Source organism: Rattus norvegicus, chromosome 1 (assembly GCF_036323735.1).
Source record: "Rattus norvegicus strain BN/NHsdMcwi chromosome 1, GRCr8, whole genome shotgun sequence".
Classification (NCBI taxonomy): Eukaryota; Metazoa; Chordata; class Mammalia; order Rodentia; family Muridae; genus Rattus; species Rattus norvegicus.
In genome coordinates this window covers 7,338,102-7,482,280 of record NC_086019.1, presented here as the reverse complement: position 1 = coordinate 7,482,280, position 144,179 = coordinate 7,338,102, and the positions used below count along the sequence as shown (strand labels likewise).

Sequence of the window (144,179 nt, the reverse complement as noted above, 5' to 3'; positions counted from 1 at the left end):
ATTTAATTGTAACTGCGTTTATTAAATGCATGCTTTCCCTAAATCTTTAACCGCTCTTTTTGTTTCTATTGGCGGTGAGAAGTTAACTAACTCCTATCTTTCGCAGGCATCACCTAAATGGCTGCTTTATTCTTTCCTCCTCCAGCTCACCGCCTTTGCCGTGTCCTTAGAATCACGGACTCCTGTCGTGGACTGTTAATCCTTTCCCTACTTCCATGCTGTCACATTACGCAATTTCCCTTCTACCTTTCTTTATAGTCTTTTCTTTAAATAGTACTTTTCTTCAGGATTTCCTGTCAGTTCTTGTTCACACTATGCATTCTTTCTGGCTGTGTTAGGTTTTTCCAACTTTCATTTACCCTCTATAGGATGAAAACTCATCTATACATCCTGCCTAAAAACCTTCCAAACTCCAGACCTCTAGAGCTATTTCCAGACACAGAACACTCTTGAGTTTCAAAATAAATAGCCTCTTCCACTGTAGACTGAAGAGGCTATTCAACTCAGCGTTTTGCAATCTTAATTATCCTGTAGTGTATAATATTCTAAATTTAAAAATTGTAGCCTATTTTCTTCACTGAGTGCATATGGCTGCTACATCTCTGGCATGCACTTAGATAAATTCTAGCTTGGTTTCAAGTAAGTAATAATTCCACAAACTGTTACAACTTTTTGTCTGGTTGAAGACTAACATTCCTCAAACAGAAATAATAAAAGCTAAACTGTTACTAAAGAGCTCTTCTTTATTAGTAGAAAAGTCTTGAGTTGATGTGATTTTTATTCAATGATGCCATGTAAAACAGTACACATTCAACACCAAATTATGTTTAATTGTGCTTATAAATAGCAAAGAGTTGAATACTTTTAATGTTATTTTCTCATGAAATCCATAGGCAAGTGTTTACTCTAAATTTAAACTGGTTGTACTAAAAGAACCACAAGAGAGGAAATGATAGATTAATTAAAGGAAAGATTTATAGCTGAAGCAATGAAAAGGTTTAATGAGAATTAAACCTCACTGAGGCGGGGTACGTGTAGAAACAGCTGGAGCTTTCTCATTTTGCAACAAGGCTGAGTTTATCTCACATGCTAGAGGATGGACTTGCCTGTTACCAAGAGAGAAATCTAAAAACAAGCAGTGTTTGGAACATGGTGTGGTGGAACACTTTATGTTATTATCCACACCACCACACAAGCACACCAGGCAGAGCACAGTTTGGTAATATCACTTAGTTGAAAGGTGTTTAAGATAATACCCACCGCGGTCTGCCTCACCTGCAAGGACAGTAACAACTTGCAAAGGTAAATGCAAAAGAATCTCCAGTTCAAAATTAAGTAGCCTCTTCTGCATTACCCCTCTCTCAATAAAAGTGTTATAAAAATGTAGCCATAGCAACATGTTTATAGTATTTTATTGCTTTTTGAAGCAGACAGAAAAAAATTAATATAAAATGTACACTCCTTTTATCCTTAACAAATACCAAATCCATTTCTTACAACTCAGAGAAAAATTGTGTTCAATAGTAGTAAGTGGCTGCTCAAAGTCATCTATCTAGTTAAGAGCAGAGGTGGGGACTTGAACGCACATCTTATCACTATTCATGGGACTAGCAGACATGTTTACTTATAAAACTTTAAGAACATGAGGTAGCTCTTCAATTTTAAGAGCTGGTGATTCAATTTTAAGATGTTCTCTGATGAATGAAGATTACACAATTTTGCTTGTAGTTTAGTCTTAACACTTAATCACCTTGTGATTAGAGCTAGTTAGTAAAGCACATTACATTGCTTTGACCATCTGTTTTAAATATGAACATATAAATTTAACCATTCTCGACATGTCCATACAAAATAGGAATCTAGATCAAGTCCATTTTATAAATATGCAAAGAAATAAAGTTCAGTAATAGCCTTTCTGGGGACAGAGACTAGCTTTTAAACTTTAAAGCTCTTCCAAATTTATCCTGTTTCGAATCAAGGTCACTATTATAAAATTTAAAATGCCTTCACACAGTATTTGAAATTGTTCATGAATCCTGTGTAACGGGTTTTTAAAGTTGAATCCTTAATTTATCAGTTAAACAGTGGCACACCAGACCTGGTCAAAAACACTGTGTTAAAATTATGGCTTCAATAGGGCTGGGGGTTAGCTCAGTGGTAGAGCGCTTGCCTAGGAAGCGCAAGGCCCTGGGTTCCGTCCCCAGCTCCGAAAAAAAAAAAAAAAAAAAAAAAAGAAAATTATGGCTTCAACTTTGAAATGAGCTTCATTGATTAAACTCGATGGCCTTTTTAAACATACCCAAATCAATTTCTATTATGATACACTTAAAAAAAGTTACTAAAAGTTTCATTAGACAAAAAAATTATTTGAATATGATGGAATTTTTACAATAATTTCAGTTTTCTCTAAGAGAAGTTGGTTGCCAACTCATAACCTGTGGCTGACTAGCAATCCTTAGACATGGCACTTTCCAAACAATAAAACAAGAGCTTCTCATTTAAGGAACAAAGACAGACAGTGCCTTCTACTATTTCTCAAAATTCACTAAAATAAGGTGATGATATAATCATATACTAGCACAAATTTAAAATATGCTAAGGAAAAAGTTATTTAATACAACTGAGGCTGTTTCTAATGCTTACCTGTCTCTAACAGATGCACACGAGACACACACTTCTCCCTCACTACTATATGCCATGTGTGCCAACTCTAGTTTCAGCTTGTGACCTTCCCCTAGAACCCAAAGCAAGGCATGGACCCCTTACAAAACACAAGCTACTATGGGCTGCACTTTCTATGGCAGTGCTAGGACAACTGAAAAATAAAGCTTTCTTTAAAAAAAAAAATCTCTACAGGAAAATGATAATCTCCAAGAACCAAATGCCTGCCCATACACTCTTTATGTTCCCTGAGTTCACAACTATGCTTCCATTTCATATGCACTTGGGTAATTAATTATATGAATGAAAGAAGAAATCCAAGAAAATAAAATTCCCAGGCATTCTTGATTTCATGGAAAATGACATGATAAAAAAAAAAGTACAAATCTAGCATTAGAAAATAAGTTTAAAACACTTCAATACATAGTTAATGGTGCTCAAACACTAATATGTCCCAGGCATATGGAGATAAAACCTAATGGTCATCAAACAGTAACTTCAATTTTGACCTTAAAAAAAAAAAAGTAGAAAACTGAATATACAGAAAAACTCCAGGTTTACAAAGGAAGGTATGGGTTGTTACCTGTACATGTATGTACAATGCCTGAGCAGAGCATGAAGGAAAATAACCTCAAAATCTGAAGTGGCATCAGCAGAGCCTACTGCTTAGCATTACATTTATGTTATTAGAGGAAACAATTCTACTAAACATATTCTAAGGAGGCTGGTGTGTGTGTGTGTGAGTCTTGTCTAATTATAAGGGAGCTTATTACCAGAAATTAACAATTTATTAGTTATGTGTCTCAGGAAAATTTTATCTTCTGTATAGTCAGAGGTACTAGTATGTAAAAAACAGAATACTTGCTGATCCACTAATCAAACTGATGCATTTAGTTTTGAAGTTAACAAATCTATATCTCGGTCAGTTTATCTGCTTTTAAAGGGGTGGTGTGGTGGTGTTGGTGGTGGAGGTGGTGGTGTGGTGTGGTGGCCAGATAGGGAGCTCAGCAGTAGAGCATTTGCCTACCAGATGCAAGGGCTTGGATTCTGTTTTGAGCACAGTAAAAACAAATCACAACCAACAACATCAAGCAGTCAAAGCTGTGGTGGTGATGGCTCCACATAATGAAAATTAGATTCCCGTGAAATTTCCAACTCAACCCACTGATTTTCTAGCTTCATTATACCTGCTGAGGTAACACATAAAACACCTGGACCAAAAGCAACTACAGGGAGGAAAAAGTTTGTTTCAGCTAACGCGTTCATTCCAGGTCACAGTTCATCCAGGGAAGTCAGGGTAGGAACTCAAGCAGAAGCCATGATGGAATGCTGCTTTTTTGCTTGCTCACTGTCTGATGCTCGGCTAGCTTCGTGTGTGTGTGTGTGTGTGTGTGTGTGTGTGTGTGTACGAGAGTGTGTGTAGTCTAGGATGGTACTGCTCACAGAGGGCTAGGTCCAGCCCTGACATCCTCACAGAGTGACCTAGGTAATTCTTCAATTCTTCAATTAAGGCTTCTTCTCTCAGACTCAAGGTTTTGTCAAGTTGACAACTGAAACTAACCAGGGCAATGGCTAAATGAGTTATACTCTAATTATTTTATTAAACTTTGCTTCTGGTTTTATAGAAGAATGAGCTAATGATATGGAAACTTATTTTCATGTTCTTATCCCCCCTGGATGTAACATTTCAAAATTAAAACATTTCAAAACTGGTCATGGTTAAAAATTTTGAAGCTAAAGTTCTAACTACTCACAATTTTCTCTCCTAAATACACAAATGGAAAAATCATAGCCTTGGATCAGAAATTAAATTTAATATTCAGTTGAGAACCTATTTAAACAAATGGATAAAACCAGGTCTACTCAAGTGACAGGAAAGACTCAGTCTAAGAAGGCAGGAAGATGAGCTTCTAGGAAGCCTCAGCTTTTGACCTTGAGGCAATTGTTGTCCTTTAAAAGCAATCCCGACTTCTGAAAAGTTGGCTACAGTTATGTCTGTGTCCACTAGTACACAAATATAGTAGCTCTGCTTTACACAATAGTCAGATTTACACAACTACTTTTAAATGTTACTTAAATGTATAGTTTACTAAATGCAGTAACCATTATATAAGGCACCATTCTACCCAGTGCTAACATTAACTAGTCTGTAAAAAAGAAAAAAAGCAAAAAAAAAAAAAAAAAAAAAACATCTTTTTGTTTAAAACAAAAACCAACCAGGTTTTAACTGAAGTACATTCCGATGTAATACTTTCCTACTAGTATGCACATATACAAACAACTACTTCAGTTGAATCGCACCTATCTCATCATAATTAATATGAAGTGTAATATTTTCTCAGTCCTTAACTTAAAACTTTTATCCTTGAATATAATGCATAAATGCAATGATATTCTCCAAGAAAATGCCTAGCAAGAATAATTCCTTCTATTAAATAAACAGTTGTCTTAAAAACTTATTTAGAAGACTATCCAAGTTACATTTTAGAAACATGCTATATCAAATAGTAAACACATTAACTAAAGCCTGTTTGTCTGACCTTAATGCACCTCTCCAACCATATGGGAAGTGTTAGCAATTATTTTATGCAATATTATTTTTAAAAGTACATTTTATTTAAATATTTCATATTTTAAAACGATATACAAAAAAACCTTAAATCTAAATCTAAACATTCAGAACATTAGGTTGAAATTAAACACATGGAATCCATAGGTTTCAGTTTCTTATATTATTCATCAAACACCTACTATTTCTAGAATCACACACACACACAAAAGCTTATGTCCCTCTGTACAAACTGGTGATCTAACAAGTTAGCAAAACATCATGTTGTCCCCAACTAAACTCCCACAGCAAGAAACAGTGACTAAGCATAAAGGAGAGTGATTCAACGAAACTGCATGCTTTAGAAAAGGCAAACAGGGAGACTTTATGGTATCCTTTGTCTCACTGCCAGTCAACATGGGATTGGTTGGGAAAACTAACAGAAAAGCGTGCAAAACATGTTAATGTAACTGACTGTGCCTGAAATTTAGCAGGGAGCAAATAGAAAAACCTCAACCTTTTTGAGATTTCGTTTTAAAAACGTTAACCCTCTCTGATACCAGGATGCCCACAAATAACTTCCATCTTGGATCACAGTCAACAAAGCAATCATGAGAGAAAAGGTCAACTCCTTCCCAAGCATCTTTTCATCCGGGATTTACCACGGGGCTCAAAGAAGGGAGAGGGGGGCTAGGAGAAGCGTGGTAAACACAGGCCTCGGTCGAGGTTAAAATGTATTCCCGAGTGACTTTGAATCCGCCCTGCGTTCCTTGTCCTGCTTCCGATGTGGGACTCCACGAGCTGGACCCAGTAATTTGGGGGTGGGGGGATGATCCCTAAGTCTCCCTTTAACAAGGGCCACGGCGAAGCCTCCGCGCCTCTCACTTCCATGAATGGACAAGTTACCAACTTCGCTTATCCGGCGGGGACTCTTGGAGATGCCTCGCGGTCCCTTAACCCGTTTGCGCCCAAACCACCCAAGTCCCTACAAGCCAGAGGGTGCGAACCACGCTTTCCGGGGTCCCCCGGGACTCCTCCGCGCTCATTGTGTGTGTGTGTGTTGGGGGGGGGGTCTCACCCGGGTCGGCGTCCCCCGGGGTCGGGGCGCCATTTGCCGGGAGCCTCAAGGGCGGGCCACACAGGCAGCCGGGCGCGATTCGAGGCCCGGGCGAGCTGGACGGGAGCCTCCGAGCTGCGCCGACTCCACCGGCCCCGCCGCCCCCTGGGCCCGCGCCGTCCCTGCCGCTGACCGCCCGCGTCCCCGCGCCAGCCTCCCGCGGCCTCGCCACACTCACCAGCCCACGCGGGCCGAAGCGCCACTCAAACCCCGGCAGCCCTGTCCGTCGCGTCCGGCCGCTCTGCAGCCTCCCCGCACCGGACCGGACCGGACCGGACCACGTACAGAGCCGGTCCCGTCCCAATCCTCAGCGTGTCTGCCCCGGCCGGACCGCCGCCTTTTCTCCTCGGCCTCCAACCGCCACCGCCCTCCTCGCGCGCCCCGCCCCGCTGCGCCCCGCCCCCCGGCCCCGGAGCGAGCGCGCGAGCGCGCGCACGCACGGCCGACGAGGACGCGCACGCTGCCCTCTGCCGGTGAGGCCGGACGCAGAGAACTCGTGGAGCGTCCCTGTTGGCGCGTCCCCGTTGGCGCGTCCCCGTGATGCTCCCGCAAGGCTCCCACGGTGCTCCCAGCCCGGCTCAGCTTTTGAACCTTTGTTTTTTGTTTCTATTTATTTATTTAACGGAAGGACTCCCAGAACCCGTGTGGCACTGTAGAGAACGCAGGCCCCAGAAGCGCGACGCGTCCTCCTAGCTCGCACCCGCAGGAAATAGGCCAGCTCCGGTTGTCTGTGGTAACTGCCACCACCTCACGTGCCCGAGCCCTGTGACTCGGTGACCGCTCTGCTCTGTGACCCGTTTCCCCTTGTAAGAGCCCTGCTGCCCGTCAGCCCGCCGGAGGGTGGATTCCTTGGAGCGCCCCACGCGGCCTCCAGAGGGCGCGGCGCGTCCCCGCAGCCACCCAGGCCTACACACACGGCGTGTAGGCGTCCCTGTTACTACCGCCAGGCCCAAGTGTGAGACTGAGGGGCGCTGACGTCACCGACGCCCGTCTCAGAGCCACGTTGAAGGAGTCGTGGCCCTGACTGGCGGAGGGGCAGAGGTGAGAAAACCCCCTTGGGTGGCCATTCCTGGTGACTGCAATTTTTACCTCCAGCTGTTGGAAACGGTGGCTCACGTGATTCACGGTCCAGGGACCGAGTCTCAAGACTTTTTCACCTTAAAGACCAGCACATTCGGACAACAGCTGCACAAAACCCTGAGGAACTTTTAAGACTGAGCACACTGAAAAGGTCTGGGTTTTTGACACTAGGTCGTCTGCCACCTCAAGCTGAGTGGGAGTCAGTACAAATCAGAAACCTCTGCCCTTCCATAAGTGGCAACCAGACACTACCAGGAATCAAATATGTCCTCTGAAGTATACGTGGACTTTGGTCTAGACTTGTGAAACAAAGCTACCATTTATGTGGCTTAGACACTCAGAAAAGCAACAGGCACTTTGGCAATTTAAAACGAACAAATAAGCAGTAGCAGGTTTGACCTGTCTACTCTCTTTAAAGAGAGAAGCATCCCCCGTTCTTAAACTACTCTTGCATAGACTTAGGAAAAATACATACTCTATTTTTTCAATTTCATAGTGGAATACAATAAAAACTATAGGACGGGGAAGGTAAGTCAGTTGGTAAAGTTTTTGCTGAGCAAGCAGGTTCACCACCAAGTGTGGTAGTGTGAGTATTTAATCCCAGGGCTGGGGAGGCAGCCCCATGTAGCCTCAGTATGAGGCCCTTTCTCAAAAAGTAGGTGTTGCAGTAAAATTGAAATAACGCTTCTTTTATCCCGCACTAGAGCCGGAACCGTGGTGCCTCGTGGCATCTGTTGGATATTTTCATCTCAGTCAGCAAAGCACCTCACCCTCTTTGTTCCATTCCATATCACACTGCTGATGGCTACTCTCTGAGCCTGGTGACAGTCTCTCTACCCAAGAATCTCTCTAGTTCCCAAGGCAGGTTGCCACCATGCCAGCCATACACATCCCAATTCCATGGTGGCCCAGTGTCCTGCCACCATGCACTTTCCTGAACTCAATTAAATCACCACATGAAAGAACACAACACAATAACCTCTGATCCAATTGATAAGATATAATTTGCAATCTAGACATACAAAATCCTGTACACATCCATCCCTTAAGAATATTCATAACAACCTGTAAATGTGCAGAGAGAAATCTTAACATCCACCTTCGTGTTCTCTTGGCTGCTACCTCTCTTGCTCTCTCTCTCCAGTCTCCTCCTCCTCTAAAATTTTTCTCCCGCCCATCCTTCCTTCTCATCCAATGACAGGCCTTCTTCTATCTTGTACCTTCACCTGCATAATGACATCATCCTACAAGTAGGGTAGATGGTTCCTGAGGAATGGCACCTAGGGTTGGCTCCACATACATACACAAAATCTAGCCAAAATAAGACCACAATCATAAAGCCTGCAGGCAAGGCTGGATTATAAGAGATGGGAGTTTTCAGAGAAAATTGACTAAACAAATCCTGACCAATGGCTCTTATATTTGTTCAGTGTCAAGGCTAATAGCACCCTTAATTTAAACAGGCTTTCTTGACCAGTTAAATCACCAGCCTGTATTTGGATAGCCTAAGACCAAAGCAATCAAAAAATCAAGACTAAAATTTAAGTCATGTGCTAATTAAGGAAAGCATCATTGGCCAGAGACAAGTGTGAGTGGGTAAAGACAGATTTACAGCTGAAGCGATGGGACAATCAGAATTTCTAACTAGGATAGTAATACTAATCAGGATTAGTATTAGATAACTGATAGCTGATATCTAGTATTTACCAGCTATAATTGTTTCTAATACACATTCATTTGAAGTATGAATAGTAGGAGAGCATCAAATGCAATTTAGAAGAAACCTCCCAAGGACAAACTTTATAGCTCCAAGTCAACCTTGTAGTTTTAAATAAGTAATCAAAGGAATTTGAATCCTTTGGAAAATAGAAGAACCAGGTTTTGTCCATATGTACCACAGACTTGTTAAACCATATTGTAAAAAAGAATGTGTATATCAATGCTCCATATTTCAAGTTAATAAGATTAAACTTATCCATACAGTTTTAGCATACAGAATATGTATATACTCAATAAATGAATGATTCTGCCCTGCCCCCACTCCCAAGCTAAGGCTGCAGGTGTTTCAATTCAGGTGACGTTCGGTGGTACTTGTTTCTAGGGGATGAGGATATAAACAGGTAGACCCAGGTGGAAATGATAGTCATTCTTTCTCTCATCTGTCTAAAACTATGTAACTTTATACTGACTGTGCTTGGTAAGGAGGTAGTAAATTTTTCATTCAGAAACAAATGTACATTAAACAGGAGAAACCAATTTTAACAGCCCATAAATGAACTCAATTGCATTTTCATCTTTACTGTACTCTGCTGGAGTGGTAGCAAAGAACATGCCATACTGTAGCAAGTAGACTCGGAGGGAGCTACTGGCAGCAGAAGAGCACACTACGCTATTCTAGTCAGCCTCTGCAGCACATGGCAGAAGAGGAAATAGTAGCCCCATACTTTCTGGGTTTTTTTTTTTCTTACTATTAAAGCTTCTGAAAAGCCAGCTAATTACATGAACACCATATGATGTTTTTTGAATTTTCAGAAAACCCATGTGTGCGTGGCTGGGGCTGGGAGTGAATAAAGCACCACAACAAAGCTACATCTTTTTAGTGAGTCATGCAAAAGACGATAAAATAGAAGTCTGTACTTATTTCTAGGAATAGCCTGGTTCTTAAACTATCGGGGTGTTGCTTTCCTCTAAATGGATTTCCTAAGCTGAACGGCTGGCTTATTCATTAGCCCTCAGGTACTTGGGAAATTTCCTTCAGTATGACAGACTCTAAGACTGCTGTGACCTAACTCCTAGTACACATAAGTAGTCACTTTAAGGATGAAATATGTAATCGACATTCTTCTAGAGGATAGAAGCCCCATTTCTTCTCCTCCTTGATGAAGTCGTACATTTTTTTTCCTTTGAAAAATAAAGCATGCTGAGGCCGCTGCACTAGAAGTTCAGCTTCTCTCCAGGTACCAACAGAGAGAAAGTCCTAGGCATTGCCTTGGGGCTCTGAAGCATGAGCGGGGCTGGGAGTATCTGCAAGACCTGTCCAGCCTTAGCCTCCTGCTTTAGGAATCACAGGCACACTGAGCCAGGAAAGCTGCATTTGGACCATTGTTGCCTACCATCTGAGCCTTTGAGTTTTGGTATGGGCATTGTTCTTTTCCTTTGCTGTTTTCATGAGAAAGCAAGTTCTTTTCCAAAAGGGTCATATGAACTCATCTGGATAAGTACAGTTAGATAGCTCAGATAGTTAGAGTGTCTTAGGGTTTTACTGCTGTGAACAGATACCATGACCAAGGCAACTCTTAAAAAGGGCAACATTTAATTGAGGCTGGCTTACAGACTCAGAGGTTCAGTCCATTATCATCAAGGCAGGATGAACCACACATGGTGCTGGAAGAGCTGAGAGTTCTGAGGGCAAACAAAAGATTGCTTCCAGGCAGCTAGGAGGAGGCTCTCAAAGCCAACTCCCACAGTCGTGTACTTCCTCCAGTAAGGCAACACCTACTCCAACAAGGCCACACATACATGGTGCCACTCCCTGGGCCAAAGATATTCAAATCACCACAAAGGGGAGCCCTGAGAAGGAGTCAGACAGAGAGAAAGAAGGACACACACACACACACACACACACACAGAGAGGCAAGCACACACTAGGATTCAAGCCCAGGCCTATGTACATGCTGGAAAAATACCATTGAACTAAACCTATGCCAAGAAACCATTAAAGTTTTAAATAATATATTTACAATAATTTCAAAGTTTATAAGTATTTGATCCAGAACCCATATACTGGCGTATAGGATTTGTGGACCATGGACAAGGAATTCTGTTGAATGGGAGAGACACCAGTGATGTCAGTTGGGACAAATAGATCCTACATGAGGAAACAAAACAAGACACTTTCTTCACAGTGGTGCTGATTGGTGGAATAGGAAGACAGCTTTTAATGTTATTGATAGTTACCTCTGAAAGTCATCTATTGGTCCAGAGAGATGGTTCAGCTGTTAAGAGCCCTTCCTGCACTTAGGAAGACCTGAGTTCATTTCTCAGTACCGACATGGGGCAGCTCTTCACCCCAATTCTTGGAGAAGTAAGGTCTTCTAGCTTCCTTTGGCATTTCATTTACGTGCACAACCCCAGCCCTACCACACGATACATACCTATACACATAATTACAATCTTAAAAATTATCTGTATTCTGATAGCGTTTTGCTGTATTTGTGATTTAGGGGATATTGACCTTATATTGTGCCATCTTATACACAAATTCATTTAAAACCATGCTGTAGTAGTGTTCTACCCTAAACCTCTTAACGAAGAAATTATTTCCCACCACAGGAAGTCCTTGAGAATATTTTTGAAAATCATTTAAGATTTACAGTTTTTCTTCTTATAAAAGCTAATCAGTACATGTTTACTAATAATATAACCCAATTTCCTCTAATGACTATTCATTAGCGCTTTATTAATATTAAATATTAGGTGCCTACTGATGAGGTGAAAAGCTATGGATTTTACTGTAATTCAGAATCACTGGGGAATGAAAATTCAGCACAGTCAGGGTCAGCCACTGGAATACAAACAGTTCGAGAATATACTGTCACAAGGGTTGACACAGTTTTGTGTTGCCTGGAGAGGCCACACATTGCCCTGACCTCCCCCAACCTGTTTGCCTCTGGCTGTGTGATCCATGTTCTTGGCACAGCTCCCTTTGGCATAGATACTGCTGGCCTCTTGCACTGGTCTGAGCTGCCCTGTTCTACTTCATTAGTTGTGACCTCTGTCCAACAGCTCTGCTCTTACTCAGCCTCTTATTCTTCCTGACTATTGTCACTGAAGAAGAGAGGCACGCTGAAAAACTGCATATGGTGGCTTATGCTCGTAATTCTAACATTCCAAAAGCAGGAGTACTGTTGGGTCATTAAAGCAAGTCTGCATTACAAAATGAGTTCCAGTATGTCTCTAGCACACCTAATATTAATATTAAAAAATACTGCGATGTGGAAACGTCAACTGAAAGTCACATTTCAGATATACATGAGAAAATAATGCCATGCCTGTAACCAGCTTCTAAACAATATCAGTGGGGAATGAGGCCTGAATGTCTAGAATCCATGGTTAAAAATTAGTTAGTTAGTTAGTTAGTTAGTTAGTTAGTTAGTAAAAATAAAGAGCCAGGTTTGGGTAAGAGGCTTTGTAATCATAGTGATAGGGAGGCAGAGGCATTCAGATTTAATATTAATATTTAAACTAATAGCTAAAGAAACACATTTGGAGAATTAAAAAAGTTAATTGGAACATAAAATTAAGTCCTCTAATGAAAAGATCTTGCATACACATAGACTAGTTTCCTCTTTGAATACAAATGTATTTTCAAAAATTTGAACCAAGAATGTATGAAATAAAATTCATATTCTAGAAGCTAGAGAGATGGATCAGGAGTTAAGAATACTTACTCCTTTCCTGCAGGACAACTATAATTCCAGTTCCAGGGCATCCTATACCCTCTTTTGACCTTCACAGGCACCAGGCACATACATTGTGCAAATCCAGAAACTCAGACAAAATACACATGAAATAGATAATGAGAAATTACTAGATATTACCAAATATAAGGGGAAAGAAAAGAAACAGGAGATCTTGTTTATACCAACCTTCATTTTTAGGGTTGGCATTGGATTCTTTAGTTAACTTCAGTTAGTAATGGTTCAGTTTCTCAGAATCCCATGCTACCAGGCTAGAAGCAGCTTAGTGGTCAAGTGTGTTGATGGATTCTCAACCAAGCTGCCCACAAATGGATTCAGCCCCTTATGTGTTATGAATATCCACATTCGCCTTGTCTACTTTGGCATAGATATTTTACTTTGTATTTTTTAAAAAAATTTATAGAGTGAATGAAGGAAGTCCATTTTTAGAACATACAAATGTGCATGTGCCTCTGTGTGTGCCTGTGTGATGTGTGCATGTTGCCCACCCCCTTTTCTGAGACAAAGTCTCTCATTGGCCTGGAACTTGCCATGCGGGCTAAGCTGGCTGGCCCCTGAGCCACAGGGATCTGCATGCCTCTGCCTCCCTATCACTATGATTACAAAGCCTATACCCCAAACCTGGCTCTTTATTTTTATTAACTAACTAACTAACTAACTAACTAACTAACTAACTATTTTTTTTAACCATGGACTGTAGACATTAAACTCAGGCCTTCATTCCCCACTGATATTGTTTAGAAGCTGTTTACAGGCATGGTGTTATTTTCTCATGTATATCTGAAATGTGACTTTCAGTTGATGTTTCCATATCAGTATTTTTTTATAATAATAGACCATAAAAAGCATTAGGTCAGTATTTATATATTCCCAATTTTTATGTAAGATTCACCATTTTGAAAAATCAGAAATAAAATTAAACCTCTATGTTGTAAGTAATTGATTTGTGCCCCAATTTATTTAATGTGGAGCTATAATTTTCATAGCACAACACCTACCATTTAAACATCTAAGTTTCAAGCAAGACATGTTTTTGCCATTCCCATCACAATCAAGACACCCCTAATGCTTTTCTTGCACCCTTTGTTGTTAGTTCTCCCCATCCTCAGGCTCTGGCAAGCACTAAACTCGTTACCACTAGAGTTTTGCTTTTTTCCTGTCAAGCCAATAAAGCCACACCACAGAGTTCCTTTCTATATGGTAAGTATATGTTCAACATTAGCAGAAGTAACTAACTATAAAGTCTCATTCTACAGTGAGATTTTGGATTCTCACAGAAACATGAGAGTATCAGTAGTTTTCCACTACCAGGATATTTTCATATTGTCAATATCAGACATTGTCAGATGTTTCCTCTTTTAATGGTAAACATTGAAATAGGTAGGTAAAGCTATCTCAATTTTAATTTAAATTATTTTAGTAAGTAATGATGAATTATTTCATAAATAGAATAATTTGAAAAGGTTATAATTGGTGAAATGACATTGTTCTTAAATGTACAAGTTTACGGCACAGAACAATGGTAACATTAACATTTAGGTATCACTACCTATGATAAATGCTCTGTTATTTTGTTTTATAGATACTTTATAACATTTTATGAAATACTCATTTATTTATCTTAGCTCTCTATCTTACCATCACCATTTCATGAGACTTAGAATGGCACAAAATTGAATAGATTTTCCATCCTTTGAAATACATTCCCCAACACATATGTAACCACTACTTAACATCGAGAAAAATCTTAGATATTATTAAATATTTTTATTGCTAGAATGACTACAAGTCTTCTGTATGTTTATTTCAAAGAACAGAAGAATATAACTATCTTCTTACTTAGTCATAGTATACCAACGTCCCAAAAATCAGAGAAGAATGAAAATATATGTTTGATAAGTAGCAGAAATGTGGAACGGTGTCAGAGCACATACACATTTTTTTTCTACAGAGGAAACAATTAGAAACAATTAGAAGTAGTTAAAGCCTATTTTCTCTTGCTTTATACATTGTACTTTTGAATGTAGCTTCTAATATTTTAACCAACCACGGTGAGCCTAGACATTGATAACAGAATTGAAACAATGACAGACACCAAAGCAAGGGAGAAGTAACTGCCTAAGAGTCTGCTGGAAGAGGAACCAGTTGGATATTTCCAACAGAAATTCTGAAAACTACATCTATCGGGTGTTTGTACAACTTTGTTTTTCCTGATAGAAGTGCTATCTTGAGTGTGTATAGCACTGGTGATGGAAGAGAAGGTTTATATGACTAGTACAGTCTGTTAAGTTATATAAGAAGCATGAACACTTAATGAAAATTTTATTCAATACCAGTGAAATTGTTCAGTGTTTAAAAAACACTGTCTCATGAGGCTAGCAACTTGGGTTATACACTGGAATCCACATCAAGGTAGGAGAGAATAACCTCCCTAAAGTTGTCTCTGACCATGGCATGTACACAAACACATACCATACACCCATATTAATAAATAAAGTGAAATAAAACTTTGGATGGGAGAGACGATTCAGTGGATAACAGCACTCATTGCTGTCCAGGGGACCTGAGTTCAATTCTCAGCACTAATGTTGGGGCAGCTTCTAACTTCCTGTCATTCCAGCTTTGGCACTTTTCCAGGCTCCTTGGGTGCCCAATACAAATAGTGCCAGTGTATGCAGAAACATACACACATAAACATAATCTTTAAAAAAATAAGGAGTAGAAGGGACAATTGTCTCAAAAGAACAAAAGCGTTACATTTGTTACTTGACATTTTACAATATTTAATTTTCAGAGATTTTGGTATTTCATTGGAAATGTACAATGAATCAACAATAATTCTCAGAGTCCCAATTAATCCATTTCTATTGACATAGATCTCTATGAACTCTCAATTCTAATTAGTGATCACCTTTACTGATGATTTCTCCTACAAGGGTACAGAATATGGAGTATCTATTTACAGGCAGGTAACCCTCCACTGTCCTACTGAGAAGTCCATTCAAGAAATGTTAACTCAGGTTCTACTGTTATAATCCAGACAATGGCCTGATCCTTTTGTAAGGAATAGGCTCATCCTCACTCCTAGATTATTTTTATATTCTCTCTCATACGTCTCAACAGATAAGATGGTAAAAACATTAAGAATATTTACATAATTGCTAATCTCTTGCCATCTTTGATTAATAAGGATATATTGCCCAAGGCAAATTATCTTAATATAAATAATAGACATCCCATGTGAATTGAGACACTTTAGTCTTAAAACTACCAGCAGACATAATAATGTATTAGAAATAGTAAACTAATTTCCATTCTTAAGTGGAATCAGTAAATTATTAGTAAAAACGTATAGTAGTTATACTATTTATATGCATTGTTGCCTTGACATAGCACTCAGTAAGGAAAGCATCTTTATGTAGAATAGATTGAATTATTGACTTATGAATAAACTAATATTAATATTCTTTGACTGTTATTATTAATCCTCAAATTCAAACTCATTTTGATGTACAATCAATACTATAGAGTTTTAGTTTGATGAATGAATTATTCAAAAATAAAAGCATAGGCTCTAGGCATGTCTTTTGGGACTTACTGGCCATTGGTCCACTGGACATAGGCTTCTCAAAAGTGAGCTATGATAAATGAAGATGAGCTCATGTAGGGAGAGCTAGACCTTCACAGGGCCAGACATGCCTGGGAAACCAGAGGAGACTACTCTCTACCCACATTTCTGACTCTAGAGGAAAACGCCTAGCACCATCTGGGTCCCCTGTGCACAGGGTCCTGAGAGAAGGTGGGACAGGCCCTTCTGGTTGCTGCCCTCACAGAGAGCTGAAAGCCAGCTACGAGGAGCGACTTCAGGCGCGAGACCACAGGTAAGACCAACTTTTCTGCTCCAAGGACCTGCCTGGTGGACTCAGGACACACGCTCACAGGAACAGCAGAAGACCAGTAGACAGGAAAGACTACACTCCTGAAAGCAGAACACTCTGTTCCCATAACTGGCTGAAAGAAAACAGGAAAACAGGTCTACAGCACTCCTGACACACAGGCCTACAGGAGGGTCTAACCACTGTCAGAAATAGCAGAACAAGGTAACACCAGAGAAAACCTGATGGCGAGAGGCAAGCGCATGAATGCAAGCAACAGAAACCAAGACTACATGGCATCAAAGGAGCCCAATTCTCCCACCAAAGCAAACACTGAATATCCAAACACACCAGAAAAGCAAGATCTAGATTTAAAATCACATTTGATCATGATGCTGGAGGACTTCAAGAAAGACATAACTCCCTTAGAGAAACACAGGAAAACATAAATAAACAAGTTGAAGCCTATAGAGAGGAATTACAAAAATCCCTGAAAGAATTACAGGAAAACACAAACAGGTGAAGTAATTAAAAATGGAAATAGAAGCAATAAAGAAAGCACAAGGGGAGACAACCCTGGATATACAAAACCAAAGGAAGAGACAAGGAGCCCTAGATACAAACATTACCAACAGAATACAAGAGATAGAAGACAGAATCTCAGGAGCAGAAGATTCCATAGAAATCATCAACACAACGGTCAAAGATAATGTAAAATGGAAAAAGCTACTGACCCAAAACATACAGGAAATCCAGGACTGAATGAGAAGATCAAACCTAAGGATAATAGGTATAGAAGAGAGTGAGGACACCCAGCTCAAACGACCAGAAAATATCTTCAACAAAATCATAGAAGAAAACTTCCCTAACCTAAAGAAAGAGATACCCATAAACATGCAAGAAGCCTACAGAACTCCAAATAGATTGGACCAGAAAAGAAAATCCTCCCATCATATAATAATCAAAACACCAAATGCACAAAACAAAGAAAATATTAAAAGCAGTAAGGGAAAAAGGTCAAGTAACATATAAAGGCAGACCTATCATTACACCAGACTTCTAACCAGAGACTATGAAAGACAGAAGATCCTGGACAGATGTCCTACAGACCCTAAGAGAACACAAATGCCAGCCCAGGTTATTGTATCCAGCAAAATTCTCAATTAACATAGATGGAGAAACCAAGATATTCCATGACAAAACCAAATTTACACAATATCTTTCTACAAATCCAGCACTACAAAGGATAATAAATGGCAAAGTCCAAGACAGGGAGGCAAGCTACACCCTAGAAAAAGCAAGAAACTAATCGTTTTGCAACAAAACAAAGAGAAGAGAGGCACATAAACATATTCTCACATCCAAACATGAATATAACAGGAAGCAACAATCACTATTCCTTAATATCTCTCAACATCAATGGACTCAATTCCCCAATAAAAAGACACAGATTAACAAACTGGATATACAATGAGGACCCAACATTTTGCTGCCTACATGAAACACAGATCAGAGACAAAGACAGACACTACCTCAGAGTAAAAGGCTGGAAAATAACTTTTCCAGCATACGGTCTGAAGAAGCAAGCTGGAGTAGCCATTCTAATATCAAATAAAATCAATTTTCAACTACAAGTCATCAAAAAAGATAAGGAAAGACACTTCATATTCATCAAAGGAAAAATACACCAAGATGAACAATCAAACCTAAATATCTGTGCTCCAAATACAAGGGCACCTACATACGTAAAAGAAACCTTACTAAAGCTCAAAGCACACATTGCACCTCACACAATAATAGTAGATTTCAACACCCTACTCTCATCAATGGACAGATCATGGAAACAAAAATTAAACAGAAACATAGACAGACTAAGAGAAGTCATGAACCAAATGGATTTAACAGATATTTATAGAACATACTATCCTAAAACAAAAGGATATACCTTCTTCTCAGCATCTCATGATACTTTCTCCAAAATTGACCATATAATCAGTCATAAAATGGGCCTGAACAGATACAGAAAGATAGAAATAATCCCATGCGTCCTGTCAGACCACCACGAGCTAAAGCTGGTCTTCAATAACAATAAGGAAAGAACGCCCACATATACATGGAAGTTGAACAGTGCTCTACTCAATGATAACCTGGTAAGGAAGAAATAAAGAAAGAAATTAAAGACTTCTTAGAATGTAGTGAAAATGAAGGTACAACATACCCAAAGTTATGGGACACAATGAAAGCTGTGCTAAGAGGAAAACTCAAAAGCTCTAAGTGCCTGCAGAAAGAAACAGGAGAGAGCATATATCAGCAGTTTGACAGCCCACCTAAAAGCTCTAGGAACAAAAAGAAGCAAATACACTCAGGAGGAGTAGAAGGCAGGAAATAATCAAACTCAGAGCTGAAATCAACTGAGTAGAAACAAAAAGAACAATACAAAGAATCAAGAGAACCAAAAGCTGGTTCTTTGAGAAAATCAACAAGATAAACTCTTAACCAGACAAACCAGAGGACACAGAGAGTATGTCCAAATTAAAAAAAAGTCAGAAATGAAACGGGAGACATTAACAGAATCAGAGGAAATTCAAAAAATCATCTGATCCTACTGCAAAAGGCTATATTCAACAAAACTTGAAAATCTGGAGGAAATGGACAATTTCCTAGACTGATACCAGGTATTGAAGTTAAATCAGGAACAGATAAATTTAAACAATCCCATAACTCCTAAAAAAAAAATAGAAACAGTCATTAAAAGTCTCCTAATCAAAAAGAGCTCAGGTCCAGATGGATTAAGTACAGAATTCTACCAGACCTTCATAGAAGACCTCATACCAATACTATCCAAACTATTCCACGAAATTGAAACAGATGGAGTGCTACTGAATTCCTTCTATGAAGTCACAATTACTCTTATACCTAAACCACACAAAGACCCAACAAAGAAAAAGAACTTCAGACCAATTTCTCTTATGAATATCAACGCAAAAATACTCAATAAAATTCTTGCAAGCCAAATCCAAGAGCACATCAAAACAATCATCCATCATGATCAAGTAGGCTTCATCCCAGGCATGCAGGGATGGTTTAATATATGGAAAACCATCAACGTAATTCACTATATAAACTGAACGATAAAAACCACTTGATCATTTCATTAGATGCTGAGAAAGCATGTGACAAGTTTCAACACCCCTTCATAATAAAAGTCCTGGAAAGAACAGGAATTCAAGGCTCATACCTAAACATAGTAAAAGCCATATACAGCAAAAAAATAGCTAATATTAAACTTAATGGAGAGAAACTTGAAGCAACCCCACTAAAATCAGGGACTAGACAAGGCTGCCCACTCTCTCCCTACTTATTCAATATAGTTCTCAAAGTCCTAGCCAGAGCTATCCGACAACCAAAGGAGATCAAAGATACAGATTGGAAAGGAAGAAGTCAAAATATCACTAATTGCAGATGATATGATAGTATATTTACGTGATCCCAATCCTGCTAAGATTGAACCCCCAGTGAACTAGATTGTTGGGGGGAGGGCGGCAATGGGGGGAGGATGGGGAGGGGAATACCCATAAAGAAGGGGAGGGGGAGGGATTAGGGGGATGTTTGCCCAGAAACCGGGAAAGGGAATAACACTCGAAATGTATATAAGAAATACTCAAGTTAATAAAAAAAAAAAAAAAAGTGATCCCAAAAGTTCCACCAGAGAACTACTAAACCTGATAAACACTTTCAGCAAAGTGCCTGGGTATAAAATTAAATCAGTAGCCTTCCTCTACACAAATGAGAAACAAGCAGAAAAAAGAATTAGAAAAATGACACCCTTCATAATACTCCCAAATAATATAAAATACCTTGGTGTGACTTTAACCAAGCAAGTGAAAGACCTGTATGATAAGAATTTCAAGCCTCTGAAGAAAGAAATTGAAGATCTCAGAAGACGGAAAGATCTCCCATGCTCATGGATTGGCAGGATTAATATAGTAAAAATGGCCATTTTACCAAAAGCAATCTACAGATTCAATGCAATCCCCATCAAAATTCCAACCCAATTCTTCATAGAGTTAGAACAATTTGCAAATTCACCTGGAATAAAAAAAAACAGGATATCTAAAACTATCCTTAACAATAAAAGGACTTCCGGGGGAATCACTATCCCTGAACTCAAGCAGTATTACGGAGCAATAGTGATAAAAAACTGTATTGTATTGGTACAGAGACAGACAGGTAGGTCAGTGGAATAGATTTGAAGGTCCAGAAATGAACCCACACACCTATGGTCATTTGATTTTTGACAAAGAAGTCAAAGGCATCCAATGGAAAAAAGATAGCATTTTCAGCAAATAGAGCTGGTTCAACTGAAGGTCGGCATGTAGAAGAATGCAGATTGATCCATGCTTATCACCCTGTACAAAGCTTAAGTCCAAGTGGATCAAGGACCTCCACATCAAACCAGATACATTCAAACTAATAGAAGAAAAAGTGGGGAAGCATCTCGAACACATGGGCACTGGAGAAAATTTCCTGAACAAAACACCAATGGCTTATGCTCTAAGATGAATCAACAAATGGGATCTCATAAAATTGCAAAGCTTCTGTAAGGCTAAGGACACGGTGGTTAGAACAAAACGGCAACCAACAGATTGGGAAAAGATCTTTACCAATCCTACAACTGATAGAGGACTCATATTCAAAACATACAAAGAACTCATGAAGTTAGACTGCAGGGAGACAAATAACCCTATTAAAAACTGGGGTTCAGAGCTAAACAAAGAATTCACAGCTGAGGAATGCCAAATGGCTGAGAAACACCTAAAGAAATGTTCAACATCTTTTTTTTTAAAGATTTATTTATTTATAAGTACACTGTAGCTGTCTTCATCCATACCGGAAGAGGGCATAAGATCTCATTACAGATGGTTGTGAGCCATCATGTGGTTGCTGGGAATTGAACTCAGGACATTTGAAAGAGCAGCCAGTGCTCTTAACCACTGAGCCATCTCTCCAGCCCCAATGTTCAACATCTTTAGTCATAAGGGAAATGCAAATCAAAACAACCCTGAGAGTCCACCTCACACCAGTCAGAATGGTTAAGGTCAAAAACTCCGGTGAAGCAGATCCTGGTGAGGATGTGGAGAAAGGAACACTCCTCCATTGTTGGTGGAATTGCAGACTGGTACAACCATTCTGGAAATCAGTCTGGAGGTTCCTCAGAAAATTGGACGTTGAACTACCTGAGGACCCAGGTATACCTCTCTTGGGCATATACCCAAAAGATGCCCCAACATATAACAAAGACACATGCTCCACTATGTTCATAGCAGCCTTATTTATAATAGCCAGAAGCTGAAAAGAACCCAGATGCCCTTCAATAGAGGAATGGATACAGAAAATGTGGTACATCTACACAATGGAATATTACTCAGCTATCAAAAACAATGCCTTTATGAAATTCATAAGCAAATGGATGGAACTGGAAAATATCCTGAGTGAGGTAACCCAATCACAGAAAAACACACATGGTATGCACTCATTGATAAGTGGATATTAGCCCAAATGCTTGAATTACCCTAGATGCCTAGAACACATGAAACTCAAGACGGATGATCAAAATGTGAATGCTTCACTCCTTCTTTAGAATGGGAACAAGAATACCCTTGGGAGGGGATAGGGAGGCAAAATTTAGAACAGAGACTGAAAGAACACCCATTCAGAACCTGCCCCACATGTGGCCCATACATACACAGCCATCAAACTAGATAAGATGGATGAAGCAAAGAAGTGCAGGCTGACAGGAACCGGATGTAGATCTCTCCTGAGAGACACAGCCAGAATACAGCAAATACATAGGCGAATGCCAGCAGCAAACCACTGAACTCAGAACAGGACCCCCGTTGAAGGAATCAGAGAAAGGTCTGGAAGAGCTTGAAGGAGCTCGAGACCCCTTATGAACAACAATGCCAAGCAACCAGAGCTTCCAGGGAGTAAGCCACTACCCAAAGACTACATGGACTGACCCTGGGCTCCAACTGCATAGGTAGCAATGAATAGCCTAGTAAGATCACCAGTGGAAGGGGAAGCCCTTGGTCCTGTGAAGACTGAACCCCCAGTGAACAGGACTTTTGGGGGAGGGAGATAATGGGGGGAGGATGGGGAGGGGAATATCCATATCAAAGGGGATGCAGAGGGGTTAGGGGGATGTTGGCCTGAAAACCGATAAAGGGAATAACATTTGACATGTAAATAAGAAATATCCAATTTAATAAAGATGGAGAAAAAAGAAATGTAAATAGAGATATATCTAATAAAAAAGATGAGCTCATGTTTATATATACATTACATATGCTTTGATAAGTATCTCTTCAAATCATTTATATAACATGGACTGGATTGTTCTTGGGGCTTTTGGTTTTCGTGCTTTGTTATTGAGCTTGAGGCTTTCTTTATATATTCTAGGATGTCTACCCCTCCTCTTAAGGTCCCAATAATGAACTGAGACATGATTTCACCAAGGTCACTCTGAGGAACCAATACGTTTACTGGGATTACATAACAAAAGCAGGTAAGCGGTTACTTGGCAGGCACATGGGTTATCTTCCATGAAAGGAAAATCTTGGGCTGGAGAGATGGCTCAGCGGTTAAGAGCACCCGACTGCTCTTCCAGAGGTCATGAGTTCAATTCCCAGCAACCACATGGTGGCTCACAACCATCTGTAAAGAGATCTGATGCCCTCTTCTGGTGTATCTGAAGACAGCTACAGTGTACTTATATATAATAAATAAATAAATCTTTAAAAAAAAAAGAAAGGAAAATCTTTACCCAGCAGGTACCATGGCTTTTTCATAGTTGCATATGTGGATACCATCCCTCAACACTCCCTGGACTACATACTCTAAGCTCTCCCTGAGGTCACATGCAATTAAAAGAAGAATTACATTCAACAAGTAGTATGGAGTGGCTGGATATTCTTGTGAGGGTTCTGTGATCCTTCCTGCCCCTCCTTCTATGAGGCAATGTCAAGAAGTGCATTTAGGATATTGGGCACAACTGAACTCACAATGATGGCTGTTTGGGCTGAAAGATGGTCATGTGTAAAAACAGTAATAATGGGTTTCTGGAAATAATTTATGTAGATATGCATGAAACATATTGTAGCACCTTAACTAAATTTGTTACATTATTGGTTCCCCTTGAAAGTGGTTACCTGTTTCAAAATTCAGTGAATTATGTCACCTTGTTCACTGATACTGCTATGTACATGAAAAATAGCTTCTTTTGCTAGAGTTTGGGTGTTCTTGTTTATTTGGGGAAATATTTTTCTGTTGATACATTCATTGCCTTGTAATTTTTTATCAACTGAAATTATTGATAGTTTTTTAATATTAAAATATTGAGGGCTTCTTTGCTATTAATATTTTAAGGATGGCTTTGCTCTGAAATTCTGCACTCTGCCCACATCTCTGACTCCAGAGGAAAACACCAAACGCCATCTGGAACCCTGGTGCACGGAAGCTCCCGGAAAGGGCAGCGCAGATCTTCCTGGTTGCTGCCGCCATGGAGAGCTCATAAGCAACACCCCATGAGCAAACTTGAGCCTCGGGACCACAGGTAAGACAAACCTTCCTACTCCAAGTGACCTGCCTAGTGAACTCAGGACACAGGCCCACAGGAACAGCTGAAGACCTGTTAAATAGGAAAAACTACATGCCCGAAAGCAGAACACTCTGTTCCCATAACTGGCTGAAAGAAAACAGGAAAACAGGTCTACAGCACCCCTGACACACAGGCTTATAGGACAGTCTAGCCACTGTCAGAAATAGAAGAACAAAGTAACACTAGAGATAATCTGATGGCAAGAGGCAAACGCAGGAATCCAAGCAACAGAAACCAAGACTACATGGCATCATCGGAGCCCAATTCTCCCACCAAAGCAAACACTGAATATCCAAACACACCAGAAAAGCAAGATCTAGATTTAAAATCACATTTGATCAAGATGCTGGAGGACTTCAAGAAAGACATGAAGAACCCCCTTAGAGAAACACGGGAAAACATAAATAAACAAGTAGAAGCCTACAGAGAGGAATCACAAAAATCCCTGAAAGAATTCCAGGAAAACACAATCAAACAGTTGAAGGAATTAAAAATGGAAATAGAAGCAATCAAGAAAGAACACATGGAAACAACCCTGGATATAGAAAACCAAAAGAGACAAGGAGCCGTAGATACAAGCTTCACCAACAGAATACAAGAGATAGAAGAGAGAATCTCTGGAGCAGAAGATTCCATAGAAATCATCGACTCAACTGTCAAAGATAATGTAAAGCAGAAAAAGCTACTGACCCAAAACATACAGGAAATCCAGGACTCAATGAGGAGATCAAACCTAAGGATAATAGGTTTAGAAGAGAGTGAAGACTCCCAGCTCAAAGGACCAGTAAATATCTTCAACAAAATCATAGAAGAAAACTTCCCTAACCTAAAGAGATACCCATAGACATACAAGAAGCCTACAGAACTCCAAATAGATTGGACCAGAAAAGAAACTCCTCCCGTCACATAATAGTGAAAACACCAAATGCACAAAATAAAGAAAGAATATTAAAAGCAGTAAGGGAAAAAGGTCAAGTAACATATAAAGGGAGACCTATCAGAATCACACCAGACTTTTCGCCAGAGACTATGAAAGTCAGAAGATCCTGGACAGATGTCATACAGACCCTAAGAGAACACAAATGCCAGCCCAGGTTACTGTATCCAGCAAAACTCTCAATTAACATAGATGGAGAAACCAAGATATTCCATGACAAAACCAAATTTACACAATATCTTTCTACAAATCCAGCACTACAAAGGATAATAAAGGGTAAAGCCCAACATAAGGAGGCAAGCTACACCCTAGAAGAAGCAAGAAACTAATCGTCTTGGCAACAAAACAAAGAGAAGAAAAGCACACAAACATAACCTCATATCCAAATATGAATATAACAGGAAGCAATAATCACTATTCCTTAATATCTCTCAACATCAATGGACTCAACTCCCCAATAAAAAGACATAGATTAACAAACTGGATACGCAACGAGGACCCTGCATTCTGCTGCCTACCGGAAACACACCTCAGAGACAAAGACAGACACTACCTCAGGGTGAAAGGCTGTAAAACAACTTTCCAAGCAAATGGTCGGAAGAAGCAAGCTGGAGTAGCCATTCTAATATCAAATAAAATCAATTTTCAACTAAAATTCATCAAAAAAGATAAGGAAGGACACTTCATATTCATCAAAGGAAAAATCCACCAAGATGAACTCTCAATCCTAAATATCTATGCCCTAAATACAAGGGCACCTACATACGTAAAAGAAACCTTACTAAAGCTCAAAACACACATTGCACCTCACACAATAATAGTAGGAGATTTCAACTCTCACTCATTTCTAAAAGAGAGTGGAGTGGCTTCCTGGAACTGTTTCCAGTCTTTACTTTTCACATAGTATCCTATTCCTAGTACTGCTCTACAAGAATCATACAATTGTTTCCTTAGTTGGCAAAGTAGCTAGTGCCTTCCAGTGAGTATGTTCTCAACTTCTTTTCATTTAATTATCTATTAAAAGCTACACAAGAGAACAATATCCATGAATTATTTTTTAAATGTTTTTTTTCCATTCCTCATTCCCATCAGGTCTGAGAATTTAGATGTTTTGTACTATCAGTGGAATAAATTAATAAAATAAAATACATCCAGAATATTTTGTTTTGGGCCCAGTACTGCATTTTGGTGCAGTGCCCCAGACTTGTCTGATGACTAGCTTTCTGCTGTTCTATGCATCATCTAATGGAATTCACATCCCATGATGTGATATGAAATATGCCCTATGAAGTATAGCAACTTTTATGAAATATGTCACCCTTTTTCTTTGAGGATGCTAGTTTAAATAGAATTATTTGAAATACTGTTTGTTATTATTTTATGGATACCATGAATTGTGTTAGCCAACAGATTACCCACATTGCATTGTCACAAAAAATTATAATACAAGCTGTGATGTCATCTCGCATTTTCCGCTTAGCTCATTCCTGTGTTTAGTTTTCACCGTGTGTTTTTTTCTCTGCTTTCCTCTGAGTTGATCTGAAGTTAATGTTCTGTTTGTGCTTTTCTGATAGTTTGGTATGTTTTATAAATCCCTTTAATTATCTTAAAGGTCTCTTTTAATCAGGTGCTAATACATATTTTAATTAGTGTGGTGATTTGAATATGCTTGCCCCAGGGGATAGCACTATTAGGAGGTGTGGCCTTGGAGTAGGTCTGGTTTGTTGGAGAATGCATATCACTGTGCGGATGGACTTTGAAGTCCTCCTCCTAGCTGACTAGAGGTTTGCCTTTGGAGCAAGATATAGAACTCTCAGCTCCTCTTGGGCTATGCGTGCCTGGACACTACCATGCTTTCCTCTATAATGATAATGGAGTGATCCTCAGAATCAGTAAGTCAGCCCCAATTAAATGTCCTTTATGAGAGTTGCCTTGGTCATTATGTTTCTTCACAGCAATGGGAATCCTAACTAAGATAGTCAAGTAGCAAAATGTTCAATCCATTGTGTATAGACTTTAATTGTTGTCATTTCTGCTTTTGAAAGACACCGAACCAAAACAGCATTTGGAGAATTAGTTACTGGTTGTTCTTTCAACCACTTCTTTATTCTGAAGAAGGAAATTTCTTTTCCTGGAGACCATTCCTTTATCCATGGATTGCCTACCTCTGGAAAATATGGAGTACTGCAGGGATGAACAAGCAAACCAAGCTGTTCTGTTCATTGTCCCTGGGACATTGCTTGAGTTGTTCCTTGATTTGAGAAGGGTGTAATGGAGAGCAGTCCTCCTATGATGGAGCTGAGAACTGCCAGTGATCATACTTCTGCCACATGAAAAGAGCCTGGCTCAGGGAAAGAAAAAGCTGTCACAGAGTAGAGACAGCAAGGAAGGAAGAAACAAATGAGAAAGAGACATGGCATTATGCAACTTCCTGGGGATAACTTTATGCAGTACTTCTGCCTGCTGTGTTTTGACTCTGTTCAACCACGTGAAGTAAGATGTGAAATCTACTTATGGAATCATGTCACACTGGGAAGTTTCAAGTTCGGAGCATTCTGGCGTTGGAAGTTAGAAACACTCAGACCAAACAAAGCCACACAGCATTCCTAGTTAGTTCTCTCAACTTTTTGCTTGTAGTTTAAAAAGTGAACTTTTCACCTTCTGCTCCTGCTTCCATGCCTTTACTCTGTTGTCATGTGTAATGACACTTTTGGAATTTTGTTTTCTTTTTTGTAAAAAAAGGATTGTAAGCATATATTTTAATTTTAATCCCAGGTGTGGGATAGAGGACTGCTTCAGATTAGCCACAAGAGCTAGCTATGATTTGCCTGCGATCAGGCGGAGGGTGTGCTTTTGCTATCTGCAGATAGTTTCTGCAGTTGTATGCCGTTTGGAATTGTGGAGACTTTTCAGAGGTTATACAAATGCTGGGGCCCCGAGAGGTGGCAGTGGTGGGATGGGTATTCAAATTTCTGAGACATATGAGCACATCTCATGAAAATCACCACAATATCTGTATCAAACAGAAAACCCCTATCTGAGTGTGTGGAGTGGAAAAAAAAAAACTTAACTTTAGGCTTAGCAGCTTCAGATCTCCTTGGTTTATAACCAGACCAAGTTCCTCCATCTCTCCCAGTTCTACCTTAGTTATCTTGTAAAAACAGTAGCGTCCACTTTCACAGTGATAGTATAGAAACTATATGTAAAGCCCTGAAGCAGTGCCTGAGTGTCTCTAACTTCCACACAGCCCTCTGGATCCAGAACCTGCCGGGAGAGAACTGGTCTCCCAGGAGTGCTCTCACTACTAAGCCCACAGGTGAGAGCCCACTTTTGTTCTACTGATTGTCCAAAGAGGGACCTGCCAGGAGAGGAGCACAGGGCACAGGAACCTCAGAGCAGCCTGGGACAGGACCCTTTCAGGCTTCATCTGCACCCAGATACAAATTGGAAAAGATGTCAAAATATCACTTTTTGAAGATGATATGAGAGTATACTTAAGTGACCCCAAAATTCCACCTGAGAACTCTTACAGCTGATAAACAACTTCAGCAAAGTGGCTGTATATAAAACTAACTCAAGCAAATCAGTAGTCTTTCTCTACTCAAAGGATAAACAGCCTGAGAAAGAAATTAGGGAAACAACACCCTCCACAATAGTCACGAATAGTATAAAATACCTTGTTGTGACTCTAACCAAGCAAGTAAAGCTCTGTATGACTAAAACTTCAAGTTTCTGAAGAACAAAATCAAAGATCTCAGAAAATGGAAAGATCTCCCATGCTCATGGATTGGCAGGATTAACATAGTAAAAATGGCCATCTTGCCAAAAGCAGTCTACAGATTCAATACAATTCCCATCAAAATTACAACTCAATTCTTCATAGAGTTAAAAAAAAGCAATTTGCAAATTCACTTGGAATAACGAAAATCCCAGGATAGCAAAAACTATTCTCAATAAAGAACTTCTGGGGGAATCACTATCCCTGACATCAAGTTGTATTACAGAGCAATCATGATACAAAAAACCAAAACTGTATGGTATTGGTACAGAGATAGGCAGGTGGATCAATGGAATAGAATTGAAGACCCAGAAATGAACCCACATACCTGTGGTCACTTGATCTTTGACAAAGGAGCTAAAACCATCCAGTGGAAGAAAGACAGCATTTTCAATAAATGGTGCTGGTTCAACTGGAGGTCAGCATATAGAAGAATGCAAATCAAACCATTCTTATCACCAAGTACAAAGATCAAGTCTAAGTGGCTCAAAGACCTCCACATAAAACCAGATACCCTGAAGCTAACAGAGGAAAAAGTAGAGAAGATCCTCAAACACTTAGGCACAGGGGAAATTTTCCTGAACAGAACACAGATGGCTTATGCTCTAAGATCAACAATTGACAAAGGGGACATCATAAAACTGCAAAGTTTCTGTAAGGCAAAGGACACTGTCAATAGCACAAAACAGCACCCAACTAAAAGTTCTTCACTAATCCTACATCTTGATATATATATATCTATATATATATTAGACTCTAGAGAACCAAATAATCTTATTAAAAATGGGGTACACAGCAAAACAAAGAATTCTCAACTGAGGACTATTGAATGACCAAGAAACACCTAAAGAAATGTTCAACATTCCTTAGTTGTCAGGGAAATGTCAATCAAAACAACCCTGAGATTCCACCTCACACCACTCAGAACAGCTAAGTTTGAAAACTCAGGTGACAGCAGATGCTGCCAAGGATGTGGAGAAAAAGGAACACTCCTCCATTGTTGGTGGGATTGCAAGCTAGTAAACCACCCTGGTAATCAGTCTGGTGTTTCTTATGTCCAGAAAATTGGACATAGTGCTACCTGAGGACCCAGCTATATCACTCCTGGGCATAGATCCAAAAGATGCTCCAACATATAACAAGGACACATTGTTAATAGCACTTTGTTAATAGCACTATGTTAATAGCAGCTTTATTTATAATAGCCAGAAGTTGGAATGAACACAGATGTCCTTCAACAGAGGAATGGATACAGAAAATGTGGTACATCTACACAATGGAGTACTACTCAGCTTTTAAAAACAATGGTGTCATCAAATTCTTAGGTAAATGAATAGAACTAGAAAATATCATCCTGAGTGAGGAAACCCAATCACAAACACATACACACGGCATGTATGCACTGATATTAGCTGAAAAGCTTGGAATACCCGAGATACAATTCACAGACCATATATATGAAGCTCAAGAAGAAGGAAGACCAAAGTATGGATGCATCAGTCCTTCTTAGAAGGGGGAACAAAGTACAGGAAGAAATACAGGGACAATGAGTGGAGCAGAGACTGAAGGAAAGGCCATCCAGAGACTGCCCCACCTGGGAATCCATCCCATATGCAGCCACCAAACCCAGTCACTATTGCTGATGCCAAGAAGTGCTTGCTGACAGGAGCCTGATATGGATGTCTCCTGAGAGGCTCTGCCAGAGCATGACAAATACAGAGGGAGATGCTTTCAGCCAACCATCAGACTCAGCATGGGGACTCCAATGGAGGAGTTAGAGAGAGGACAGAAGGAGCTGAAGAGGTTTGCAACCACATAGGAAGAACAGCAATATCAACCAACCAGACACCCCAGAGCTCCCAGGAACTAAACCACCACCAAAGAGTACACATGTGGGGGGTGGGAGCAACTCATGGCTCTAGCTGCATATGTAGCAGAGGATGGCATTGTCTGGCCCTATGAAGGCACTTTTCCCCAGTGTAGGGGAATGCCAGGGTGCTGAGGTGGAAGTGGGTGGCTGGGAGGGGGAGCATCCTCATAGAAGTAGGAGAAGGGGAGATGGGAGAAAGGGAACCTGAAATGTAAGTACCTAAACTATCCAATACAAATTAATAATGATAAAAAAGATATTTCTGGATTATTTATTTTTCAACCTGATGTAAACTCATCTTGTTCCATCTTGTGCTTCTCTTCCTCATTCCCGTTTCCTTCCCTCTCCTTCTTCCTTTCCTACTTTCTCTCTATTTAAATCTTTAATCATTAGTGGAGGTAGAATTAAACAACTACAGTAACTATCTACTCAATGCCTACATATTCCTTCAGTCGTTGTTGTACACATAGAATTAAGAAACGGTTTCCAAATGATTTCTAAGTATGCAGTAGGATGTGAACAACACCTACAATTAAAAGCTGACACCATTTCATAAACTGTCAAATGAAGAATCCTTGATCCAGAAGCAGAGGGTGCCACTCCCTTAGTCTGGTAGTTTTGGGACAATCTGCTGCAGTTTTGTGCAGTTTAATCTTCAATGATTTTAGGTCAACTGCAAGCAAATGTTTGAGAAAAAATAAAATTAAAGAAGGATGGGCTTACTTTGGTTCACAGTTTAGAGGGATCTAGTCAACCATAGTAGCAAGAGTGGCTTGGTTTGTTGGTCAGTTGGCCTTCTCTTTTTTGCTGCCGTTTTCACATGTGGTCAGGCTTGTGAGAGGAACCAGGTCTTTCATATCCCGCAGCTCATATTGTGAGAAACGAAGAACCACAAAGGCATATTTCTTTAGATTTATTCAAGGTGTTTAATGCAGAGAACAACTGGGTGGTAGGCAGAGGACAGAGGCCTCTGATTCAGCCATCACCTGTAGAACTTTTAAAAAAATTAACAGATTAAGTTTCCACATGTTTAATAGTAGAAAAAAAAAACAGCACTATCCTCTTCTGCAGCTAGGGCAGGAAGTCACTGAATTAGCAGCGCTGTCTTCTTCCTCTTAGACTCTGCAGTATACCCTACAAAGTGGTACATAGTTTTTAGAATATTGAAGGAATAAAAAAATCACTGGTCCTTATTTAGAGAACATTTCTCAGAATAGCAAGATGAAACAATCATTAAGTAATTGGACCATGCCTTTCACTGATGTAAAGGTTAAGAGACAAAATGAATAGACATAATTATTTGCTCCCAGGAATGAAGTATAAGTAGAAATAATCTATCACAATAGTATTTTGTTCTCAGTTCTAGAAACCAGAGTTATTTCATTTGTAAAGAATATTCAGTCTCAGTGCAAAGTTTTACAATTTAAAAGGTACAGTGATGTGTGTGTGTGTGTGTGTGTGTGTGTGTGTGTGTGTGTGTGTGTGTGTGTGAACAACCTCATACGGTTGCTATCTGGTGTCTGTCACACTCTCAGGCTACTGTCTGAGTTGTCTTCAATTATGTCACTAGTCATTGGGAACTTTGTACAAAAAGAAAATGGTGATTATAGAAGTGATACATGTTTATGAAAGTAAGATTTTTAATGAAGTTAGATTTCAAATTGCAATGACTACTTTATGAAACAAACCACCAATTTTCTTGTTTAAGGCAAAATCAGCAAGTTTGAATTAGTTTGTAGAATTTTTGCCTACATATATATTTCCACCTCATCGTTTTAAGTCTTGCTAGCAAGGAAGGAGTGGGCATAAAGTGCTGTTCTCAACAGCATAGTTCAGGGGACATGAGGGAAATTAATTTACAGCAATTAATTACTTCCTGTTATTTTAGGATAGAGCCAGTCAAACTTCGGATAACACTTCAAAGGTGTTTCGTTTTGATTTACATTACAAATGTATCTTTGTAACTTCAAGTATTTCCCGGTCTCTCAGTATTTTAACTGAGTTTCAAAGGTAGAAACAAGAATAACGTAACATTATACTGTTAACATTAACTGTGGTGATTAATTTTATCCTATGCCATACCAACTTGGTATGGCATTCTAGATGTTTCTGTGTAAGTGTTGTTTTAGAAGAGAGTAACAGTGAAATAGATCAACTTTGAGTAAAGCAGATCACCTACCACAAGGGAGGTAAGTCTCATTCAGCCCACTGAAGGCCCCTAGTAGGAGAATAACTGACTTCCACAGAGGGAATTCTGCCAGGCAATGCCCTTAAAACTCAGACTGCAATATGACGCTTTGAGTCTACAGCTGCCAGACTACCCTGAAGTTTTAGTTTTTAGACTTCCCATGTCTCCAGTCATACAATGTAGTTCCTTACTAAAAATCTGTCTCTGTCTCTCCCAATATACGTATCATGCATATAGTTTGGTTCTATTCCTGTGTCAGAGCATGGTTAACGAACGGAGTCATGTGAGGAGAATTCTGAGTACCTGTGAGAAAAGTCCAAGAAAACAAGACAGGAGTCATGTGACCTCAGTTTCTTCAAAATAAGGAATTGTTCTTGGGGTATGTTTTCATGCATTCTTGAAGTGTAGCAGATGGGAGTGAGTTTACTTCATATTACTCATTATTGCTTGTTGACGGTCTTCAATTAAACATCTATACTTTATATGCCTTTATGAAAAAACATGTTTTTGCCACTTGAAGCTTGTTCTTATGATTGTATGCAGCTTAAACTCATAAGAACTTTACTCAGGTGACCTTTCCTAACCCGAAGAGTATAAATTGCCTGATGCTTTGAATAAAGTTGGCCACTGCATGATGCTTTAGTCTGCCTCAGTTATTGACTCCATTCTCCCAGGTCCCATCGACTGCTATAACAGTGACACTCTTAGAGTCCTGATGAAGGTGATGGTTACTGGAATCTGAATAACTTGAGGAGATGCTATGCCAGGGAGGTTTCATTTTATTTATCTGCTTTAATGATGTATACAACACACAAAATATCAAAAATGGAAAAGCTTGCACATTGCAGATGCTCAGCACTTCAAAGTCCCTGGACATGTCCTCAACATGGAAGAAGGGATAGGAAAGGAGACAAATACTGCCATTATGTGATATAAGCACGAAAAGGAAAAGTAAACATTAAAGCTCTCCCTTCAGGCTCGAGACCCCATATGAACAACAATGCCAAGCAACCAGAGCTTCCAGGGACTAAGCCACTACCTAAAGACTATACATGGACTGACCCTGGACTCTGACCTCATAGGTAGCAATGAATATCCTAGTAAGAGCACCAGTGGAAGGGGAAGACCTTGGTCCTGCTAAGACTGAACCCCCAGTGAACTAGTCTATGGGGGGAGGGCGACAATGGGGGGAGGGTGGGGAGGGGAACACCCATAAGGAAGGGGAGGGGGGAAGGGGGATGTTTGCCCGGAAACCAAAGAATTATTATTAAGTATTAAATAAATTAAAAAAAAAAGATCTCCCTTCAGCCCCTTTTGTAAGAGCAAGAGTCAGTTTCTGAGGGTAGAGACCTTTTAGACTAATCACCTTCCCAGGGTTCAAACTCAACATTGTCCTATTTCGGGTTAAGTTTCAGCATGAGTTTTAGAAGTAAAACATACATTCCAAACCGTTACATCCAGGGATTATTTTCACTTAATTCTAAAATAAGACATCTTTGTATCCCAGGAAATTTACCTACACCCCTGCACTGCACTTACTGGTCCTGCATCATGGATGTGATGTCAGGAAGCTACACACCTCACATACCATGGAGTCCTACAAACACTTTTAACTTCCCCCTCCCACTAGGGAGGGATGGTGAAGCAGGCAGTATATCTGCAGAGAGAGCTTCTGGTTCTCTTTTATCTCTTTGCCAGCCATGCCCATATGTCACTGTTTACCTGTACAGAAACACGAGTTCCTTCCTAGAAACTGATATTATTCCAGATCCTCTAGTTGGTAGAAACCATTGCTAAAAAGACAATGGATCATCAATTAATCAATTATTTAATAGTTTCCAGGCATTTGCTGAGTGGCTATTCTGCTGATATGTGTGTGTGTGTGTGTGTGTGTGTGTGTGTGTTTATATATATATATATATATATATATATATATATATATATATATATATATATATATATATAGTGTATATGCAGTGGTACCTGCAGAAATACAGGTTATTTGTAGAATGAGCAGTTTTACCATCTATACCAGTACAACAAATAAAAAGAGACACACGATAGTTAACACATTAACCCTAATATACAGATACCTAATCATTAGGCATGTCTTCCTCTACTCTTGGTCGAGTTTCCCATAATTAGTTCTATGAGTAAGAGGGCCCTGTGCTGTTTTACATCTAAGTATCTTTAGTTCAGAGTCAAAGACAAGAGTGTAATATTACCATGCCTACATATGCAGCATGCCCTAGGGAGAACGGAGTGGAATGCACAGGCCAGTCTGGATTTATGATCCAGGAGTCAGTCTCCAGTTAATTAAATTCAAAGAGAGGAAAGTAATGCTTCAACAAAATTATGTCTAAATCAGGGAGGGGTGGTGGGGAAACCCACCATACAGAAGTTGGCTTCTCTTCAAGCATCTGTCCAATATACAGCCCTAGGAAATTGCTTTGTGTAAAGAGAGAGCCCAGTGCAGAAATGAAGTCAGAGGGGGCACGCCGGTATGTTTAAAAAAGAAACAATTCCTTTCATTTCCTCAGAAATCAATGGAATATTATCCTTCCACAAGTAACGGAGCCAGTGGAGGAGAGGATTCTGGGAGATGCCGGGAGTCTTTGTCATCAGTGGAGGAACAAGGGGAAGAATGTCGACTGTTTCCCTTTTCAATCTTTGCTCTCCTTCATGAGGACTGAGGGTGAGGGTAGGATTGTTTGACTTGCAAGCTGCCTTGTATACAATCTGCTTGGAAAGTGTTTTGTTTATAACCCGGAACTGTGCCAGCTTCCATGAATTCCTTTCCTTTTCTTTCCTAACATGAAACACTGGCTGTCCCTCATCTCAGTAGCCTCTGTTCACTCGTCCATCTTCTGATTTTTCCTGGCTTAGACTCTCACAGTCAACTACAATAAAAACAGACTGAACCTCTGTTTGTCTGACGGTAGTGAAATAAGCTTTTATCCTCTGTACTGGGCATAAGGTTTTTCCAGCAATTTGTTAAACATATCTGTTAAGTAGAAAGTTCTGAAAGATTCTGGGAATTTTCAGCAATCAACTCCAGAGTTTGGGGGCGATGTAATATGATTTTTATTACAAAATAGGAGTCTGACATTTAATTTAATTAGTTCTCAGTGTTAGTCGTTCTCTTCTGATTATTATGTCTCTGTGAGTTATGTCAGTCATCTAAGCTGGGTAGATGCCTTTGTTCCTACAGCTAATATGTCAATGCACAGTCCTTTGTGTTTAGAACAAATTCATTAAAAATGTATTTTAATACACATGGTTGCAAGGAAAAATCATTTGTGATCATAAAACAACTTTTTTTTTTAGAAACAAGACAAATAAGCCATTTCCTTCTAATAGCATTATAAAACATTCCACAAATGTGTGACAAATATTGAAAACTTTTTAGTATTAATTTTTTTGAGAATTTCATCCATAATTTTCCTATATTTACACCATTTCTATTCTTTCCAACTATCCCTATTGATGACCCCTTTTGCATAATTATTATTGTTGCCTACACACGTATATTCACACACACAGAGAAACATGTTTGTATATACATGTTTTTAGAGCTGGAATACTTGGGTTTGAAAAATTGTTCTTTCTCTCTCTCTCTCTCTCTCTCTCTCTCTCTCTGTGTGTGTGTGTGTGTGTGTGTGTGTGTGTATGCATGAGTGTGTGTGTGTGAATGAGTGTGTGTGTGAGTGTGTGTGTGAGTGTGTATGTTTGCTTGCTTCCCAGATGTAAACCTGGGAATATGCATGTAGAATGTGCCAGAGGTTTCCTTTGTTGCTTTTCACCTTATTTTACCATCTTGTCTTTTAAATTTAAATGTACTTTTTGGTGTTTTCAATTGAAGTAGAACTACATTATTTTCTTCCTTCTTTCCTCTCCTCTTCCCAACTACTCCCTGTTACCCTCCATCAAATGCCTTAATGTCTCAAGTTGATAGACTCTCAAAAAATATTTAGGCTGTCAAAAAAGACTTTCTTTAGACAAGTATGGTATGTACTCTCTTATAAGTGGATATTAGTCATGAACTGCAGGAGAACCAGACCCAAGGAAACTAAGTAGCGAGGAAGGCTAAAAGGAGGGTTTCTGAATCTCACTCAGAAGGGGAAATAAAAAATAGACACGGCAAAGGGTGTGCAGAGGAAGGGAGGGAACTGAGTAGGAGAACAAAGTGGAAACTTAAGGGCTCTTTGGAAAGTCATTTGTGTTGTATGATGTTTTGCTGGGGTAGACACAGGAAAGAACGCTCTAATGAAGTAGACACAGGTTAAAGGCTAAGGCAGACTCATGAAGGGACATTCATTTTACTGAAGCAGACACAGGTGAAGGGATATTTTGCCAAAGCAAGCATGTGAAAGTACCCACGGTGGAGAATTCTTCGCTAAGGATACACATGTATTGGTCTGCCTTATATTGTGTAGTTAAGCTCCATTCGATGGGACTTCATACAGGAAAACACACCAAAAAAAAAAAAAAAAAACTTCTGGTGGTGCGTTGGGGCTTTTTGTCCTTTCCACAGACTCAGGCTGACTAACAGCTGTTAGCTGAGACAAGACACATGATGAGACTAGCCCGGTGGAGGAATGAAGAAAGGACTCAATGGACAGTGATGGGAGTTTACTTGGCTTGCTTGTATAGCTAAACTCTTCTTGCTTTCAAGTCTTTGTTGATCTTCACTTTGCTGAGAGAGGCACAGCTGAGAACTCTGGTGTTCTTGCTGGCCTTGGGCCCTCCTGTTGACTCATGCTGATTTGGCTGAGGCATGGATGTTCCTGTTAGGTCCTACCGCTGCAACTGCTACCCCAACACTACTGAACCGGGCTCTGGGTGTATAAGGGAACAAATAGATCCAGCTGCCACAGCTGACCTGTTGATTTCCTAACAATGCAGATGGGATTTGCTCCAAAGAACCACTTCTAAACAGGTTCACTTTGCCCATATCTTTTCTTTCCCATTACCTCTGCTGAGTATTGGGCTAGAAGGGAGGTTAAAACATTTAAGAACTGGGGTTGGTGAGATGGCTCAGTGGTTAAGAGCACTGGCTGCTCTTCCAGAGGTCCTGAGTTCAATTCCCAGCAACCACATGGTGGCTCACAACCATCTGTAACAGGATCTGATGCCCTTTTCTGGTGTTTCTGAATAAAGTGATAAGTAAATCTTTAAAAAGAAAAAAAGAAAAAAAACATTTAAGAACTATCATTAAGAATAAGTTAGATTTTTTTAAAATGAAGTTACAGAAGAGGAAAGGGAAGGGAAACAGGAGGGATCCAGTGTGGGGAGAATTGAGGAAGGGAGAGAGAGAGAGAACTGGAATTGGTGGTGGTGGTGGTCATCTCTGGGAAAAGTTAGAAATTTAGAACAATGGGAACTCCCAGGAATCTATGCAAGTGATCCTAACAAAGACTCTTAGCAAGAGAGCATATGGAACTTCCTGTAAACAGGCAAGGCTTCCAGTGGAGCGACAGGGACATGAACATAACCACAAAACTTTCAACCCACAATTTTCCTGCCTATAAGATGTGCAGAAATAAAGAGGGAGCAGAAATTGAGGGAATGGCCAATGAATGACTGGTCCAACTCGAGACTCATGCCATGACAGAGAGCCTACTCCTGACACTATTAATGATACTCTGTTATGCTTGCAGACAGGGTCTTAGCATAACTGTTATCTGACAGGCTTTACCCAGCACAGCTGATAGAAACAGATGCAGAGACCCACAGCCAAACATTAGTTGGATCTTGAAGAGTTTTGTGGAAGAAGGGAAGGAAGGACAGAAGCTGCCAGAGAAGTCAAGGACAACACAAGAAAACCTACAGAATCAACTAACCTGGGCCCATAGGGCTCACTGAGACAGAGCCACCAACCAGAGCACCAAGGTCCCCTACACATATGTAACAGATGTGTAGTTTGGCCTTCATGTGGGATCCCTAAAAGCAAGAGCAGGGGCTGTCTCTGATTCTACTGCCTGCCTTTGGATCCCTTTCCTTTAACTGGGCTGCCTAGTTTGGCCTCATTAGAAGATGCACCTAGTCCAGTTGTGTCTTGATATGCCAAGACTGGCTGATATTCATGGGATGCCTCTCCTTCCCTGAGGAGAGACAGAGTGGTATGGAGGAAGGTGAGGGGAGTGGGGGACTGGGAAGATACCAGGGAGGGGAAGCTTTGATCATGATGAAAAGTAAATGAATAAATTAATGAAAAAGACTCAATTTTTTAATTTTCCTGAGATGTTATCTTTAATTGATTATTAATTTATCGAAACTCATGATTACTTGATTACCTTTTTCTTCTGGAGTAATTATATCACTTCCTTTTGGCAGGTCAACCAAGCTCAGGATGATGATGTTAGCCTCTGCTTTATGTAACTTGGCACAGTTTTATGCCAATTTACCCCAGACTAGAGTCACCTGAAAGGAGGAATCCTCATCTGAGAAAAATGCCTCCACAATATAGGGCTTTCAGCAAGCCTATAGCACGTTTTCTTAATTAGTGATTAATGGGGGAGGGCCCAGTCTATTGTGAATGGTTCTATCCCTGGGCTGGTGGTCTTGGTTTCTATAAGTAAGCAGGCTGAGCAAGTGATTGAGAGCAAGGCAGTAAGCAACACCCCTGTATGATTTCTCTATCAGCTTCTGCCTCTAGGTTCCTGATCTTCTTAAATCCCTTCCCTCACATCTTTCAATGATGAACTGTTTATATGGAAGTATGAGTGAAACAAGCCCTTTCCTCTCCAAGTTGCTTTGTGCTATGGTGTTTGTTCACAGCAATAGTAACTAAGACAACCCCTAAGGCAGACAAATACCTTTGAGGGATTTTTTTTACACTAAATACCACAGACTCCTCTCTCCTTTTTCTAGCTAAAAATTTGTGATGGAACCATTTCTGCATACTCTGTCTTCTGCCTCAACCTTTCAACCCTGTACTCTCAACTTCTTGAACTCGACATACCCAAAAGTGTGTGTCATCTTTCTTTTAAAAACTGTGACCTTGAATTGAGCATGCTCAGAAATGAATTACACGACTGAGCATGCTCAGGAATGAATTACACGACTGAGCATGCTCAGAAATGAATTACACGACTGAGCATGCTCAGGAATGAATTACACGACTGAGCATGCTCAGGAATGTCCCCACACGTGACGCTGTTCCTTGTATGTGTGTAGGCTGTCAGAGTCAGCACCTGTGCCTTCTTTGCTTAACCGGGGCATTGTCTGGACACATCTCCTGAGCTCTCCTAACCTGTCTGCTTCAGGTGAGGCTTCAGGTGAGTCAAGGGAAAGGCAAGCAGGCCTGGTCATAGAGACAAGAGCTTAATGACAGTACATGTTGTCCTCCATCCATTTCTAGCTGGCCCTCAACACACTAGGTGTTTAAGATGATGCACTCCCTCATTTACATTTGCTTGCTTAAGGTGATTTAAGAGATTTTGAGATGCACTTTAAGAAAGTTCTAAAATACTTATTCCCCTCACACTGAAATGCACTACCACACAGTCTTATTTTTTTCCTAAAGTAGAATCTGATTTATTTCCTTTTATACCCCAACCTCAACTTTATGCCTAGATAGGAAACTTACAAGTTGGTCAAAGCAGAACTATGATACATTTGAACCATGCTGTGGAGTTTTGATCACAATAAAAAGTCGACATCATGACTCAGCTATTAAAAACAATGACTTCAATGAAATTCATAGGCAAATGGATGGAACTGGAAAATATCATCCTGAGTGAGGTAACTCAGTCACAAAAGAACACACATGGTATGCACTCACTGATAAGTGGATATTAGCCCAAAAGCTCTGATTACCCAAGACACAATCCATAGACCACATGAAGTTCAAGAAGAAGGATGACCAAAGTGTGGATGCTTAAGTCCTTTGTAGAAGGGGGAACAAAAATATTCATAGGAGGAAATACGGAGACAAAGTTTTGAGCAGAGACTGAAGGAAAGGTCATCTAGAGACTGCCCCACCTGGGGATCCAGCCCATATACATATAGCCACCAAACCCAGACAATATTGCTGATGCCAAGAAGTGCAGGCTGACAGGAGCCTGGCATAGCTGTCTCCTGAGGGGCTCTGCCAGAGCCTGACAAAAACAGAGGGAAATGAAGGACAGGGAGGTGGGAAGGGGTGGGTGGATGGGTGAGGGAGCACCCTCATAGAAGAAGGGGGTGGGATGTGGGTTTATGGATGGGAAACTGGTAAAGGGGATTACATTTGAAATGTAAATAAAAAAATATCCAAGAAAAAGGAACGTCAACATGGCTGAATACTAGGTTTGTTTTGTAGATTTTTTTTCCTCCATTATTTTCAGTAGCACTTTCCCAACAATAAAGCAATGTCTTAGTTAAGGTTTCACTGCTGTGAAGAGACACCGTGACCAAGGCAACTCTTAGAAAAGCAAACATTTCATTGGTGCTGGCTTACAGTTTCTGAGGTTTAGTCCATTATCATCAATTCGGGAAGCATGGCAGCAGACACAGTAGTGGAGGAATCAAAACATCTTGATCTGAAGGCAGCCAGGAGGAGACTGTGATTCCACACTGTGTAGAGCTTGAGCTAAAAAGCGACACACTTCCTCCAACAAGGCCAGACCACTCCAGTAAGACCACACCTCCTAATAGTGTCACTCTCTATGGCCAAGCATTGAAACACTTGAAACCATGGGGATCAAACATACTCAAACCACCACAAGCAATAAGAAAACAAAATAAAGACTTGAAGTCATCGTATCTGATCAAAAGTTGGATAGACTCCCACTGTCTCTGCAACACTGGCTTTCAGGTCCAAGGCACAGTCTCATCTATCTAACAAGGCCCCCTTGACAAAGGATCAAAGTACAGTGTGGATCTGTGTTTCTTAAAAGCTTCTTTAATTTGGGGTTAGCCTAGCACATGCCATATTGCATGACTAGCCTCTTACATGGAGAGGATGGTTAGGTCACTAACCCTACCCAACTGTTATACACACCGATCCTAACCTGGCCAAGCTTTTGTGCAATTTATACTCCAGAGAAACTGTGGTTTGGCATTCTTGTTGTGTTATCATACCAAGAAGTTTGTCATTAATAACTTAAATACTCTGGATCTAATATCATTAAAAATAGAAGCAAAAAACCCAGGATCCTAATTCTGTCAAGTGAGTCATGTCTTATTTTTGCCAACGACCCCCAGGGAACATGGCTAACTAAGGCTTATATCCTATAAGAGCCACGCATGAATTTCCTAATGGATCATGCAGAAAGGCGTGGAAATCTGTGGCTTGGGAGCAGCTTGTGAGTATTCTTGCTGTGGCCACTCCTTGCCAAGCAACAAAGCATTTTATTCATGGCCATTCCTTGCCAAGCACCAAAGCATTTTACTCATAACAGAACAGTCTTAAGAGCACAGGCAGAAAACAGTTAAGAAATACTAGCAAATCCCTTTATCTTAAGACTCTTTTTCCTTTTCACAAAAATGTCAATACACTTCTAAACGTGTTTTTTATAACTTACTAAATCTGTTCTTTGATGGTGTCATACATTGTCTTAGGGTTCCATTGCTGTGAAGGGACACCATGACCAAAGCATCTCTTATAAAGGCAAACATTTAACTAGGACTGGCCTAGAGTTCTAGAGGTTCAGTCCTTTATCATCATGGCAGGAAGCGTGGTGGTGTGCAGGCAGACATGGTGCTAGAGGAGCCAATAGTTCTACTTCTTGTTTCACAGGCGGCAGAGGGAGACCGTCTTCCCCAGGCAGCCAGAAAGAGGCCATCTTTCCCACTGAGTGAAGCCTGAGCATAGGAAGCCTCAAAGCCGACCTACAGTGACACACTTCCTTCAACAAGGCCACACCTCCTCCAATAAGGTCACATCTCCTAATAATGCCACTCCCCATGGGCCAAGCATTCAAACACTTGAGTGTATAGAGGCCAAACCTATTCAGGCCACCACATACATGTATGCAATACATTGTGATTACTCTCACCTCCCCAACATCTCTTGTTTCCCTTACCTCCATCAGTTTCTCCTCCTCCCTAACAACTCCATTTCTTATACATGCCTTTTGTTATTTTTGGTGAACCACTGAGTTTAACCAGACCCATCTATGTGACTGTGACTGTTGAACCGTCCATTGGAGCCTGGTGAGTTCACACAACTGAAGACAACAAATGCCATACCCCAGAACACACCAGGAACCATTAGTTCAGGTAAGTGCTAAGTCCATGCGATGTTCTCCATTCATGGTTGACTGCTCTCAGGCCATCTTGGGCAGTTCTGAGGCAGACAGCCACAGCAGCTGTGAGAGATGACTGCAATGGCTGTGTCATGCCCAGAAAATGCTATTTTGTGGCTCCCTTTTCTAACTTTCTACCCCCTCAGTGTTCCCTGGGCCTTAGAGGTATTGATATGAATGTTCTGTTTAGGACTTAGTACTTGGCTGTATTTATTGTCAGAACCTTAAAAAGCTATGGATCTCTACCTTCAGCACAGCTCATTGTAAAACGAAGCGTCTCTAAGTCTGAGATTATCAGCTCTCTATGGATACACACGTCCGTCTTGGGCAACCAAAAGCAAATTGGGGAGGGATAGATTTACTAGCTTTGACTTTCACATCGCTGTTCATCATCAAAGGGAGTCAGGACAGGAGCTTAAAACAGGGCAGAATCTGGAGGCAGATGCTGATGCAGAGGCCACGGAGGGATGTTGTTTACCGCCTGGCTCATCATGGCTCGCTCAGCTTGCTTTCTTGTACAACCCAAAACCACGAGCCCAGGGATGGCACAATGGGCTGGGTCCTCCCCAGTCAATCATTAATTTTAAAAAATGCCACACTGGCTTGCCTACAGCCTGATTTTATGGAGATGCTTACTCAATTGAGTCTCTCTCCTTTCTGAAGATACTAGTTTGTGTCAAATTCACATTAAATCAGCCAGTTTAGTATCTGCAGAGGTAAAATTTGGAATATATATATATATATATATATATATATATATATATATGAATGAACAGGTTTGGAAATTAAGGTTCAGTGAACGCATATTTACCTCATGCTATGGTCCCACTTACATGACAACTTTTTGCCTTTTTCTGTAATCTGTTCCCATTCACCCAATTTTTATACTTAATCTTAATCCCATCTGTTTTGTTTTTGTTTTTGTTTTTGTCTCTGGGAGTTTTTCAAAGACTCTTTCCCCCAACCCAGTGCCTTTTCTCCTCCACATTGGCCCAATTCCCACTCTTTGTCGGGGGTTCATGTCCTGCTGTTTTAATCACCTGCCACTAGGTGTGGAACTTGCGGCCTTACAGACTTTCATATTTGTATGTTGCCTGACTGTTCTTACTGCTTCCTCTCACTAGTATGGCTTCACACAGCCCATTCAACCTGGCATCATGAAAAAAATGACGTAACACTTCTTAGATTGGGTTATTTTAGGCAGCAAATTGGAGTACAATGGAAAATTTATCTTGGTTCTCTCATAAAATTGACATTCTATATCATCACCTAATTTTATATCTTCACCTCTTTCATGTGTTATGACTTGAATACAGATTTATCTTCAAAATTAGGAAAATACACGAGCGGATGCCATCCATCGTAAAAATAACATGTTTTCCAGATTAAATAAAGAACACTAGATTATATGATCCCAGAGTTAAAGACTTTCTACCTTATGTGTTTTAAAATAATGGTTCTGAAAATAAAAGTTCAAATACATTGAATATATTTGGGCAACATGTGCAAAAGCATAATGGATAAAATTAGGAATATTCTTACTGAAGGAAGCCTGTTGTAACCCCTGAGCCTTTAGTGACCTTTGGTGGAAACTCTGCAGCCGGGATGTTCAGGGTAAAGTTAAAGATTGAGACAGGAATAATCTAAACCCTGCTTAGGTTTAGCTCCTTTCTTCCATGGACTGTGTGTAGTACACAGCCACAGTACAAGTTCTATGCCTCGTTTCTCTATATGTGGCCACTCTACACCTCTGAAGGATTCACCTCTGTCCGGGGCTCTAAGTACTCAAGCGAAGTAGCTTTGTCAGTTCAGAAGAGATCTACAGACATCCTAACAGTCTTTCCTCTCAGTATAGAGGTGGACAAAATGAGCTCCAGAGAGGCCAAGAAGTCCTCTAAGGTAGCAGAGGTGCTCGTGGCACACAGGTCCTGGTCCCCTTTCTCAGCCTTTTGCCTTTTGTGTCCTGTCACTTGAACTGGGTCACTTGCAGTGCCCTATGCTTTCCTCCCAAGTCTCTGAGTTACTTTGCCTAGCTCATCATCAACAACTTTCCTGTAGCTTTTCAGTGGGAAGAAACATAACTCTGATTGATAACTGTTCTTAGAACAGAAATTTTACTTTGTTGTTTTTTTAATCACTGAATATTTTTATTAATTTATTTTGTATTAATGTATAACATTTTAACTCAATAACTTTTATTATTATTATTTAATCATTTTTTACAGTCCAGCCTTTATCCTCCTCCCAGTCCTCCCTTTGACTGTTCCCCATCCCATACCTCCTCCTCCTCCCCAGCCCCCATCTCCAGGAGGATGTCCCCACCCATCTGCCCCATCCCACCAGACCTCTAAACTCTCTGGGGCCTCCAGTCTCTCCAGGGTTAGGTGCATCTTCTCTGACTGAACCTAGACCCAGCAGTCCTCTGCTGTATATGTGTTGGGGGTCTCATATCAGCTGGTGTATGCTGCCTGGTTGGTGATCCAGTCTCTCAGAGATCTCAGGGGTTCAGGTTAGTTGAGACTGCTAATCTTCCTATGGGTTTGCCCTCCTCCTCAGCTTCTTCCATTTTTTCCCTAATTCAACCACAGGGATCAGCAGCTTCTGTTGGTTGGGTGTAAATATCTGAGTCTGACACTTTCAGCTGTTTGTTGGGTCTTTCAGAGGGCAGTCATGAAAGGGTCCTGTTTGTAAGCATACCATAGCATCAGTAATAGTGTCAGGCCTTGGGGCCTCTCCTTGAGATGGATTCCAAGGTCACTGGACCTCCTTTCCCTCAGGCTCCTTTCCATTTTTGTCCTGCAGTTCTTTCAGACAGGAACAATTCTGGGTCAGAGTTTTTGACCGAGGGATGGCAACACCATTCCTTCACTTGATGTCCTGTCTTTCTACTGGAGGTAGATTCTATGAGTTCCCTCTCCCCATTTCATCTAAGGTCCTCCCTTTGAGTTCTGAGAGTCTCTCACCAGGTCTCTTGTACATTCAAGAGACCTACTTCCTATTCAAGAGACCATCTCCTACTTCCCAAGGTTGCCTGTTTCCAAGCACAGTGGCACACAGGAATTTTACTTTTAAAAAATGGAATAATTTGGAGTTAACTTGTACAGTTTGGGTAGTATTTTTTTTCAATAAATGATAAGGAATAACTTGAAAATAATAAAATCAGTATTGATAGTGGCTTAGTAACCCTTTCTAAATAGAAAAAAGAGATATAACAAGGTAGACAAATTTCTTTTTTCTTTTTTTTAACTTTGACCACCTAACAAAACCGCAGTATTGGACATGAGAAACCATCCTTTCAGTTGTTGATGAAGGCTGTACAAGGGACCCCCAAACATTCAGCTTATTGTTGTTGCCCTTGGCTGCTTCCGCTCACAGAGGTAGAAGTTAAGTCACTATTGCTAAACACAACATGCACTTCAGAAACAGGGCCCAAAGACCCGTAATCTGTATGCAAGTGCCTACTCCCTGAGGAGTAGTTTTCAGGGTACTAGAAGGCACCATCCAAACTTCCAAAGGAGGGAGACAATCAGTGGTCCTACTCAGTTATGATTTCTATGAACCACATCAATGACCAGCAAGGCATATTAGCCCCAAGGGAGCAATAATCGCATGCTTACCTTGGTCCGAACCAACGACTCTCTAATCGATCTTAAGACCTGTTCAGCAAGAGGGTAACAAGGCTTGGCACTGGAAACTTGGTTAGTCCTTGCTAGTGAAGTCTTACTTACGTTATTACATGAAAAGAGTCTTGCTCAGCTTTATGCATTTCATAATGCTTTCAGGTTTCAGGGTTTGATACCAATACCAAATAAAACCAAGCTTCCACAGGTTGATTAGATCTAACTGAAGTCAAAATGTAAGTATCAGAATACTTGGGTTGGTCCTATAACTAGCAAAAGAGTTTTAGGGAAAATGGCATTGGAAGATGAATTTAGATTTATTCTTATGTTGTACTTAAGCATAATTCATACAGCTTTCTTCCACAAGACCAATTCCAGAATAATTTTCTCCCTTTCAATTTGCATTGGGTGAAGTGAAATAAGACAGAGTCACAAATACCTCCCAGATTTATGTGGATTACTCTGGATTCTTCCTATCATTGTGACACAAAAGCCCTGGTTGTCCTCATCAACACAGAACTCTACAGTCCTATTTTGCTAGTTGTCATAATGGAGCATGACGGTGCTAGCAGGATCAGGGAGAATAATTGGCAGTAACTGACTTTACCTCTGTTTCCAGAAAAGAGTTCCATGTAAAACAAATGTTTTTAGTAAAAATAAATGGAAATGAGTAGACAAAACACATTTATATTTAGTAGACTATTTCAGTCTAATGGTGAAGGGAAACTGTGTGGAGATAAGGCCTATGCTTACGTGGGCCTGAGTCCTGTTCCTAAATTTGTATATAATTTCATCAGTTCAGGTACTCAGAAAAGGTATCACAGTATAGTAAGAAGTATATTAGGACTAATGTCAGTGATAGAAAAGAAAAACCAAACCAAACCAACAAAAGTAATAGAAATGAAAGAGAATCAGGAGAGAGGCCCAGACTGCGATTCGGACTGGCCCTGTGAAAGGAGACTAGAACGGTGTGAGCAACCTCAGAGGAATCTGAGTGTAGATGCATTGCTTAGCCGGAAGGTCGATGTGGCCCACGGACCGAGCGGAGAGCAGGCCTGCACTAGGAAGAGTGCTAGCAGGCGTTTATCTTTTAGGGATATTTGTTATCTAATGAGTTCCAATTACACCTGGGCAAAGCACACTGAAAAAGATTCTGAATAGAAAATGTATTTACTTTTTGGTGACTAGTGCAAAGAAGAGTGTTTTTGTAAGTCACTCAGTTTAAGAGTAAGATAGAGTTCATTGACATGATTTGAAAATATTTCAAGAATTATGACAAGATTTAACAACCCCTCAACACACACACACACACACACACACACACACACACACACACACACACACACAGTGTTTTTCCCAAGTAAAAAGCCCATGCCCAAGAATTCCAAGGCTGGATGATGCCCTAGATTTTTGGGATAGCCTACACTGAAACAATTATTTCTTTTGAGCTATGTTTGTAGGTCATTACCAGTAGACAAATTTGTTAATGTTACAAAGTATTAGTGTCCTTTATTCAGCCCAATAAATCTAGCATATGGAATAACACTTAAAATGGATACCCACTTATATGGATAATGTGACTTTAGTATCTTTACTTCTAATGCTGAATATTCAGGGTCATGAATTGTCGCAAGTTTGTAAACTGCAATAGTTTACAACATCAGTGTTCTGGCTGATTGATTTCTTTCCCAGGACGGGTCATGTCAGGCTTCTGGTGTAACTCCTTGACTGAGTTCATATATTTGGGGTGATATGGAATGATTGATGTCTCCTTACAATTCACATTGAAATCTTCTGCTCACAGTGAGATGGTCCTTGAACACAGGGTTCCTTGGAAAACAAGTTTTGAACAGGTGGTAAAGATAATTCCTTCATGGTAGGCTCAGTGCCTCAGAAAAGATGTGAAGAGTTTTCATTTTCTCTTTCCCATGAGGGGCCATGTGAGAAGGAGGAAGAGGAGTGGTTTTTCTCCAGACTTCAGCTCTGCTGGTCTCTGATCTTGGACTTGCAGCCTCTAGAGCTATGACAAATAAATTCCTATAAATAAAGCCTTCCTGTCTGAGATAACATGTGGCGGCATGAGCTAAGTGCTGTTACGATGAGCTAAGTGTTAACGTGAGTCCTGTAAAATCGGAATTCCCACTCCAAGTGCAGAGAGAAGCCATCAGAACAGGGTCCGAGGCTAGGTAATTTCAGGAGCTGGGCCTCAGCTTGAGCATGGGTGTGTGGAGTGGCTTCAGAGCCGGGCTCAGCTCAACCATTTTGATCAGCCCCAGTGTGCATTTCAAGACAAGACAAAAAGCAGGTATTTCTGTGAGTACCTGAACACTTCTGTTTTTGAGTTTGCTTTTATTGGTAGCACTATTTGATATAATAAAATCTATTTTTGGTAACTCATCGATAGAATCAAAAAGATAAGAGAGTTACTTAGAAGTTGGGTCACTGATATAGTTGGACAAACTCCAAACTGGGCACCAGATTGTGTTGTTTACACATCCTTCCTCAGGTTATCTCATTGCCTGGTAGCTGGATTACAGCTCTAAATTGTACTGAACAGTTCAAAATTAACTCTCTCTTCTTTGCTGTAGGTTCTTTGACTTCTTCCAACCCCACGAGGAACTACTTCCACTTGCCATTAACGTCAACATTCCTTTACACCATGTACATCTCAGCGTCTTTACTCCTCCCTTGATATCTTTGTTCCCCTTGAAAAAAATCATGTGTTCAATTTTAAATGTTATGTTTTTATACTTTTTAATGAATGTTGTCTTTTAACACTTAAGCTCCCCAGTGGGACGTGGGGTAACAGTTCCCTCATTTTATTCCATCCGTATAGTTTTAAGATTACATGAGTCGACAGGGCTGATTCTTAAGGGCTTATTCTTACTTAAGTTTGTGTTCTTAATACATTAAAAGAATAATTGTCCTCAAGGTCTTTGTATTATAAAATACTAGACTACTTAGTTATTCCTATTACTATTAATCATTACTAATAACACAGGAACCACAACCTGTGACATCGTCTTGAAATAGCCAAAGAGTTCACTTTAGGTGGCATTTGAAGAGCCAAAGGTGCAGAAGTCACATGCTGAGCAAATGGGGACAAGAGCATTGTGCCTTGGTTTCTGATTCCAGGGAGAACAGAAAGGCTAAAGGAGACTCCAGAAGTTGCCTCTTTCTTTCTAGGTCTTATGCCACCAGAGATTTAGAGGTCAAAAGTGCTTTTTCCACACAAGCATTATCTTGTCTAAAACACAATCAACTTGCTACTTGTCCTGGTCTTTGTGCTGGCTAAGAAGACAGACAGAGGCAGGTAGGGAATAATAGCATTTCTAGGATATAAAATCTTACAGAGAATATGAAGGTCTGTTCAAACACTTTAATTACCTACTCCAATTGGCTAAATGTGTACTCTGCTTTTATGTTCAAAACACTTCAGATAACAAATACAAAACCCAACTTTAAAAAACAGGAAGCTAAAATTCCAAATTGAGGTCACTGTTCATCTTTCCCTGTACACTCTTCATTTTCCCTGCTGCTAAATGAACAGTAATGAAACATTGCTAATTAATTAGTGAATCTGAATTCATTCACCCCTCACAGTGTGGTGGTAATAACTCCAAAGATACCAGTACAATGCTATAACTTGCATATGAAATGTATTCCTTCAGGCTCAAATGTTTGAATACTTGGTCTCCATGTTGGGGGCAGGGGGACGGTTTTGGGTAATCATAGAACCTTTGGAGTTGAAGGTATTGCGTCATGGAGGAAGAGCTTTAGAGGGTTTCAATCTGACTCTCCCTTGGGACTGGCTGTGTGATTTTGCTTGGTGTCATACCAAGGCTGCTGATGCCAGAAGCTCTTGCTATCCTGGGCCCATGCACTCAGGAAGCTATGGCTTCTCTGCCATGGTGGGATGCTCCCTCTGAATGGATAGCCACATTATGCTTGCGTCCCTTAAATTGTTTCAATTTTTTTCAGTGATTTCCACAATTATAACAAACATTAGAGATAAAGCAAACTAAAAAGGGGAAAGGTTTATTTCAGCTCACAATTTTGGAGTCTTCAGTCCATGGTTAGCCTGTTACTTTGTAGCTGTGGTAAAGAGTCATATTGTGGGATCATGGTATAGCAAAATGTTCAACTCATGGGTGTCAGACAATTACGGAAAGAGGAGGAAATATATTCTACTCATGCCTTCAAGTGCAAGATCCTATTGACCCAAGACCCCTTACTAGATCAAAGGTTTTTACTACCATCCAATAGAACCAAGTTCAAAATTCAGCCTTTACTCATTGAACCTCTAAGCATAATATAAAGGGTCATATAAAAGAGATTAAGTCAAAGATTCGAGATGACAGAGTATCTTTGATGAATTTGGCAGGTCCTGACCTTAATGCACTCACAAATGACATTGTGATGGGGCATCGGAGAGAGATCAGACATAAAGAGGAAAAAGAAATTGTGAAAACAGACTCTGGTTAGCGTGATATGGCCCAAAGCTAAGCATTTCAGTAGTAACTAAAGATGGGGGAGACAGAGGAAGCTACTTTCCTACAGAGCATATTGGAGAATGGGAGATCTACTAGGGCCTTGATTTGACCCAAGTGAAACATTCCATAATTCTAGTTTTGAGAACATGATACAGTTTTTGAAGCCAACTCCTTTCATGGCTGTTATAGCAGACAACAATTAAATACAGGGCCTTGCATAGAAATTTGCTTCTTTTTTCTAAAAGTAAGAGGGTAACTTTTCTGTATGATCTGTGTATGACTGTGTGTGGTCACTTGTGTTGCCATTATGGGGTATTGCAAACTGCATGGTTAAACCACAGAACTGACTTACATATTGGAGGCTAGTAGCTCTATATCAAGGTTGGCCACATTGGTTATTCTTGTGGTCTCTTTAGTTTGTAGATAGTTGTCTTGTCTGTGTCTTGACTTCTTTCCCTAAGTACAGCCATTCTGTTGGTTCACATGGTTCAGGTCCATTTGAGATTATACCTAAATTGCTTCTTTTTAACTATCTTTAAAACACTAGGTTAGGAGACATTTTGAATTAAGCTCTGTAAGTAGACTAACCCAGATTTCTCAGGGAAACTTTTCCTTGACTTCAAAGTGTATTTGCCTGAGTCACTGATCTTACTTTATTCTCTTATTGTGCCCTGTTAGACGGCGAGTTCTTGGATACTTTGAAGTTGTATTTATTTGGATGTCAATGAAAGATGAATTTATTAATCCTTTAAAGTGCTTGGCAAACAAATTAAACTTTTGTATTTATCCACCATCATATATCTGAGTATTAGAACGTGGGTGTATCACATTTCTGGCCTACCTCAGGGATTTACAACTAAGAGTAAACAAACCATTATAGAACATGTTATTTTTAGAACAGGTGTTCTCAGTGTGTCCCTCTGGGGGCTGGAATGTTTCAGTTAGTAAAAATGCTTCTGGTCACAAATACGTGAGGATCTGAAGTCGGATCCTCCGCATTCAAGAAAAAAACACACTGCTGCATATCACAGATCCAGTTCTGGGGAGATAAGATAGGAGGATGAGTCAGCTGGACATTGAACCCTTGCAAGTCTGATGCAAATGAGTACAAGAAACAGGCAACAGTACAGACATTTGCATTTCCTTTCATCTTGGTTAACCTCTCGCCTTCTTTTCAGAAGTCAGAATCCATGGCTGATTAGTCCTTTCAGAGGAAAAGAGGTTTAAATAGACAGGGGAAATGAAAAGACTATCTTGTAGGAGCAGCAGTTTTAGAAAACATTTCTGGAGTAAGGACATAATGTACTATAGAACTTTACCTATGAGAAAGATTGAATGAGACCATCATACCTGCTTTTCAAAGAAGTGTTAGTTTAATCAGATGTGGAGGGTCCCTTTAGGTTTTACAGCAGGCAGGAAATGATCCACAAAAAGACAAAAATGAAACTCAGTTCAGATTTTTAGGTACTGGTGTTGGGCAAGTACTTTTAAAGTCTGACATCAGCTCATAAATTTTTGTCATATGTAAGCATCTCACAATTTTCAGGTAACAACTCAGCCTCATGGGTACATTAAAACTTAAGACCTCTTTACACCGAAGCTGTTTATAAAGTAAATATGGCGTTGTCTGTATTTTTTGTTGTTGACTTCCAAAGAATGCTTGAGATAAGGGTCTAGGGAGAATGACTGAGGAAAATGCAATCCCTATAGGAGTCAGGATTTAACCTGGTCCTAAGATAACCTAACACTTTGGCTATTGAAAGGACAAATGACATCTCTCACAAGGATGAATTTTATGGCCTAGAAGTAATGTTTAATCAAAGTTTTAGGGGGAAAGGGTCTGGAGAAGTAGAGCATAAATTCTGGAAGATGTGGGCAGAGTCTGTCTTATCAGAGAGCAGTGGATCACCAGGTTGTAAACTCCATCTATTCCCGGCATTCCAGGAGAAGGACAAGCTAAACATTTCTTTCCTTTGATGAACATCTGTGAGTTTAACTTTCCTGGCTTCTCCAGTGCTAATCTATGTGTACAAGCACTTTTTACCTTCTACATAATGACATGCTATTAGTTACATCATCAGATGACCAAGACTTAAACAACCCACACTTAGTAAACATTTAAGACCTATAATAAATATTTAGTGAACTACAGTATAATAGCAAATAGAATTATTTGCTATGTCGAAACTTAGTGCTTCTTCTTGGAATAGTAAAAATAATGCTCTTGGAAACGCTGTATGTGCAGTTTTAAATGTCAAAAGTAAAAAATAACCAGAATACACGAAAAAGCAAATGGAATACTCACCAATTATATGCAAAGTTTGGGGAGGAAGGACCTAGGTCTTCTAACTTCCCTGGCTTTTTTTTTTTTTTTTTTTTTTTTTTTTTTTTTTTTTTTAGATAAATCTCATTACTTCTCATTCCTTCAATTCTATTAATTGCATGTACATCTCTTGAAAAATATTAAATTCAAATCTTCCTTCTTTTTTGTTTTAGCTTCCTCAATTATTCTGAAGGTCTGCTCAGAGTATGGAAAAGGCTTTAGTTAGCCATAGTTCTTGTCTAGTTTGAACTCTTCACAAATGACTGAAGTATGCTAATTGTTTTTGGAGTTGTTCAGATAGCCCAATGCTTATTTTACATGAGGAGGTCCAGAGACAGCCTGACCTATTCAGCAAAACCCAGAGTGCTAATAAAGTCAGAACTCAGGTGTTCTTCCTCCAAACTTAAGTTGTGTTGGATATATTCAAAAGAGTTAAACAATGAGGTCTGAGTTTGGGTCAGGAGAAACAAGGTGTAGAAATGACAATGAGATGTATTATAAGTCAAGCAGAAGCTGAAGTCTTGATTATACAATGCCTTAATTAGAAACGACTTGTGTAAATAATTGAGCTTAACAGGTACATAAATGTGTCTCCCACTCTGCTTTATAAAAAAATGAGATATATTATGTTGTAGCATAAGGATATTTGAGTAGTAACTATTAAAAGTATTTGGAATATTAGTAATCCTCCCTCCAACCATAACACTGTCCAACATTTATCTCAAGCCTCTACTGTGTACTATGTAATGCATTACAGCTGAGGATAAAATTCTAGCTTTCTGAGCTTAATTTCTGCAGGAAGATGGGAAAGAATTATAAAGTGAATACATCAGATTGCAGCAGAACTCCAGGGAGAGTTACAGGCAGAAGGGACAGCCAGTTAAAAGGCCTTGTGGAAGTGTGCTTGGCCATGTTTGAGGCACAGTAACATACATTCTGAGGATAGAGCATACAAGTGGGGATGTGGGAGGAGACAAGTCGAATCAGACAACGGAAGGCTGGATCATGTAGGGCCTTGTAGCCTTTATAAGAATTTAGGGTTCTCTTTAGTGAGTGGGAGGATTTTATACTGAGGTATGACATTATCTGATCATCTGCCATGCATCTTAAAACTAATGACTATTCTGGAAAAAGACTGTAGGAGGCTGTCACAATCCAGTGAACAATTAGGATGTCTGGGACAAAGTGGTAGCTGATACGATGATGAAAGGTAGTTGAGATATAAATGTATTTTGAGGGCTAACTTGACTGATGGATAGGTGTAAGGGATGAGAGAACAACTTATCAGAAAACTCCAGAGTTATGGGCTTGAGTAACAGGAGAATGTGGTGATGTCTAGTGAGATACAGAATATAGCCAGGTACTTTATTCGAAGACTAATATTTAACAAAACTTCGATAAAGACCATTTTAGTTTTTTAAAAGTTCACAGAGAAAGCTTTGGTGCTTAAAATGTTATAGTCCTTTATAATGGCACCTGCAGTGAATAATGTGAACATGAACACTGCGAAGGATTCTTGCTAAAGGTTTTTGTTCCTCATTCTAGAAAGAGCTAGCCTGCCATGTGCCTTGGCAGCACATTTTGATGTGTGTCTGGGCGATGCCAGCTTCACTGTCTCAATGCTTGTTAAAGGATGAAGGAGGATGAGAGAGGGAGGAGAGGAAGAAAACTGACCCAGAACTGTTCCTGTCTAAAAGAACTGCAGGGACAAAAATGGAGAGGAACCTGAGGGAAAGGAGGTCCAGAGACAGGCCCAAATTGGGATTCAGCTCAGGGGGAGGCTCTGACACTATTACTGATTTTATGGTGTGCTTACAGACAGGAGCCTAGCCTGGCTGTCCTCCGAGAGGCCCAACAAGCAGATGATGGAGTCAGACACAGATACTTAAATCCAACCAATGGACTGAGGTCGGGGACCCCTGTGGTTGAACTAGGGAAAGGCTGAGTGATGCCCTCAATCAGAACATCACTAAAAACTGTACTTGGAAACTTTTAGTGTACAGTGGCAGAAAACTCGAGTCTCGGTGCTTGGGCAGCTGCTGAGGTACGAAGAACAAGCACAGGAGTTTGTGATTCATGTAGACAATCGTGAAACTCTGAGACCCCCACCTACCTGTTGATGCAGAGCAAATCTTACACATACCACACCCCCTTACACACACACACACACACACACACACACACACACACACACACACACACAGAGAGAGAAAGAGAGAGAGAGAGAGAGAGAGAGAGAGAGAGAGAGAGAGAGAGAGAGAGAAACACACACAGCACACATCTGATGACTGGTGTCTAAAAACTGGATTTCAGATGGTCAGGGTAATAGTTTGATAAACATTCACAACATGCAATAATTTCACAATCAAGCCATCAATCACTTCATAGTTTTAGCAAATCTTTTACATTGGCAAAACTGAGTCTAAATTCATGAAAGTTTTGCATTTACAAATGAACAGTGGAAATTTACTTTCCTTTTTGCTGTGACCACATAAGGGAATCCAAGGAAGGAAGGCTCAGAGTGCATAGTCCACCATGACCAGAAGCAGATATCACCTTCAAAAGTCTGCCTTCAGTGATCCATTTGTGATATTTGGGGTTCTACAATGTCCCCCAAACATTGTTACCATCTGCTTAAACTAATGAGCTGGGAGTTGGGGGCAGTTTATGCTCGTCATAAGTTACTTAAACTAGGTATGATCAACTAAACTGCTTTTTAGCACAGTATTCTGAATATTTCATTATCAGTGATTAAAAAAGACTCTCAATCCTCCCTGCCTCCACCCTAAATATATTAGGAAATACTTTTATTTGGTGTAAATTGGGGGGTGGTAGTTATAAGTAAAATCTAGTGGGAAGAGGTCCTGGATACTGCTCAGTATTTTTTAACGTACAGTGGTGCTCAAGAATTATCTAACCCAGAATGTGGTAACACTGAGGTTGAGACTGACTTATACCCATTCCACAGTATGTTCCACAGCAATCTTACTTACAGTTTGCCAGTCCTGTCAGTACGGGAGTGCTGAAGAAGTACTCCTGGGCTGTACTGCTGGGGTAAGACAATGTCTCTCTGGGGGTGTATGCTTTGATGTTCGCCACTGCGGGAGCTGAAGGCTGTTTGTTTCTTTAGAAGCTGGCAAGGGCCAGATACCTAGAGCACTAATGAGTGCATAGAGTTAATTGTCTGATTTGCTTCATGCCTAAGAACTTCGTTGGAGCATTGCTTGGTCATCTTAACTATGTGCAAGCTAGCTCAGTTGACATAACAGCCTTGTAACTAACTGTGGCTGCCAGTTATCAATTGAGAGGCCTCAGATACAATATTTTCTACAACATGGGCATGATATTTTGATGACCATCTGTCTTATTTTCATCTCCAAGTAGCTGGTGATGCTAAGCCAAGAACGATAATCAATGACAGTGTGTGTGTAATACATAGAACATTAACAGAAAAAAAAAAAACCCACGAAATTGAGTTTCTAAAAATAAAATATTTTTTGCTGTACCCCCCTACCTTAAGAGAATTACCCTGAGAAGACTACCATGAACACTATTCTGGAATACATCATCCATAATTAAGAATAAATCAGTTATGTTAAGCACTTCTGGAAATGAACTTATCATTTAATAACACAAGGTGGAAATATGTTATTCAGCATGATTCGTTTACATTTTTCCTATATAACTCTGATCCAGGAGAGCAAATTTTAAGATTAAAACAGAAAACAAAACCTGAATAATTCCAACCACAGTTGATATCCCAACATAAATAGGGGAAATCCACAGGAAATCCACTCAATGGAGAGCTACACGTAAATCACGACTGCTGAGAAGCATTGGTCTTCCAGAGAGAGGAGCCCCAAATGGTTATCCAATACCACGCAGTACTGGCTATCAGTTAACCAGCCCTGGAAACATACAAGGGTGAGCAACACTGAACTGGACTCAGCAGGTCATACTTGTGTTCATCCATCTATATGTATTAACAATGGTTAGAGAGGAGGCGGCTGCGAATTTGGGAGTGGATTTGAACATGGATGGGTAGGACAGAGGTAACGGAGGGGAAATAATAAGAGATTTTAATTAAAACAAAACAAAAAGGTTCACAGCCGGGACACAAATAATTACTTTTCTTGTTCAGTAGCACGTTCCATGACCATAAGGAAGAAGCTTCCAGGTCAGTGGCCTGGAAGCCACTGATTTTTCCATGTTTTATGATTCAGGTAAGCAGTGTCTTCAGCAATAGGTTCTTACAGTCAAGTTCTATAGCATAAACAGGAGCACTGGCAATGGCCTATATCGTCAGGACGTGTGTGTAGGATCTCTATGGCCAACAACTGCAGAAGAGGTAACCAGGTCCTGTCCAGGGCTTTTGGTTATCTGTGGTACGTCAGAATCATTCTACTAAATGGATGTCAAACTTATTCTCACACTCACTAGTTAATGCATTTGAATCCTCATCAGAGAAACTTCCTTATGTGGTAGATGATTGACAGACTCACAACTGGTTCAGGTGCAGAGAATAACAGACTGCAGCATGCTCATCCTCAAAGAGGACATTTGTCACACCCCCCCCCCAAATGTCCAGGGATCAGAAAGAGGGGAGCATTGGCAATAGCCTGTAATGTCAGGAAGGCCTACAAGAGCGGGAGGCAGTGGGTGACTACAGGAAGCTCCTGGACACAGCAGGGAACTGCGTATATAAAATGGCATATTACGGTGGGAATTCTGACTGACTAAGTGCTACTAAACCTGAGTATGTCTGATAGTCACTCTGAGTAGAACTGTGGTCATTTGTTAACATTTTCATTCCCAAGACGGCATCTGCAAGTTCAGTAGACAGACAGCTCCAGCACACTGATTCTGGAAGGGTTAGCAAATGAAAGCAGAAGAGATGAAAGACATTTTTGTGTTTGGCCCTTAGAGGAGGTTTTCAGCTCATGACCAGTCACAACCTGTTAGATATCTATACGTAGCTGCTTTGTTATGAACTAGTATTGTTTATTAAGCATTAGTTCTACGTTGAGATTGTTACTGTTATTAAAGATGTGAAAGAGACCTTTGTGGAGGGATTTGAAATCCAGAGATCTGTGCATACTCAGCATATAAAAGACTGAGTCTACTTCCCAGAAGGACCAATTTCTAAAGGTTGTCCTTTACCTTAGGGTCACATAGAGAGAAACAGCAATGCTGCAGTAAACACAGTAGAGTTACTTGGATTTAAGCCAAGTTTGTGGAATGTTTATAATTTACATAGATAAATCTTCAGTCCTAGTAAATTCATCTGGAGTTACTTGAAAAGAAATTCCCCAAATATAAATACATTTAAACTGTAAGGCTTGGGCATTTCACTTATCCTGAGTGATTTACTAGCACGGTACCCATACTGTGATATTTTGGAGAAAGGAAACCAAAATTTCTTTTGTTTGCAGCCAAAATGTGGAAATTATGTATGTGTACTCATTAGTTCTGAAGTAAGAGAATTATCACAATTGTTTAGAATAACAAATGTAAATAAAATATGGATACTGTAGAACTGGCAACTTGATACTATCTGTTGAATCAATAAAAACTAAAGTTCATATGATCCAAAGCTTGGAAATTAAATAATCCACAATTTCATTTTTCACTAAAATATTTATTTGAGGTATCTTACTGAAATAAATAAGAGTAGTTTTTCTAATACTAATAAGTACAGATATCTATTTATGTTATTTTTTTAATTGAAGCATATCAGATTGCTTTTCCTAGAACATAGCACATGAAATATTAGGAAAAAGAAAAACCTCAACAATCGCACCCCTAAATTACACCTCTGAGGCTTCTGGACCTCAGCATGACACGATTTGGTGGAAGAAAAGCAGACATGAAGCCAGGGCCTGGACTCCTCTGTCTATTTGCTACATATCATAGCCAAGATTCCTCCTGAGCATTCGCTCCTTACCTTCACAACAGGAATGACTTTAATTATGTCCACTTCACAGGACGGTTGGGAAAATTAACTACATTAATACACAGAAAAGCTCTTCATGGATGTCAAAGAGCTGTAAAAATATTATGTTTAATCTCATATAAAAGAACCAATGCATATCTCCCTTCACTAAGGAATAAGCACCCAGAATGTGTCTTCCTCAGCTGAGCTGTCACCTATAAACCCGGATAGGAAAATGCACCTTAGCTTAAGCACCAAGCTCAATGGATGAAGGAGCTCCAGGGACTATTTCTAGTACAGCTTCCTGGGCAGTTAGGTAGGAGCTAATGAATCTCGAGAGTCACTTAAAACTTCAACAGCTAAAGGAAGGAAAACAAGAACATTTATATTTCAACACAGGGTTAGGATACAAGCTACTTCTTATTTTGTGATTTCAAAGTCATCTATGAAGTCTTCACAGAAGAGACAGTTTAACCACTTATAGTTCTATGCATGTGTGAACACAGCATTCTCTTGCAGTAAGATAAAATACTTAATGACAGAGTAACTGAAATGAATAAACTCTACTGTAAACTTAGATAATTACCGGCTAAAATGATTAGTTACAGGAACACAGGGAAAGAATTCAGTACAATGATGATTTTAAAAAAGCCCTATTTACAGATACATCATCTTAAAACACAAAAAGAACTCACTACAAAGATTAAAGAGATCATTGTAGGTAAATGTTAATACACTTAAAAACACTAACAATGACACGGCTTAAACATAATAGAAAAATGAGCTTTTCAGTATTTTGACGGCTAGTAACAAGACACAAAATAACCACCTAAGAATTTATGATCAGGAGCTGTACTACTTAAAGTTCCAAAGAGAGTGTTACAGTTTAAACTCATGCAAACAACTAGGTATCATAGTTTAGCGTCTTCTTAAAACACTACCGAGAAGAGAATGATGAATCATAAGCTAAAGATGCCAAAGGCCCTTTCAAAAATGTCATTTACACTGGCTGTGTAGGTCAGGTCATACAAAACTAGACTAATTTACCTTCTTTCTTATGTATTCTGTCTTGTTATAACAAACATCTATCTACTAATGAAAAATTATTTAATACCTTCTTTTTTAAATTCTCCTGCCTTATCAGTTATAGATATACATGTAGAACAAAAAGTAAATGTTTCAGTAGGAATGTAAAATTAAAATTCATTGTAAATGGTGTGAAATAGGTTTACTGAAAAGGAACCAATTGCCAATTATTACTAGGCTGGTGTATAACAAAATCAATTCATTAAAATAGTATCTACTAATGGTTACTGATCTTAACTTTGTAAGCTTGCTTTACATCTGTGAGAGCTAAGTCTGAACATCCGTGCAATGACGCGATGGCGCTTCATTCAAGCTCCTCACTCTCTTTGGTGAACAGGTCTGCCAGGTCAGCCACGGTCAGTGCAGAGGCTTCAGAATGCTTCCCAGACGAGCTGGTGTGGCTGCAAGATTTCCAGAGGCACAGGGAGAAGGCATGGCCAGGAGTTAGTGACTGTGTGTGTGACAATAAACGGAGGCACAAATCTACCATATGTAGTGGTCATCCCTGAGCCAGAAGTAGACAGTAATTGTTACATCTTGTCAAAACCAGTGAAAATGCCTAAATAATTCTGAAGCTTTGTCAGAAAATGCTTTCTATGAAGAATTAATAAAAAAAATCCAAACAAATAAAAAACAGAAAAAAAGACATCTGACAACTAGTGCCAAGCAGGTTCTAAACTCGCCGAAATTTAATATTATTTTAAGAAACTGAAATAAAAATCACTGATGTCTGCAGCATGTGACAATAAGAACAAAAACCCTTCAGGTTTAGATGAAAAGCCCTTGGGATGACTGGCACCTTTCCTGTTAGCGCAGAGTATGGAATTTCTGGTTTGAGAATGTTTCTGTTACAAAGTACCCTGGAGATGCCATCCCTTTGAAAGAGCCATCATATCATCTCTCTTTGGGTGACTTCCAATCCGTCCATCCAACAGGGAGGGAAGAAGGTACTCGTTTATTTCAAGATGACTTTAAAGGAAAATTCCCATGCAAATGTTACAAGTTTAATGACTGCAAGGCCAAGTCCTAAAGTTCAGACTGTTCTGATCATTCTATTATTCTGATGCCTATGGATCTGACACAAATCACCAGCCAAGACTGTAAATTCAATTGACCTGTGACTGGTAAGCATAAACTATAAGACATAAATGCATGTTTAGTTTCACACATATCAGACAAAAATTTAGGTAAGTCAGAACAATAAATTTCATTTAAAAAGTAACTGAATGTGGCAAAGATAAGCCAGATAATTTTGCATATTATAACCTATTAAATTAACTTATGCCAAACATAGGATGTCCAAAGCATTAACTGGGACATACTTTGGATAGAAAGCTTTTCTTTGGTTTTTACAAACAGTGTTGGTGTTTACATCACTTGTTGTCATCTTGGAGAGGATGATCTAAAACTCTCAAATGATGGGGACCCCTCCCATGAGCTGTTACCTACCTCCTCTCAGCAGTCTTTAGCATTGCCTGCATCCGCTCTTCTATTGTTGCTTTAATTAAGAATCTATGTACAATAGTAGGTCTAGAAGGCAAGTAATAAGTGTAAGTTTAAAGACTACCTTAAGACAAATGAGTAGAAAATGACCTTACATGCACATGCTACATCCATTACTCCACTGGTGCCCACTTGTGGCAGGTCTTTATGACTGTGGTCAGGGACAGGACAGGTCTACAGTGCAAACCGCCAATGTGATCTTCATGAACTAACACTTTCATGGAAATGAGAAATCAGTTGCATGGATAATGCAGGACAAGTTCAACTGAGAGAAGGGAATGAGGCACTAAGCACAGGAGGATCAGGAAGAGCATGCAGAGAGAAGACAAATGTTCATGTCCATTAGTGGGATGGGCACACGCTTGGGAAAAGCTAAAAAGTTTCCAGGGCCAACAGCAGGCTAGTATGGCACACATGTGTTATAAATGCAACAGGTCAACATGAGGTTAGAGGTGGCCAGGGTTCAGATCATAAATGGTAGTCCTGCAGGATGTGATCAGGAACTGGATTGTGTGGTTATAAAGAAATGTGCTCCAGTGATTTACGCTACACTGCACTGTGGAAATGCTCTGGCTGCTGTGGAGGAAGGGAAGAGATTTGAAGTCATCCTGCCAAGAAGAGATGGATTGCACCTTTTGTCAGTGAGATAAGACGTCAAAAGATAAGGAATATCTTTGAGGTACAAAAATCAAGATTAAAATAATCTGAATATAAGACATACAGAAAAGTCATAGATTTCCTGTCAGAGCAAGTATAGATGATAAAAGTCACAGTAAAATATGAGAAAAGCTTGGGCTGGCTGAGGGTAACCCAAATGTAGTTTTGCTTTACCTGTGCCAAAGTTGAGATGTCTAGTGGATATCCTGGGGGAAAATATAAAGTTCCTAGATACATGTACAGATAACAACTAGATATCTAAAGCCGGCAATTTCAAGGTTCAGGGACACACCATGAAGGCTGTCCACCTACACATACTACTTGGTGCCAGGGCACTGGGTAAACTAACAACTAGGGAGGGTGGGTAAAAAGAACCACTGGACCACTACAGGAAGTAGGCCACCAATTACACTCTAAGCCTCATTTCAGTGGCATTTCACTCAGGGGTAGCTACCAAAACAGACATGCTGACAGAAAAGGAGATCAAGGAGGCAGAGGTGGACTGTAATGGAGTGCCACTTTAAACATGATTAACACTCAGACATATTCATGTGATGTATTTCACGATGCAGTCTCTTGAGAATATGAGAAGAGGTAGGATTTAGGACAAATGGGATGAAAAAAGGACACGACACTGCTCACACCCACCGGGCGGGCGCTATGCCCTCAGACACTGCCAGGCCTGCTCCAGAATGAACCCAGAGCCTGGCACTATGACTGGGTGCAGTGCTGCTACCACACAAGCTACCTCCTACCATCACCAAGGCAAATGGCCTGCTGTTCCCCTCACTCCCTGGCCTGCAGACTCGTGCAGAGGACTCGGAATGACTGTCTCCAAGCTGAAGTTAGATGTGTTCTTCCTCTGCTTCAGCTTCCCAATTAGGGCCCAATATGACCCCAAGCCCCATTGAGCTCCTTTCCTACCTGTTTCAGTCTAGCAACTGTGGCTCTTTGCCGCTCTTGACTTACAGATGTCACACTGATGTTGACTGTCTGCTATTAGTATGGCTCTATTTCAGTCTCTTTCATGCTTTGCTCAGATGTGCGCTGCTCAGTAAGGCTGGCTTCCAAGTCATCTGTGCTGTTTTTCATCCCACCCTGCTTGAGGTTTGAAGGTCCCTCACACTATACCCTTTACCTCCTCGATCTACTGCATCCTCACTGTCCACAGACCAGTGTGCTTACAAGTAGACTATAAGTTGCATAAGGTTATAGCAAATGCTTAAAACTGTACATGGCACAGAGAAAGTGCTCTGCAAAAAGAACTCTGGAGGAAGTGTGCGTGTGCGACTCACAGGTGATAATGGAACGACGAGGTGCTCTGCTCTGTGGGAGGCTAGACTGTCACTGGGAAGGAGACTAAGGACTAAGGTAGTCGCTTAAACATGAAAGGAAAGGCTACTTCCTGGGGAGCAACAGACTTAATGACCTTAGGCTTCTAAATCTGACACAAGTCCATCTACGGTTTAGGAAGATGCTGGTATAACAAAAGGTCAGTGTTTAGGGCTGGCAAGATGGCTCAACTAGTAAAACGTGCTTGATAAACTTTAACCAACAACCTCAGCTTGGTCCTTAGCACTAGGTTTTTTTTACTTTGTATACTTATTTTATGCTGCATATGCACCTGCATGCCAAAAGAGGGCATCAGATCCCGTCATAGATGGTTGTGAACACTCATGTGGCACTGGGAACTGAACTCAGGACCTCTGGAAGAGCAGCCAGTACTCTTAACCACTGAGCCATCTCTCCAGCCCAGCGCCCACATTAAATAAAAAAGAAAGTGAGATGCAGCGTGTCAGAGGCCAGCTGACCTACAATACGCAAACCACCAAAGTGCAAGTGCGGTTGCCTCCACAATGGAAGTGGAGAACTGCCTTCTGCCCTCAGTGCACAACTGCACGTACATACCTGCACTTACATGTAGACTAAATTCAACTGCATTCTAAATGATATTGGAAGGACTTCAGAACCCTGTATGGATCAAAGTTATGCTACTTTGCCACATTTTATTTAGGGTCTTTTGGAAGAGTGCAAAGGCTTATCTTGATCATCAACTTGATGAGATTTAAAATTACCATAGAAACACCACTGTCAGTACATCTATATGGGCATTTCCACAAAGGTTTCAGACATGTGTACAGAAGGGAGACCCATCCTGAATGTAGACAGCTGAGGTCAAGAATAAGAATCAGCACTCATCTGTCAGTGTTTCCTCACTGTGGCTGCAATGCGACTGACTATCTACTTCCTGTTTCTGCCACCCTGAATTTCCCACTATACTCCCAAAACCATGAGCCAAATAAGCCCTTCCTTAGCTACTTTTGTGTGATGTTTGCCACAGCAATGAGAAAAGTAATTTAAATACTGAATCTGTCTCTTTTTCTCTTAAAATTAAAGCTGTATTGGTTTCAAGCTGAAGTTTATGCAACAATCTAGATTTTTGACTCTGGCATGTCAAACTTTATTTACTACTTCTCGTGTTTTACCTCAGCAGTTCCAAACTGCTTACAATTCTAGGAAATATCAGCTTATCTGCCCTTTATTTTCTACACACGCAACTCTTCCACAATAGTTTTCTAGCCTAACTTCAGCCTAATGCCTTTATTCAGAACACAAAGCATATTGTTCTTGTTCATAAACTTTAAATCATCTTTTACTTGTGCTACACAGTGTCCTTTTATGTGTGTTTCTAGATGGGAATAGATTATGTCTTATATGATTGGAATCTTTAGCATGTAGCACAATGGCTGACATAGTTTAGATGCTCAGTAATACTTACTAAATAAGGGCTTAGTGTGTGGTTTTTGTGTGTGTGTTTGTATGTCTTCAGACATTCAAGGCCTCTAATACCCATGAGGTAATAACTAGGAAGCCAAGTTACAGATTCTCACAATCTAGTATTTGGATAAAGAAGTTCATATCATAAATAATGACTTTATTACTGCACCTAACCAAACCATCTTTAACTACATTGACTTATTGGTTCATTCACTGTGTGTGTGTGTGTGTGTGTGTGTGTGTGTGTGTGTGTGTGCGCGCACGCGCATCCAAGTGCCACAGAGCATGCAGACATGTAACATAGTGGAAATTTCCACATCTGACTTCATGTGATCGGTTGTAGCTAAAATAAATACTAAAAATAATGTATAAAATTATTTTCAGACGATGTACAAGGTGAAAGAAACATAAATCAATCTTATGTTTAAATTTAGACCCTTTCTTCAAACACTCCAGGCTGTAATAAAACAAAAACAAAAAATCCAAAAACAAAAAACCCTAAACAATTTCTGGTCCCAAACATTTCATGTAAGGGAGAGTTCAGGTAATGTACCCTTAAGAAACACACAGGGTATGATAAACATAAAGAATTTAAATGTTGAATTAGTTCCTCATAACCTGAAGCAAGGTAATAAGTGCCAACTTTCGCCCTTACTTTGTCTGTCCAATTCGGTGCACTCTCCCAATGGCCTGAAGCTCATGGGCAGGATTCAGTATCGGTTCCACCAGGAGGACATGAGTGGCTTCAATGATAGTTAATCCATTAGAGCCTGTATGCAGGGGCAGCAGCAAAATATTGATCTGGGGATCATATTTAAATGCTGAAAGGTTCTCCTAAAAGAAGAAAGGTACATTTTAATTTTAGCTGGATTGATTAAAATAAGAGCAGTTATGTTATAGCTCAAGATGAACATGGCAGTGAAGATTAAATGCTAATCCACCAACTTTTGGAACTGGAAAGTTGTTTTTCTTGATTTTGAAGATAATCATACACTTTTGCTTTTATAGCATGTAGTGGTATGTAACATCATAGATATATGTGTTACATGAAAACTGAACTGTGCGAGTGTAGAGGAAAGTGAGGGAAAAAAAAACATTGTGAAATTAATGTGAGGTAAGATAGGAATCTACTGTATTTTCAGCTGTTCTTGTATGTGGTATGTATCAGATTAGAGGTGTGACTATTAAATTTGATATAAACAAAATTTTAACCACATGTACTTTTTTCTGAGAGAGAGAGAGAGAGAGAGAGAGAGAGAGAGAATCTTTAGATTGTCTAGATAAAAAATATCTATTGTATTTTTTATCTTGTTTTAAAATGTTAATTTCATGAATAATCAAGAACTTAAAACCTTCTTATAGGGTTCAGAACAGAAGATAAGCTAAGGCAGCTAGAGAACGGCAGATCAGTTTGCACCTGATCTGTTAAAAACAGGAGGGAAACTTGACACACCTGGAATGTCTTAATGCGACTGATTTGTGTGAATCCCATGTTGTTGTCCGTGAGAGCTTTTGAAATAATATCTAACACATCTTGCCACTAGAACATCAAAGTGAGAAAAAAGTGTTTACACACAGCTTTCGGCCAGAGAGATTTGAGGAGGGAATAAATCATAATTAAGCCACAATATCTTTCATACTTCAGTTAAGTGAGCAAACCCAAACGCTCAGAGGAACCAGCAACACCAGCTCTGTGGGGACAGCACTTCCCCATCAAATACTGTACAACAGTAATATAATAAAATACAGACATCACTGAAAACGTTTAAAACAGCGGTGTCTTTAATAGATATAGTTCATCTTTTTAAATGTAAAACTAGAATTTTAGTATATTTATAAATAACAATTTACTTATAGTACATTAACTACTTTTTCTTAAATAGACCATTTCACTTGTGAGTGAATCTTTGAAGGTTACAGATTCTAACTTTTCAAATATCAAAAATATCTCTAAATGACATCAATTTAAAATTTAATTTTAATAAAAATATGTAGTGATAGGAACTGCCTTTATAAAGTATCATCACATTTCTCTAAACATAAGGACACAGAAAGAAATGGCATTAATTCTGAGTCTTAGCTCTATATCAGCAGGTATTTATAAGTAGTACTCAGATAGACACTTATTAGAGGCAGAAGACCAGCTAGACTGAAGCAGAAAGCCTTGATTATACCGTTGAGAAAACGAGCGCTTTGGCCCCCGGATCTTTAAGTTGTATTTTCATCAGAGTTCTGACCACAGCTTCCACTTTTGTAGAATGGCTACCCTTTGAACACAAAGAGGGAAATACATTAGCACCAAACAAAACCTAGTTAAGCAAGGAAAGAAAATTGGTATAAACCACTTCATTCAAACTATTTATAACAGAGCAATTATATAAATACAATTTTATATACATATATAAATATATAAAAGCTTGGCAAATATATATGTGCTTAATCTTTATTTTGTGTTTACTGGGGATTTTCTTTACTGTCTAATTGCAGAAATGAATGAGTTTACCAGCTCAGCGGGCAAGCATACTTGCCAGGAGCCTGATGACCTGAATTTGATTTCCCAGAGCTCACAGGACGGACAGTCATATCTACATGCTGTCCCTGACTCTGCACCCATGCCATGTCATGCACTGTCTCCCGTGTCTCCCAAATCTAAGAATAAGGATTTCTTAAAAGAATTTACATCCAGGTAACTGAACACAAATGCATTCTAGAAAGTCATACAATCTTGATACCACACAGTGTAGTTAGGTTTTATAGCTACTAAATTCTGTTACAATAAAGAAGCAGAATGGATATTAAAAAACCTTCCTCACTATTCCCTTCATTTCAGATATTTTAAGATTAGAAATGTAAGAATACAAAGAATGAAAACTCAAGGCACCTTGAAAACTGAAGGATTCAACCAATGAATACAATTTCTTTGCAATGGCATGACCATGGACAATGACAGAGACACAAGATGTCCACTAACACACAGGCAGATAAAGTCACTTTACAAGATATTTTTTCTGTTTTATTTTTCATCTTTCAAAACTGTTGCATCACAGGAATATGGAAATAGAAAAGTGGTTTAAAACCTGAGGAATAAACAAATGATGAACCCATGGTCAGTGTGTTTAACCTAAGCCCCAGTGGATAAGCAATCAGTAATGGCTTTTCAGATCTTAAACATGCACACTACCATGACCTAAATCAAGGTGTAGAAGAGGACAAGCCAAATGCAAATGGACTGCCACAGCAGCATTCACCCTTTCCTCAATGCTCTCAATATATTTATTTTTACAGGAAAAAAAAATACCAGGTAAACAAGGAAGAAAGTTACCCTAATTTAATGGGAAGACAATATTTTGAAGAAAAAAAAAAAGGCTAAAAATTTGCATGCTAACATAAGGAACTTATATTTATTTTTTAGACAAACAGCATCTCAATTATACATACAAGGTTTAAAATATGTTAAGGGGACTGCACTATCTCATACTACTGATTTCATAATAAAGAGAAAACAGGAAATGAATACAAAGTGAGACTTCCGACCTTCGGACAGAGCCACCCATATACCCTGTAACATGCCACCTGGAAAGCGGTTCACTTCCGGTACGGCTCAGTGGGGAAAGCACTCGCTGACAAGCCTGATAACCAGACAGAGTTCTATCCTTCTAACCTACAAACACATTGTCCTCTTACCACCACATGCAGATTCATGCCAACACACGTAAGAAATATACGCTAAGCAAAGTACAGGATAAACACGAGTCCTTTTATCTAGTGAGCTGTTTCTTTCTCAAAGACCAAGAGAAACAGAAAAAAATTTTTTTATAAGCAACATTTCAAGATGTTCAAAGGTTCTCAAAAAAATCCTCATAGGTTCTGAGCCATTTGAGTCCCAATTCAATTACTAAGAATAACTGTGTCTAGAAACCAAAAGCTCTCTTCCCAAGAACTACAGAGGGGGAAAGGCTAGTGGGAAGGACTGTCCGGAACCCTGTGTCTCTATGGCTCCTGTTTTGAGTCTGCACGCCCTTCATAGATTTGCAAACAGAACAAGTACATAGTGTCAGAACTGTGTTTACGTAGCTTCATCTCTCCAGAGGAAACCAGAGCCAAGACCTCACAATGTAGCCCAGCTGACCTTGATCTCACACCAGTTCTCTTCCTGCTTCAGATTCGAAAGTGATAAAATTACAGGCATGAGCTGCTGTGCTTGGCTAAGATAAAACATTTCATACTTTAGACTATTTTTTAGACATTTAAATTATAAATTATTATAAATGATACTCTAATGGCGTATGCTTTCCATTTTCTTGGTTATATAATTAGGAATGGAACTTTTGGCTCCGTGGCAACTGCTGCTTTCATAGCACGGCCAAGGCCATGTGCATGCTGGCCACACTCTACTTACATGCCACACTGCTAGTCCTTTGCCTTGTAAGATGATAAGTTGAAAGTTCATTGCCTCTGTGAACATATCTTCATTAAAAACTTGTAATTCGTTAAGTCAAAAGAAAATGCTCTAGACAACAACAGATTGCTGAAGTAAAAAAAGGGCACAGAAAAGTACTAACACAATCATCTCTGCAAGTGTGGATGCACATCTCACAGTCAGATCCAGAGCACACTGAGAAAGCCAACTTCCTCAGGGAATCCCCTCTCTACCCTCCAAGGCTGGAATCAGGCAAGTTGCCATGCCCACCTGGCATGTGTGGGGGTTCTGAGAATCTGAGCTATGGCCCTCATGTGTGGCATGCACTGTAACCACTGAGCCATCTTCCTAGCAATGGTACTGCATTTCCTTAATCCAGTCATGAGTGTGGACACTTGGGCTGATTCTATGTCTCGGCTGCTGTGAACGAGTAATGCTTCCATGAACTGGGATGAGACAAAAGCTTTAGATATTATGCTCATAGCGTCTGCTTCTGTTTTCCACTCAAGACATGAAGTCAGCAGGCAAAATAGTAACATGGTTAATAATAAAGAAATGGCCTCAAACCTTTCTATTAAGTGTAATAGAGAATAAACTACATTTTTGGCAGAAAGTAAAACATATAAAAAAATTAACAAAAATATATCAGCATCAAAGTCTAACAAAGGGAATTTCCTATGAAATTTGGCCTAGATGACATGTAGTAGCATATCTCTAAATCATAAATGTCAGCAGATTCTTATTCTAATAGGTATGACTTACTTTAATCAGATTAGAACGTCATAGTTATACATTCTTCCTGCAAAACTCTTAAGAATTTAAATTCTGAGTTAAAATGTTTACCGTGCTGAAAGGATTGAAAGAACAGTGTTTCCTGCCACATGTTTAGTGGACTAATAGAATTATAACAAAAATGCAATGAGAGAGTGTCTGGCTTAGAAGTTTGGCCATCCTTGCTCATCTAGAATAAAACTGCTATACTAATGGAATTCTGGGATAAGGTGCTCTGTGGAGAGAAGAATGCAAGGATAGTAAACAAAACAAAACAAAACAAAAATCTTTTTTTTTTTTTTTTTGGTTCTTTTTTTCGGAGCTGGGGACCGAACCCAGGGTCTTGCGGTTCCTAGGTAAGCGCTCTACCACTGAGCTAAATCCCCAGCCCCCCAAAAAAATCTTTATGCAGTGTCTTAGTTAGGGTTTTACTGCTGTGAACAGACACCATGACCCAGGCAAGTCTAATAAAGGACAACATTTAATTGGGGCTGGCTTACAGGTTCAGAGGTTCAGTCCATTATCATCAAGACGGGAGCATGGCAGTGTCCAGGCAGGCATGGTGCAGGAGGAGCTGAGAGTTCTACATCTTCCTCTGAGGTTACTAGCAGAATACTGGCTTCCAGGCAGCTAAGGTCTTATATAGCCCACACCCACAGTGACACACCTACTCCAAAGCTACACCTCAAACTATGCCACTCCCTGAGCCAAATATATTAAAACCACTACATTCCACTCCTTGGCCCCTATAGGCTTGTTCACGCCTATGACTCTATGCAGGCCATACCTAAACATAACATAATGTACAACATTTAGTGTAACTTCAAAAGTCCCCATAGTCTGTAGCAGTCTCAATAACATTAGAAGTCCAAAGTTCAGTCTCTTCTGAGATTCATGTAATCACTAAACTGTGATCCCCAAAGAAATACAGGAAACCAGCTGGGCAAACTCCAAACTCTGCATCTGCATGTCTGATATCAAAGCATTCTTCACATCTTCAACTCCTTTTTCTTCTGTGTTGACTGCAACAAACTTCTTCCTCCTGGGCTGGTTCCACTCCCCATTAGCAGCTTTCCTCAGCAGGTATCCAAGAGCTCTGGCATCTCTAACATCTTGGGAGTCTCCAAGTCAACGTCAACTTTATAGCTTCTTGTTCCATACATGATCTTCTGGGGTCCTCTAAAGGGCTGACATCACTTTTCCAGATCTTTAATCTGTAGCAATCTAGGGTCTGGTTGACCTCACTCCACTGCTGCTGTTCTTGGTGGTCAGGCCATGGTACTGGCATCTCCAATATGCTGGGGTCTTCTGCTGCAACTAGGCTTCACCAACAGGCTCATAGGCTCTCTTCATGGTGCCAAACCTCAAGTCTTTTGCATGACCCTTTGAGTCCTGGTCTGTCAACTGCAACTTAGGATGCACTTTCACCAACGGCCTTCCATGGCCTGTCACAGTGATGCTGGTCTCTTCTTAATCACTGCTAATTCCTCAGCTCCAGCTCACCAGCATCAATTGCCCCAATAGTCCCTTCTATTCTTGACTCTAAAGCCAGGGCCACATGGCCGAAGCTGCCATGTTCTGCTGCTTGCTCAGGTTGGAACATGGCCCCCCTTTTTCTATATCACCAGCTTTCTGTGTTCCAACTCCCTCACTGACTAAGCTTGGCTCTCCTGGAACTTGCTCTGTAAGTTGACCTTGAACTCAGATATCTGCATGGTTCTGTCTCCTGGGATTACAGTATGCACCACCATGCCTGTACCTGAACTGAGCTGGTTGGGATCTTGCACCAAGATTATCGATTCCTTAATTCAATTTAATATCCTTGAACACAGGATTCAGCTGTGTCCCTTTAATACTCAAAATGTTTTATATTTTTCCTTTATCAGCCTGCTATGCTTATTCAAAATGCTCTTTATGTGGTTTAACCAGAAAACACAGTCTATGATGGGCACTTTTGAGACTTCCTTTGTCAGGGCAATTAATCTGAGTCTCTTCACCATAGCCTCAGGCAGACTCTTCAGACAATGGCAAAAGGAAGCCATGTTCTTCATCAAAGTATCACCAAAAAACCCTCGAGGCTACATACTGAAGTTCTCCACTGAAACCTCTTGGGCCAGGTCTGCACAGTTCAAACCGTTCAAATCACTCATAGCAACACAGTCTTCTATATTCCTATTAGCATGGCTCATTAAGCCCCATTTAAAGCATTCCATAGCTTCCCAAATCCAAAGTCCCCAAATCCGCATTCTACTGAGCAAAAGCTTGGTCAGGCCTATCACAGCAATACCCTAGTCCCTGATACCAACTTCTTTAGTGCTGTGAACAGACACCATGACCAAGATAACTTAAAAACATTTAATTGGGGCTGGCTTACAGGTTCAGAGGTTCAGTCCATTATCATCAAGGCGGGAGCATGGCAGTGTCCAGGCAGGCATGGTGCAGGAGGAGCTGAGAGTCCTACATCTTCATCGGAGGTTACTAGCAGAAGACTGGCTTCCAGGAAACAAGGATAAGGGTCTTAAAGCCCACACCCACAATGACACACCTACTCCAACAAGGCCACACCTCCAAATAGTGCCACTCCCCGGGCCAAACATATTCAAACCACCACATACATGGAGTGGAAAGACACATCATAGTTGACTTAACTCTGGTTCCTTCACATCTGCTCCTATCTGCTGAGATCCCTTATAAAAAGAGAGGCAAGGAAGTGGAAGACATTCAAGATCTCCTCCTGCAGTATCAACAGACTACTCGAATTGATTTGAATAAATAAAATTACTCAAACAAAAAAAAATCACTGCTTTGTATTTTTAATAACTTCAAATAAATGTAAATAACGTGGGGTTCACAGTTGGAAGTAGGGCATGCCAATTCGTGATGCTCAACAGTGAGCTCATTGCACGTAGCATAGCCCATTGTACCTAGTCTTTTTGTTTACATCACCAGGGTGGGGTTAAGAGAGTGGGGTGGAGGAGAGAGGTAAGGAGTAGAAGAGGGAGAAAGACTCAGAGACAAGACAAAGATAGAGAAAGGGGGAGAGGGGCATAAGGGAGAGGAAAGGAAAGAAGGGGGGAGGGAGAGAGGAAGGGAAGGAAGGAGGAAGGGAGAAATACGTGTGTGAGTTTGAGGTCTATTCCCCCTCACCTCCCACTTAGGGATTCCAATGACTCTACTAACTCCACCTGTAGACTTATAGGTTAAAAGTTCTAAAGTACACCAGAGAAAGACAACACGATCTGTTAGCAAACAAAAAAATGACATTTGTGTTTGGACTACTTACGTAAATAAGGAAGTCATATTTTTAAAGATTTTATACCTATTACATATTAATAGATATTTCATGCATGTAAAATAAATGTAGAGTGTAGTATATAAGCAACACATCTAGTCAAGTTCTAGTGTAGAGGAAATATCACTTTAGAGTAAAGGCAAAATGAATTCATGATTAAAAAGCTAAGAACTCTAAAACTGGTCATTCATATTTTTTGGCAAAATTTATTGAAGCTGTCTAACACAGAGAATGAAGAATGTTAATGATGGTTTCATGGATAAATACTGAGTAAGGTTGCCTTAGAAAACAGAAAGTAATTAGAAAGAAAATTAGATTTGGGTGCTTAGACAATTCTATGAAGGGGATGAGTAGGCATGGGGAGGACAAGAGAGGATTGGGGTTGAAAATGATCAAATACATTATACATTCATATAACCAATGTTAGAAGAATCCCATTACACACCTAATGTCCCGAAAACCTATCTGAAGGCAAAGCTCAGTGGTATAAGACTAGTTAGATACTCTTTGATGTGTAACTTTAATCTTTCTACTTGATCCTATGATGACAAAATTTACATTATAACACTGCACGTGCTACTATTCTTTTCTGCATATAGATATATCTGTACTTATATAATAAAACATGGCTATCAGCAAATTATAGTAAGAGCACTGACTGCTCTTCCAGAGGTCCTAAGTTCAATTTCTAGCAACCACATGGTGGTTCACAACCATCTGTAATGGGATCTGATGCTCTCTTTTGGTGTGTCTGAAGACAGCGACAGTGTACTCACATACATAAAATAAATCTTAAACACACACACATATATACAAATCTATTTAAAAAATTAAACATACTCAACAGGAAGAAGGCAGAAGAATACTTATACAAATTTCTTTATATTTTAAAGAGAAAAGTCAGTGGATTCTGACCACAGCTAGAAAAAACTTATATGTATTGATGGTCATACAGGCTATCCCTGAAACTAAAATCAGAAATGATTCACATTATTAGAGTGAAGTGAGAATAATATTTTATTTTATATTACTCTAGAGTAATAGAGTAAAATAAGAATGGGGGTAAACACCAGTTTTTACTTTATGACATCTTCAAGATGCTTATTTTTCCATTATTTTATTATTTTTAGTAAACATCTAAGAACTATCTTCCTGTATTTTTTAATCAACCATAAATTGGGTTTTAGGGGAAGAAGTGGGAGGTCTATATTTCTAGGATTTTTAATGCACTACTCCAGTGATATTACCACGTGTCCATATACTACAGTGAGCTGCCTCTGGACCAACACACTACCTCCTTCTACAGGCCATTGTACGTACAGAACCCTCACTGCCCATGGATGCCCAATATGTACCTAGCTCAGAGGGTAAGATTACCTTTACTAGATATGGGGCATTCACAGCACAGAAACATTTTATTCTTGAAGTCATTACCTGGAGTGATTTTTGAAAATTTATATATATGAGAATTAAACATTCTTAAGGCTGTTTTTGAAAGTTTCCTCTGAGAAATGTAATTTCAATGATGACATATTGACAGCTTAGTTTCCTCTAGTACACGATTAGGAAAAAGATGTTCTCTAGTGAGTAATTTGAACAACTGCGACGGTACTGCATGGTAATATATTTTTCCATAGCTTCCCTTAGAGGTTTGTAACTTGCACAGGAATGCTCTCATGATGGTGCAGGAGAAAGTCAGCTCCTATTTTGGTATTTTTGACTTTCACCCTGTACTTTTCCATTTGGAATAGGCTAGCTCTTTCCTGGTACTGAGCTGTCATGTCTCTCTGTTCACCCCTGTTCACAAAGGTAAAACCCATGCTGCTGCAAGAAGCAGAGCAGTCATGTTTTGAAGCTTGTCTGACTGACTCACAAAGCAGGAGAAGTCTCAAGCACAGGCAGGAAGGACTGCTGGCTTCCTCACCCATTTATGTGTCAGGTCACAAAGCACAATGGAGACTCTCTCTAGGCTGGGTGCGGTCTTTTATACGTGAGGCCTCACAGTCATGATCCAGTTTTTAACACGATTTGCAGAATTATTTCAGACATAAGTTACTATCTGTAAAAAAGCTAACAATCACATTGGGATCAAAGAGATATTTTATAACATCCAGGCACATATTTACTGAGTGCCTATTGCGTGCAGGTGTAATGCTTAGGATAGGGTAGAGAACCTCAAGAACAATGCCTCTTTACATTCTAACAGTGTTAACAGTCCAAGGACTGTGGTACTTGAATATGCTTGGCCCGTGAAAAGTCCTACTATTAGGAGGTGTGGCCTTGTTGGATGACGTGTGCTGCTGTGGAGGTGGGCTTTGAGGGCTCCTAGTGCTAAATCTTTACCCAGTAAGGAAGAGTAACTCTCCTGCTGGCTGCCTTCCTATCAAAACGCAGAACTCTCGGCTCTTTCTCCAGCTGCCATGCTCCCAACCTTGATGATAATGGACTGAACCTCTGAACTTGTAAGCCAGCCCCAATTAAATATTGTCCTTTTTAAGTATAACCTTGGTCATGGTGTCTCTTCATAGCGATAACACCCTAACTAAGACAGAAGTAGGACTATGTTTTGCAAAGAGATAATTAGATAAAAGTAATTTATACTTTACATCTTCAGTCTCTATTGTGTGTCCAATTTGTTGTATGGCATGGCCAACCTTCAGCATGACTACAAACTGACTATTCAGAACTATAACTGTTAACTGGGACATCGAACAGAAACTTTCTTTTTGACAATTAGAATTTCATCTACTTATACTATTTAAACAAAAACATCAGTACCATTTTCAATTTATCAGTTAACACTGATGTATGATAATATACATGATAGCTCATATAGATATTTAGATCCACACATTTAAATACAATTAGGTATAGATTTGATTTATGAAGTTATTGTATACTCACTTTAAGCAAACTCACAATTTTTTTTTTTTCTCGGAGCTGGGGACCGAACCCAGGGCCTTAAGCGCTCTACCACTGAGCCAAATCCCCAACCCCAAACTCACAATTTTTAATTAGTTTTTTCTACCCAGATGTTTAATTACATGTTTGAAAGTATGAACAAGCCAACTTTTGATAACTTGAGGGGAGGGGGAAGAAAAAAAAACACAGTGTGATGATATACCCAGAATTCTATAAACCTTATTGCTATACTGACTGTCTTGGAATAGGAATATAAATACAGTATTTTCTCTACAAAGTTGTATGAGACTTCTCTTAGTAGATATGCTTTGTTAAAACCAAAGATCCTGAATCATAACCCATCTTCAATGAGGCCAATCTCATTGAGACAGAGTCTGAAAAGCCAATTTCTAAAGCACACTGGCTAACTATGAGGTACTCAGAATGTAGGATGATGAAGTAATAGTACAAGTGTGGTGGGTGGCTGGCAAGGGAGCTGTTTGGCTGTGTCTATCTATGCTTAATATTTTGCAGTGAGTAGAAACTTATATACTTAGAATCCTGTTCAGTATCAGGGCTGGGTTTACACCAGCAGAAGTGCTTGTACGAAACCCTGCCAAACACAGGCCACATGGCACGGCCACACGGCACTATGTTCTGCCAGGAGGCCTACTTCACCACATCCAAAGTGCCTTGCAGTTGTCAGAACTTGCAAGGGGAATTTTGTTTACTTTGTAACATGCCCAGTAGGTTCCAAGGTCACTTAGGAATACTATCTCTGTTGCTACAGATGATACAATTTTTATTTAAGTGTATACACCAAAGGGATACTGGTGAGCTCAATATCTTATGTCTATGTTTAATCCACAGCATGCCTTATACTGTGAAATCTCCTATTTCCAAAAATATCATTAGAAACAAAATAACAAAGGCTATTTATTACCAGTTTTGCATTCTCTGAATATCTTTTATATGATCTCAAGTTACAGGATTAAGCATTATTATGCTGTCATATTGTCTGCTATGTACAAAATTCTTGTATGAATACTTAAGAGTGAAATGAAGAAACTTTAAGGATATAGAAACTTACATATTCATATTGTTTATTAAGTACCAAAATTTGACAATAAAAGAATCTTCAGGTTTAGAAGTTGTAGGGACCAAGTCTGAAAAGTAGGATAGACTCTAAAAACGTATTAAGCAGATGTTTGAAAGATGGAGTGACAGACAGTAGAGTATAAATGTGACAGAGTCAAAGAGGTGACAGGTAAAAACAGGCAGAAGTGGCAGACACAAATGGTGACAGAAGAAGCAGACAGAAACAAACACAAATGTGGTAAGAATTAAAGTGAGAAAGTGGAAGAGGATGAGACTGGCCTATCTAATACATAAAATATTTAGTCATGCTTAATAAAAAAAGAAATATAAGCATGTTTGTGTTAATGGTAGGAAAAACTATCTTTACTAAAGTCTCTAGCTTTTAGTTTTCTAAATAAGACAGTTTAATACATGTGTTCGGACAGCCATGAAAGACATGCAGCAGCAAGAGAACTTAGCAGTATTTAAGCACTGACATCTCCTTCCCAACAGGGCTGCAGACGTAACTGGACTGTGCAGAGGAAAGCTGTCACACACAGACAGGTGTTTGGGCTGATGGGTCAGTGACTCTGCCACAGCTGCGCACTTTACTGGCAGCTACACCAACCTCCTGCTAAACCTCCCAGCACAAGGCCGGCAAGAGTTTGGCTGCATATTGGCTCCTGGTGCTGTCATTACTGTTTTCACTGTGTAAGTGTGAGCTGCCTCATCTTATCCACCAGCACCATTTGTGGCTGTGGGCAAACCGGCAGCTAAAAGCAGAGAGAGAAAAGAAAACTGATAGCACCTGTAGGAGAAGAGGGAAAGAAATACAAAAGTATGGAGAAAGTGGAAGGGACCGGGAAGGACAATTCTAGGAGTAGAACACTGACCACAAAGCCTCAAGGTTGGCCTCTGGGTTGCTCCAATCACACACCTCATTTTGCAACATCTTATATTTTTGGTTGTGAGCCTAGCCTTTAACAGCTGAGCCATCTTTCCAGCCCCACTTTGCAACTTCTTAACAAATAATTTTATAACACATTCATCCAAGAAATTCAGAGACAGACTACATTAGTCTTAGGTCATGATCCTTTCCTCACTTAACCCTTCCCAAACTGTACTACAGCTCACACAGTGTATCCGTTTACCTCCTTACAGCTCACACAATGTATCCACTCTCCTGTTTACCTCCTTACAGCTCACACAGTGTATCCACCCTCCTGTTTACCTCCTTACAGCTCACACAATGTATCCACTCTCCTGTTTACCTCCTTACAGCTCACACAGTGTATCCACCCTCCCGTTTACCTCCTTACAGTTCACACGAGTGTATCTACCCTTCGTTTACCTCCTTACAGCTCACATGAGTGTATCCACCCTCCCATTTACCTCCTTACCATCTTGGATGTTTTATTGGCAGAATAAGTGCCTTAAGACCATTATCACTGTCACCACACATATGTAGATAGATTATTGCTTTAAACTTGTGGAAACATTGTTCTTTCTCACTGTTACTAGAGCCTAGCTGTCCTCTGATCATACTACTTTCTTGGGAACCCTTTTAAATATAAAATGCTTATTTTCCTTTGTGTTCTGAGCATCAATATTTCCTTTCTTTAGTCCCAAAGACAAATAAATTTGCATTCTCACTATCCTCGGGAGACTCAGTTCCCCTCTAACTCTTTCCTTGGTATCATTTAGTAACACCGTCTTTCATTTGTTCAGCACTTGGGTACCTAATTTAAAATCAATATATACCTCAGATTGAGACTCATTGTATGCTGTCTATATATACATTCAAGTCTTATCTAGCATCATGTTCCTTTACCTCACCTAAACTATCCCATTCCAGATAAAGACACACATACCCTTACAGTTAGTTTGCTCAACAGCCCAACCTATAACTATTTGGATTCATTAAGATCTCTACTTTATAAGCTAATACTCTGTTTTTCAAGAGTCTACCATTACGGATTAGGTTTTTTTTCCTATCTTGAGGTTATCTTTTTATTTTTGAGTGTGTGCATGTGTGCACACATGCATGCTACAGTGCACATATGGACAGAGGACAACTTGGGGAATCTGTTCTCTCCTTCCACCATGCAGGTCTCAGGATAGAGCTCAGGTTGTTAGGCTAGACAGCAAGTGCCTTTTCCTGCTGTGTCCTCTCACTGACTCCTGTTTATTTTTTTATTGGAGCTTAAACGTGCTTTAGATTCTTTTATCTTGCATACAATTAGACAACAGAGTAGTGTCTTTCTATACTTGCCTCTGTGGTTACAAGTCTTGATTTATCAGCAGTCTGATTTTTCACACCAGAATCCAGGGTGTCTCCTGTGCTATACCTGCCAATGCTGGTTATATTAGCATCCCTGGAACATACCTACCTTTTTCCAACTCCACTGTCACTAACCTAAAGCTTCTACACAACTGTTGTGGTCTCCTGAATACATCTAAATTTTTCCCACGTGTGTTCTTTTCTATCCCTCTTAACTGATTCTGTAGACTGTAGCAAGGAAGATCTTGGTGAGACTTAGAGCCCGAGTGCCTGCCTCATTTGCCCTTCCTTTGATTTTCAGTTTTGCCCACTGCTTTGCAGCCACTCATTTCTGTATGAGGCTTGTCTATCTTGGTCTGTTCACATACTGTGAGTTCTTTTTCAGTCTGGGAATATCCTTTCAGCAAGATCAGTTCTACCTCTTCCCATGTTGGCCAATCTACTTATTGTTTACATCCTGTTGCTTAAAAGTCATTCCCTCAGAAAGGTCAGGTTGTCTTTAATTTTGTAGTATTTATCATAATTACAAAATATCATTGTTTAATGTCTTTACTTTTTGCTGTAATTCAAGCTCTTCTACATTCCTACTACCAAACTATAAGATAAATGGGAACAGCAACCATGTCTTGACTGTGTACTGCATCCACAAGGCCTAGACCAATCCCGGGGCACAGTGCACCAATATGTTAAGTATGCGTGGAGAGAATGAATGGAAAGTCACTTCAATTCTGGGAACAGCAATGTGACTCACACTTTAAAGTTTACTCGAAAAGCAACTACCAAACCTTTAGCCGAACTGTTGGTTTCTTAGGAGGGATAACACTCTAATAAATACCTACCTCTGTCAGTAATTTCAACTTGCCCTCAATCTACTCAGAAACACATTCTTAAAATCTAAGAGTGTCAAGAGCCCAGAGGGAGTAACCATTGAGGAAGACTGTACTTCCTGCCTAAGCATTAGTATTGCCATTGTCTTCTCTGTACAGCTGCCTCCCCCCCTCCCGCCTATTAAATTTACATGTAAATTTACCTTTTGACCAAGTCTGATTAGAAAGATATGTAAAAGCACATGTAAGAAAAATAAGCAACGAAAACCCCTAGTAAGGGTTTTTTAATAAGTGAACACATTTGGGGTAGAAAGTCCAGTGGACCCTATTTGTACCCTGAATTAGTAATTTTTGATTCTGAATAAAACATGTAAAAGTTAAGGATATAAACTCAATTTTATCTGTCGTCTGAAATGTCAGTCCACAGAGTTTTAAAGCATACTGTGTCATCCCTGTAACAATCAGCTAATGCCAAGGACCCATCTATTTTCTCTTGGTTTAGACTAAATAAGTAGAAAGCTTTAAAAAACAAACAAACAAAAAACCAAACTTTAACAACTATATATTTGGATTTAAAAACCCCCTTTTCAATTTAAAGAGTAAACCCAGTATCTTGAGCATGCTAACCGAGTATTCGAGCACTGAGGTATACTCCTGTCTGAAGCTGACTGACGTGAAAAGTAACAGCATACATTTCAGGGAAAGGCAGAACTTTACATCCGGTACAGCTGTAGCTAACGGTATTAGGTAGCATATGCTGCGCTCTCTCCCTCAAGGAAGCAGGTGATAAGGCTGAAGTCCCCAGCTAGTGTGGATATACTGAACAGTGGTTTCTACACTCGCTGTGCCAACTTTCTTTAATGCTTTACTTGGTTAGATACTAATCGCTGTGGCATTGCTGATTGTGCACGTTCTTGACCTACCATACCTTCACAGGGATATCATCCTCTTGGTTTGCCTTCTCTGAAGTGAAGACATAGGAGACTTCTTTGTGTGATGTGGTCTGGCGGCAGATAGCACACTTAATGGAGCTTCGATGGGATCCCACACTGTATTGTTCAATTATAATTGAAGTGCATTCATTACAGAAGCAGTGTCCGCAGGTCAGCACTGCCCACTGGAAAAAAAATACACAGCACACCTTGGTGAAAATGGGTCATTGAGACCTACCTATACATAAACATAAACAGGGAGAGCTGACTTACAACTGCAATTCCTAAGTACTGCACGGCAAGACACCCTGTCCAATTATTTTTAGTCTAAGAGAAATATGTTTTCATAATTTTCAGCTTCATTTATCTTAATAGTCAACTGTCATTATTTTATCAGAAGCTAATGTTCTCGTTTCAGATTTAAAGCAAACATCAGATTACTCCTTTAGTACTCTACAGCAGATAATGAAGAATTGAGAACTTCAATGTGGAGATAATATACTCATTGCTACTTAATTTACCAACATATTTACAGTTTCAGTTGCTAACACATTTATCCAGAAAGTAAGATATTTCAGATTTGTTTTGAATGAGACCATTTATCTTAATTTACTGCTTTGTGGCAATGGGTCTTAGGCTCTCAGCTTGTTTTTTCCCTGGATTTGGACACGTCTGTATTTGCACTGAAAGAGACAGGGAACTCTGAAATGGGTCCAGGAATTTCTTTAGAAAACAATTCAAATGTGGGGCAGAAGAAATTGGGGTAGACACTGTGCCTTTAAAACAGTTTCTAAAAAAGAAGTTTATTTTGTTTCAATTGGGGAACACTTTTCTTGCTTAGACCAGAATCTTCAGACCAATTGAGTACCCCGTGGACCTCAAACGACACTGGAAATGTATGACACTTTCTATGCCATACAGGACTTTTGTGACTCACAGAAATTCACTTCATAAGGTACAGAGCAAGACAGGTCCACCTCTTTTCACAGCAGGAAGAGATGACTGAGCTGCGAGAGCAGCCCGACTAACAGGACACTCAGTAAACTGGCTGAGAACAAATGGCAGCATCTCTAACAGCGTCAGCAGAAACACAGGACAGAGCCCGACAGCACGGTACTATACAAATGCAGTTTCACCACTAAAACCATGGAAATACTAAAAATCGATAAAACAATGTATATGAAGATAATGTCAAAACTATAATAAGACAAAATAAAACTTCAGAGACAAGTGAATGAATCTCAGTAAAGCTAAATGTAAATGGACATTATTCTGACCCAATCCGACTCTACCTCTCTGCTGCTTTTGTGCTAAAGCCTGGACCCAGGGCTAACTGCATGCTCGGCACACACAAACCCACTAAACAACCCCAAGGCTCAATCCCTCCCTTAACAGTGCTGCTTTTACTTAACTCAGATATTATTATACGACACTATTACATACTTTTATCTTGCTGAGCTCTCCTTTTAAGATTTACAGTCTCTTTTGAGAATATCTTTCTCTGTAAATGTTGAAAAGCAATCCAATGCTGATTTACCGCCCAGCAGGAGTAAGTCACAGTCAGAGAGAAAAACATTCTCATTGGACTAAAAGTGGGCCACCATGTTTGCAGGCTCTATGCTAACACATACTGCTCACTTCTTCCAGGCTCTAAACCAGGGGGAAAAATCACACTGAATTCCTTTAGCAGGAGCTGTCTGTACTTTAAAGCTGGGATCTGAGACTTTACTGTTATCAGGAGCAACATGACTGTGCCTCTGTACTACTAAACTCGTGATACTCTGTTCAATTACCAAATATGTTTATGTGGCAAAATCACACGACGGCTTTTCTTTTTTTTTTTTTTTTTTTTATTAACTTAAGTATTTCTTATATACATTTCGAGTGTTATTCCCTTTCCCGGTTTCCGGGCAAACATCCCCCTCCCCCCTCCCCTTCCTTATGGGTGTTCCCCTCCCAACCCTCCCCCCATTGCCGCCCTCCCCCCATAGACTAGTTCACTGGGGGTTCAGTCTTAGCAGGACCCAGGGCTTCCCCTTCCACTGGTGCTCTTACTAGGATATTCATTGCTACCTATGGGGTCAGAGTCCAGGGTCAGTCCATGTATAGTCTTTAGGTAGTGGCTTAGTCCCTGGAAGCTCTGGTTGCTTGGCATTGTTGTACTTTTGGGGTCTCGAGCCCCTTCAAGCTCTTCCAGTTCTTTCTCTGATTCCTTCAATAGGGGACCTATTCTCAGTTCAGTGGTTTGCTGCTGGCATTCGCCTCTGTATTTGCTGTATTCTGGCTGTGTCTCTCAGGAGCGATCTACATCCGGCTCCTGTCGGTCTGCACTTCTTTGCTTCATCCATCTTGTCTAATTGGGTGGCTGTATATGTATGGGCCACATGTGGGGCAGGCTCTGAATGGGTGTTCCTTCAGTCTCTGTTTTAATCTTTGCCTCTCCCTTCCCTGCCAAGGGTATTCTTTTTCCTCATTTAAAGAAGGAGTGAAGCATTCACATTTTGATCATCCGTCTTGAGTTTCGTTTGTTCTAGGGATCTAGGGTAATTCAAGCATTTGGGCTAATAGCCACTTATCAATGAGTGCATACCATGTATGTCTTTCTGTGATTGGGTTAGCTCACTCAGGATGATATTTTCCAGTTCCAACCATTTGCCTACGAATTTCATAAACTCGTTGTTTTTGATAGCTGAGTAATATTCCATTGTGTAGATGTACCACATTTTCTGTATCCATTCCTCTGTTGAAGGGCATCTGGGTTCTTTCCATTTTCTGGCTATTATAAATAAGGCTGCGATGAACATAGTGGAGCACGTGTCTCTTTTATATGTTGAGGCATCTTTTGGGTATATGCCCAACAGAGGTATAGCTGGATCCTCAGGCAGTTCAATGTCCAATTTTCTGAGGAAACTCCAGACTGATTTCAGAATGGTTTCACCAGTCTGCAATCCCACCAACAATGGAGGAGTGTTCCTCTTTCTCCACATCCTTGCCAGCATCTGCTGTCACCTGAGTTTTTGATCTTAGCCAATCTCACTGGTGTGAGGTGAAATCTCAGGGTTGTTTTGATTTGCATTTCCCTTATGACTAAAGATGTTGAACATTTCTTTAGGTGTTTCTCAGCCATTCGGCATTCCTCAGCTGTGAATTCTTTGTTTAGCTCTGAACCCCATTTTTTAATAGGGTTGTTTCCCTGCGGTCTAACTTCTTGAGTTCTTTGTATATTTTGGATATAAGGCCTCTATCTGTTGTAGGATTGGTAAAGATCTTTTCCCAATCTGTTGGTTGCCGTTTTGTCCTAACCACAGTGTCCTTTGCCTTACAGAAGCTTTGCAGTTTTATGAGATCCCATTTGTCCATTCTTGATCTTAGAGCATAAGCCATTGGTGTTTTGTTCAGGAAATTTTTTCCAGTGCCCATGTGTTCCAGATGCTTCCCTAGTTTTTCTTCTATTAGTTTGAGTGTGTCTGGTTTGATGTGGAGGTCCTTGATCCACTTGGACTTAAGCTTTGTACAGGGTGATAAGCATGGATCGATCTGCATTCTTCTACATGTTGCCCTCCAGTTGAATCAGCACCATTTGCTGAAAATGCTATCTTTTTTCCATTGGATGGTTTTGGCTCCTTTGTCAAAAATCAAGTGACCATAGGTGTGTGGGTTCATTTCTGGGTCTTCAATTCTATTCCATTGGTCTATCTGTCTGTCTCTGTACCAATACCATGCAGTTTTTATCACTATTGCTCTGTAATACTGCTTGAGTTCAGGGATAGTGATTCCCCCTGAAGTCCTTTTATTGCTGAGGATAGCTTTAGCTATCCTGGGTTTTTTGTTATTCCAGATGAATTTGCAAATTGTTCTGTCTAACTCTTTGAAGAATTGGATTGGTATTTTGATGGGGATTGCATTGAATCTGTAGATTGCTTTTGGTAAAATGGCCATTTTTACTATATTAATCCTGCCAATCCATGAGCATGGGAGCTCTTTCCATCTTCTGAGGTCTTCTTCAATTTCTTTCCTCAGTGTCTTGAAGTTCTTATTGTACAGATCTTTTACTTGCTTGGTTAAAGTCACACCGAGGTACTTTATATTATTTGGGTCTATTATGAAGGGTGTCGTTTCCCTAATTTCTTTCTCGGCTTGTTTCTCTTTTGTATAGAGGAAGGCAACTGATTTATTTGAGTTAATTTTATACCCAGCCACTTTGCTGAAGTTGTTTATCAGCTTTAGTAGTTCTCTGGTGGAACTTTTGGGATCACTTAAATATACTATCATGTCATCTGCAAATAGTGATATTTTGACCTCTTCTTTTCTGATCTGTATCCCTTTGATCTCCTTTTGTTGTCTGATTGCTCTGGCTAGAACTTCAAGAACTATATTGAATAAGTAGGGAGAGAGTGGGCAGCCTTGTCTAGTCCCTGATTTTAGTGGGATTGCTTCAAGTTTCTCTCCATTTAGTTTAATGTTAGCAACTGGTTTGCTGTATATGGCTTTTACTATGTTTAGGTATGGGCCTTGAATTCCTATTCTTTCCAGGACTTTTATCATGAAGGGGTGTTGAATTTTGTCAAATGCTTTCTCAGCATCTAATGAAATGATCATGTGGTTCTGTTCTTTCAGTTTGTTTATATAATGGATCACGTTGATGGTTTTCTGTATATTAAACCATCCCTGCATGCCTGGGATGAAGCCTACTTGATCATGGTGGATGATTGTTTTGATGTGCTCTTGAATTCGGTTTGCCAGAATTTTATTGAGTATTTTTGCGTCGATATTCATAAGGGAAATTGGTCTGAAGTTCTCTTTCTTTGTTGGGTCTTTGTGTGGTTTAGGTATAAGAGTAATTGTGGCTTCGTAGAAGGAATTCGGTAGGGCTCCATCTGTTTCAATTTTGTGGAATAGTTTGGATAATATTGGTATGAGGTCTTCTATGAAGGTTTGATAGAATTCTGCACTAAACCCGTCTGGACCTGGGCTCTTTTTGGTTGGGAGACCTTTAACGACTGCTTCTATTTCCTTAGGAGTTATGGGGTTGTTTAACTGGTTTATCTGTTCCTGATTTAACTTCGATACCTGGTATCTGTCTAGGAAATTGTCCATTTCCTGAAGATTTTCAAATTTTGTTGAATATAGGTTTTTATAGTAAGATCTGATGATTTTTTGAATTTCCTCTGAATCTGTAGTTATGTCTCCCTTTTCATTTCTGATTTTGTTAATTTGGACGCACTCTCTGTGTCCTCTCGTTAGTCTGGCTAAGGGTTTATCTATCTTGTTGATTTTCTCAAAGAACCAACTTTTGGTTCTGTTGATTCTTTCTATGGTCCTTTTTGTTTCTACTTGGTTGATTTCAGCTCTGAGTTTGATTATTTCCTGCCTTCTACTCCTCCTGGGTGTATTTGCTTCTTTTTGTTCTAGAGCTTTTAGGTGTGCTGTCAAGCTGCTGACATATGCTCTTTCCTGTTTCTTTCTGCAGGCACTCAGCGCTATGAGTTTTCCTCTTAGCACAGCTTTCATTGTGTCCCATAAGTTTGAGTATGTTGTATCTTCATTTTCATTAAATTCTAAAAAGTTTTTAATTTCTTTATTTCTTCCTTGACCAGGTTATCATTGAGTAGAGCATTGTTCAATTTCCACGTATATGTGGGCATTCTTCCCTTATTGTTATTGAAGACCAGTTTTAGGCCGTGGTGGTCCGATAGCACGCATGGGATTATTTCTATCTTTCTGTACCTGTTGAGGCCCGTTTTTTGACCAATTATATGGTCAATTTTGGAGAAAGTACCATGAGGAGCTGAGAAGAAGGTATATCCTTTTGCTTTAGGATAGAATGTTCTATAAATATCCGTTAAGTCCATTTGGCTCATGACTTCTCTTAGTCTGTCGACATCACTGTTCAATTTCTGTTTCCATGATCTGTCCATTGATGAGAGTGGGGTGTTGAAATCTCCCACTATTATTGTGTGAGGTGCAATGTGTGTTTTGAGCTTTAGTAAGGTTTCTTTTACGTATGTAGGTGCCCTTGTATTTGGGGCATAGATATTTAGGATTGAGAGTTCATCTTGGTGGATTTTTCCTTTGATGAATATGAAGTGTCCTTCCTTATCTTTTTTGATGACTTTTAGTTGGAAATTGATTTTATTTGATATTAGAATGGCTACTCCAGCTTGCTTCTTCTGACCATTTGCTTGGAAAGTTGTTTTCCAGCCTTTCACTCTGAGGTAGTGTCTGTCTTTGTCTCTGAGGTGTGTTTCCTGTAGGCAGCAGAATGCTGGGTCCTCGTTGCGTATCCAGTTTGTTAATCTATGTCTTTTTATTGGGGAGTTGAGGCCATTGATATTGAGAGATATTAAGGAATAGTGATTATTGTTTCCCTTTATATTCATATTTGGATGTGAGGTTATGTTTGTGTGCTTTCATTCTCTTTGTTTTGTTGCCAAGACGATTAGTTTCTTGCTTCTTCTAGGGTACAGCTTGCCTCCTTATATTGGGCTTTACCATTTATTATCCTTTGTAGTGCTGGATTTGTAGAAAGATATTGTGTAAATTTGGTTTTGTCATGGAATATCTTGGTTTCTCCATCAATGTTAATTGAGAGTTTTGCTGGATACAGTAACCTGGGCTGGCATTTGTGTTCTCTTAGGGTCTGTATGACATCAGTCCAGGATCTTCTGGCCTTCATAGTTTCTTGCGAGAAGTCTGGTGTGATTCTGATAGGTCTCCCTTTATATGTTACTTGACCTTTTTCCCTTACTGCTTTTAATATTCTTTCTTTATTTTGTGCGTTTGGTGTTTTGACAATTATGTGACGGGAGGTGTTTCTTTTCTGGTCCAATCTATTTGGAGTTCTGTAGGCTTCTTGTATGTCTATGGGTATCTCTTTTTTTAGGTTAGGGAAGTTTTCTTCTATGATTTTGTTGAAGATATTTACTGGTCCTTTGAGCTGGGAGTCTTCACTCTCTTCTATACTTATTATCCTTAGGTTTGATCTTCTCATTGAGTCCTGGATTTCCTGTATGTTTTGGGTCAGTAGCTTTTTCCGCTTTACATTATCTTTGACAGTTGAGTCAATGATTTCTATGGAATCTTCTGCTCCTGAGATTCTCTCTTCCATCTCTTGTATTCTGTTGGTGAAGCTTGTATCTACAGCTCCTTGTCTCTTCTTTTGGTTTTCTATGTCCAGGGTTGTTTCCATGTGTTCTTTCTTGATTGCTTCTATTTCCATTTTTAATTCCTTCAACTGTTTGATTGTGTTTTCCTGGAATTCTTTCAGGGATTTTTGCGATTCCTCTCTGTAGGCTTCTACTTGTTTATTAATGTTTTCCTGTGTTTCCCTAAGTGTGTTCATGTCTTTCTTGAAGTCCTCCAGCATCATGATCAAATATGATTTTGAAACTAGATCTTGCTTTTCTGGTGTGTTTGGATATTCCATGTTTGTTTTGGTGGGAGAATTGGGCTCCGATGATGGCATGTAGTCTTGGTTTCTGTTGCTTGGGTTCCTGCGCTTGCCTCTCGCCATCAGATTATCTCTAGTGTTACTTTGTTCTGCTATTTCTGACAGTGGCTAGACTGTCCTATAAGCCTGTGTGTCAGGAGTGCTGTAGACCTGTTTTCCTCTCTTTCAGTCAGTTATGGGGACAGAGTGTTCTGCTTTCGGGCGTGTAGTTTTTCCTCTCTACAGGTCTTCAGCTGTTCCTGTGGGCCTGTGTCTTGAGTTCACCAGGCAGCTTTCTTGCAGCAGAAAATTTGGTCTTACCTGTGGTCCTGAGGCTCAAGTTCGCTCGTGGGGTGCTGCCCAGGGGCTCTCTGCAGTGGCAGCAACCAGGAAGACCTGTGCCGCCCCTTCCGGGAGCTTCAGTGCACCAGGGTTCCAGATGGTCTTTGGCTTTTTCCTCTGGCGTCCGAGATGTGTGTGCAGGGAGCAGTCTCTTCTGGTTTCCCAGGCTTGTCTGCCTCTCTGAAGGTTTAGCTCTCCCTCCCACGGGATTTGGGTGCAGAGAACTGTTTATCCGGTCTGTTTCTTTCAGGTTCCGGAGGTGTCTCAGGCAGGTGTCCTGCCGCTCCTGGGCCCTCCCCCACGGGAGCCCAGAGGCCTTATACAGTTTCCTCTTGGGTCAGGGATGTGGGCAGGGGTGAGCAGTGTTGGTGGTCTCTTCCGCTCTGCAGCCTCAGGAGTGCCCACCTGACCAGGCGGTTGGGTCTCTCTCTCACCGGGTCTGGGAGCAGAGAGATGACGGCTTTTCTAGAAACGTTTACAACTACGAATCTTTAATGGAAAAGATATGGTTTTCCTAGGGTTAAGTTTTTAGTTAGGGAAAAGGCAGTTCATGTATTTATAACCCTAAGCATGTCAACTAAGCCCTGACCCTACCTCTAAGAGGAGAACTAAACTCTTCCACAATTATGAGAAAGTGCATTTGTCTGTATACATGCATGAGACACAGGGAAAAACTAGCTAGATGCGGAAGCCTTACATATTGTAAGGTGTTTTATGAATTCATGTGATACTTACTAAAACCTTACCTGTTTTCCCAACTGCCGAGCACAGATCGGACAAGGCTCTGGATTAATACCTCCTGATGTTTTGTCCTGAGACTGTAGGAAAAAAGAATCCTAAAACATGTTAGCTATGATTTTATATTTAGGACTTGATGCATACTCTGAAATTCATTTGTGGGGTAAATGCTGGTTACTTCAATCTGAATTATCTAACCAGTGAGATCACCTAATATTTTACATATTACCCAACGTTGCTGCTGCTACTATTATTTCCAGAATTTATTCAAGATACAACTAAAGAAAGGAAATCCATTTTTCTTTTTACCTCAGCTTACAGTATTATGCTGCTATACTTGTTATTACAATAGAAAGTAAATTTAAAATCAAAATACAAAGAGTTAAATTTTTAAAGTTCTATTCTCAGACTATACTTTACAGTAGACTATGAATGACTAACTGTCACGGTGACACACAACTGCACTCCTAGCCTTGGGAGATAGAAGCGAACAAATCAGGAGTTGAAGGTAATCTAGAGGGAGCTCTGACTACACGAGATACTTCATTTCTTTTTCTCTTGCTGGAAAAAAAAAAAAGAATGACTTAAAAACACTTTAAATTTAGAGCTTTGAAACAAACAGCTTCTCAGCTGTTACAGATCACGTGTGCGGTCATGCATGTGCAGCCAGCAGCCCAAGGACAGACGTGTGGGGAAGGCTGTGACTTAGCACAACCCTGTACTAAGCGCTGTCTCTCAGCATCTCTGGCTGAGTCCCGGTAAATGGATGCCTGGAAAGCAGAAGCATAGCTGATTGGAGAACTCTGTGTCTAGAAACTGTAGGAACTAGAAGATTTTCAAATACCTCCTTACAATTTTCATACAATTTTAAAGAGCTTCAGATAGTCACAGGGTAGACAGGCTTTAAAACTGAAGACAACTAAAGATTTTCTTTCTGATTTCACTAATCAAATATTCTAACATTTTTAAAAAACCCTTTAACTTCTAAGTAGTGATAAAAAACCCGAAACTCTAAACTACTTAAACTCAGTACCTATAAAGATCCAGAAATGACCATATACAGTCATTTAAAAGAGTTGAATAAATTATTTCATTTTAGTTTTGATCTGTTTCAGATCACATAAAACAAACCACCCACAACACAGTAATTAAAAATAATTAATCGTGGATTTTTCACAATCTTGCAGGTCACCTGTGTATGTGCCTGGTGGGCTGGACTGAGGGGTAAGATGGCTCTGGAGATACAATAGTTCATGACATGGCAGTAGGTGGGGTATCTATCTAGTCAGGGAGGAGTTAGCAGAGGGTCTGCATAATTATTGTTGGCAAAAGTAGTCTCGATTCACCTAACACAAACCAAATGCTGTACTATTCATTACAGAACTGGTATTGTAAGTGGAAAATATCACTGAAGTGTTTCTTGAAGTAGAGTATAGGGGAAACAGCATCTTAACAGCTATACCTTCTCCAAATTTGTCAGGTAAAGAAGCTGTCCAAGTTTCTTCTGAAGCTGGGAAGTAGCAACAGCTTTATCATTTACTAGTTTTATACGATTCTGTTCAACCTAGAAACAGACAAACCCTTTATTCCATCTCAAAAAGATAGTTAACAATATTAAACATTCATTAATTTTTCTGAATAATCAAGTTCATGTCCTGTCCTATGAAATACCATTTATACAATAAAACTTAATTTTACATGATTAATACTGAAAACACAGTTTGAAAGAACTTTCTTTTTAAACAGAAGTCAGACTCCTATAACGTTCTTCTAAAAAGAAGTATTGTGATACACAAAGTTGGGTAAAAGTCAATCTGAATCCCGCGCCAGTTGTCAATGACGCAGGCGCGGGATGAAGACAGTGACACAATGTGTACTCTGCTTGGTGCGCGTGGTTTATGAAACACGGGAATATCATCCCTGACTCTTCATCCTCTTCTGCAATTCATCAGCAGAGAGAATTACAAGAGAAGGGACTTCCTTCTTACTACTTATGTCTGTAGTGCTGTAACCTTAGCCTAAAACATTTAAAAGAAAAACATCACTACCAATTCATACTTAAGATAGCATATAACAAAAAAATTATCTTAAACTTTTTCTAAACCATAGTCTCAATGCTTTACAAAAAAGAAATCAGTTTAAAGTATTAAACATCCACAAAGGTTAAATATAAACTACGCAGGAACTATTTTTGTTATGCCATAGGAAAGACTGGTAGGATTCTGACTGAATTCTGACACATATGGAAATTATTAGAGTACACATTGTAAATATCTACTATTAGCCAGATGGAAAAACATGCAAAACTCAAAGGTGCTCGTTACTTTTAAGAAACAGGCTTTCCAAATTCTGGTAAAACTAAGGCTGTCAAATCCTTCTTGAGGAGACCAAGAAGATCTGTTTGATTTGAGGCACTGAAAGCATTCAAAAGTCGAAGACTGCAAACACAATGTCCATCAGTGGACACACTATGCTTGCATCACACACGGGTGAACTGCCCATCTCTATGACCACTACTAGAATCACACAATGTCCATCAGTGGACACACTGCACTTGCATCACACACGGGTGAACTGCCCATCTCTATGACCACTACTAGAAGACACCATTGCTCTGACTTTATGCCTTCTATACACTGGGCTTCTGCTGGGCCTTTCTTGGGGTCGACTCTCACCTACCTCGTGTGGTTCAATGATGTGGTGGACGGGTGGGTTTGGCTTTGGCTCCTTGGGATGGCGCACTCTTAGTCGCTCTGTAGCCATTGCAAGTTCATCAACAGCGGATACGCGGTTTCTCAGAGTCATCCAGTATTCATGAAGTAACTGATGGGGAAACAGAGACAGTAGCAAGAAACAAGATTAAAAGTGTCCAGAATCACCAAGATGTACTTTGAGCGAAAGGCTTCAAGGAGGCCTGCACGTTTTCATTGACCTTCGAGGAAAGGCCACTCTGTAGGCTATTTCAGGACGAGGACGTATGAGAAAACTGCCTCGTGGGACAAAGCTGCTGCAGCTCTCAGGAACATAACGCCTAAACATTTCAGGGCGAGACAAACCCTAAATAAACCAATACTAGACTTATGTGATTACCACTTTGTTTTTGTCTTAAAACATTTTATATTATATTCATATATTCAAAATAATTTGCAAATGTGAGATTTCTGAAATAACTGACCACAGACTATCCAATTCAAGAGACTTAATCAGACAAATTCCTTAGAAAGCCATAATATTATCATTCTTTCATTATTCTTCCTCCTTCAAAGTCAAGCAGGCAATTATTTTTAATACCACTTTTCACTAGAAAAATGATATAAACAGTTATGCAAGTTTTTTAAAAACTTATAAAAATGTTACCAATCACTACAAATATTTTAGTATGTTTTCTTCACTATCATTTTTGTTTTTTATGGATATTTTTTATTATTCCAGGTTTTCCTCCCATAACCTTGCTCATCCCCTTCCCCCCACATGCTGCTATGAGAACGACACACAGTCTCCAAAGCAGATCTCCGAGTCAACGTAGAAAGGTCTTAAAGTTCGGAAGTTTTAAAAATGGTGTACCTTATACTCCTTCTTCCATGCCTCGAAGAGATCCATTGAAACACTTCCTTCATCTATATATTCAACGTCAAACCTATGTGATCTTGCAAATGATAGTATTGCTTTCATAGATCGCTCCGTCTCGCTCACGGCCCACAGGCCTCTGGTAGTGGTAGGGACTCTATCATCCACGAGTCCTTCTTCATCTTCTATCATTTCTTCAAAGATGGCGGTCTGGCCTTTGACACTGAGAAGACATGAGAACCAGCGAATGCTAACTGCAGCCATGAGGGACTAGCATTGCACAAGAGCGAGGCCAGTAGGACACACAGAAAGGCCAGGCCGGTTCAGTAACTACAGTAACTTTCATGTTAGTAAGAGCACTTGTTGGTCCTTGAAAGAACAGTAATCCTGAAAACTGTGCTTCATTTTTCGTTTTGTTTCATATTTTTGAGACAGGGTCTCACGTAGATCAGATAAGCCTCATAGTCACTACATAGCAGAGGCTGGCCTTGAATGCTGTATCGTCCTTCCTCCAACTTTAAAAGGTTAAGATTACACCTGTGTGCTTTGCTTAATATTTCACAAGCCCAACCCATGATAACAGCGAAAACAAAACCCTTTAAAACTTATTCTACAAATTACATTCTGAGAATACTGAGCCACCACCATTATCAGGCACTAAAAACCAAAGAAAAGACATAGTGGCAACAGAGTAAAGGCCACAATAGGGATACAGACTTACCAAGTACAGCAATCCCAAAAAAGCAAGGGTAAGTTTTCTGATGAAGAAAATAACAAGCACTACAATGTTTTAAACTGGGTACTTATTTATTATGTACAGCATTCTGCTAAATGGTTATATATAATTTCTTGTTTAATACTTAATTGTTGATTAAGTTGTTAACATCACTTCATGAGGGTCATAGAGGTAATTTTCTCTTGACGGTGGTCAGGGATTTAGTTCAAATCCATCATACTACTGAGTCTAGGTTCTTACTACTGCTCTCGAGTGCTCCTCAATTACACTTATAAACACTTAGGTGTAGCTTCTATGGAGAAAAAGACTGGGCATGTTAAATCCCAAAGGATTACTAAATTGATTTAATACAGAAAAAATATACCAAAGATCATAATAGAACATACAGTTGCATAATCAAGACTTTAATCCTTTGAAATGTTTCCTTTTCTTCATGGATAATAATCAGTGAACTTACGTGTTAGAAAATAGCTTTGACTCATACTCTGTGAACAATTCATCAGCTTTACAAAAGACACAGCTGAAAGAGATTATCAGAGAAATATTTACAATATGACCAGCAATAACAATTTCTTAAAAAAAACGCAGCATTTTGTATTTTAGTTTTCTAGCGAATAGAGCACTTCAGAAAAAAATGATACGGTTTTCAAGCAGATGATCCTTGATTTGCTTTAGTTTAAAAAATACATGTCTACATCTGTCTGAATTACGATAGAATAGTCCAACTTATGAGCTACCATCTCTTAGGTCAAGTGAGTCTTCCTGGAAGACGCTGGACCCTGTATAACTTCCTCAGACACCTACCAGTTGAGAGGGAGTCTAGCTGGCCGCAGGTGGCAAACTGTTGCAGACTCAATCACATCCCGGGACGGAGGTTTCTCCAGCTTCTTCACAGCCTCCCTCACTAGCTTCTGGAACTTGTGCAGCTCTTCCATTTGTGTTGTAAGTAAGAACTGAAGACCTCTACAGTCACGGAACCTTCCTCCCATCAGCAGCACAGCATACAACACACAGAAAGTAAGTCAGTTTCCTCAGAAAATGTGTGTCAGTCAACTCAAGGTCTAATACAATGCAATGCCTGCTACAAAAAGATGCCAAAGAGTTTGGTAATTCTACTCTTGGGACCTAGAAGAGAGGATACAGGATCTTTCAAAGATGAGGACTAAAATAGTCTAGCTTTCTAAGGCTAGATGACTATAGTCTTCTATTTAAGGAGAGCAGACTATACAGTCTAAAACAAAATTGAGAAGAGGAATGGATAAGAGTCATTTCTTGTTATAAACATGGAATTAAGTTAGATGTAGTGGGATAAGCCTTTAATCCCAGTGAAGGGAGGCAGAGGCAGAGGCATGTGGCAGATGGATCTTCGAGTTGAAGAACTTTCTGGTCTAGATAATGAGTTCTGAGTAGGGCTACTTAGAGACCCTCTCTCAAACCAACAAGAATACGTACGAAACAAAAACAGCTACAAAGAGCAGACCCCCATGACTCTAAAAGGAGAATGTTTCAAATGGCTAACAGAAGAAAAAAAGATCTGTTTTAGACTTAATAGTGAATGTTTTTGTTTTAAATACTTAAGAAAATGTACACCCTAGATGTTTCTAGGTACATGTTGGGACGCTGATATTAAATGGACAGCTGTGCACAGTGACTCGGTTTGTATGACTGTCTTACTTCTCTGACATGGAGAGTTTGTCCGTTTGGTGCTTGTAGTTACTGCTTATCTCATTTCGCACGCGCTGAACAAGCTCCTCGTCAACAGCATACTCCATTGCTCTGTGAACTACATTCAGCCACCAAGGAGAACCAGAATGAACCTGAAGAAAAGCCAAAACTGATCAGTTAGTGCACTCACTGGGAAGGAGACATAACAATATTGATAATTCTGTTCTCAAAGATTATAACTAATAAATGTGTACACATCACACAGAAAAACACACAAACTATGTGTATTGGGCAAATACTTCTTTTTTAATCATAGTAAGAGACCTATTCTTTGGAATACTCTAGACAAATGATATTTTATATAAAATTTGTATATCAAAGCTGTGTTAAAAAGTTTTACAAACTGAAAACAAAGTGTAAAGAGCAACACACTAAAGAAAGAATATTGAATACTGACCTAGATTCCCCCAATACATAACAAAATTATAACTACACACTAAGTAATTAATTATTTAGGAAGCATAACATGGGGAACAACTGATACAACATTGGTGTTGTTTCCTTAGATTTTGCTCTGGTGTCAAAAAAAAAAAAAAAAAAAAGAAACTCAGAGAGGACAAGTAGTCTGCAAGAGTAATACCTGTTATCCTAAATGTGGGAACAGCCTTTGCTAAAATCAAAGAGACATTATGAAGTCTTTATGCTTTCTCTAAAGGACAAACTATTATTCATCCAACATAAAAAGGAATCCACCATAATTTAAAAGAAAACAGAATTTTAACATAGCAGACTCGACATACTAGTCCACTCCAGAAGAGACACTGTTAACTGTAAATACACTTATTGTGGTAGCTTGATTAAGAATGGCCCGCACAAGCTATTACATTTGAATTCTAGGTCCCAAGTTGGTAGATGTATTTGGCAAGGACTAGGAGATATGGCTTGAAGGGGGTGTGTCACGCAGGAGGGCTTGGAGGTTTTGAAAGACTCTCTCCATTGCCAGGATACTTTCATGATCAAGACCTGAGCTCTCAGCTCTTTCAGTCTGTGCCTTTCCTCTGCCATCTCACCTTTGAAACCATAAGCCCGATTAAATAATTCAATTATTTTTATACGTTGGTCAAGGTGTTTTGTGAAAGCAACAGAAAAGTAACTGACATATCTGTGTTATAGGCACTCAAGTAGGTGCTAAGAATTCGAAGGGGAACAAAAAGTTCGAACAAAACACAAACAAACGGACCCCGAATGCTATGGGTGACAAGTACCTTCCTTTGGAGCTCCCGAATGGACTGCTGCACAGGCTGCAAAGCTTGCTGGGCTTCGGCCACCTCTGTGTTACACTTGCTCATGTAGTGCTCTCGGAGCTGCTTGGCCTGTGTGGAAATAAAACGTCAATGGAAACTTTCACTGGAGCACAATTAGTACTATGCTTCAGAAACAATGTGCACACCCCATATATTTAAAGTTCTTTGATTTAAACATAAAGTTTCACATTATAAAAGGTATTCTAGAAATTCCTAAAATAAATAATGAAAAGAAGAAAACTCATACACTGAGGCTACAATATTTAAAAAAGCCTAAATATTTATTCATTCTAGGATAAAAAGATATTAATATTTCACAAGTGAGCCAAGACTTACGTTACTTGTCTGGTTTAGTTGTTGCAGTACTTTTAAGAACTGCCATCATTTAAAAATAACTCAAGTTACACAGTATTGAAGGTGTCAGAACTGAACCTTTTCCTACAAAATTTGTACATAGAAGTCCTAACCCTCAGTGTGACTGCACCTGGAGAAAAGGCCTGTACACCAACTAAGGCCAAAGAAGACCGTAGGAGCAATGCCCTAGTGGAGCCCTTATGGGAAAAGAAATATTAGGAATGTGCAAGTGTGAATGAAACGCAAGAAGGAAACAGTGGTATCTGAAGCAAAGAGAGGAGCTGCAGGAGAAATTAAAATCATGTACTTTGATTTCAGACTTCATCTTCTACAACTGTAAGAAATATCTATTCATTAAGTCTCCTGGCCTAGTATTCTGTTATGTTATTTCTAGGAGACTAATACTACCAGGAATAAAAATCTGTTACCACTCTTTCACCTTTTTAAAAGATCAGTGAAGAAATAATTCATAAAAATATGGTGTACAGAGGCAGGGCGATAGCTCAGTGCTTACAGTGCATGCCCAAAAAGTAAGAAAACCAGAGCTCAGACCTACAGAACTTACATACATGCCAATGGACATGGGAGCTTGCCTTTAAGTCTAGCCTTGGAAGGTGGAGAGGAAGGATTCCTTGAACAAAATGTATTTAACTGAGAGAAACTGCCTCAAAGAATGAGACAGGAGAGCTTCCAGGATGATTCCCAGCATCGAATCTTGGGTCTCAGTATTCATGCACACATTTACCAACAAATGAGAGCCTGCAAACACACACACACACACACACACACACACACACACACACACACACACACACACGAGACAGAGAGAGAGAGAGAGAGAGAGAGAGAGAGAGAGAGAGAGAGGGAGAGAGAGAGAGAGAATTGCATACCCTTCGGCTTTCAAAAAGGAAAGTTTTCTGTTATTTCTAATACCATAAATAAAACAATGGAAGCACTGAAGATTAATGATGCAGGACCTCACTTAGATGTAGGATTTAAAACAGAAAATTCACACGACTAGAAAGAATAGTGGTTGCTAGGAACTGCAGAGATAGGGGATACTGGTCAAGGGATTATACTATAGTGACTAGTTACATATGCTACTGAGAGTAGATGTGAAATATTTATACTATTAAAAAAAATCAAGCACGCGACATAATGGGGATATATAATTTATGCTATTAGCCATGCCACTCCACAGTATCTGTGTGCATCTATAAATGTATACAATTTTGTCAATAAAAATTACTCATTTTAACAAATACAAAGGGTTAAATATATTTACACAATTCATATTCTATCTTGCTGATGCCAATAAAAATTCTACTTTGAGGTTCAATATACCTCAACCATATCCACTCTTTCAATTTTTCTTACCTTCTTCCTCTTTGATCTTAAAAAAGGCAAATATTCTGGGGAGACTTAGTATGGAAAGCTATCAGGAATTTCTATTAAAATAAGGTATACTATCATTCTGTTCAATAAGAGAAACTTCCTAGAAATGCCACTGAAAATCCGAGACATTTACTCTCTTAAAGAGAACACAGAAAGGAAGGGAACATGTGCAGCTTTTCTGTTTTCTGAACTATACTCTACAGTCCTGCCATGAAATCAGAATCTTCTCATCAAAATCATTAATGCGGGATCTATAAGCCATGTGACACGTCTGCAAGCAGATCACCAGACAGACAAAATAATCTGGAGTCCAGCTTTGTCTGCCCCTCAAAATCACCACAGCAATGTTGGACAGTAACTAAAGAGCAGGAAGACATTCCTTAACTTTATGTAAGTGTCAGCTAGATGAAGTACAGAATTTGAAAAGGAACTTTTATAAACAGAATGAAAAGAGTAACACTCGCCTCTTCTTCAAGTCTGCCATCTCTCAGGGTGGGCGGTATCCCTGGGTGTTTGGCTACCAGGAGCTCCATCAGGTTATGTGTGGCGTGAAGTCTCTGCAAATACACGGAAGATGAAGCTGTGAGGCGCGGCGCGGACACCACAGACTCTATGTGCTGTGGCGCAGAGCAGGGGTTCAATACTGTCAAGTAGTTTTCCTCTGAAAATATTTGAGTAGCATCTTCCCCACCCCAGAGGAAAATGAACAGAAAATGTCCTCAGTGCTAATGACGTAACTTTCTTTCAATTAAAACTATACATTCCTTTTTCCTGCAGCATGGCTAGGTATTGTGGGTTGGTCTGGTGCTACTGTGTATCCAGTGCTAAACACTGGCCTGAGATCTGTTTGCGCTCCCAAAGAGCAGATGCTCACACACACACTGATGTTGTAGACTTTGTTTGCCAATCTTCCATAACTGGCTCAATAGAACTGGCTATAGGCAACTACTGGGGAGATAGAGGGAGGCGGGCTTTTGGTTACCAGGTAGGGAGTCTAGGAGCGGGAGAAGACAGAGGTGTGAGAACAAGAGGTCTCCATTAGATGGGATGGACCAGGAGCATTTGGCCATGAGAAATAGGGTCCGTGGATAGATGGAAGGAGCAGAAATAACCCAGGAAAGACTCGAACCAGCAAGTAACTTGGAGAGCACAGCTGAGAAATAGCCAGTCTAGTGTAAAGAAAATAGTTTAGGGATAATCACCAGGAATTGTGCTAAAGCTGACTAAATCAATAGGACTATGTCTCTATTACTCGGAGGCTGGCTGGGTCATGGTAAGAACCAGCAGAATTAGTTAATAGCATTAGTTGGTGCCCAAGATGGGGCCAAAAGAACTGCCTCCTGTTGAAACAATAAAAAAAAAAAAAAAAAAAAAAAAAGAAAAGAAAAACCAAGCAGCGCAGGTGAGACTAAAATAGCAAGTACCATGGGGAGTGGGTGCAGCTGGGAAATAGTAAATTTAGCACAGATAAATAAAGTAGGGATAATCACCAGTAGCTGTGCTAAGATGATTGAACTGATTGATTACTGAGGGGCTGGCCAGGCCATATTAATAATAGTTAATTGATAGCATTTACAACAACAGATATGTATTCAGGAGCAAACAGAGTGTAGAGGTATACTTGAATACGCCAAGCTTGAAGAATGAGAAGGGGGAAAGCTGGAGTTGAAGAGATCAGAGAAAGGAGAAAACTGAAGAGATTGGTGGAAGAAGGAAAAACTCTATATTTCTGTGTTAAACATAAATCTACTTCCTGCCCTGATACTGAGCCAGCAACTTGCTAAATGTTAGAACTGAAAAGAAATCACGGTAATTTCACTCTTAAATTTATATGTTACTTGGGAAGATGACAGCTAGGGCCTCAAGATTATTAGGAGAGAATTCTGGCCAAATGTGATTTGGTGCCAAAATATGATTTGAGGCTTTCAGGGTCTGTTCTATCTGGGCATAAGCTACTAGTTATAGTGTAAGTCTCTGTGAGTCTACGTTACTTCCAATGTCTTACACGCTTTCAACATGGCTTCTTGAATCGCAGTGCATAGTACTAATGGACTTAATAGTAAAGTGTGCAAACGGCACTAGAGATGTGTGTCTCATCTTTGTGTATACTTGTGGGAGATGATAGATCAGTTTTGTACAAGCAGTTAGAGGGGAAGATATGTGTAGCACTTTGTCCCAGAAGAGCACTGCTGAGCTGACAGGACCAAGTGAGGACTCAGTGAGCAACTCTGCCTGTCAGCAGAGATGAGACGAACTAATAAACATCCCAAGCTGATCACTCATCTGTGGATATTGAGTTCAAGACCTGGAAACTCAAACTGTCTCTTTGCCCCTATGCATCTTTATTCCCCCTTTTCAGGAGTAGGACACCATTCCCATTAGGTACTCACATGTGTCTGAGGTCCATGTCCTGCCTTGCTGTTCAGCTAACCTCTGCTCCAACCCTGTCCTCCTCCATACTCCTTTCCAAATGTCCACTGCATCACATGAAGACGTCGGTGCTAAAGCCTGAGAGTCAACTTCCCTAGGTATCAAGCCCAGGCCTGCCAAGTTAATAAACGTGTGTTCTCACTTGCTAGACTCTTACCTGCAGTATGCTGGACAAACACTGCTCGGGTTGTAATTCAAATATACACCTCCTCCTAAAAGACCTCTAACAGCCTAGCTTAGAAGATCAAAGGGTCACGCTTATTTAGTGTGTTTTGGGAGTCAGTTTACTTAGGTGAGCTAATATTTTTTTCATTTAGATGAAAATTATTTAACAAATATGTTGATGTCATATGAAAAATTATAAAATTAGCCTACTTTCTGAATTACAAATAACTCAAACTATCTCCCAGTGCAGACTTTAGGTCTACATAGAGAACAAAGTTGATTTTCAAAGTTTATTACGTACACAAATCATTCAGATAATATTAAAAAAGAAATTCCAGCTATTACCTCTAGTAATTCTTTTTTTTAAACATTTATTTATTTATTTATTTATTTATTTATTTATTTATTTATTTATTATGTATACATCATACAGCTTTCTACCTGCATGTGTGCCTGCAGACCAGAAGAGGGCACCAGACCTGATTATAGATGGTTGTGAGCTACCATGTGGTTGCTGAGAATTGAACTCAGGGCCTCTGGAAGAGCAGCCGGTGCTCTTAATCTCTGAGCCATCTATAATTCTGACTCAGTTCACTGCCACCCTTTACTCTAACAGTAACATTTTGGAATGCTGCTGTTTAAGACAATTTGAATGTATACTTGAACTTTTTCAGGCTGCACGTACTTGAAGTGAATCAGTTTTGAGTTTTCCTTTGTGCTCCTCAGACGACCTTAAAACTTCTCTGTAGAGTTCCGCTGCCAAGGCGTATTCACCTGCAGAGAGGACACACGTCACAGCACTCCCAGTGTTACCCAGTTGCCTGCAGTCTACAAAGTTCCCACAAACCACAGTCTTAATGCTTCATAAGGCTATTACTACTGACTCTTCCCGCTGGGGGTGAATCCAGGGCTTGCACATGCTGGACAGCAGCCCTGTCACCAAGGCAATACTCCCAAACGTGCATCTCATTAAAGAACCCTGCATTAGGATGGTTCCAGATTTTAAAGGTGGTTATGGTTCCTTCATTTCACAGGATTTTTACTGTTTCAAATTACAGAGATACATTTGGAACAAACTATACTTTTAATGACTTAAAATACTGAAAAAAGGATTAAGCGTAGAAAATAATTTTCCTCTTAGTAGTCATAAAGGTTGCCAATTAGCATTCATTATGACTTAAAGTCATTATGACATAAAGGACAAATTATGGTCATCAACAGTGACAAAAAAGTGTTCATGACACTCTGATCAATCTACATCTAATTTTTAGAAAGACAATAAACTTTTATTGATAAACATATTTGTTCCTGGCATAAGGCACAAATAATTTTCAATTAAAACATATAACCTAAACAAGAACAACATAGTAAGACAGGCCAAAGTGAGTGGGAGAAAGACTAGGAGGCTTCACCCCCACACAACGAACCAGAGCAAGTAAGCACTGCTGGTGGGGAAATGGTCTTCCTGGGGAAGAGTTCGTCCATTGGTTATCCAATAGGCAGCCCGAGCACAAACAGACAAGTAACAGTACACATACTGAGAACATTATACTTTGGTGTATCTGTGTAAGCATATGTGTTACATATGTATGTAACAACAATTAATGAAAAAAGAGGCCATGATTTTTGAACATGAGCAAGGAGAAGATATAGGAGGGTTTGCGGGGAGGAAGGGAAGGATACAACTGTTATCATCTTGGAAATGACAGAAGTAATTTTTAAAAATAACATTTCACAAACCAAGAACTATGTAAATAGTGTAATGTTATTTCTATGAGGGGTGAGGACTGGGTCTTTGAAGTCAGCCTGCACTACACTGGAAGCTATGGGCCAGCTGGACTACAGTAAACCCCCATCTCAAGAACAAAACGAGAGGAGGCATATGAAGAAACCAGGTACGGATCCTAGCCATCTGTCCAGTGCTGATCGCACATCACAGTCAGTTCATGCTTATGCTGTGGTCTGTCCTCAGCAGTACCTTCACAGGAAGCACTGGAAAAAGCACCTAGTGAGACAGAGACTGCCAAACAATGGCCTGTGGGTCACACCTACCTCCTAGATTTTATGTAACTTCTCGGTCTAGAATGGCTTCATATTTTTATTCTTTGAGTGCCGGGGATTAAAATCAGGCTCTGTGTAAACCATACAGCTAGATTGCCGCTGAACTACATAGCATACCCAGTTTTAATTTTTTTAACAGTGGGAAGAACTTCAACAAATGTTTTATGACATGAGAAGTTTAACAACCATAAATAAAGTTTCATGGGAGCCCAGCTCTGCTCACTCCTGTGCTGTCCACAGCTGCTTCCGCACTACACAAGCAGGACTGAGAGGGTGCTGAGGGACCCCACAGTCACAAAGCTGCAGGGTCCTGTCTGCTTACTATAGAGAAGGGGTGCACTGACGGGAAGGAGGAGTCATGGTCAGTGGCTAAAACATCTACATTTACTTGCTGTCTGAGGGACACCTCAAAACCACTACATTACAAACTAAACTTAAAACTGAATGTCAGAAAAGCTATGAAATACAAAAAAGGTGCAGAAATGTTGCTGTTTCTCTGCCAAGAAGGTATTTCTTCCTTCCTTAAAATAAAAACTTAAAGTAATTTTAGTAATATTTAGGGTTATATTTATAACCAAAATAAGTCTTCTGTATAGATATGTACACTTCTGTAAATTTTAAGTTGCTTCTCTCTTCTTTCACCTTTCTAAATTCACACATACGAACATGTATGTATGCAAAAACATATGTTCCCACATACAAACACATAATAGAAAGCATTCTAAAATACATACTTTCACAATACTGAGGACTCACCTAAGTTCTACTCAGTTCTATAAGGGAGAAAATTATTTTCATAAAAATAAATCAACTAATATTCAATCATGTAGAGAATTATTTGTTTTTTGGAACAGGATCTCCCTATTTAGTCTCAATTTACCTTGAATTTCCATTCAACCTTTGTAGTGCTTAGACTGAAATGACATTCAGACATATGGACACAATTATCATCTATTCATAAAGAACAATTATTTAATAAACTCCCATTTACAGGAAGCATTGTGGCATAGACCATAATTTCAGCAGCTGATCAGGAATGATTCATTATTGCATGTGGTTCATGTTTATAGAAATACATTGTCTGAGGAAAACTCAAAATATGTATATGCAGCAAGTTTTACAAATATAAGTCAAAGCCAAACTTGGAAATATACATTCTCAGCCACTCGATGGCACTAGCACTTCCAAGTTACTGCACTAGACTTGAGAGTTCCTAAGTCATGTACGTCCAAAGAGTATCTGTAGAAAGCATGGTGTTTAAACTTATTATAAATTCATTATATAGCACACATTTCCATACTATAAGAAAGCGTTTCTAGAATTTGAAAAATATAGATTTCTTTTAAAAGTTCAGTCTTTACTGACTGATCCCTATGTAAGCAGAGTCTAAACAGCATTAGCTACGGTCACTCTAGACAAGAAACTAGAGTAGGAGTGCAGTGAAAGCACCTGCAGAGAGGACCAGGTGTCAGGCAGCAGAGTGCAGTGAAAGCACCTGCAGAGAGGACCAGGTGTCAGGCAGTAGGAGTGCAGTGAAAGCACCTGCAGAGAGGACCAGGTGTCAGGCAGCAGAGTGCAGTGAAAGCACCTGCAGAGAGGACCAGGTGTCAGGCAGCAGAGTGCAGTGAAAGCACCTGCAGAGAGGACCAGGTGTCAGGCAGTAGGAGTGCAGTGAAAGCACCTGCAGAGAGGACCAGGTGTCAGGCAGCAGAGTGCAGTGAAAGCACCTGCAGAGAGGACCAGGTGTCAGGCAGTAGGAGTGCAGTGAAAACACCTGCAGAGAGGACCAGGTGTCAGGCAGCAGAGTGCAGTGAAAGCACCTGCAGAGAGGACCAGGTGTCAGGCAGTAGGAGTGCAGTGAAAGCACCTGCAGAGAGGACCAGGTGTCAGGCAGCAGAGTGCAGTGAAAGCACCTGCAGAGAGGACCAGGTGTCAGGCAGTAGGAGTGCAGTGAAAGCACCTGCAGAGAGGACCAGGTGTCAGGCAGCAGAGTGCAGTGAAAGCACCTGCAGAGAGGACCAGGTGTCAGGCAGTAGGAGTGCAGTGAAAGCACCTGCAGAGAGGACCAGGTGTCAGGCAGTAGGAGTGCAGTGAAAGCACCTGCAGAGAGGACCAGGTGTCAGGCAGCAGAGTGCAGTGAAAGTACCTGCAGAGAGGAGCAGGTGTCAGGCAGAGGCGTGGGACAGCTATGCAGGAGCCTACACGTTCATCCTGCCAAAGCCTGATCACTTGAGAATGAACCAGCAAAATGTCCTACCCCAATCCTAACATGGGAACAGGGAAAGAAAACAGTCAGTCCGAGAGGGAGACAAGATAAAAGCCAAGGGTCAGAGAGCCACTATCTGAGCTTGTTACAACAATTCCATAACCCAGCACCATACACATCAAATCTGTGGAGATATTCTGAATCCCAAGTGCTGGGATAACAGGCATGGGCACCACGTTAGGCATTAGCAGTGCTGAGAAAGCAACTAAGCCATGTGAATATTTCATTAAACAAAATGGAATAATATTCCAATCACCAAGAAATTACGCAAGTAAAATAGTGTAGCCATGAAACTCTTATGCATAATATAAAAGGTATACAGAAAAAGATTACGTCTAGCTGTAATGTCACGTGACTCAGAAGGCTGAGGAAAGAATGCAAGTTTGCGTTAAGCCAAGGCCACACAGCCACAGTTCAAGGCCTGCTTGGACTATAAACAAAGACCTACATTAGGGGTTGGAGAATACTGTTTCTCAGACAGGATGCTGGACTTTAACGACCACACAGTATTGATACATTCATTGTTCACACATTTTCAAAGGCAAGCATGCATATATTTTATTTGTTGTAGTCATGTATTCTACAAACTCTAATCAGTTACTCTCTTCAACTAAGATGACACTGTAAAAAGCTGAAATTAGATATGATACACATTTTCCCAATTTTTGCTTAATTTTGTCCAAGTTGGTATGAAATAAAGTTCAACTGTAAAACTCTTTACCAGAGTTGCTTGTCTATTCAGTCTTTTTTTAATGGACTATAAGGCCCAGGTAATTTGGAGTTTAGATAGATTCCTAGACTACTACTACGGAGAACACTTATCAAAATGGCTAAAACATAGGAAATGTTAAGTCTGTAAAGACTAGTACTTGAAAGAGCCTGTCCTAAAAGGAAACTTTTCTCACAGTTGTAGGTGCCATACTTTTGTCCTGCTAATTTTGCTGTAAAACATACACTGTAAACAAGGTTAAATTGCTAAGTATCTGAGGTCACTTCATATTGTAATCCATAACATGAGGAAGACATGGCTTCCAAGTTTCAGTGTTTCCCTGTTTCATACTAAGAATGACACATTCTGGGGGAGGCAAAGCAAGGGCTGCTCTGTACTGTGCTCTAAAGAACAGACGGAGACGTGTGGTGTCAGAGGCCAGCTCAGTCACGACTGTAGACAAGCCCTGTTAGAGCTGCCTCTCCCCAGTTTGAATGGCTCACTCTAGTCCTCAAGCATCTTTGAAAGGAAGAGACACTCTCCAGGATGGTTCTGCCATGCCATGGAACAGATAACGAAGGCTAGAGGCTTAGACACTTATTTTGTATTCTACAGAAACTACATATTTTTCTGAACAAGTAATTTTCTGTTATTGTGCATGAGCATGTGCAGGTACATGTGTATGTGTGCTGCCCATGCATGTGTATACAAATGTGTATGGAGCCCTAATGACAGCGTTGGGTGGCCGCTGCCGCTCAGGTACTGCCTACGTTGGTTTTGGAGATAGGGTCTTTTCACTAGCCTGACGTGCGCCAGGAGCTAGGCTGGATAGCTTGTCTGTCTCCTCAATGCTGGATTACAAGGGTGCGCCAACACACCAGACTGGTTCTTTCAGCATCTTCTAGGGGATCAAACTCAGGTCTTCATGCTTGCAAGGCAAGGAGCTTTAGCACTCCTCCATCCTTTAAGTGATGTCTAAAGTTGTTATGTAATGAGAACAGCTATGAAGTGCCCCATGACTGCATATCAAAGCAGACTAGCATATAACTGTCATGGTGCTTGGTGGTGCAGAGGAGTTACATGTGGAGGACTGAAGGAAACGCTATTTACCACGGTAGCTCCCTACCTCCAGCACACTGGAAGCTCATCTCTCGTTAACAAGGGCTATAACAGACACCACCAGTAACATAAATGCTTGAGAGTGTACAGTGCTAAGCCCAATGCACAGTTTCTCCGCACATAACCCTATGGTAAAGTTTAAATTATAAATGAATATAACAGATGTTAATGGAACAGCTATAAACACATTTTTAAAAATATTCTCTGCTTCAAATTTCCCTTACTGATATGCAGGACATAGCTTGATATTTTGTTCTCATTCACTTCTAAATACTTCCTAGTTTCTTTTTGAGTTACCCTTTATACTGTGTTACTCCATCCCCCAAATATGTGAAGTATTTCTAGTTACTTTTTACTGGTATCTATTTTTTTAATTACATTATTTACTTATGGGGCAGGAGGGGGTGCATGCCACAGTGCATATGAGGACAACTTGTGGGTCCTCTCCATCTAAAAGGTGGGTACCAGGGACTGAACTCATGTCATCAAGTTTGCCAGGAGTCCACTCACCAGCCTGATAGCCAGTTCAATTTACCTGTAGTAATAAAACAAGTACTGAAGACTTGAACCCTTGTATTTATTGACTTGTTGCCTGCTTTAGATGTGTACTTGAAAAGAGCACGCATTCTTCTGTGGATGGGCAGTGTTCAGTAGGTGCTGAATAGATCACTTTCACCCAAGTCTTGGTTAAATGCTGACACAATGATATCTGCTTGTTCTGCAGTTGGGTGGGGGATAGCCTCATATGCTACTACAATTACAGATCTGCCTATTCTCATAATAAGCCTATCACTTATTATGATTATTTGGAAATTGTAGTTTTAGTTGCACATGCAAGATTTGAGATTTTATTTTGCATATTATTTCTAGACCATTCTTGCCATATACTATGATATGAAAAAAACATTCAGCTCTTGCTCCTTGTTCTTTCCCTTTTCCCCTCTTCCCCTTTGTCCCTTCTCTCCCCATTCCCCTCCTCGCTTCCCTCCACATGCTCATGGCCGGCCTCTACTCCTCTCCTCTTCTACTTTTCTTCTCTCATTAAACCTTTCCACACGGAAAAAAAAAAAAAAAAAAGAAAAAAGAAAAAAAATGTACAATATCAATTTTAAAATCAATTAACAATATGTTCAAGAATGTGTTACAATTCAATCATTTTTCTATTTCTAAGTTTTCTGGTTGTTTTTAAGTTTTCACTATAAATATCTTACTGGAAAATTTCTGTTCAGGTCTTCATTTCCTAAAATTTTCCAATTTATTAAACTTCCCAAGGTAAAAATGTTTGCTTAAGGCAGATGTACACTGATTGTTCTGAACATGCTCTGCGTTAAGTGCTTGGTAGGTAATGGAACCCATTAAACTGGTATCAGTAGTGTGCGAGAGCATCGCTCTGTAATTAACCTTCCTCAGAGGTACTGGAAGAACGGAATAGAGTACAGCATCACCTTCTACCTTTAATGATGTGGATGCCTGCTAAGCCGTTAAGGGCACAAACTAGCTGCCGGTGGGCCTCTTCACACTCTGTTCCACACTTCTTCTGCAAAGATGTCAGCAACTCCTCCATCGTCATGGTGCTGAAAGAAGAGACAGCTTTCAAAACCAGAAGGAAACCTGCAACCGTTCTCTCTGCAGGGAAGCTGGTGTGCTGGAAAAAGGTGCAGTACTCTCTACATGTGCACCACTCCTTGAGCAGTTTTCATCTCCACTTTAAACACTCATTTCTGAGTACTGCGCGTCCGAGTGTGACGTGTGTGTGTGTGTGTGTGTGTGTGTGTGTGTGTGGTTTGGGGGCAGAAGAGCGCCCCTGGAACTGGAGAATGTTGTAAGCCACCTGACATTGTACTGGGAACTGCGTTCAGTCGTTTGGAAAGGCAGCCAGAGCTCTGACCTGCTGATCCATCTCCAGTCCCTTCCTTCTCTTTCAGCCTTACAGTTATGACTTACACTTGCTACTAATCCAGTAAGGATTCTCCTATCTGACCTGCTTTCTCTTGTATTTTGCACTTTAATCAAAATGTACAATATGCTCTATTTGGAAAAGTACAAGGATCACAATGTAAGAACTGGGTCTAGATGAATCATATCACTACAAATTAATTGGACTCATGATTTACTGTAAATTTAATTTTTCATTTATAAAATAATAACTGAGATGTTCTAATAGTCAAGTCAGATGTCATTTCCACTAGAGAGATGTCTTGAACTATTTTTTAAACAGAAATTGTTTCATAGCAATCTATTATCTGTAAAACTTTTATCACGTTCAGCTTATATTATATGAATTTATCATCTCTGCTATTTCTAACTGTCTATAATCTACTTAAAAGTAAGCCCCTGATATAATCATCTTAAGAACTCTTCGACAGTTAAGAGAGTTTCTTATAATACCCCTCTTCAGGTATAGTCCAATCCATAAAATGAATTATGGAACAGGCACAAAGAATATAGCCAGCACATCCCTCGTATGGGAAACTACAAGTATTATTAAAAGCAAAAAATTCCACTAGGTGTGGGGGTGCCTGCCTTTAACCCTAGTACATGGAGGCAGAGACCAGTCTGGTCTACAGAGAGGATACTAGGGCTACAGAGAGAAACCCTGTCTTGAAAGCCAAAAAAAAAAAAAAAAAAAAAAGGAAGAAAAAAAGAAAAAAAGTACAAGTGAAAAATCCTCTCTAAACCAAAAATACAACCACAAAACCTGTTAATAATAGTTTAAATTTTAAAAGAAATGAAAACTAATTTTATGATTCTTTCACAAATGAGGCTCCATAGACATAAAACCATGAAACTTTAGAAACAAAAAACAAACAAAAAAGGAACTAACTGCTACCTAGCCTCAAGTCCCCGACTAACACTGGGAGTCAAAGTGCCTAAATACTGCACCATGAACGGCACTAGAGCAGTGAGTGGTGGTGACACCTCTTCTGGAGTGGCAGGAACTCCCCACGCACAGCCTGTGGGTGGCAGCAGGCCTGCCTGAGTCTCAGCAGGGGGTACAGGATGGAGGAGACCGTCCTTCTGTCCAAGCTGCTCAGCTTCAGGGCCCAGTCCGAGATCTTCCTGAGCTTTACCACAGCATCCTGGCAGCACACCTCATGCTGGCGGTGGTAGAAATGCCTCTCCACAGGGGAAAAATGGAGCCAGTGCATTTCTTCAGTCTGAGGTGGGATCTGGATCTGGAATGGGAGGTTGGAAAAACTTTAGCCTAAGATTTTCACTTTGATCCCTGCTTTGTGTCCTTCTAACGTTTGTAGTCAGTGAAAGTTTGGCATACTGACTTGGTCAATGACATCTTTCTTTGCGGACCTCCACATTATCTTAGCAATAAAACTGTACAGGTGTTGAGGATTTTTCTTGCAGTATGGATGATAGAGAAGTCGAATCCACCAGTGTTTGACACAATAAGGTTCAATCCCAAGAAAGACCACCAGCCCAAAAAGATCTGTAAAGGAAAAGCCACAGGACACAGGAGGGATGATTGCTTCTGGATTTGTCTGGCTTCTGCATGAGCTTACTCACAAACCCGCACAGCACACACAGGACCCACCATGAAGTGGGAAGCATCTTGCAGCCTCTTGAATGTGAACATTTTCTCCCACATTAGTTTACATTTTTGAGAAGCTACTGTGCTCTGGGTTCTGCTTTAATTTCTGGGATACTTACGATGTAAGAACCACTACAAAAGCTTGCAGTTCACTCAAAAGCTGGAGGCTGCCATCAGTGAAAATTCAGTAGATTTGTTTAATTAAGACATATGCATTAAAACAAGACTTGTTAAATGAGAAAAACATGAAAAAACAAAAGTAGGAGCTAATCTCGTGTGATGCAGAGAATGTGCTCCGACCTAACATCCCTAGTGATCTTTCATCTACTAACTTCATCTCTAGAGAACTAGCATAAGACAGTAATGACACACAAACCTACTTAGTGAGGCATCACTCTTAACCACTGAGCCATTTATGTGTGAAACAACATGATACGTGCTCTTTTCAAAAGGAGTAAACATTACTCTCGATTTAAATAAAAAAATTAAAATTCCATGATTCTCAGCCAGGGAAAATGCCGACATGGAGGCAAGAGTTGGGAACATAATCCCACACTAACGAAGGCTTGGAGCCATTGGCTATCATTCCCTTCTGGGAAAGGGAGAGTAGACCTCGTTTAGTCAACCACTCTCTAGTGCAAGACCATAGACCCCTAAATATCTGGGAGCACAAACTTGTCTTGAAGGATTAACACCTGGGTGGGTGAGTGAACTGGGGAAGAAACAGGAGAGGCAGGGAATATGGTCAGAATACATTGTGTGACTCTAAAGGCACTAATAAGATGGGAAACAAATAAACAAACAACCTACCTATTACACCATTTGAGGATGGCCAACAAACATTAGGGTGAAATTACTTTTTAGAAAGGGCCTTGCTATGTAGCTGAATCAAATGACTCTGATAGCACCTAGGAATTATATATGTTTATCTGCAGAAATCAGAGATTTATGGTTCAGATCACATCAGTCCAATGTTTATGTTCTACCTAACTGAGGTCCTCTAATTCTATCTGCTGGAACCAAATTAAGTCTCTTACTTCCTAAAGATGCCTTTCTTCTAGCCTGATTTACAGCAGTGAATGACTGAAATTTATCAGCATACCTCACCTTGTTCATTTTCCTCATTCGCCTTTTCTACCTCTCCAAGACCTCTGTAGTCTAGACTCACAGTGCTGGCACTGCCTGCCCGTCACCTGCTGCAGCCAAACAACTGGTCTCCCAGTATAAACTCTCCTCTCTGATGAACCAGTCTCTATGCTGGAACAACAGGCATCTCTTGAAAATGCATCCATCCACAAGATGAACTTAAATCACTGCCTAAATCCTCAGTTTCCAATTTTCAAAAATTTCCCAAATCTTCAAAAGTAAAAATCTATTTTTCAAAAAAAAAAAAACAAACAAGAAAAGTACTTTAACATGGTCTACTGGTCCTTTTTGGTTTTCTCTGTATCTACCCATTCCAAGTCTGCACAAACGATTCCCGAGCTCTTCGCTCTTTAGCCACACTGACACTTGTTTAAGGTCTCCTGCAGCCATGTTACCTTCCAATGTCTGTCTCCTCGACTGTGGAGCTCTTTTGTCTCCTATCACTGAGCAGTGTTGCAGATCTCAACTCACCTGTCATTTTCTTCAGCATCCCTTTCTATGAATTTGGTTCTCTCTCCCTTTTGTTTTCTTTTTTTCTCAGGTTTTAAACCTTCTTTGGAACTCAGATTGAGCTGAGACCTTTATCTATACTGTGGAATGGGTACAATACTTGGTCAATTTAAAGCAATGGGAGTCCTCATTATGTATCTGCCCTCATGAATACAAACTGAAGCATCACCCAAGTTGCATTTACAAGTTAATTGCTTTAAACTATTTAGCAAACTCCAAGTAAAAATACACTAAAATAAAGATTCTGACAAACATTAAGCACAGCAGTATTTGTCCCCAAAAGTAGGTTCTGCAAGTATGGTAACTGTGGGGGCCTGCATTACCTTCCAATCCTCTCTGCACTGGAGTGCCACTGACACACCACCGATTAATGCCACTCAAACGCTGGGCCATTTCTGCAGCCTAATGAAAGAAAAATATGAACTAAAACAAAACGCAGAAATCAGGTGTGTGTTTTCTCATGAAAATGGCCGACTAAAGCCCATTTCAGGTAAGATACATCTGCTCTCATTTATGACTTTTCACACTCGCCGTTGAATGTCATACCCAATAAACCATTACCCACCACCATGGTTCTCATTAGGAGCTCAGCATGAGACACATGGAAATGCAGAGGTAGTTATAAGCATGTAGAGAAGGAAAAAATACCCTTGATGAATACACCTCCTTCACTATTCTGTGAGCATTGGTGCTATGAGATATGATTCATCAATTCAGTTCAGGTTACAGACTGGTCAGTGAAGACAGAATAAGGATACATAAGGATTTGGGAGATCGCTCAGTCAGTGAAGTCCTTACCAGGGCCTGAAGTTGGGTCCTCAGCAGCAAAGTAAAAGCAAACAGCTAATCCTAGCACTGGGAAACGAAGGCAGGGGATCCCTGGGTCTGGCAAGTTGGCCAGTCTAGCTACCTAAGTCAGTAGGTTCCAGGTCTACTGAGAGACCACCTCAAACAACAGGGTGGACAGTCACAGAAGGAGGCCTGAGAAATATATACAGAGATAGATATAATACAATTCAACACATACGGGCCATTTTCTTTAGCCATTTGCTGCAGGCTACTGGAGAACACATAAGCCTTCAGATTAGGTGAAATGATTTAAAGGTCCCTAAGCATAGCTTGCTTTGAACTGTGCCAAACACACACTGATATCCAAGTATTCCATACAGAAGCATCATTCGGAGGATGAGAATAACTTTAAAGGATTATGTAGTTGATAACACAAGATTGTTTAGCAACAGATGTTCCAACACTAACAGTACTATGGGTTAACTGAATTCCGACTACCGGACCATTTACATCCTCCCTTCCTCTGGACTCGAAAATGTTTCAGAGACTCTTACTTTTACTGTAGGACACTCGACCATCTGCGCTTCATCCAGACAGATCCGCCACCACTCCACCGCTACCAGGGGGCTGGGAATGGCCATGTAGCGCTTCTGGTTCCTCAGGCGACGCCCATCTTCACTATTGCTATGTGGGATATCGACATAGTTTAATTCTGAACGGAGAACATCATAGGTAATGATAACTATATCTTGTTCTGCCAAAAAATGAGGCTGTAAGAACCCATCTTTCTTCACTCCTTGATATACCTGGGAAAAAACGACACCAAGAGTTATTACAGAGAACCTTGGCAGAGGCCAAATATTCATTTATTTATATTCCTACTGAACTGAGCCCTTTCTTAATTTTCTTTTGGCCACACATACTATAGACAGATTGTACAACTGTCTGGAGAAAGGTTATGTTTTGGTATAAGAGCCAAGGGACATGAACAATGTGAATAGAAATATCACAGAGCAAATGTGACAGCATTGTTGGAACGGCCAATCATGCAACTGACAGCTAACTCAGAGGAGCTAATGTTTCAATTAAGTTTTAAAACAAATGCTTAGGGCTCTTTCAACTGGACAAAAGGGAAAGAAAGTGAGCAGGTTAGTAGATGGACCCGCAGAGTGCCAGAGCCCAGTGGTATGGGGAGGCAGAGCAGTCACAGGGGACACTCATGGTGTATCCTTCCTGTGTCAGGCACTGTACGAGGCACTTTCTCCAAAGTTCAACAGCCACACTGTTAAGTGCTATTTCTTTCTCACACAGAGGAAACAGTGACCTACTCAAAACTAAGGGAGCTAAACTGAAAAGCCTATCCACACAGAAGAGAGCTGCGCAGTGGCAAACACTGTTTTATCTACTGTTACTGTCTTCATGTCCATGTCAGCAGCTGACTATGGAAAAACTACACCTCTGCATGGGAGGAAGAAGGCAGGCAGCCAACAGTAACGACCACTGACGCTGGGCTTGACCACCCGATTTAACCTACACAGCAAGCCTCTGAGAGGCTACTTTTAGAACTGAGCATAGCTCCTGGACACTGTCAAGGACCAAATAAATATCGGATTATTCTAAGGAGGTAAATGAGGCCCCAGAAGACAGTAAGGCGACAGGTTAAATGGCATCTGCAATCACACTATGCCACCCTGGAACTGTATCTTTCTCTGAAATCACAAATGCCTCACCAAGACATTTTCATCTTGATGATCAAGGATCTTTAAAAAGCCTTAATACCAATATACTCTCAACTTCTGAAATTTGGAAGTGAAAAGAGAATATAGTCTAGTCTTCTATTTCTTCTTTTCAATATTCTCTTCAAGTTCTGGTATAACTAGAAGTAGTATCCTAACAAATAATTTTAGTAATATAAAAACAGAGGATGATGGGAATATGGCTCAGTGCTAGAGTGCTTGCCTGACATGCACAAGCCCTTGTGTTCAATTTATTGAAAAAGGAAAAAAGTATGAAAACATTAACAAAGAGCTTTAGGGAAAAAAATCATAAAAGAAAGTAAAACAATACATCATCAAAATTAGCTGTGTGTGGTACACATGCCTATAATGCCAGCACTTGGGAAGTAGAGGCAGGATGATCAGGAGTCTAATGTCATCCTCGGAGCTATCCTGGGCTACATGAGACCTTGTTCAACCATGAGGAAAACTATCACAAAGAGGCAAAACTGTACATGTTTTATTCCCTCTTTAGCTGCAGTGCCTTACCAAAACTCGAAGGGATGACGATCTCACGTGCCGGTTGATTTCATCTACCCACTGGTGGCAAATGGAGCTTGGGGAGATGATGAGAGTCGCTCTGGTTGACACTGGCTCCATTGCAACCAGGCAATGAGGGCAGTAAAAAGGCTTAACCTTCAGATTCTTCTCCTCGTAATTCACACACTTTGCATGCTGCCACAGGTGACACTTCAGACACTGAACTCTTGGCTTGCGGCCGATCTGGTCAAATTCACCACATATACACTCAAAGCGGTAGTCAGGGGTCTCACAGAAACTTGCAGTGTTAGACTGTGCCAGCTCCATGGCGGCCGGGCTTGGAGACTCAACACAGTCCTCTGCGTCTTGGATCTGCCTGTTTTCAGAGACACATGTACTTTCTGACACATGAGCATCGGCGCTTGCACAGTCACCAGCAGCTGGAGCCTCAACTTGGGAATCCAGATTGACAGGCTGACCCTTTTCCTTTTTAGTGAGTAACACAGGCTTCTTCTTCAACTTACGGCTTTTTCTTGCCTTGCAGTAATAATAATAAGGATCATCGTCGTCGTCATCGTCGTTGTCATTATCGTCATCATAAATGTCTGATGGCATGTATTCAGAATCTGTATCCTTGTTCACTGATTTCCTTAACTCTTTCTCAATTTTTTGTGGACTCCCTACTGCCTAAAAAGTATTGTTTAATTAACATGTGCCAATAAAGTTGTAATTGTGAAACTAAACTCTAAACGTTATATAGAAACAATTCAACAGTGTCTTTACCACCCCTTTACCCAAGGAAACTTGCTCCTGATAAACACATTTTAATTAGTCCTCTGAAAGATCTCTCCCTCTGTAGCCTTCAGAAAAGCAAGGTTCTACTTGATCCCTGTATAGTACTGATGAGAAAGATAAAGGTAAGCCATCCCTTTGTTATTAATGTGTTATGATTTCAAGTCTGCTTAAATCAATCAAAAATAAATTTAGAGTACATAAAATTCCATATCATCAAGTACAAGTAAAATGAAAGTTGATTTCTATTTCTTGCCAGCAGTACACAGACTTTCTAAGTGTGTCTCTTGTCATTATGGTTTGAATGTCGGTTCTGGGCCACGCACTCTGAGTATGAGTAAAAGGACTACAGAAGTGCCCACGAAGAGCATGTAACACAGTTGGGCTGTGACAAACAGGTAGGTGACAGGAACAGCTCCCTGAAAATGGGATCAGAATCGAGGGCACAAAGAAGAACCAGGAGATTAATACAGAACAGTGACACTGACTAGAGACCCCGCCTCCTGGTGGCAGTAGGACTGCAAAGGCACAGCTCACTGTTGTGCTTGCTTGGGCCAAGCTGGACGCTCTCTGCTCTAAAATGAAGAGTGTCTGTTTATCCCACTACCTCTTACAGCGGCCACGCCAAAGCAAGCAAAAGGCTTTCATACTGATTTGTCGTCAGCATTCTTCCTTAATGGTGTTTATATGTACTGTGTCGACTTTTCTGAAAGCAAATTGAAATTACTATCCAAATGAAAAGTTTTATAGAAAAATATTCAAATTTTACAGGAGGATGTCACTGGGAACATAACTTTATGTACAAGACTTGAAGAATTTATACATGGTATATGCAATTTGAGGCATTAATTTTCTAAAGTTGGGAGCAAAGTCTGTAAATGCAGAGAGCATCTTAACAATAGAGAAGCTACTTTAAACTTTAAGGTGTATGAAACCAACTAATTTTAGAGCTCATTCCACTGAATTCTTCTACTGTGCCAATCTCATTCTCTGGGTTCAACAGTAATTAAAATAGTTGTTTCTTTTCAGACACTTACATTCAGAAAGTAGAAAAGTTAAGGCAGTCACTGTCATAGTACTTTTTCTTTCTCATTTCTGATTTTTGTATTTAAACTCAGTGTCAAGGTAGGACTTATCCATTTATTCTCTAAGGAGCTATATATAAGTATATGCACTTAATAAATGATGTTACCTGCTTTTTCGTTTTATCAAATACATCTTCTTTGTAATTCTTTCCCAGTGTAAAAGTCCCAGAGAAACCACGGCCTTTAATCTGTTTCACAAGACCTTCAAAGATTAAACATTTCAACATCCGCTTCAGAAGACTCCGGTTCCGCTGAACGTCGTATCTGAATGTGGAGCTGACATACTTATAGATAGAAAGAATAGAAACGCCTTTTTTCCCATTCATTTCTTTCACAGCTGTCAGAATCATCACACGTGTGGCTAAATGTACAGTGGACAGACAAAAGGATATGACAATTACTTAAAATAAATGATAAGAAATTCAATTTTAATCTTTACCAAGGACTGGGTACAAATAAAAGACATAATACAATCTAGTATTCCAAAGAATATGTAGTAAAAATTTACCTTGAATTAAGGAAAATTATTGTAGAAATAATGTAACAAAGGATTATTTAGGCTAATTTGTTAATTTGATGGCACAACAACCATTCAAATTATAAAACACAATCTCTTGAATGTCCTATTATATGCTATGCTACAATTTCTAAGAAAATTCATGTGCTAGTGTGATGGTCTGCATATGCTTGGCCCAGGGAGTGGCAGAATTAGAAGGTGTGGCCTTGTTGGAGGAAGTGTGTCACTGTGGGGTAGGCTTGGAGACCCTCCTCCTAGCTGCCTGAGGATGCTCACTCAGTCTGTTCCTGGCTTCCGATAGGTGAAGATGTAGAACTCAGCTCCTCTTGCACCATGCCTGTATGGAGGCTGCCATGCTCCTGCCTTGATAATAATGGACTGAACCTCTGAACCTATAAGCCAGCCCCAATTGAATGTTGTCCTTATAAAACTTACATTGGTAATGGTGTCTGTTCACAGCAATAAAACCCTAACTAAGACAGCTAGTAAGAATTATAAAAGCTACACTTGAGGGCTGGAGAGATGGTTCAGTGGTTAAGGGCACTGACTGCTCTTCCAGAGGTTCTGAGTTCAATTCCCAGCAACCACATGGTGGCTCACAACCATCTGTAATGAGATCTGATGCCCTCTTCTGGTGTGTCTGAAGACAGTGACAATGTACTCATATAAATAAAGTAAATAATTAAAAAAAAAAGCTACACTTGAAAGTAAACAAAACTGAAGAAACTGAATATAACAGGCTAGACTAGCAGTACTGGAACAACGCTTTATTTTTGAAATAACTTGTAATCATGCTCATATGTTAAATACAAACAACTAAAAAAAAAAAAAACCACAAAACCTAGTGCTTAGGATTAAGATCTTTCTAGGAATAACAAGCTACAGTAAAAGTCACCATATGAAGTCACGTGGAGAACACACTTACGAGGGCAGTGAACTTTCTCTTTTGGTTCACACTCTGTATTCTGGATTTCTCTACTTTTCACTTTTCCTCTAGGACAATGAGTTGGGATGAAATAATTTACCACTTTTCCCTGAAATACATAATTTTGGCAGTTGAAATATTATAGTTCAGTATTCTGAGTTATTGTTAGTATCCATTCTATTAAAGAAATAGAAAATAGTCATGCACAGCTAGGAGATAACTAAATGTCATTCATTGTGTATCAATTTTTCACTTTGGAGCTTATAACTAGCCATCACTTAATTTGTGTACTTTAAATTACCTAAATGTAGGTAATTTTTGAAAGTAACTTTTAAAAAGTTAAAAACAGAATTGATACATTAAATTTAGAATAATGTAAGTTCAGAAATAAAATATGTAATGAGCTTAATTAAAAATCTCTGAAAGATGTTAATACTTTAAGTCTTACATAGTATCTCTTTAAAAGTAAGATTTAGTTTTGTTCTATGTGTAAGGGATTTTTGTCTCCATGTATGTCTGTACATCACAAGCATGCAGTGCCCAGAGGCCAGGAGATGGAGACGCATCAGCCGGATCTAGAGTTACGGATGGGTGGTTGCCCCATGGGCGGGAGCTGGGAATCCAACATGGCTCCTCTAGAAGAACAGCCAGAGCTCAGGCTCCTAACTGTTGAGTCTTTTCTCCAACCTCCCCATCATAGCTATGCATTTATATAAATTTATAAAAATGTATTTATATGAATTTATATAAGTAAAACATATATACAAAGATAAAGACTTTTCTTTTCCATTTACTACTGAAATCACTAAAGTTTATTATGTATATATAAATTTTTCAATAGATTACATAAATATTAAAATTGTGGGCCTGGTGTTTCCTGGAGATTCTAAACTAGTTTTACCTTTGATTAGTGAGCTAAATTCAGCAGGACTTAATGTACTGGCTTCAGGTTTTACTACTGGGAAATATAGGAATTTATATTTTGTGAACTCTAAAATTCTTATATTTGTACAAAAACTATTGCATCTAGAACTCTATTAACACTAAACTATCAATCAGTAAGTTCTACTTAACAGAGTCTGAGGTTTGTAATTAAACGGACAGTTTTTCATTCAGGACAATAGACCTTTCAGTGCTGACGAGATACGCGAAGCACCAACAGGACTTACTGTAAAGTCCTGCTAACTGGCGGAAGACTGGTAACTTACTACCATACATTCTCTTACTAGTTGGTCTGCATCACCCAAGAAACACCTTCTGGGTAACCACAGTCCCACTCTGTGCAGTGTAAGCAGCTGTCACACAATGCACAGTGGGCTGAGTCCAGGGCCAAGCAAATGCTCCGTGTTCACTGTGGGGTCTCTTGACACCTTTGTCCCCATGCTCTGGAGCACTGCAGTGTTCTCTGTACCTCAGGCAGGGTGAGGGCATCCTGTCTGACATCTTGTCGGGTATGAGTCAGAATCAGAGCCAGAACCTCCACTGTCTTCCCGAGGCCCATCTCATCTGCTAAGATTCCACCGAGCAACTGTGGCCCAGCATGTGGGAAGTCCCGAATGATGCTAGAGAAAATACAACCCAAGAGTTTAGATAAAATACTGACGTTTGTTAGTATTCCGAAAGAGAACTGAAGAAATGAATGAAACTTCCAGTCTGCCCAAACGTCATTTATGAGGAAACAAGCCGACGTTCCAACCCTTACACAACAGGAATGAAATAACAGCAATAAATGAGCAGACAACCGAGTCTGTAGGACAGAAATGGTGCTAGTAACACTCGACATTTCATCTCCTCCAGAATTAAAGAGAAATGTTATGCAAGACGGCTAAGCAGGCAAAAGTGACTGCCACCAGGCCTTATGACAAGCATGATGAAAGTGGAGAACACAAGCTGTCCTCTGCCTTCAGAGGTATACCATGCCACCCCTCTATCCATGGCCACAGAATAAATATATGTAATTTTATAACAGCTTTGAAGGCAGTATTTTCTGTTTATGGTCTTTATGAATCTGTGATTTAAAAAAAGAAACAATAAATACTGATTCACTAATCATGCTCAAAGATTCTTACATTTCTTAAATCTACAAATTGAAAATTAAAAGTATAAAAGTTGGTCTTTAAAAAAAAATGGCATTACTTGAGATAAAATCTAATCTCTCCTTTATTCTTTCCATTTCTGTGGTAGCATCTTACTACATGGTCCTGGCTGGCCTAGAACTCTCTATGTAGAACAAACTGGCCTCCAGATCAGAGCTCCCAAGTGCTAGGACTACAGGCATGCCTCGCCATGCCCAGCCATCGTGTCAGTCTTCATAGCTCTGCAGCTTCAGCCTACTATGAGACCAGAATTCACTGAGAAATGACAAGGGCTTTTTAGTCCTGAGACTATCCTCACCGTAGAAATACAGAGCAAGACTTTTAGTGTTCCTCAACACTGAGCACGAGTTAAGTTCTCATTGTTCTTTACTGTATACATTTTAAAAATCAAATATAAAAGATTTTGCCTTACCAGCCTGTGTACGGATTATAGTAGAGGTTCAAGCCATCAGGTGTAACAATTTCTCGCCACAAGAAGTGCAGGGAGTTATCTAAAGAGAAGTGTAAGAGTAAGGGCTTTTGTTTTGATTTTTTTCTCCTGCCGCATAATGATACTGAGATAAAACAACAGAACGGCATGGGGTCCTGATTTGGGACATCCATAGGGCTCGCTCAGGAAAGGCCTCAGGGCTGCCGCTCACAATATTCCTCTAACACTATTTGTCGGCTTCCTTTGCTTTTGCACAAACTCAGAAGCAAGTGACAGCACAGAAGAGCAAAGCACAGCCAACGGCTGAGGGAAAAACTGACATGCACACCAATTCCGACCTGATAAGGGTTCTCTGCATCTGCAAAGTGCAAATGTCTGTCTCTGTGTTTAGATGTGCTCACTATACTTTAATTTGGGGGCTTGAAAACTAGTAGAAACTGGAAATGGCACCCAAATAAAGGGGGTTGGTCCTGACTGCGATTGGGCCTTGGGGATTGTATCTAATCCTGGTCCCCTCCCTAACATGTTCTGTTTCCAGGCTACAATGAGAGAAAGAGCTCCTCAGCTGCCACAGTGCAAATATTGTGAACACATATGCTCAATGACTAAGACTACACTGAGTAACCTATAGATTATCTTCAGTACAAAAACCAGTGTGCAATTATGCACTTACTTTAAACCACTACAACTCGATAATTACATAATCAAGTTAACCTCCCAAGCCCTGGCAGCTGAAGTGTGCTCTAACACAGCTAGCTAAAAGTCTTCTAATTCTAAAAAATTGAAGATGTCTTTAACAGCATTCCTCTACTTCTGAAACAAGGTACTTCTTCCCTCTAAACACCTATTCTCTCCTCGGGTCCACAGCAATCACGCCAGCCATCCTGGCCCTGAACCATGTCACTCAGTGATTCTCTGGAGACAGTTTTCTCAGACACTGTCACAGTGGCAGAAGCCTGACAAGAACTGGTTGCTGACTCCAAGTTTACAGGTTTGTTAAAATACATCAAATGTACCTTTAAGATCAAAGCATTTTGTTCTATGTAAGTTATTCCTTATGGAAAGTACCTACCTGAAAATTATTTCATTTTAGAGAAAAAATAATATGGCCTATGTGGGGCTTTATAGAACTAACAATTTCCCAAACAAATAATAATAAGGAAAAGACTGAGAGGTGGGCAGCGAAACATACAGATTATGAAACTTTACCAAGAGCATCCAACTCCAGAGTTAGATGTTGGTTTCAGGACGGGGAAGAGAATAAGGAAGACTATGAATGAATGAGAATGTAGGAGATGAGAAAATAAAGACAAGGAAGGTAATTTGGGGAGAAGACAAATGTATTGATATTAACAGGATAAGGAGCAGAAGAAATAATACTGCCTATCACTTGATAATTCCTAAAGAGAAAACTTAAAAAAAAATTAGGTTGCTAGAATTCTTGGGAGAAATAAGTAATATCATCTGTACTTAATGGGAGTAAATCTATACAGGAAGAATCAGAACTAGTTAATACCTCGCTGTACAGAGTCATGTAAAAATCTCAACACTTGTCTCCTCCTTTATAGACAGGGCCGGCCCAGTGATGCACACTTTTAAGCGCAGTGCTCGGGAGGCAGAAGCATGAATTCTAATTAGAGCTTGAGGCCAGCCTGGTCTACACAGTGATTGAGTTCTAGGACAGTGAGAGTTAACCAAGACACTGCCTCAAAACAAACACAACTTGTTACCAAAGTGCACCCCTGCAATGAATCGCTTGGTTTTATTTATTTTGTGGGGCAAGCAAAAAATATAAACTAGGGAAATTAATCATATTTGCAAATTGTTTGTTGTTACTATTTACTGTCAAGTTAGGAAGTTTCTTACACATAACTAATGAAGTTCTAAAAGCAATCCTTTGTCAGCAAGTCATGATTTTTCCTCTCCCTGCCAACACACCCTCTTTCTCTCTCTTTTGAGATAGCAAGTCAGGTAGTTCAGAAAGGCTGGCCTGGAACCCACATCATGGCCCGGCATGACTTGAATTCTTCATCTTCCTGTTACTACATCCCAAAACAATATTAAGGAAAGTCATATATTAATTTTTCTAGATATCTACTTTGAAAGGCATTTTAGAAAATTAGTCTCCTTTCCATATGATTACTTGCCATTACCCCAACACATGCCCAATTATTCACATCTCCAACACTGGCCCTCCCGATGAGCCCTCTTAACAGCACTGGCCCTCCCGATGAGCCTCTCTAAGCATCTTGTACTTGCCACCAGCAGGAGTGCTCCTGAACTGCTCCTGCTGTAGCATCCAGTTGACTGCCTCTCTCTGGTACGGCCTCAGCACCGGAATCAGTGCAGGGTGCTGGACATCCACTTGGACTGACTTTGCCTCTTGCTGGTGTGTTCGCTTCACAAACTGATAGAGCTCATCAATGTCCTGGCCCTCTGGCTCACTCTCTGATTCCTCCTCATCTTCTTCCAACACATCTGTATATTCAACAAAGGTACTCATAATAGGATCTGCACTGTAAGCCACGAGCAACGTTTCTCTTTTTAAACCCTTCCCTTCCACCCCGTGTGTGTTAGACGCTTTGCAGTACTCTCTGCACTGGTCTCACCCAGAAGCCTCACTGCTCAACTTTCTTCCAGGGGCTAGGAAAGTAGATGTGGAAACCCCACAAAGCCACCCAGCTCCACCGTCTTATTCTGTGTGTTCCCTGACTGGAAATCCACCCACGCACGCTTCCCGAGTGCTCACACGCTGCCTGGCACCTATCTTCTGCTCTGTGCTCATGTGCTGTTCATACTTTGGCTGTGATGTGCCTGCTTCTCAGGCACCTCTGTGTACTTGCACAGTCCGCAGACACCGACATGCTCTTTCTCACAAGTGGTTAATAACTGTGAGAAACTGAGCTCGAATTTCACCTGGAATTTATAAACTATTTTATCACTTTCACATCTTAACATTAAAAAATCCTTTTATGTTCATGCTTATGAAGATAATGGTTCATTAATTCTTCAGGCCTTTGGAAGCAGCAGGAGTTAGTGAGGAGAAATGCTGAAAGATTAATTAATGTAAGCATATCACATTTCACTAGATGAACACAAGTGCCCTGTGGAAGACTCACACTGTAACCTGAACAAAATGAAAAGCCCCCACACACATGAATTAGTCTTTCAATGTGAAGAAATGAACCATTTTTATTTCTAAACTGTTCTCAAAGAGCATATCATAAAACTACATGGTTTTACAGAATGCATCTAATATGCTCAATGCCTCTGAGTGTACTGATTGATTGATCTGTAAATCATTTTCAATACAAAGTATCACACAGGATTATCACAACCACACAATGTAATTATACATTTATTTCATACCACTGCAACAAAATAACTAATGTAATTAAGCACTGATGGCCAAGCTTCAAGTTTTCCTTCCTGGGCACTGGCAGTTTAGGTGCACTCCAACATAGCTCGCTAAAATTCTTATAACAACAACAAAAAAAAATTCTAGATGTATTTGCTAGCATTTCTATTTATGAAACAAGATTTCCTGAAAATCTCCAACTTGCAAAATCACTTACTATCATTAGGATTGTGAAGTTTTGAAAGAATGAGCTATGGCATTAATATACCCATTATGTTCAAAAACAGATTTTCGAAACATGAAGTTTATAGAGCTGAGGCTGTAGCTCAGAAGTGCAGCACCTGCCTCTCATGCGTGCAGTTCTGGGTGTGACACCTGGCACCTCAAGAGAAGAAGAGGAAGAAAAAACAAAGAAAAAAGAGAGAAAGGAATAGAAGAGCATATTCTGAAAATTATACCTGAAAATACAAGCACATTAAATTCTCCATTGTAATTTGGAAAATCAAACTGTTTCCCTAGCAGCATAGCTGGGTGTCCCCTCAGCCATTCCCCATGTCTATCCGTGGCAGACAGTACTCAACCAACAGATAAAAGTGTTTGTTTTATCTCTACCGCTGAGCTACATTTACTAGTATTCCCAAGGCTTGAGGGGCATGCTAACCAAGGATTCCATGTCCTGCCAACAAACAACAGTCATCTGTTCTTTGTAGGAATATAACCCTTGAGACTTTATCAAACTGCAAAGGGAAACAGATTAAAGGTCAGCAACAATCTCTGGCTATTAAAAGTCTTGCAGAACAACTAAGAAATAAATACATAAATAAATAGGGATTCAACCAGTGCAGATGTGTTGTTGAGTGTCTTTTGACTTTGTATGCTGGTTTTGCAAAAATTTCTTGATTGCTGGGAAGAATGCAAAGTAAGTGAAGTAAAAAAAAAAATAATTGTAGCAGTAAGGGCATTTCAGATTTTGCCACGCAGTACTGTATAAAGAACACTCAAGTTTTTTCATGTTATTACGTGGTTTTTAGGTTGTTGTGTATACAAGTTGAGGAGAAACTGGCAATCCCAAAATGGGATTTTAGACCTTACTTTGGTAATTACCTGGAATACTGAGACTGTATAACTTTCCCATCACTCTCTTCAGGAGCTGATTGAACTTTTTCATTCTGGAGCCTGCATCACTCATGAAGTCTAGTCTTGTCAGGCCAGCTTCCAAGAGGTAAATTCTAACCTACAAAGAACACACATGACGTTTTACTGGAGTACGCTGCTCTTCATAAGGACACAAGAAAGTCACAATTTCAGTCACTAGTTCTTAAACTTTCTTAAAAACTTTTTTATGTATATGGTGTTTGTGTCTGCATGCATGTCTATGTATCACATATGTACTGTGACCATGGAGGCCAAACAAGGACAGTGGCAACCCAGGATAGGAGTTACAGATGACTATCAGATGACATGTAGGTATGGGAATTGAACTCAGGTCCTCTGGGAGAGCAACCAGTGCTCTTAACCACTGAGCCAGTTCTCAAGACCCCAGATTCACTATTGTAAAGGTTTTAGCAATGTCTGTTCCACAGGCAGGAGGTAAGTTTTTATTTTCATAAATTCACTCTAAAAACGAAAACAAAAAGACTCCCTTAAATAGGACCAAACCACAACAATGTGATGAAAACCTCAATCTTACCTACCAAGACACTGGTTTCTTCTTTTCTTTTTAATCTTTATTAACTTGAGTATTTCTTATTTACATTACGATTGTTATTCCCTTTCCCAGCTTCTGGGCCAACATCCCCCTAACCCCTCCCCCTCCCCTTCTCTATGGTGTTCCCCTCCCCATCCTCCCCCCATTACCGCCCTCCCCGCAACAATCACGTTCACTGGGGTTCAGTCTTGGCAGGACCAAGGGCTTCCCCTTCCACTGGTGATCTTACTAGGATATTCATTGCTACCTATGAGGTTGGAGCCCAGGGTCAGTCCATGTATAGTCTTTAGGTAGTGGCTTAGTCCCTGGAAGCTCTGGTTGGTTGGCATTGTTGTTCATAAGGGGTCTCGAGCTCCTTCAAGCTCTTCCAGTTCTTTCTCTGATTCCTTCAACGGGGGTCCCATTCTCAGTTCAGTGGTTTGCTGCTGGCATTCGCCTCTGTGTTTGCTGTATTCTGGCTGAAGACACTGGTTTCTAAACCCAGTGGGCATCTGAATAATCAGTGAAGCGCGGGACAAGGAAGCATTTCCTAGCTCAGTCTTTTGAGGTCAGGTTGGGGAATCCTCATCAATGGATCGATCCAGTAATATGAAATAAAAGGTGGAAGTAAACAGACCTTGACTATGTTAAGTATCTTAACTTAAAACAATGAATCATAAGAGTTGAAATATCCAAATTTGAGACAATGATATTTAGGAGTAAAAGAAATTCAGGAAATTTAACTTTTGTTTAGAGTCAATTATTCTCATTTTTAAAATAGAAAATCTATGAGGTAGCCTAAATAGTTAAATTTTTAAGACTTCTAATGGCAAACAATGCATCCCTAATAACTAAAATCATTTCCTCTGCTGAAATTTTAAGAATCCAGCAACATTACACTGTAACAAGTGGCAAAGATTACATTTCAGAATTGTACATATTTGCCTTCTGTTCACCTGGAAATGGCTTAAATATGTACTACTTAGCCCAATTAGGGTCAGGGAAAATGGAAGAGCTTAGGATATGATTTTAAGGGTAGAATACAGATGCATAGGCTATGATTTTTACTTTCCTGCTACCAGAAAAATTCTGGTCTTCAAAATCAGCAGACAGGGTATTGCATGTTGAATTCCGCTGTCCAGGGAAAAGTTAATTGCTGTGTAATGCTTTTAAATGTACTCTATTCTTTAGGTTAGTTTGCAATAAATCTATGGCCACTCCACCCTAAACAGACCAGATCTCCTCAGAAATAACAATCAGCCTACTGATATAATTTCTTTTGAGAAATAAAAAGAACATTTCAGTGACACAAAGATGAAACAACGTCTCAGGATTTTCCCTTCAGCCTTTAGCATGAAGACATGTCACCTCTTAACAAAGCACATCTACTTACATTATCTCACCTGATCTCAGCAAAATCTACCACAGAAGAATGGGAACTGTTTACAGTTCATAGAAAGTTGGTATCAGAACACTAGAGGGATCTGCACATATTTACACAGCTTCCTGAATGCAGATCTTGAAATGATTTACAAATTCACTGATACTGTTAGGTACCAGGTGCTTTAACAGGCAGTGAAGCTAAGACCTCAAAGTTAGCGAGCAGGAAGGATGCCAACTGTAAGTGCATTTCAGTGTCTTAGTGAGGGTGTTACTGCTGTGAACAGACCCATGACCAAGGCAACTCTAGTAAGGACAACATTTAATTGGGGGCTGGCTTACAGGTTCAGAGGTTCAGTCCATTATCATCAAGGCGGGAGCATGGCAACATCTAGGCAGGCATGGTGCAGGAGGAGCTGAGAGTTCTACATCTTGTTGAAAGGCAAACATGAGAAGACTTCCTTCCAGGCAGCTAGGACTAGGGTCGTAAAGCCCACGCCCACAGTGACACACCCACTCCAACAAGGCCAAACTTCCTAATAGTGCCACTCCCTGTACCAAGCATATACAAACCATCACAAGCAGCCAAAAGAAAACTGAAAAAAGATAATAGATACACAGGGCAAGGGCATGTACCACCACTTCTAGGACTTAAGAAACGTTCTCTATGCATCCATGCATTAGATTCTTTCTGAACAGAGTATCCAAGAGGGGGAAGAGGAAACCGAGAGAAGCACAGACAGAAAAACAGAATATGTTTGGGAACAAATTCTGGAATTTATGGAGTTTGATAAAAAGACCACAGTGACAAAGGGTAAAGTTCAATGACATATGTATGATAGGAAGGTGTATGAATAGCAGAATAGCAAGGTTACACTTAAGCTTTACAATCAGGAAATTAAGTCATATTTCACATATACCATTTCTGAAACAAAATAGACAAAAGATTTGAAAACACAAGGTATTATCATGCAAGACAGTGAGGACTAAAACAGGTAACTGATCATAGAGGCAGGAAGAGAAAATCAGGAGAGTCTGCTTAGGAGAGCACAGCCTGGCTAGTTGTGATTGGCAAGAAGACATAGTCTTACAGTTATTTAAAGCCCCATATGAAGTTGTTCTTTGAAACTTATTAATGAGGGACTTGTTGCTGAGTTTTGAGACTTTCTAAGTTAACACCAATGAATTACCAGTGTAGAACCCTGAGTACCTTGATCGTATGAGTTCCTTCTGGTCGCTGGTAGAGTTTTATTCCTCTTCTCTTCTGTAGCCAGGCCAAATCCTGTAACATGTCACTACTGAAGGAGGATTCCACTCGAATACCCTTGCCATAGATACTTGCTGGTCCTTTAAGTACGTTTTCTTCTTTCTCCACATTGTTACATTCTGAATGAACATAGATCAGGAGCTGACTGCTTGACTCTGAACTCATCAACGTAAAAGTCCTTTCAGAAAAATGTTCAACTAAACTCTCTTCAGGGAGAAGCTGAAGCACAAAATCTCCCAGAAACGCTTTCCAAGAATCATCGGAAGGATGGGGAGAAATGGTAACATTCAAGGCCACGGACAGAGGGGTCTCTTTTTCAGTGGAGTTTAAGATGCTCACAGACTCTGTACACCTCTTCTTATCTCTGTGAGCTGCACCTTCGGGAGGGTCATCATCTATGATGATGCAATCGGAGGAGTCTGCATCCCAGCAGGCCCGCTCTTCCTCAGTCAAGCTGAGCGGCTCATTCCTCAGGTCCTCGTGCATGTTCCAGCGAAGCTGCTGCTGCCTTTCTTCATCCACCTTCATCGGGGGAGCACGTTTCCTTCGGCTACTCATCCTCGAGCTTTCCCTTTCTTGGTTGGTAAACGTGAATTCTGAAGGACAAATGGAACAGGTGACATGAAGCGGGATAAAGACAGGAAAATTACGACAATACAGTTGCAAATCCAGACTCCAGAACAATCAACACAACATACATCTGCTGTGAAGGTTACCAACTCAGAGATGATAACATTTGATATTTTCAAACAAAAACATTAACATTGCAATATTCAGGCTTACAGCCCAAACGTGCACAAACCCTAGGTTGGGCCTCACTCCTCTACTGGATATTTTCTAGGACTCTCACACACAAGACTATGACTTCCATTCGCAGTCAAAAATACCCTTATTTCCTGCATCACATCCTAATCTGGCTCTTTCCCTTAACAATAACCCTGCGACATTAGGCACATTCCTTAGCAGCCCTAACACAGAACTTGAAGGCTGTTATACAACGTGAACTCTTCAGAATGGTAAGAAGACCTAGGTCAAACAGTAGCTGCTGTGCTCTGGCCAGAAAAGCTCCTGACAGATTACAAGACAGAAGTGATCCCTGGCTGGCGATGCTGTTTTGGGAGTTTCTAGAAACTTGAGATGGAGCCTAGGTGTAGGGAGTTGGATGCTGGTTGCTGAGCCTGGAGGACCAGCCTTGTTTCCTATCCTGTCTGTTTTCCTACCTACCCAAGTGTGTGCAAGCTGCTGTAACAAGAGGCATTCTCACCCCACTGTGTCTTCCCCATCAGAATAGACCGTTTCCTCAACTCCCGGGGGAGAAAACTTTAGCAGGTAAGAAACACATGTATCAAATGTTGTAACAGTTTCACTCATGTTTAGTAGAACATTTTAGTTAACAGACAATCCCATTAAAGGAAACAAATTATAATACTACACTCCATGGCCAACAACTAGGAGGACAAACATCTCACAAACCACCACTGCTTAATTCCAAGGAACTTTACAATCCCAAAACATTAACAAAACTTCCCTTCATCTTATACAGTTCAAAATCCCTTGGAAATATCTTCTTTTTCAAAGAGAAAAAGGGGGGGGGGCATACACACAGTGGTTTTACAGATTAAGAGATAACAAGTTGACCCAGGGAGTGGCACATACATAGGTTTGGGCCAGTTGGAATAGGTGTGTTACTGTGAGTGTGGGCTTTAAGACCCTCCTCCTAGCTGCCTGCCAGTCAGTATTCTGCTAGCAGCCTTCAGATGAAGATGTAGAACTCTCAGCTCCTCCTGCACCATGCCTGCCTGGATGCTGCCACGCTCCCGCCTTGATGATAATGGACTGAACCTCTCTAAGCCTGTAAGCCAGCCCCAATTAAATGTTGTCCTTTATAGGACTTGCCTTGGTCATGGTGTCTGTTCACAGCAGGGAGACCCTAACTAAGACAAAGAGTAAGAGGGACAGCTTAGACAAAGAATAAAGTGCTGATAGAATCCTGGGTCCTGGTGACAAAGAAAAACATGTGGGAAAAAAACAAAGACTTCCCATGATAAATTCAAGCCATGTGGATTAAAGGGCACCACGTTTAAATGCCACGTCTTTAACAATACTGGATCTCTGACAAGTTACCTTAACCGTAAACCATCTTCATTCACCAACCTAGCGCTACTTGCAGCGTCAGAGTGCACACAATGCACGGGAGCCAGGGCGGTTCGGAAGGCGAATGTAATGAATGTGTCCCCGAAGGTACCTGAGAACTTGCCAGCCTAACAGTCTCTGCATCCCTCTCAGCTACCTGCATTCCCCCGTACCACCAGCCTGGGCACAGTGCGGGGCACGTCGAAGGCACAGGAAGCCCCCCCTAAGTTATCCTCGAGAAAGGTGCCATCTCCCAGAGAGAAAGCTCGTGACAGGGCCTCACAGCACGCGAGCGTGGGCAGCAAGCACCGGTCCCACGCAGGAAGGGCTCGGCCCACGACCGGGCTGAGGCCGAGTCGCGGGGCCTCGCAGGGCCGATCGCTCCCGACACTGGAGCATCGCAGGAGCCCTCGGGGTTTCTTTGAGGCTCCAGACCCCGTACCCACCCTGACCTACCTCAACCGCTATACGAGCACCAGTCGCGAGGACCGGCCCTCCTCGGAGCCTGCAGATCCCGGGCGGACAGTCGCTTCACACACCTGCCGGAGTTGCGCACGCGCGCTGCACTCTGGGTGGAGTTGCGCGCCCGGGGCCGGAAGCCACAGCACCAGCTGAGGAGGACAGCGGGAGCGCCCGCTCCACGCGCAGGACCGGACGGGACACCCCGCCCCTCTCTCCCGCGGTGGCTTCAAAAAGTGCTTCTGCGCATGTCTGGTCACTGTGGCTCCGGCGAAAAGACCGTTGAAGTCTCGCGGTGGTTTGTGCTTCCCTCTTTTCCCCGCCTCCTCAGGGAGAAGCAAACCTGGGATGGGCGGGGCTCGAAAGAGGGGGCGGGACTCCTGGCCAGAAAGGGTGGGACTCTACACCAGGGTGGTAGGGATGATGTGAGTTGTGGTTTTAATAAAAAGGCAGAAACCAACTTACATAAAACGGGATTCACGATGCGGAGCAATTATAATACCCAAACAAATATACGGCTGATCCACTAAACCAAAAGAATTAGGTTTAGCAAGGAAAAAAAATGCAGAGGAGATGTCTCCAAGAGGACCTCAGAGAAGTGAGGTCAAAGAGAAACTTATTCTTGCCAAAAAAAAAAAAAAAATTAAGTGTTTTAAGAGAAAGAAGTTATACAGCTATGCTGAAGCTGGCCTCCCAGTATCTTTCCGAAGGGAGAATGCTCTCTTCAGTAGACATAAACAAAATCCTTTCGTCTGAGGATTTCAACAGTGTGTTTACCAAGCGCTTTGTATCTCCTTCAAAATTTTTCTCTGTGGAGTAATGTTTTGTTTCTTAATTTTGTAATCACCAGAGCTAATACCAGGGGAGGGAGAGGTTCGCTTGTTATTTGACTTTCTGGAAATCCCTTGTTGGGAGACACCTGCTTATGAAAATACTGAGTCTTACCACCCAGTAGATGATAAATAATCTAATGTCAGTCCGGACAAGAGAATCAACTTACTGGAAACACCCAGATCTTAAAAGTGAATCCTCAGTGTTCATATATCTCAACTACCTTGTTTTGAAACAATACAAGTGTGTCCTATGGTGTCTAAGCTAGGTTTGGATCCAGTCCATAATGATAAATAATGCAATAAAGAAAAAAATCTTAAATTTTCTCGTTTCCCAACAGATGTAAAAAGTTGTTGTTTACTTTGTGCTGTGGTCCAGTGAGTATACAACATGTCTAAACAGAGTATAAATATCAAAATATTTAAATATTTTGTTGCTAAAAATGGTAATGACTGTCTGAACTCTCAAAACATTACCTTTCTCCTGATATAGGATTTGCTTAGAAACTGATGGCCACTAAGTCAAGTTTATGGCTGGTAGAGGAGGAAGCATTTATAGCAACTTATTAAAATTAGAAACAAGGCGGCCAGGCTGCAGAAACGATGGCGGCTCTGACCGATGTGCAGCGGCTACAGTCCCGAGTGGAGGAGCTGGAGCGCTGGGTGTATGGGCCAGGCGGGACCCGAGGCTCTAGGAAGGTAGCTGATGGTCTAGTCAAGGTGCAGGTGGCTTTAGGGAACATTGCCAGTAAGAGGGAGAGGGTGAAGATTCTCTACAAAAAGATTGAAGTCCTGATCAAATACCTGGATCCTGAGTACATTGATCGCATTGCTATACCTGAGGCCTCGAAGTTGCAGTTCATCTTGGCAGAGGAACAGTTCATCCTCTCCCAGGTGGCGCTCTTGGAACAAGTGAACACCTTGGTGCCGGTGCTGGACAGCGCTTCTATCAAAGCCGTTCCTGAGCATGCTGCCCGCCTGCAGCGCTTGGCGCAGATCCACATCCAACAGCAGGACCAGTGTGTGGAGATCACTGAGGAGTCCAAGGCTCTCCTGGAGGAGTATAACAAGACTACAATGCTTCTCTCCAAGCAGCTTGTGCAGTGGGACGAGCTACTCTGCCAGCTAGAGGCTGCCAAGCAAGTGAAGCCAGCAGCAGAATGACAGCTGCTCCCCATGTCCCCACCAGGGGAGGTAGGCAGGCCCTCCACCAACCTGACTTTATAAGGCAGAGACAGCTTTGCCTCTGAATTCAAATACTACCTGTCTGTGTTCAACTGGGGGCTCTGAGGTCAGAGGTCAGGTTTACCTTAGAGTCATGGTCTGTACTCCCTGTCAAACGTATTTATTCCAGTGACAATAAACCACAGAGACCCCTAAAAAAAAAAGGAACAAGTTCTGGATCGAAAAGAAAGAGAGCACCACTCTATCCTACAAGGCTGAGACACTCGGCATGCTCATAATCTGAACTCAGGTCTCCTGCAAGAGAAGAGTGATCTCTTGACTCAGCTCTCTCTCTCTCTCTCTCTCTCTCTCTCTCTCTCTCTCTCTCTCTCCCTCCCTCCCTCCCTCCCTCCTATCTCTCTCTTTCTCTCTCTCTCTCTCTCTCTCTCTCTCTCTCTCTCTCTCTCTCCCTCTCTCTCTCTGGCAGCCTAGAATAATGTATTTCCTAAATAATGAGACTTAAAAGCCAAAATGACTCCTTTCTCCATGAGCCTGAAAAGCATATCAATCTCATCAGACATCTGCACTGAAGCTTTGAGGGTAACTATGTACATTAACAATGAGAAGCAGTAGTTGGAAAATCATATTTTTTTAAAAACAATTTTGAGCAGTGTATCTCAACAATGAGCTTAAAATATCCAATGAAAACATTTATTAAGCAGATAATCTACCATCAAGGGGGAGGGAGAGTTAACACACTTGTTAAGAGCTACAGGACATTTAGAGAAATCCATTAGTATTTAGCTCCAACCTAAATTCACCAGCTGAATTATCCCCCCAAAGAAAGCCACCCCCATGATTAAAGTTTGAAGCCACTCACTGATTTCCCTTTACCTACAAAAGTCCTGTATAGCATGTTCTTCCACAAGGGGTCTGCTTGGTCAGCCTTCCCGCCCCGTCGATAGTCTTAACTATAATTCTCCTGATAAAGCTTTACAGTTCCTTCTCTATCACTTGTTGTTTCAGTTTAAATGTTATGTTATAAGGATGCTCCCCTCTCCCCCACCCCCTTTAAGCCACATGAATAAACCCTCTGCAAGCTTCAAATCCCATGTCTCCCCACCTTTCCATAGCAGAAATGAGTCAGGACCTTGCTTTGCATTAGGCTTTGGCATATGACAACTTAACTGGTTTGATCTTCATCAGATTTCGGTCTCAGTAAGAACTTCTCTCTATTACCTTTCTTGTGTTTCCTGAGATTAAATTTCTTTTGCAGTTTTTTGTGATCAAAGTTCCCACTTACTTTCATTCAAGAATTTTTTCCTTCACACTCATAGTTTGTTGCAAGTGGCCTGCCTGGCTTTCACCCTATCACAAGTTAAACTTGATTATTGCTACCTTTTTGAACGGAACTAACGGGCCTGTGACATGATTTCTTGATATCCTAATGTCAAGACCACTCCTTCAAATAATGAAGTGTGGAGGTGGAGAGACGGGGAGACATCTGGTTGTCGCTGCAGTCAGAGCACATACTTACATTAAAGTCGCTATTAGTGACATTAAAAGATCACCACACATAGACAAGTGGTGGTAATAAGGTTTGAAATAGCGTGAGAATGACCAACGTTTGGATTTGACTCAGATATGAAGTATGCTGTTGGGGGAAATGTCAGCAGTAGGCTTGACGAATGCAAGGCTGCCATAAATCGTCCATTTGTGACGTAATACCACGGTAGGGCAGTGAGCTGAGCTGGGCCTGTCAATGTGAAGGCGGTTAGACCGCTTGTTCCCTTATTTCTTCTCAATGGCTGAAGTAACGACACACCTATTTCCATTTCAGGACACCAAGACGTTTCCATTCTCATGGCAGTCCTAACTCGAGACTTCTTCTTCTTTTTTTGTTTTTCCAAATGAATGATTTGAGTTGTTCTCAAAGAGAAAGGCTCAATCTTTGAGAATAAGACTCTTTGAAAGGAAGTTATGTAAGGCAGCACAGTTTGATCTCCCTATGGGCTATGAATACAATGGCCTCAGGTATCTGGACAGCTTTTGATTCTTCAAAGACCTCTCCTGTTGATTTTTCTGCAAAGTTCCCAGCAATGTGAACTATCATTCAATTTGCACTGCACCGAAGAACCTTGTAAGATTCAAATAATAGACTGGTTTATCCAGAGCTTTTAGACTAGACCAGATAAGCTTTTAGAAGGTTGTTCTCAACCTTCCTAATGCTGCTTTACATTACAGTTCCTAAATACAGTTCCTTACGTTCTGGTGATGCCCCCATCATAAAAGCATTTCATTGCTACTTCCTAACTGTAGCTTTGCTACTCCAGTGAGTAGCAATGTAAATTCCTGATATGCAGAGTAATGCTGAACCACTTCTTGTTTCTCAGCAGAGAGAACGTGAGCAAAATTTATTCCACATTCTCTCCTTTATTTCTTCTTTAGGATTATAGTAGGCAGATGCCCGACATGATGGACAGTTGCCAACGAAGGTTCCTTGTTTCTAGTTCTCTTCCTAACCACCTGTCTTAGAATTGCTTTTTGTTTTTCAGATAAAATGAAAGTTTTAGGGTCAGTGTCATCATCTCAGAGTGAATTATGATAATCCAAGCTCACCGAAAAACTGTAGAGAGGGTTAGCAGAGTGTGATGAGATCTGCTCTTCTAAAATTGACGCCTGCAGGGGTCATGGGTTCTGTCACAAAGACTGGTATGAGGTCATTCAGAGAATGACAATGATATCAAAGGTTTCCTATGCTTCTAATACTGTTAAGAGGTATGTGACCTAAATCTTCATATTCAAAGTTTCAGTTTTTCCTCAGGATAAGCCTATATAGGTTTAAGTTTTAACTCTTGAGCTTTTTTTTTTTTTCTTGGTGACCTGTAGGTCACATTTATTTCAAAGTCCACATTTTCGGGCCCCCCTCCCCCAATCTCCCTGCTGCAGGTTCAACCAGAAAACCAAGACTTAAGCTGTGTGTTTGTTCTGCTTGTCATCGTTGGTAAAAACAATTTTTATCATTTGCACTTAAAATGCCGCCTTTGTACACAAATTCGTGGCACATAAGTTGTTGGTTTTATTAGTTTGGGGTCTAAAAGGCAATGCTTTAAATTAGGTAAAAGTAGAGAGAAGGTTGAAGGGGAGTTTGTTGTGTAAGAAAAGAATGTAAGGAAAGGGAGATTATAGTCAGTGTTTTTTGGTGGCGTAAAATGAATCATGCACCGCCCACCCAGTCACACATTTCTAGTCTTCATGTCCAACCATTTTCTCCACTATGGTGGTTTGAATATGCTTGGTCTGTGGGACACGCTACCATTAGGGGGTGTGGCCTTGTTGGAGGAAGTGCATCACTGTGAGGGATGGGATTGAGGGCTCCTCCTGCTCAAACTCCACCCCCTGCAGGGCACAATCTCTGATGGCTGCCTTCCAATTACGATGTGGAACTCTCAGCTCCTTCTCCAGCACCATGCCTGTCTGCATGCTGCCATGTTTCCTACTATAATGATAATGGACTGAACCTCTGAAACAGTAAGCCAGCCTCAATTAGATGTTTACCCTATAAGTGTTGCATTGGTCATGGTGTCTCGTCACAGCAATGGAAACCCTAACTAAAACACCCCTGAGGCATGTTTTCACAACTACCTCAGAACTTTAGGCCATGGGAGTATTGCAGATGAGTTTTTGATGCCTGCGAATGAATAATATTTATGATGCCAATTTGAGAGCTACAAAGTAAAATATTCTACTCTAAATGTCTCAAGCATGACATTTATAATTAAAAAAATAGCATATTATTCAGAGCAAATGTAATATCCCGCAAAGCTTTGTAACCGTAGTGTTGGCAGAAAACCAGTGTGTGGCAGGGATGAAAGAGCCTTTCCAAAGCCACCATTCAGCAGGATAGCAGTGCATGCTGACCCTAGCACCAGTGCGTTAAGTCAGCTCCCTGGTGCGGTAGCAAAATTAAACATTAGTTCTGTTTCTTTGAAGCCATGCCAAGTTATTGGATTCTTCAGTAGGTTCTTAAATGAGATTAATTACCTAACAGTCTGAAATACTACGCAACTCTAGTGTTGGATCATCCCAATCGCATCTGCATACCGTGACACCTCATCTTAGATCTAAACTCCTGAAAATTAACTTTTAGCAAGATTGAAAATTATGGCCCTACAAAAAGAAAACAGAGGGGGAATACAGGGGGAATAAGTACATGAAAATTGGCAGGGGTTGGGGATTTAGCTCAGTGGTAGAGCGCTTGCCTAGCAAGCACAAGGCCCTGGGTTCGGTCCCCAGCTCCGAAAAAAAGAAAAAAAGAAAAAAAGAAAAAAAAGAAAGAAAAAAGAAAATTGGCAAGGTTGTACTTTTCCAAAGCAAGACTCCCCAAGACCTAAGAAATAAAAGCACATAGAGTCCAATGAGAGTATATTAAGTTAACTGCTAGGCAAAAACAAAGGCAGTATCCATAGGACATTGGTAAAGAAAAAAAAAGTTCTGAATAGGACTCCGTTTGCCCAAGAAATAAGGTCAAAATTCAACAAGTAGAATTCCATAAAACTAAAAAAACAAAACAAAACAAAACAAAACAACAACAAAAAAAACTAAAACAACGAAACAACAACTAAAACAAACCTCTGTAACTAAGAAAACAATCTTTTGAGTGGGGACTATGCCCCTAGAATGAGTGAGAATTTTTACCAACTATACATCTGACAGAGGATTAATTTCCAGAGCATATGAAGAATTTTAAAAAAAAGAGTCAAAACAAGCCCCACCCACAACAAATTGTAGTAAAACCAACTTAATATTATCCCTAACGAACTTACAAATAAACAAGACTCAGACCATGGTTACTTTATTGGGCCTTGACAATTACTGGGGCTTACCCCTAATCTACTCTTACTGCTGGCCTGGCTACCTCTACAGGGGTGTAGTCCAGAGACCTACTGTTTCTCCTGGCTATGTGCTCATGGTTCTTCTCCATTCATGGAGGCTTCCTCCTCCTCTCCTTCTCCCACATTCCCTGGTCTCCTCCAACCAGGTCACTCCAAACCAACCTACCTCTAATATCTTCAGTAATTGGCTGTAGCCAATTTTACTTAACTGATAGTTTTAAGTTAAGGAACAAATTTTACACAACAAAAGTTTGTAAATATAAGAAGTCACTCATAGCCCTAAACCTTCCTGTATATAATTTAGCATTACAATACATAGCAATAGGCCAAACCTCCACAATCCCTCCCCCCCTTTTTGTCTAAATAAAAAATGTTCTTTCTCTAATAATAATGAATAACACACCCTAGGAACAATTATGAAATTATTATGAAAATTATTAGGTAAACGTCACATTTAAAAAATCCAACCTGTTCGTATTTGGCAACTCAGGAGAAAGTATTCTATTATCTATCTTATCGTGGTAAGTTCAGAGTTCTTTATCTAAATTAATTTCTATCCTAACCTGTACTATGCTTCTAAAATTACCTTCTTAGACTTAGAACATCCTTTAAAATTCCAAACAACTTAAGCTTATAGTAAGACTATGACTATAACTCCAACCCCATCAGAAGCCTGAGAAGGAAATAAATATTACCTGAGTCTGCAGGAAGCACAAGGACAGAGCTTCCAAAAATATAGAAACGACAGAGATGGCTGACTGCCTAGACAGCCCCCAGTAATTTCTATAGTGCCGGAGCATCTGTCTTCAGCCTTCTGGTTCAGAATATCTAACAGCCCTTTTGTGAAAGCAGGAACTGTGATGAACTTGCTTACCTTGTCTTGGCAGAGTTTGGCAGTTGACTTCCCTGAATCCATTTGTCCTCTCTGGATGGCAATCTGTCTTCAGACAAAGCTAGAACATAGCCTGACACAATTGGAGCAACTCCAAGTGGAGGTCCTTCGATGCTCATCATCATCTTCCAAGTTGAATGGGGTGCTGCCAGGCGCTGACATGTCTCAAACAAACAAACAAACAAACAAGCCTTGAATTAATAGAAAGCATCTCTAAATGCCATATTCTGCAAGTCTCTGAGGATCTGAAGATCATCTATCTATTCATAGCATATCTGAGTGAGCAAATAAATGTTGCCTGTCTCCAGCTATCTATTATCTCTACAACCCAGGATGTGTGTGTGTGTGTGTGTGTGTGTGTGTGTACACACACACAAAAAATCTCACCAAAAAGCAAACCAACAATAAAACGAAACAAAGCCAAAAAGCACCAAAACAACAAAAACCCTTACCATTTTTAAAACATGCATTAATCCTAAAGATACATTTTACAAAACTAGCTTTATGATTAGGCAATAGATTACGAGCTATTATGGTACATTAAACAACAGCAACAATGCACTATGGGTTGAAGAAATGACTCAGCAGTTAAAAGCATGAACTGCCCTTTCAGAGGACACTTTGTTCCCTTCCCAGCTCTCACACTGAGCAGCTCACAACTGCCTATGGAGGGTCTGTGGGCACCGCCCTCATATGCACACTCAGACATATATGCATGCAAAAAGTTGAAAATTAAAAATAACAACTGACCAACATCACTAATCACTCAGAAAGTGAACAGGAGTCCTCAGTGAGATAAATAGGCTACAAACAGAATGGCTACTTTTTAAATTAGAAAGTATATTTGAAGATGTGGGGAGGAAGAGTGATTTGTATCCCATTCAGGGAATGTAAGTCATCTCAGTCAATATTGGAAACAGTGTTACAAACAGTGCAAGCACCTGAGCCAGCAGTCACACTATATACTGAAAGGATGTGAAATCAGAATGGTGAGGAGATATCTGTACTCTTATGTTCCATTAATATTATTCAAAGAGGTTAAACTTTGGGAATAACCTGGGTACCATGAGTCAATGAGTGCACAGAGCAGAATCACATTGAGGTACTAGTCAGGCATAAACAGACATACTCTGTCATCTGCAATAGCGTAGACAGAACTGGAGAGCATTGCTAAATGAACTAAGTCAGGCACACAGTGACACACATCGCATGATCTCACTTCCATGTAGAATAGAACAATAAAAACTGATCTCATCAAATCTAAGAAATAAGCAGCAATTCTTAGAGTCCAGGGAAGATGAAAGAAAGTAGGGTCGAAAGGTAAAAAATGGTTGAATACTTAATTAGCTTTAGATAAGTGCTGAAATCTCAGGTGTATCATTGCACAGAAAGGCAACCACAGATAAAGATCGTGTGCTATACATGAAGGACCTGGGAGAAAGGGTTTAGAATGTTCCTACAAGTCAAGTAATAATTAAATGTTTGAGGAGATAGATCGTTAACCCAATATAAACATTGTAAAATGTATGCCCATACAGAAACGTCACCCATAAATATCATTTAAACAAAGAAATTATCTATAAAATTTACAATCGCCTCTGTGTAGCAACACTTAGCATCATGGCAATCTGAGGAACAGATCAGTAGATATCATCTGAAGATTGGTATAATTGTCCCACTGCCAGTTGAGTGCATGCAGAACAGTTATGATCCCTGACTGTATGAAGTACACAGACACCAATGTGTGCTCACATCATGATTCTAGGACTGTTCTCAGACAGGGTACAGGTCCACCTTCACACCCCATAGGTTTGTTCACATCAGATGCCCTTGTCTCTCATTGGACAGAGTGAAGCCAGTGTAGCTCCTTCCCTTTACCTGTAGCTACCCATCTTACTGTTTATTGATTGACAGAGATGAAATAAAAAGAAATCAATCATCCAATTATCCCAGGTAACTCTACTGAAAATAATGCTGGGAGTCACTTGGGCAGATAATCTCCTATTTATATTCTAATTGATTCTGGAATGGCTAGAAACCAAGCTTGATGCTGTGCTTGCATCTTAAATATTTCTGTAAGGCTTGTATGTCAAAGGCTTTATCCTTAGTTGCTGCTATGAGAGCACTGTAGAACCTTCAGAGAGTAAGAACCTACTAGAAGGTAGTTAAGTTATTGGAGCATGCCCTTGAAAGGGATTGTTGGAATCCCAACTCCTTCCTGTTTGCTTCTTGGCGACTGTAATATGAGCAGGCCATTCCTTTTGCTGTGTTAGGCTGTGTTGTCATAAGCACAAAGCCACAAGGCCTAGAGACCACAGGCCAAAAACTATGGAGCTCTTTCTAATTTACCTCAGGCATTTTACCACAATCCTATGAAGCCTACCACTAAACTTGCAGAAGCCAACTCTTTGTTTCCAATAGCAACAAAGTTATAAGTGAAGACTCCAGTCCTTAAAATTAATTTATACTCTTGACGTGCCAAGATTAGCATGAAAACAAATAGGAAAAGAAAACAGAATATAAGCGTACCGCATTAGTTAATTTTCTGTCGCTGTGATAAAACACCACGACAAGAAACAATTTATGAGAGTCTATTTTGACTTACAGATGTAGATGTCAAGAGTCCGTGATGGCAGAGAAGGCACAGCCTGGGGTCCAGGAGCAGGAAGCTGGGTGATCACATTTCCTCCATACACACGAAGTAGAGAGTGAGCGGGAAGTGGGATAAGGCTAGAACGGCTAACTGTACACCTACCCACAGCGACACACCCAGCATCCACAACGATGCACTTCCTCCAGCAAGGATCCACTTTCTGAAGGTTCCAGGACTAACTTAAATAGTGCCACCAACTGGGGGCCAGGTGTTGACTATGTGAGTTTGTCACTCAAACCACCATATCTAATGCTTTATCATCATATATTTTATAGTGGAATAGACAGAACTCAGAGAGTTATATTGTAAATGGTATTCTAAGCTACTCTTAAAAAATTGGCTAAAAGACCCAAAGTATCTGGACTGGCTAAAAGAAATTAAAAAAGAAATGTTTGTGCTTTGCTAATTATCCTAAAAATAATAATCTTCTTAACAACAACAACAACAACAACAACAACAACAACAACAACAACAACAACAAAAACTCTTCAAATAAATTATCAGAAGATACAGAGACATCTACTGCCCAAATCCTTGGGATGATAGCAAATGAAAGGGCGGCTACAGCCTTGGGTTCACAACACAGTGATTACCCAAGATAAATGCATTAATATGGGGTTTGCTAAATCTCTATTGGAGACTGGTGGCCATTTGGCTGTAACTGTGAGAGAGTCGTGGACTTAGTTTCAGGGATAGTGGAGTGGTTATTGGGAAGAAAGTTCTACCTGCGGTCTATGCTGCTGCCTTTAATTTCCACAGTCTATATGAGCTCTATA

At 40.2% G+C, this 144,179-nt stretch overlaps 3 protein-coding genes and 1 long non-coding RNA gene across 8 annotated transcripts in view; 2 read left to right on the top strand and 2 right to left on the bottom strand.

The window, feature by feature from the left end:
- Fbxo30 (F-box protein 30) overlaps positions 1-6,645 on the bottom strand; it is a 16,084-nt gene extending 9,439 nt beyond the window's left edge. Inside the window, exon 1 of one of the 2 annotated variants that reach the window (XM_006227640.5) lies at positions 6,505-6,645. The gene's annotated coding sequence lies outside the window, so the exon portion shown is untranslated. 2 annotated transcript variants of the gene reach the window in all.
- Positions 6,646-39,974: 33,329 nt separating this feature from the next.
- LOC102547024 (uncharacterized) lies at positions 39,975-49,972 on the top strand. Of its 2 annotated transcripts, none has more exons than XR_010062747.1 (3): positions 39,975-40,459; positions 42,916-43,397; positions 49,632-49,972. It is a non-coding gene; the product is annotated as an uncharacterized LOC102547024 (long non-coding RNA). The 2 variants fall into 2 exon arrangements; XR_589840.4 differs by having other exon boundaries at positions 39,975-40,471.
- Positions 49,973-59,476: 9,504 nt separating this feature from the next.
- Shprh (SNF2 histone linker PHD RING helicase) lies at positions 59,477-133,208 on the bottom strand. Of its 3 annotated transcripts, NM_001107470.1 has the most exons (31): positions 132,967-133,123; positions 130,321-130,973; positions 127,148-127,277; positions 124,948-125,163; positions 122,668-122,746; positions 121,571-121,721; positions 120,160-120,268; positions 118,825-119,078; positions 116,850-117,527; positions 115,140-115,391; positions 114,120-114,198; positions 111,875-112,038; positions 111,516-111,772; positions 110,042-110,170; positions 107,829-107,881; positions 103,127-103,215; positions 100,311-100,403; positions 98,059-98,166; positions 96,803-96,945; positions 95,933-96,106; positions 95,586-95,648; positions 94,390-94,615; positions 93,505-93,648; positions 92,288-92,389; positions 90,834-90,905; positions 82,313-82,501; positions 67,990-68,082; positions 67,269-67,355; positions 66,471-66,649; positions 62,327-62,407; positions 59,478-61,278 (listed from the first exon to the last, which is right to left on the bottom strand). In NM_001107470.1, the coding sequence occupies exons 2-31, from the start codon at positions 130,933-130,935 to the stop codon at positions 61,182-61,184; spliced, it is 5,106 nt and encodes a 1,701-aa protein (NP_001100940.1). In that variant the 5' UTR covers positions 130,936-130,973; positions 132,967-133,123; the 3' UTR covers positions 59,478-61,181. The 3 variants fall into 3 exon arrangements, with proteins under 3 accessions (XP_006227701.1, NP_001100940.1, XP_063144705.1); XM_006227639.4 differs by lacking the exon at positions 107,829-107,881 and having other exon boundaries at positions 59,477-61,278; positions 110,049-110,170; positions 124,945-125,163; positions 132,967-133,208; XM_063288635.1 differs by lacking the exons at positions 59,478-61,278; positions 62,327-62,407; positions 66,471-66,649; ... (11 more) ...; positions 100,311-100,403; positions 107,829-107,881 and having other exon boundaries at positions 124,945-125,163; positions 132,967-133,208.
- A 1,174-nt stretch (positions 133,209-134,382) lies between these two features.
- On the top strand, positions 134,383-135,180 carry Dctn3l1 (dynactin 3-like 1). The gene has a single exon (NM_001408768.1). It carries the CDS (start codon positions 134,403-134,405, stop codon positions 134,961-134,963), a length of 561 nt encoding a protein of 186 aa, NP_001395697.1. The 5' UTR covers positions 134,383-134,402; the 3' UTR covers positions 134,964-135,180.
- Positions 135,181-144,179: the final 8,999 nt, after the last annotated feature.

Excerpts from the sequence above, each read along its gene's own strand:
- Shprh (NM_001107470.1), bottom strand. The coding sequence starts at position 130,935 with ATGAGTAGCCGAAGGAAACGTGCTCCCCCGATGAAGGTGGATGAAGAA. Across the intron at positions 67,356-67,989 it reads AAGCGCTCGTTTTCTCAACG|TGGCAAGATGTGTTAGATAT; the intron begins GTATAATCAAGG and ends TTGATGTTCTAG. Across the intron at positions 62,408-66,470 it reads CACCGAATTGGACAGACAAA|ACCTACTATTGTACATAGAT; the intron begins GTAAGGGCGAAA and ends CTTGCCTTCTAG.
- Dctn3l1 (NM_001408768.1), top strand. The coding sequence starts at position 134,403 with ATGGCGGCTCTGACCGATGTGCAGCGGCTACAGTCCCGAGTGGAGGAG.